Genomic DNA, 144179 nt, shown 5'->3' with positions numbered 1-144179 from the left:
ATCGCCTTTTTCGAAGCCCTCCGGGGCCAGAGCGGAAACGGCCCACAGACGTTCCCCGGGTCTCAGAGTCGCACCAGACTGGGCCGGGACGCGGGGCCTGGCTTCCTTCTTCCACCGGAATTAGCCCCTTTCCCCTTCTCCGTGTACCTGTAGCCCTCTTTTTTATGTTCTTTCTGGAAACATTGACGCCACGTCCAGTGCTGGGGGCAGAGGACGTCAAGGTGCACCTGACACCGGCTCTGCCCGAGTGGAGCTTTAGCCGCTAGTAGGGTTGCTGGGGGCGCCACTCTAGGGAACCAGCAAAGGGATGCGTAATGACAAGGAGTTGCGGGTTTGGTGGGCCCTTAACACTTCGTGATCATTAGTTGCAGCTGCAGCTTCCGTCGGGCTAGCACTTCGCATGGTAAGCCCAGTACCAGGCTCCTTCGCACAATTACCCATCTAATCCTCACAACAGCTTGCAAAGGTTTATCGTTCGTTTACATGTCTAGTCTCGGGTTCTAACCTGAAAGCTCCCCAGAGGCAGGGTTGTTTGCCTTCTCCGTTTAATCCTTGCCTCCCCTGGCCCAGGAGGTACGCATTTGGAGCTTCAACGGTTTTTTAATTGGGTGAATGTGAGTTTTGCTGAGTGGGAGGTTTTAACCAGGCTGGTTTGGCAAGGTGGGCCCACAGGGTTGGAAAGTTAAATGAAGCTACCTCCCCCCCTTTTTTGTTTTACTTTGTTTTGTTTGGAATAAACATCTACTGAACACCTAAAAGGTGTTAGCTTATCCGCTCAAGGGAAGAATTAGGAACGAGTCCTGATTTTGATAGAAAAGTAAATGTACTTAACACGATTGGTGCCTCGAGTTGGTATGCCCAGGTTTAGAAAAGGAAAAGTAACAGCTCCTTCCTTACATGTGTGTAGCAGTCAACCCCTGAGTCCCTTTCCTCATCTGTACAGTGGAGATGGCTGTTGGCATTGAGTTTGAATAGGCCATCCTATCACCAGTAGTTGACAACTTTGGCTACATATTGAAATCACCTGGGTCCCACCCCAGACTTTCTGATGTAATTGTAGGTAAGGCCTGGGCATTGGAAGTTTCAGAATTTCCTCAGGTGATTCTAAGGGAAGCCAAGCCTTGAGAGCCGCTGTTATATATGACCCCAGTTTAATTTTCTTAATCTTTTCTTTAAAAAAAATTTTTTTTCCCTCTGTCCTGCTGAGTGGCTTGTGGGATCTTAGTTCCCCAACCAGGGATTGAACCCGGCCCCTCAGCAGTGAATGCTTGGAGTCCTAACCACAGGACTGCCAGGGAATTCCCTCTTAATCTTTTCAGTTGTCCTTCCCGGCTTGAGAAGCTGCACAGGCATCAAGCCTTCACATCCCAAACCCCCTGACCGATGGCCCAGTCTTTCCTGTACATTTGTGTGTGCTTCAGACAGGGGTCCTCTTTGAAGCCAGTCTTCTCACCGTGCCCTGTCTCCCTGCCTTACTGGCCTCTCATCTTCCCAGCTGTGGCACTGTGGCCAAGTGACCTGCCCTCTCTAAGCCTCCATTTACTCATCTGTGAAATGCGGGTAGCGGTACCCACGTGTGTAGCGTTGGCACAGTCAGTGCCTGGCATGTTGTACCTCCCAGTGATGGTTAGCTGTTGTAATTGTACTCACATCCCACATCTCCCGTCATGCTGGTCTCCTATCTTGGCACTGAAGAAACATTTCTGAAATGCCTATTGCAGATATGGAGAATAACAAACTCAATCCTTTCTCCCCTGCTTTGCCTTCCAAGTTCTGCACAAGGCAACTCTTGTATGAAACTGTGACACGAGAGATCTTCTGGTTTGTCCTATTGAATTTTTTCAGCTTTATTGAGAGATGATTCATATACCATAAAATTCACCCTTGTGAAATGTACGATTCAGTGATTTTAATACATTCAGAGTTATGCAGCCAACACCATCAATGCAATCTAATTGTAAAGCTTCTTCATCCCTCAGAATAAACCCCATACCTATGGGCAGTCATTCCCCATAGCTCCCTTCCCCCAGAACCTGGCAGCCACTAATCTACTTGGTGTTGCCCTTTGGATTTGCCTGTTCCGGATGTTTCATATTAATGGTCTTATACAATGTGTGGTCTTTTGTGACTGGCTTCTTTCACTCCACATAATGCTCTCAAGGTTCACACACGTTATGGTCTGTATCAGTACTTCGTTCCTCTGTTAATTGCTGATAATATTCCATTATATGGATATAACCCATTTTGTTGATCCATTCATCTGTTGATGGACATCTCGGTTGTTTCTACTTTTTGACTGTTATGAACAATACTGCTGTAAACATTCATGCACATATATTTTTTTAAATTTATTTATTTATTTATTTTTGGCTGCATTGGGTCTCCATTGCTGCGCGTGGGCTTTCTCTAGTTGTGGTGAGCGGGGGCTACTCTTCATTGCGGTGCACAGGCTTCTCATTGCAGTGGCTTCTCTTGTTGCGGAGCACGGGCTCTAGGTTCACGGACTTCAGTCGTTGTGGCATGTGGGCTCAGTAGTTGTGGCTCCTGGACTCTGGAGTGCAGGCTCGGTAGTTATGGCACACGGGCTTCGTTGCTCCGCGGCATGTGAGATCCTTCTGAATCAGGGCTCAAACCCGTGTCCCCTGCCTTGGCAGGTAGATTCTTAACCACTGCACCACCATGGAAGTCCTGTGTACAAATTTTTGTACGAACATGTTTTCAGTTTTCTTTTATCTACCCAGGAGTGGAATTGCTGGATCATATGGTTACTTAGTGTTTAACATTTGAGTGGCTTCCAGATTGTTTTCTAGTTCTGTTCAATTTGAAGATGAAGAAACTGGGTTCAGGGAGCTTTACGTGGGGTGTTGAAAGTCACATGATCGTAATGGCAGCTTTGCATTTATGGAAGGCCTACTGAGAGCCAAATTCTTGACGTGCTTGCTGTCTCATGTGCAGAGGTGGCTCTAAACCTGGGATTTTGAGGTTTTGTGAAAAACTGGGAATCTTGTGGCAGGAGCCTCCGTCATGCACACTTGGGCTGGAGTACAGGGTTCTTGCCGTCAAGTGTCATAGCTCATTTCTGCCTTTTTTGTTTTTGGAGAGTGTAATAGCAATCTGAAAGGGAAAATCCTAAACAAACCAGGCAAATTGAAACAGAACTGTTTCACTTGTTTGAGAGAATTTAATTGGAAGTTGTTGAAGTTAACCATTAAAATTTTCTCTTTCTTAAAAATCTCAGATGTAATATATACAAATCGAATACTCACCAGAGGTTAAGTTATAAAAGTGCAATGATCATAAAAGTTCGAATTACTCCTGGAAATCCCTAGAAGGTGCCTCACTAGAGACCCACATCCTGCCTCAAAAAAGCCAATACAGCATCATTTTAATTGTTAGAACAATTGCCGTTTCTTCAATTGAATGCTAAATGCAATACAATTGACCCTTGAACAACGCAGGAAGCCAGGGCTCTGACCTTCTCTGCAGTCAAAAATCTGAGTGTTGGGGTTTCCCTGGTGGCGTAGTGGTTGAGAGTCCTCCTGCCGATGCAGGGGACATGGGTTCGTGCCCCGGTCTGGGAAGATTCCATGTGCCGCGGAGCGGCTGGGCCCATGAGCCATGGCCGCTGAGCCTGCGCGTCCAGAGCCTGTGCTCCGCAACGGGAGAGGCCACAACAGTGAGAGGCCCGTGTACCACAAAAATAAAAAATAAAAAAAAAATCTGAGTGTAGTTTATAGTCAGCCCTCTGTATCCCTGGTTCCTTCATATCCGAGGTTCTGCATCTGTGGATTTGACCAACTGTGGATGGTGTAGTGCTGTAACATCTACTCTTGAAAAAAATCTGGGTGTAAGTGTACCCATGCAGTTAAATCCCATGTTGTTCAGGGGTCAACTGTGGCTGCTTGGGTTGAGTGATAAATTGGCAAGTGAAAATCTGCTTTAAATGCCCTCGGGAGGAAATCTTAATTGCCCATTAACATGTGGTGTTCATAGTATTGTTATGAATGCTATATAGCAATATGTGTGTGTGTGTATATATGTATATGTATATACATATATACACACACACATAGATGTATGTAAAATGCATACAGTTGTGCTCATTATTTAATTCCATTGAAGGACTCTTATTTAGAAATTAAATTATTTTAGCATTTTGCTGCTTGGAATACTTTGGCAGTTCTGTGACGGCTCCAAGTTGCTGATTCTTACTTTTTATTGTGACTTTTGTAATTGATTTATCAATGTCTCTAATTTCCTTGGTCTTTGTTTTTCTTTGTCCTCATTTAATTCCTCAACATCTTTGTGAGGGTGGATAAAGGAATCATTTCACATTGGACAAGGCTTTTGATTTCTTTTTAATGGGCGTAAACCCTGAAAGCCACTCAGCTTCCTGCCTCAGCTTTCGCCACCTTCATTGGCTGTTTCAGGCTTGATTACATCCTTTGCCCAACAGGGTGCTGGTATTGAGTGCAGGAGGCACCTAAATAATCAGTCGTACTTGTTCCCCTGTGAGGGTTTGGAGCCATGGAGGCTAAACACGTGTGTGATACAGCTCCACTGTATCTTCAAGCACCAGATGTGCTGTCCGTGTAAGTCGGGTCCAGAGCCGGGACTGAGGGCGGAGCAGATTCAGGTCCCCTGTCTCATTCCAGGGCACCTGCCCAATGAGTGGAGCACCTGACCCAGTCCCCTGCACTGTCTGTGTTTCCCCCTTGCATGTGGTTGAGTTTTCCTGAGTTAAATGCATCTGCTGTGGCTCTCTGTCTTTATCGTACAACGCACTCAACTTGACTTCCTTCCCGCAGCCGTTATTGAATTGCAGCCTGTGTGCGTCTTGTCCTTGTTTTGTCTCCTCGGGTTGAGGGTAAGGCCTGGAAGGGAGAGGTACTGGCTTCGCCTTCCTTTCCTCCCTCGTAGTGCTGGGCGCATGGTAATTCCATAATTCTCCATAATTCTCAGTGAGCCTTCAAACAAGAGGAGGCAGCTGCTGCCTGTGCTCACAGCAGAACCCAGAGGGAAGAGCGTGGCCTTTGGCGTTCAGCAGACCCGGGGTCATCCAGGGCCACCACCCTCCAGGCCTCTGACAACATCCGTCTAACCTGGCCCTGTTTCCTCATGTGTCACACGGTGTTCTTAGTGCTAATAGTAATAGTGCCATAATAGGAATCACGGTGAACGTGCAGAGCAGTCAGTGCTGCGTGCCGGGGCTGTTCTAAGCTCCTATGGGTCTAAACTATAAGATGGAGTCTGTATTTATCCTTATTTTGCAGATGGGGAAACCAAAGCACAGAGAGATCAAGTAACTTTTGCCCCAGATCACACAGCTGGGCAGTGGTGAAGCCGATTCCCATCCCTGCCCTCTGGCTTGACACTTCCTGCTATTAGCCACTCACGCTTGGTGCTGAGGAATAGACCCTTAAATGATGACTGCTGCTGCTGTTGTTATTATTATTAATTTACCTGAAAAACTGGGAGATGATTGACCGAATGTTTGGAACGTATTTTAAGGTCCTTTTTTGGAAAGGGAGGTGCTCACTAGATTTACTTCTTTGAGGACAGGGTCCTTTTGGTTTTCTCTTTGTATCCCTAGCACCTCTGATGATTGGGAGCCTCTGGTGGGTGCTCGGTAAATGTCTGTCGGCCGCTTGAGAGGATGGGAGGAATCCTCCTGGGCAGAAATCCTCTTGTGCTCGCTGTCAGGAGACCTACGAGCGGCATTGTGACCATGGACGTGTCACTAGGCCTCAGTCTTGTCAGCTGTAATGAGAAATGGTACCAGGGCATTGTGGGAAGTAATCGAGATACCCTAGGTGGGTAGGCTTTGTGCTGCGCAAACAAAATCTTTTCGTTACTCTGTCTTTTTGTTCACTGCTTTGTAAATATTTTCCCCACAGACCACAAGGTTTTCTGAGCCTGGATATAAATGTACTCACATGTTTGGTCAGTACAGTTATTGATTGACTTGTTTCTTTCTCCCTATTACAGTCTTTAAAGAACAGTTACCTTGGGAAATGGCAGAGGCAGTTTTCCGCCCCCCAAAGAGGAAAAGAAGAGTGTATGAGAGCTATGAGTCTCCACTGCCGATCCCTTTCGGTCAGGACTGTGGTCCTAAGAAGGACTTTAGAATATTCCGGGCCGAGATGATAAACAACAATGTGATTGTGAAGAATGCAGAAGATATGGAGCAGCTCTATGGGAAGGTATGTGCGGGCAGCCTCAGCTCTGCTGCTTCCTGACAGCCCTGAGCCAGCCATTCTCTCCCCATCCACCCCCAGAAACAGACCATGAATGACCCACACGCTTTCCTTGCAGTTTAGTCCAATGTAGGAACAGAATCAGGTACCCCCAAGCCATAAGCCCAGAGGACAGCTCCCAGCCACAAACCCACATTTCGTCAGTGAAGCTGAGTCAGTGCATTGACCTTTCTTGTTTTTTGATTATAAAAGCAACACATGTTCATTGTAAAAAAAAAAAAAAAAAAAAAAAAAAAAAATTCAAGCAATTTACAGAAATGTAATGGGTAAAAAGTAAAAATTTCCCCCTCGCTGCCACTCCATCCCCAGAGGTAACCGTAGGGTGGCAGATTGTTCTGGCTCAGGACAAACCAGATGGGGCTTCAGCATGTCCTTTGCTCGCTCTCCTGGTTGAGGACCTCTTCTTACATGAGGACGAGTTCCAGTTTTTGCTTTTTCCATCAGCCATAGGTTTGGGATGAGATTGGAAGCTTGCTTATTTTTTCCCCCATAGCCAGTTCAACACTGGAGGCATTTTTTTTTTTTGTGGTACGCGGGCCTCTCACTGTTGTGGCCTCTCCCGTTGTGGAGCACAGGCTCTGGACGCGGAGGCCCAGCAGCCATGGCTCATGGGCCCAGCCGTTCCGCGGCATGTGGGATCTTCCCGGACCGGGGCACGAACCCGTGTCCCCTGCATCGACAGGCGGACTCTCAACCACTGCGCCACCAGGGAAGCCCTGGAGGCATTTTTTTTTGTTTTTTTTTTTTTTTTGCGGTACGCGGGCCTCTCACTGTTGTGGCCTCTCCCGTTGCGGAGCACAGGCTCCGGACACGCAGGCTCAGCGGCCATGGCTCACGGGCCCAGCCGCTCCACGGCATGTGGGATCCTCCCGGACCGGGGCACGAACCCGTGTCCCCTGCATCGGCAGGCGGACTCTCAACCACTGCACCACCAGGGAAGCCCCCTGGAGGCATTTTTAAAGCAGCTTTATTGCGGTATAATTTACAGCCATAAAATTCACCCACTGTAAGTGCCCGATGCAATGACTGTAATAAATTCATAGAGTTGTGCACCCACCATCACAGTCCACTTGTAGAGCATTCCCCATGGCCACAGAAGGTCCCCTGATACTCACTGTACTTAATCCCTGTCCCCACTCCCAGCCCAGGCACTGCTGATCCACTTCCTGTTTCTGTAATGTGCCTTCTCTAGACATTTTGTATAAATACATGTTGTAGTCACCTTCCCAATGTGGAATACAGTGGGTGGCACTGACCCCAGTGAGACAGGCGTCTAGGCCAAGGACAGTCTCCCCCCCATTCTCAATATGTAACATTAAGCGGAGGCTTTGTGAAGCACCAGACACATGATTTCTTCTGATTGTCAATCTGGGTGGAGGGTATAGGGTGTTCATTTTATTATTCTTTCAGTTTTCTATGGGTTTAAATATTTTCTAATTTTAAGAAATGGGGGATGGGGAATCAGTGTTTTTGGAGTCAGCGGGAAGGAGAAGAATAGTCCTTCAGTTCTGCGTACAAGAGAATCCGAGAAGCTTTTTGGTCCTGGTGGACTTGGCTCCTGCTTGTAGGCCACTGTTCCTGATCCACGTGTGCAGAGGAGATCTGCCTCTGCCTGCCCTTCACCTCCAGCTTACCAGGCCTGGGCTGAGACCACTACTCAGGAGACAAGCGAGGTGCACCAGAAACTTCCCAGCTCCCTTCAAAGGATAGGAGAGAGAAAACGCTAAGGTGTTCACTAGTAATCGTGAATTATCTATAATCAGAGGGAAGATGTCAGGCTGTGAAAAATGCAATGACTGTCTTGTTAACTCAAGTCGTTATTCTCCCTCAGCTAAAAAACTGATAACTAAACCTGAACTAACTCTATTTTTTCTCTTCCCGGAAGGGTTATTTTGGAAAAGGTATCCTGTCCAGAAGCCGTCCAAACTTCACAATTTCGGATCCTAAGCTGGTTGCTAAATGGAAAGGTAAACTTGTGCAACATTCAGTTCTTTTGGCAAATTATCTTTTTCTTCATTTTTAGCTCTGACACCAGATTATACAGTAAAATTCTAGAGGAGAAGTAACATGCCACTGGCAGTTTTACTGGTAAAAATAGCAACTAGAATAATTCTAATCAAGGTGAAAGGGTTCTTATGATTGGTGAAAATGTGTTTCGTCTGATTTCTGGAATTATCAAAAGTGTTATTTAGGCTTTTCTGTTGTTAAGCATTGCTCAGCAGAGTCCTGTGTGTGTGGAAGGTACTAGTAATTAAGTGCCTCCTCACCTGTATGCAAGGTGGGTTTTATATTTTATTTCTAGAATTGGAATTTACAACAGTAACCATGACATTGATGTATTTGTTAAAACATACTAATGTATATGATTCCCATTTGCTGTTCCTCTTTAATTTATAAATCTTTCATCTGGGTGTATTTTTCTAAGGGAGTCTCATGGTAATTACATAACCAATACCAGCAGGTTAAAACAGAATTAGACAGGATTTTTTAAAACATTTTATTGCAAGAAAAAATACAAATTAAAACTGCACTGAGATACCATTTCAGCAATCAGAGTGACAGAAATCAGAAAGTTTGACAATGTGCCCCATTGGTGAGCCCCTGAGAAACACTCTCACGCGTTGCTGGTGGGAGTGCAGGTGGTATGGCCATTACGAAGGGGACTTGACTGTCTCGAAAAATCATATATACATTTACTCCCCGCCATCCTCCTCTCCCCCTAACCCCTGGTAACCTTAATATGCTTTCTGTGTCTTTGATTTTGCCCATTCTAAATATCTCATATAAGTGGAAACCTTTTGTGTCCTTCACCTAGGATAATTTTTTCAAGGTCTATCCATGCTGTAGCATTTATCAGAACTTTATCCTGAATACTATTCCATTGTATGATATATTTTGTTTTGTTTATCCATTTATCCAAAGATGGCTATTTGGGTTGTTTCTACTTTTTGGCTGTTACGAGTAGTGCTGCTGTGAGCATTCACGTACAGGTTTCCGTGTGGACATATGTTTTCATTTCTCTTCTGTGTATACCTAGGAGTAGACTTGCTGGATCATATGATAATTCTATTTTAATTTTTTGAGGAACCATGAACTGTTTTCCATGACACCTGCATCATTTTACATTCCCACCAGCAATGCATAAGGTTTTCCAATTTTTCCACATCCTTACCAACGCTTATTCTTTTCTGTTTTTGTTTTTGATGATAGCCATTTTAATGGATGTGAAGTGGTAAAAGTTTTTCATTTTAATGAAGTCTAATGTATCGTTTTAATTTTTTTTTCTTTTCATGTGCTTTTGGTGTCATACTAGGGAACCATTACCAAATCCAAGCTTGTGTAGATTTTCCCTGTGTTTTCTTCTAAGAGGTTAATAGTTTCAGCTCTTAAGTTTAGGTCTTTGATCTATTTTGATTTAGTTTTTCTATGATGTAAGGTATGGGTCCAGCTTCATTGTTTTGCCTGTGGATATCCAGTTGCCCAATATATGCACTTACTTTTTGTTTTTTTGTTTTGTTTTGTTTGTTTGTTTGTTTTGCAATATGCGGGCCTCTCACTGTTGTGGCCTCTCCCGTTGCGGAGCACAGGCTCCGGACGCGCAGGCTCAGCAGCCATGGCTCACGGGCCCAGCCGCTCCGCGGCATGTGGGATCTTCCCGGACCGGGGCACGAACCCGTGTCCCCTGCATCGGCAGGCGGACTCTTAACCACTGTGCCACCAGGGAAGCCCCTATGCATTTACTTTTAACCCAGCAATTCCACTTCTGGGAATTTATCTTAAAGATACACTGGCAAAAATAGGAAAAGAAAGAGCCCAAGGCTATTCATTGCAACACTGTTTCTAATGTTAAAAGACTGGAAACAACCAAAATGTCCATGGAGGGTGGGGATCCCAGCTGAATGAACTATAGAACATTCATATAATGACATGCTGTGGAGCTGAGGTAGGAATGGGACATCACTAGGATATATTTCTAAGCAAAGAAAGCAAGGTAAAGCAAAGTATGCTGTGGCTTATCTAGAGGGAGGGGAATATAAATATATTTTTGAAATGTAAGGAAGGATAAATCATAGTTTTTTTAATGCCTGTGGGCAAGGGATGGAACAGGATGGAGAGAGTGGTGAGACTGTAGATTTGACCTTGGAACCTTGTAAATGTATTACATGACAACAAGGTGGTGTAGCCACAGAGGAAGCTATTTTGAGTGACTTTAAAACATGGTAATTTGACTGTTCAGTCCTAATGGGATAGACTTTGTATCTCCTGCCACAGTGTTGTTTAACAGACCACCCCAAAATTCAGTGGCTCTCAACAGCAACCAGATTGCTCATTTGAGTTTCCGGGTTTGCCGGGTAGGTCCACTGATCTTGGCTAGATGTGCTCATCCATCTGGTTAGTTATGGATCCACTAGCTGCACTATTAGAAGTCCAGTGATGGGTGTAGCTGGACTCACTGGTGTCGGGTTGTCTGTTGGATGGCTGTCAGCTGGTCTAGGATGGCCTCAGGTGGGATGAGCGGGGGAGGGTACCGGGTATGTCGTCCTCCACAGGCCAGCCTCAGGCACGTTCTCATGGTGATTGCGGATGTACTGAACCATTTAGAGATGAAGTGATACGAGGGATGTGTTTCCAAATAATGTGGGGGCCAGGGGAGTGGGCAGGTGGAGCCCCGTTGGCCGTGAGTTAATTTAAAGCTGAGTGATGGGAACCTGGGAATTTACTAGACTGTTCTCTCTACTTTTGTATGTTTTCAATTTTTTCATCGAGTTTTTTTTTTTTTTTTTTTTTTTTTGCGTTATGCGGGCCTCTCACTGTTGTGGCCTCTCCCGTGGCGGAGCGCAGGCTCCGGACGCGCAGGCTCAGCAGCCATGGCTCACGGGCCCAGCCGCTCCGCGGCATGTGGGATCTTCCCGGACCGGGGCACGAACCCGCGTCCCCTGCATCGGCAGGCGGGCTCTCAACCACTGCGCCACCAGGGAAGCCCTTTCATCGAGTTTTTAAAAGGGAGAAAAAAGGTAGAGCAAGTAGCGTAATGACCCTGCCTGTCCCCATCACCCAGCTTCAGCAGTTACTAATATTTGACCCCCCAAAAATAGAAAGTTTTCAAATAGTGTAATGGTCTTAACAGTTGAGAATCTTTTCCTGATCTATGTAGTAACTACGTTTTAAGTAGGGTCGAAATTTGAAGGAAATGAATTTAGGCCAAGGAAACAGATTATTAAGGCTGTGGGCTGCCCTCAGGAAGTAGATCTCAAATGTCCGCTTCAACATCTTGGCTTCAACCTCATCTTCCACCCCGTCTCCACCCACCCTCTTCTACTCGTTGGTACCACGGCCACCTTGGCCGATATGTGCATCTGCCATGCGTTTGCCATCCCCAGCCTTTGTGCATGGTGTCCTCCGCCTTTTTCCCCTGGTCCGCCTGGCGAACTCTTACTCATTCTTCAGAGCCCCACTCGATTACTCCTCCTCCTTTGTGTTTTTTCCTAACCCTTCCAGGTAAACTAAGCCAGTCTCTTTACAATATGTACTGTCCTTGCTCAAGAAGGGTTAGAATCAGCTTGGGTTAGAATCCCTCGTGTCTGGTCTGTCTCCCCAACTAGCGTGTGAGTATCTCAAGGGGAGGGGATTTGCTTTATTACTTCTGTGTATCTCGTGCTGGGCACATGGAAGGCTGTCGGTGAAACTTGCTAAATTGTAGCTTGTTGTTAAATTACCAGAGGAGGGAGGTCTCCTTAGGTCAAATTACTGAGGAGATAGGAGTCTGTGAACTCACCTCCCTAGGATTTTAAAGCCGAACAGCATCAATTCCAGGCCTTTAGAGCACCAGAGAGGAAGCCGAGTGTGGAAGAGGAAAGATGAGCTGCCCAAAGGCAGGGTGAGGGAGGAGCAGGACAAAAACCCACCCCGTCAGTGACCTGGTCAACACTTGAAGTGGAGAGACCCTTCCAGCCAGATGCCCAGAGCTGGAACTAGAGCTTGGGACTCCCAAACCCACGTCCAGAGCTAACACCGCCATGAGATCTACTTCAACATCCCTTTCCTTAGGCGCGTGTGAGCAGCTGTCACAGAAGGTGCTTGATGGAACACGGAGAATGGGGGTAAAGTGTGTAACCTTAGGGCTTTGGTACTCTCGCCTAGAAGTTGAGGGCCCGAGCATTCGGAGGTGGCAGAGTTTCCCCTTCCATGCTGTCGCTGCTTAGCTGGAGTGTTGAGAAGGATTCCGAGGTCACATCTCAGGCCAGCAAGAGCCCTGACAGGTCAGCAGTGCCTGCCGGGGCGTGGGTGCAGGGAGTGGTGGTGTATAAAGCACCTGTTTGGCTGCTTGGACAGGATTCATTCAACCTTCTGGATGTGAGATTTTGTGAATCTTGAAATTCTTTTTCATTTCTAGGTTGTCAGTGTTTTCCCCCTTAAGGGAAATTTGTCTAAACTAATAGCACTTCTTTGTTGTTGCAGATATGAAGACAGACATGCCTGTAATCACGTCAAAAAAGTAAGTCTTGGTGGACTTTGACCTTGGGCAAAATTATGGTTTGAATCAGATCTGTTTTCAGGCAGCCTTTTCTGATGTGGTTGTCCACACCTTTTTGTGTGTGTGTGTGTGGTGGTAGTAGTAGGTGTGTGCTTGAAAATTATGTCTGAATTTAATGTGGATCAAATCATATTTGAATTGCACTAAGTAAGTTTATTTTTAAAAATAATCCTAAACCAAAACCTTTGCCAGTTAAATTCCTTCCAAAATATGAACACTAATCCTGTAACGTATATTGTCTGTCAGCACTAAGGTACTTAGGTTTGGAGCTGGCCTCCTGCACTGTGTGGGCGTCAACAGCCCTGTCCTCTTTCATCACTCCACACTTGCGGGGCTAGAGAAAGCCGCTTTCCCAGAGGCTCTCACACAGACCACCCACACAGCCATGATCCTTCCTTCCTCTGGGCTTTTGTTTATGCTGTTCGCGTTTCCCAGAACACTCCTCCCTAACCTACCAGGCACGCGTGCCGCTGGCTATTCCTGCACGTCCAGCCTACGTGCCAGTTTCCTGGAGCGTCTCCGTGCCGCCCTTTCCTCCGCTGCCCCCGCAGAATCTGCCTTGGCGCCTGTCGCTGTGCCATACCTCACACACTGGACTTAGACTGTCAGTTGTCAGAGGGCGGGGACCATGCCGGGTTCCCCTCTGCAGCCCCACACCCAGCGCTCCCTTGGTAGGATTTTGTTGAGTAAATGTTCCTCATTCTAAACGCCCGTCATCCCTGTGGGACAGCTCAAGTTGCAGCTCTTCCGTGAAGCCTTCTGAAACCGCTCAAGCCTACAGTGGTTCTTCCTCTTGCTTCTGGCACGTACTGGCAGAATCTGACAGCTCCTTTTCAGGCTCTGAAACCCCACGACCAGGGAGTGCCTGAGAGGCAGTGGCACCTGGGAGATCTCAGGGGCTGCTCTGGCCATAGCCGCAGGCTGGGGGACGGCATAGGGCCTGAGAGGACCTGGCCGAGCCCTTATTGCACTGGGGGCTGCAGTGTAGACAGGCTGCTGCAGCCAACGCTAGGATGCAGAAACAGCAGAAGCCTGTCCCTCAGGACCGCACCCCGATCGGGCTGGCAGGACAGGTGACACGGCAGCAAGCCCGTTTAAATATGTGAGGTTCTGGGGGGTGGGGGACTGCCGCTGTCCCCCCCATCTGAAGGTTAACCCTCGGTAAGCTCTGCAGAATGTGCAGCATTCCAGGAATTCTGTTGACCCTTGCGTCAGTTTCCTAGGGCTGCTGTAACAAAGTACCACAGACTTGGCGATTTTTTTTTTTTTAAATTTTTTTTTTATTAGTTTCTGCTTTATAACAAAGTGAATCAGTCATACATATACATCTGTTTCCACATCCCTTCCCTCATGCATCTCCCTCCCTCCCACCCTCCCCATCCCACCCCTCCAGGCGGTCACAAAGCACCGAGCTGATCTCCCTGTGCTCTGCGGCTGCTTCCCACTATCTATCTACCTTACGTTTGGTAGTGTATATATGTCCATGCCTCTCTTTCGCTTTGTCACAGCTTACGCTTCCCCCTCCCCATATCCAACAACCTAAGTGTCCATCATCGGATGAATGGATAAAGAAGATGTGGCGGGCCTCCCTGGTGGCGCAGTGGTTGAGAGTCCGCCTGCCAATGCAGGGGATACGGGTTCGTGCCCCGGTCCGGGAGGATCCCATATGCCGCGGAGCGGCTGGGCCCGTGAGCCATGGCCGCTGAGCCTGCGCATCCGGAGCCTGCGCATCCGGAGCCTGTGCTCCGCAACGGGAGAGGCCACAGCGGTGAGAGGCCCGCGTACCGGAAAAAAAAAAAAAAAAAAAAAAAAAAAAAAAAAAAAGAAGATGTGGCACATATATACAATGGAGTATTACTCAGCCATAAAAAGAAACGAAACTGAGCTATTTGTAATGAGGTGGATAGACCTAGAGTCTGTCATACAGAGTGAAGTAAGTCAGAAAGAGAAAGACAAATACCGTATGCTAACACATATATATGGAATTAAAAAAAAAAAATGTCGTGAAGAACCTAGGGGTAAAACGGGAATAAAGACACAGACCTACTTGAGAATGTACTTGAGGACTTGGCGATTTTTTGTTGTTGTTGTTGTTGTTGTTGTTGTTTTTTGGCTGCATCAGGTCTTAGTTGTGGCAGGCGGGATCTTTGGTTGCGGTGTGTGGGCTTGTCTCTAGTTGTGGCACATGGGCTCCAGAGCGCGTGGGCTCTGTAATTGCGGCACTGGCTCAGTAGTTGCAGTGTGCAGTCTCAGTTGCCCCACAGTACGTGGGATCTTAGTTCCCCGACCGGGGATCGAGCAGGCATCCCCTGCATTGCCAGGTGGATTCTTAACCACTGGACCGCTAGGGAAGTCCCAAACTTGGCAATTTAAGAGAACAGAAATTTATTCTCACGGCTCTGGAGGCCAGAGGTCCCAAATCAAGGTGTCAGCGGGGCTGTGCTCCCTCAGGAGGCTCTAGGGGAGCGTCCTTCCTGCCTCGTCTTAGCCTCTCGTGGTGGCCAGCAGTCCTTGGCCCTCCTTGGCTTGTAGACACATCACTCCAGTCTTTTCCTCCATCGTCGCATGGTGGTCCACCTTGTGTGTCTCTGTGTTTGTGTCCAAATTTACCTTTTTTCCCAGTTAGTTTGCCCTCATCTTAACTTCATTACAGCTGAGAAGACCTGTTTCCAGATAAGGTCCCATTTGCAGGTGCCAAGAGGTAGGACTTCAGCACATCTGACAGTTCTGTCAGGAAAGTATGCCCTCCCCAGCACCCCCGTCAATACTTGATTCATCATCAGTTCATAAAACTTGCAGTCACAATCTAAATTTTGTTAAATATTAGAAAAATGGACTCTTTTTCATACCTTGAGGTTAATTTTCCAACTTAAGTACTTGTTATAATTGTTTATTTCCTCAGAAATTTGGATCCCTCTTTCCAGTGGATTCACTCTAATTGGCCTTTTTCCAACAGTAGTCGTCCTTGGGTGCTGAGAACCTCCTGTGTGATCTTTTCTGGAGGTGAGCATCCAGACCCTCAGGGGATGCACTTGGGGGCTGGAGTTTGCAGGGTTGTGTCCTGAAGGACCAGCCCTGAGGATGATGCCAGTCCCCCTCCTCGCTTGTGGTCCTCTCTCCAGCCAGCACTTACTGCGGGTGCCCATGTGTCAGGCACTGGGTAGGTGCTGGAGATACAAGAGGAGGAAAGATCTCTGTCCTCTTCTCGGGGATTTATAGTCCAGTGGGAGGGGAAGAGGAGTAGACAAATGAGCTCTTCTGTGATGAATATTATGATGAGGTATCGCCATCATCATCAGCATCGTTGTCATAGCCAATCGGTACTGATTCTCCAACAGTGCCGTTACCGGTCCACACGTTTTACCCGTATCCTCTCAGCTCGTCTTCTGGAGAAACCTTTGAGGTGGGTGTAGTTGTTTCCATCACTTGCATAGGGAGCCTGCAGAGAGCTGCCCAAGAGTTCGTGAGCTCGAACCAGGAAGCACGACTCCGGAGCCTGGGCAGTAATCCCATAGTTGTATGTGCCGGCATTTCTGGGGTGTATTCCATGTAATAGGCACTGTGTTCATAACAGCTTTGTGGATTAGCTTTTCATGTCCTCACATCACCCCTAGGTGGTCAGTGCTGTAATCATCTGTCTTGGACAGGGGAGGAAAGAGCACCAGAGGAGGTGAATTAACTTGCTCAAGGTCAGTACTTGGACCTAAGCAGCCTGCCTCAAGACCGTTTTGCTGTGAACTTCCAGTAATAAATAGGCCTCAGTCAGTAAGAGGTGAAGAAGGATGTTCGCTACAAATGGAAGAGGTGTGCTTGAGGGCAGAGGCACCTGAGAAGCTGAGCTGTATTCAGACGGCCCCGCTCGGCGTTCTTGGGGCCCCGGCACGGCTCTGCAGCACCAGGCCCTTGGCTGCTTCTCATCGCACCTGCCACCTCCTCCCGCTCTCCCCTCGTGTTTTCCAGCTTTTACTTTTTACTCTTCTCTTCCTGCTGCTTCTCCAGCAGTGTTCAGGGTTAATCACAGCAGGACTTTTTAAGGCATTGCCAGCCAGTGAGAGGACACCTTCTGCTCTGTGCCCCATTGCCGTGTGTCGATCACAGGCTGAGTCAGAGGCTTTCTTCCACAGGCTTTAGCAGCCGCTGTTGCATTAAGCTTCCATAAACATCTGAGGTCATCAGAGGCAGGAAAGCGGTGTGATCCCGGCATTCGGCAGAAGAGCAGAAGGTGTCAGATGCTGAGTGGCTCAGCTCAGAGTCACGTGAGCCGGCTCCGGAACCCAGATCTGGTACAGTGGTCGACCCACACGGCAGCCCCTGCTCCCAAAGCGCGATTCGTTAAGGTGTACGTTTCCACCCGTTAAAATGTCATTTGTATTTTTTAATGTAATAGGTATTGAGTCAAAAGGATTTTATTTTTCAAGTCTCCCTGAAAAATCCCACAGTCATACAGTAACAAATATTTATTGAACACTTAACTATGTGCTGAGCACTTCACATGTCTCATCTCCTTTCATCCTTGCATCGTCCCCTGAGGCAGGTACAGTTATCCCCGAGCCTTGGAGGGGAGGGCACGTAGCTGGTACGAGGACCTCGTGCTCACAGTGAGGGCTTGAGCTCACATCTGCCTTGACCACTCTGCTGCTAAGAAGCTGAGCAGGGACCTGTGTGCATGTGCTCGCTCGCACTCTCTCTCTCTCTCTCAGTTGCACATCTCCTGCTCGAAGTGGGAGCTGTTGAACCTTGAATGCTGTGGTTCTTTCACATATTTTAAATCAGGGAATTTGATGAAAGTTGTAGATCCCTTCCCCAGGAAAATACACATGACACGAACATTTGTGTTCAGACACAGGAGATTCATAGACCCATGAAGGCTTTAGCCAGTGTTACAGGTGACACGAAGAGCATAGATCCTTTTAGTTCCCTCATATGAAAGTCCTTCTAACTGCACATGAGAGAGGCTGTACCTTTCATGCAGGAGAGGAGACATCCTGCTGCTCTCTGGGCAGCTACGTTTTATGCTGATTATAAAAAGGAGCACATAGGGGCTTCCCTGGTGGCGCAGTGGTTGAGAGTCCACCTGCCGATGCAGGGGACACGGGCTCGTGCCCCGGTCTGGGAGGATCCCACATGCCGCGGAGCGGCTGGGCCCGTGAGCCATGGCTGTTAAGCCTGCGCGTCCGGAGCCTATGCTCCGCAACGGGAGAGGCCATAGCAGTGAGAGGCCCGCGTACCGCAAAAAAACAACAAAAAAAAGCGCATAACGTGATCTTTATGAGGTAATGGTACTATTGTCTCCATCTTAGGGGTGGGGAAACAGGCACAGAGCAGTTAATTCATTGACTTTGTCACCCAGTTATGAGGGATAGAGTCAGGGCTGAACACAAAACGTGCAGGACCAGAGTCCATGCGTGTAATCACTGCACCATCCTGCCTTGTAGGTGTAGAGCAGCCTTGCCAGGTCTTAATCTTTACATCTAAGATACAGTCCCCAGTATATACAGCTGCATGCTTATCCCCACGTAGGATAAGCAGGGTGCGGACAGCTTGGAGATTGTTCTGATGAATCAGGGTTAATCAGCCACAGATCTCTGTTTTAAAAACAGCAGAATGGGACTTCCGTGGTGGCGCAGTGGTTAAGAATCCACCTGCCAAGGCAGGGGATTATCAGTTTATAGACTATGACATATCCCATCATCCATACACAGGCAGGATACTCAAGGTGAAGAGAAAAGTGACATCTGTCTTACCACAAGCCACTTGTCTTCTTCGATGCTCTGCAGACTGATTGCTGTAGGTGGAGGTGAAAAGTGCTCGAGTTTTGCAATGTCTTTCGCCTTTGCAGATCAGATTCCACACACGTGTGGCGTCTTATGTCACATGACACATCCCAGCAGCCTTGTCAGATGTTGACGCTGCTTCAATAGGAAGAATCCTTTTGTCTTGCCTGTAACTTTTTGTAACTTGGGAAGTGTTCAGGGGTTGCCTTCAAGTTTAAGAAACTAAGCATGTATTTTCTCATTAAAATATACTTTGAAAATTATGGAAAAAAGGGCCATTTTTAATTAAGATGCTTGGGTGTATGTAACTGTAATCATTTCTTTCCAAACATGGTGGAGACATTAGTAAGTACTGTACTGTGAAAAATGTTTATTAAAATTCTCATTTTGCTTTCGAATACTAAACAAAGACTTTTTGCTAATGACTGAGATACATATCTGAAAACATGATAACCAGAATTGAAAATAATGCAAAACAAGCCCTGACAAAGGATGGCCATTTTCTCTTTTAAATTCACCTAAATCATTTGGTCCACCAGTTTTAAATTACATAAATTTTCACACTTTGTTAAACTGGGAGATAAAGCTGTGTAATAAAAACAAAAACTAATAGGGCTTCCCTGGTGGCGCAGTGGTTAAAAATCCGCCTGCCAAGGCAGGGGACATGGGTTTGAGCCCTGGTCCAGGAAGATCCCACATGCCGCGGAGCAACTAAGCCCGTGCGCCACAACTACTGAGCCCGCACGCCTAGAGCCTGTGCTCCGCAACAAGAGAAGCCACCGCAATGAGAAGCCTGCGCACCGCAATGAACAGTAGCCCCCGCTCGCCACAAGTAGAGAAAGCCCGCGTGCAGCAACAAAGACCCAACACAGCCAAAGATAAATAAAATAAAATTTTTTTTAAAAGTAGTAGATAATTATTGCAGAGCAGTTAGAAAATGCAAAAAAGTATAAAGAAAACAACCTATAGCCCATCACTGAGAAGAACTGTAGACATTTTGGCATACTGCCTTCCCATCTTCTTCACACATTCCGCTGTCTTTTAAATACTGAAATGTAAGTGTTGTTACTAACAGAATTTCTACTTTGCAGGTATCAGCGTAGCGTGGAATGGGCCACAAACCTCATGCGAAGACAAGGCCGGGATGAGAGCACAGTGCGTAGACTCCTTGAGGATTACACAAAGCCCCTTCAGCATCTTTGTCTGCAAAGGAATGAAGAGGTCCAGTCGTGTCATGAGCTGAACTCTGAAATGGTTTCCGAAACGGAAGGCACAGAAGATAGAGAGAAACTTTCTGCCATGAATGGGGTTGCAGGAAAGTCGCATGATCTAGAGAATCCCAGCAGGCGATCAGACCGCCTGCAGGAGGGCTCTGGGCCTGACCCGATCCCTGCCCACGGCTCGGGTGGACACGTGGCAGAGGTCACCGCTCCTCTGCCCTACGTGCACTGCGGCAAACAAGATGTTCTCCTCCCGCCCTCTGGCGCTCAACCTGGGGACAGCAGCCAAAGAGCGGGTCTGGTCCCGGCCAGAGAGAGAGGGCCTGAGCACCACTACGTACTGGTGGAGGAAGTCGTGTGTGACGTGAGTGAGAGGGAAGACGCCCCAGCTGGGGACGTAAGTAGAAGGAGAGAGGTCACCTCCTCCAGGGCCATCTGTGTCTGGCCCAGAGGAGAGGCTGGCCAACAGGGACGTCCCTTACTCGGAACCGGTAGCAGGCCCGTGTTCAGCACCCGGGGCATGTGAGAGCTGGTGCAGGAGACATACTACAGACCCTCCAAGGGCACCAGCCAGCCCTGGGTCCCAGCCCCAAGGGCTCAGTAGTTGTGAGAGCTGTTTCAACTGAAACTTTAAAGTCTGTGAATAGCCTAACTTTAAAAAAATATATGAATATGAATATATATATATATAATATTTAAATAACATATCTGTAATATATAACATAACATATAAAGTAAAGCAGGTCCAGTAACATTCTCTCCCTTGCCAGGGAGAAGAAGAAATGCAACGGTAGTTACGCAGTCTTGAGTGTAGCGGTGGGCAGGGGCTCAGGTGGGGCGGGCAGCCCTCACAGGAGGAGGCTGGGGCGCAGAACTAGATCCGCTTCATTAAGGGACCTACAAGATAGTTGCCCCAGCATCATCTGTAGCAGCTAAAAGTGAGAAACAGTCTAATAGTTAAATAGCATGAGAAACACCCGTTTGAAGAAATATCTCGCCTTTAGAGCGGAGTTTATGAAGTCTCATTAAGAACATAGGCATATGCTTGTGAGGTGCGGTTGGGTGAAAAAAAGCAACACATAAAACTGACCAACAAAACGATCACAACTGCAGGAAAAGTTCATGGGCGATAAAAGAAAGGAACTAAGTCAAAATGTTAATGCAGTTGACCCTTGAACAACTTGGGTTTCACTGTGGGTCCCCTTATGAAAGAGGATTTTTTTCAGTAGTAAATACCATACTGCTGCACAACCTGCAGTTGGTTGAATCCGCAGATAGGAAAGAACGCAGACGTGGAGGACCAGGGCCGGCTGTGAGTTACATGCAGACCTTCGACTGCCTGGAATCAGCACCCCAGCCCCCTTGTTGTTCAAGGGTCAGCTGTAGTAGAAAAATGAAAACTTATTTTTCTACATAAATAATAAATTACTTTTCTACATAAATAAATTTTTTAACAGAATTAATCCAACAAATGTGAATCGGGGAAATTTAGAAGAAAATGTTCGTTTTAAAATGCACCCTCCTCCAGGTAACATGTAGTGCTCCATTTGTTCAGTATGTATGTTATTTTTCTCTTCAGTTGTCGCCAAAAAAGAGACTGATATGCAGAAGAAATCCATTTAGGATCTTTGAGTACTTGCAGCTCAGCCTGGAAGAGGTATGTTCCCAGCATGTCATCTTCTCAGCGGTCAGTCTCTGGGCCTGGGCAATGCCATGTAGATGAGTCCACCTCAAAATGCAGTTCTGCGTGCAGTTCAGTACTGAGGTCGCCGCAGGCAGAGTCCACAGTCGGCCTGCCTGCATTTCACTCCTCGGCCTTCATTTCATTGATTCTAAGATGTCCATTTGGGGCGGGCCTGCCCTGTATCATCCCACAGAGGTTTCAAGGGGGTTGTCTGAGCACTTCTTTTCACATCAAGGTTTCAGATTGTCCAAATATTGTGTTACTAATTTTTAGCAGCTTCTAAAAAACATACAGGTTTATTGAGACACAGAACACATACCATACCATTCATTCATTTAAAGTGTGTAGTGGTTTTTAGCATATTCATGGAGTTTCGCCAGCTTTTCACAGGCTTCGATGCATGCCCCGAATCATGTAGTGACCGCTAATTACGTAAATGGATTCTAGGTATTTCCTTCTGCAGAATTACTAACACATGTTCCCTTTACTGCGTGCTCAAAAGTTGCTGCAAGTGGCTTTCTAAATCTGCCTCATACTTTCTGTCTGATTTGGGGTTCCTCTGTCCTGCATTCACGCGGCCATCAGTCCCCCCTTTTTTGCTTATGTCTGTACTGTACCCGGATTTGACGACAGCGCCCCTTCCTCTGTCTCCTGTCCTTGGCTGTGCAGGGCTGCTCCTGCCTGTCTGGAGGCTCCTGCAGCATCTAGCTCAGTGCTTGGCGTATCTTTTGGTCTCAGGCAGTGCTTGTTGAAAGCGTCCACGCTGGTTGTTTCATAGATGTGTTCACAGAGAAGTGACTGTGTCTCTGTGTTCTCTTTACCTGCTAGGCTGTGCTTGCTTCCTTGCAGTGAGGCCAGCGGTACAAAGAACGGGCTCTCAGAGCAGGAAAGGATGTTGGGATTTATTTACTTCATCTCCTCAGTTTACAAATGAGACAGCTTAGTCTACTGTCGAACACAGTAGCCACTAGCCTCATGTAACTGTTTAATTTAAATTGTGCAAAATTAAAAATTCTTTTCTCGGTTGTGCCAGCCACGTTTCAGGCGCTCAGCAGGCACCCGTGGCTACTCTGTTGGACAACGCTGGGGACACCATCCTCTAGGTCCTTGACTTCTCTGAGCCTCAGATTTCTGCTCTGTAAGATGAGGGTGATGCAACACCTTGTTCATAATATGTTCTGGAATTAAGTAGTGCACGTGATGGCTTCAGCACCGTGCCTGGTGTATCGTAGATGCTCAGTAAGCATTGTGCCTGCTGTTTCTGTCATTACCATCATTATTAAGTCACTTGTAAAAGCTATTTAGTGGCTGCTTGGATCTTCCTTTTGCAATCAGTGTTTAGCAAAAATATTACCAGGGACTTCCTATGTGCCAGGCACTGGGCTGAGTACTAACAGTACAGAGGTAAGCAGTATGTGGCTCTGGTCCTAAGATAGCCAAAAATTGCATTTCAGTGTGATGGGCACCATGTGGTGTGTGGGCTGTGCCAGTGCTGCTCCTCTTGTACCCCATGTCTGACATCTGTGAGGCGCTTGATAATTATTTGTCAAGTGGATGTGTACAAGGTGGGATGGGCACAGAAACTGGTGGGTCCCAAAGGGATGCGAACCACCTGGAAAGACTTTACAGGGTTGGTGGTACCTGGAGGTGTTACAGGGTAAATAGGGGATTGCCACGTGGACATGGGATGGCAGGCCCTTGCATGCAGCGTGGTCCCGGAAGCGGCCGCCCAGGAGGGGAGATCACGGAGGGCGCGTCCACGAGTAGGGGTCTGACCTGGTTCTGGTGGCACCGGGGCACTGCAGGCGGCTGTGCAGGGGAGTGGCAGGGACCAGAGCTAGCATCCGGGTGAGGGCAGGCTGGAGGGCTGAGCCGTCAGGAGGCAGCCAGCCTCTCAGCTGTAGGGGCAGCAGCAGCGGGCGGAGGGAGAGAATTCGGTGTCAGAAGCTGGGGGCTGAGCCTCGCTGCTCCAGGCGGTGACCAGCTGATGCTTTTCACTGACTGTGCTGCTCCCTCTTCCCACACACCCGCTGAAGAAATGCCACAGTAATGGGAGGCAGGAGACAAGGTGGTTCTCGTTCTTGGAGGCCGCTCGGTTCCTGAGAACATTCCAGAGACATGTTGCAGAAGTTTCCAGGGAGCGTGCAGTTAAAGCCGGCCCCGCTTCCCAGTTCTGTTTTGGCAGGTTTCCTTGGATGAATCACCCGTGTTTGGTGGCACCACCCGTACAGTGTAACATGTTTCCATAAATGTCCCTCAGGAACACGGGCAGCCCTGCTGTGGTGATTCAAGGCGGTTCTTAGGTTTTGAGAATGGTGACACCGAGCTGACTGAGAGATCTGTCTCTGAGAGCTGTTTTTCATTTTAACGCTCCAGGCCCTGACCGGATTTAGTGACAAGACATTAAAACCATCATTAAGCTCATCCGTCCATCTTATTAGTACTATGAAAGTAAAAACTCACCCGTGAGATTTCGAGGGTCTAGCCTCCAGCCTCCACAGACCTCCCCGGTCTACTGATGACTTAATTTCTAAACAAAGCCAACTTCATTGGATTAAGATCCTCCCCATCTATAATAAGTGCTAAGAGCAGCTTGCATAGGTTCATAAAAGCTATTTTAGGCCAATTAAAAATGAGGCTTCAAAAAAAAACAAAAAACGAGGCTTTGGTTTCATCAGTTCTTAGGAAAATGTGTGTTTGGTAATAATGGAAAGTTTCTGAAGAACTTAGATTCTGATGGATAGCAGGAGGTCATCTCTTCCTAGGCAAGGACTGGATTGAACCTTTCCCAGCTACAGTGTCTTTTTAGAAAGGCAGGGAAATGAAATGAATTGAGCAGTTAGGTGCTTTGAATGCTTTTTTGGGGGATCGGGGGCGGGGGGGTGCTGTGCCTTGCGGTTTGTGGGATCTTAGTTCCCCGACCAGGGATTGAACCTGGGCCACAGCGGTGAAAGCAACTCCTAACCACTGGACCACCAGGGAACTCCCAGCATGGTCTTTGTAAGTCTTCACTGAAATCTAACCTCATTAAATCTTTAAGAAGGCTTGATCATCTCCATTTTCTAGATGAGGTGGGAGGGTTTAAGTGACACTTCCAAGCTAATGAGATTTCAGCCCAGGTCTGCTGGGCTGAAAGAGTATCTTCCTGTTCTGCCACTGTGAACCCAGAAGGGAAAGGTGAGGGAAAACGAAAGGAAAAGAAGGACTTGGCTTTTTGAGGAACCACCTTTTCTTTTCTGTTGCACCTTTTGGCCACCATCTGTGTCCGTCTGAAAAAGCAGTGTGTTGTGTTAGTAAGTAGTGGGCCACAGGAGAGCAAGCGGCAGGCTGTCACCAGTAGCTAAAGGAGAAGCGGGACAGTGTCCACCCTGAGGAAACGGAGCTGAGAGACCTGCCCTGGGTGGCCTGGCCACGTGCTCCAGACCGTGGGCGGGATCCACACCTGCTTCTTTATGCTTTCAGCACACGCACTGAGCCCCTTCTAGGTCAAGGGCACGGCAGGCAGAGTTTCTGTCTCACAGAGTTTACATTCTAGCTGGAGAGACACACTTAAGAAAGATGCTTTCAGGCGAACATAAATGCTCTGAGGAGGTCGATCGGGATGGGGTCACGCAAACTGGGTGGTCGGGGAGGAGCTCTCTGAGGAGTGACCTTTGACTCTGGGTGTGGGAGCAGCAGTTACAAAGGCGAAGGCAGGAGTGAGCTCAGTGTGTCCGGGGACGGAAGTGAAGCGGCCATCTAGGGAGAGCGCTGGGCGAGTGCCACGAGACGCCTGGGAGCCAGGGGCCTTCACGTGCTGAGAAGGTAGCTCGGGCTGCCCGAGGGGATGGGCTGCGGGGCCGGAGCACAGAGGCCTTTGCAGAAGTCCAGGCGGGAGGCGGTGGCGGCCAGGATCCGGGCGCTGGACCCAGAGAAGCGGGCCTGGCAGGTAACCACCTGCATCTTCAGAGAAGCTCTCGATTTGGATCTGGGTAGAACTAAAGTAGTTCTCAGGGACTTCCCTGGTGGCTCAGTGGTTAAGAATCCACCTGCCAATGCAGGGGACATGGGTTGGAGCCCTGGTCCGGGAAGATCCCACATGCCGCGGAGCAACTAAGCCCGTGCACCACAACTACTGAGCCTGCATTGTAGAGCCTGCGAGCCACAACTACTGAAGCCCACGTGCCTAGAGCCCGCGCTCCGCAACAAGAGAAGCCAGCTCCGCAACAAGAGAAGCCACCGCAATGAGAAGCCCGCGCACCGCAACGAAGAGTACCCCCGCTCGCCGCAACTAGAGAAAAGCCCACGCACAGCAACAAAGACCCAACACAGCCAAAAATCAATCAATCAATCAATGAAATTTAATAAATAAATAAAGTAGTCCTCAAACCACTGTACTCTTAAAAATTATTGAAGGACCCCAAGGAGCATTTTTACATGGATTATATCTGTCAGTGTTTACCAAATTATAAATTAAAATGAAAACTTAAATATGTGTTTATTAACTCATTTTAAAATAATGATAATAAACCCACTATACATTAACAAATAATATTTTTATTAAAAATAACTGTATTCTTTCAAAACAAAACAAATCCAGTGAAAAGAGCGGCATTGTTTTTCATTTTCGCAAAGACTTTAAGGTCTGGCTTAAGAGAAGTCCCCTGGATTCTCACATCTGCTGCTGCGCTCAGTCTGTTGTGGTGTCACGTGTCTTGGAGCCTCTGGGGAGAATGAGTATGAACAAGGCCAATAATGCCTTGATCTCACAAAATGGTTTTGACTTTGAGAGTTCCTGCAAGGGTCATGGGGACCCCCGGATCCCCAGACTGACCACACTTCAAGGACCACTGCTGTAAAGAGAAATGTCATCAGGTGGCCAGGAGAATGGATGACGGTGGGGTGGATTGGGGCAATTCCTGAGGGTCAGGAAGGTGTTTCCTTAGCAGGACCTTGTCGCTGCTTGAAAGCCCTGCACCTTCACAGCCTGTGTACTCTTGCGTCCTGAGCCCTGGGCGGGGAGGAAAAAAGCCATCAGCACCACTGTGGTGGAACAGAAGCCTGAGGGCTCAGGGCAGGGACCGCCTTCCTGCTGCCACCTGCACCAGAGGGCCCTCCAGGATACCTGCAATCTCATCTTCCATCCTCATGTTGAAAAAGAAAGTAGCATTTAGAGCCACCATTTCTTCGTCACTGACTACGACAGACCAGTCTCACCTGAGCTGTTGAGGCATGAACGCAGATCCTAATCCCCTTCCACAGGCAGAGCCAACACTGGGGCCTGTTTGCTGTTGTCAGTGCTTGGCATCGTCTTGTTTTTGTCTTGTTTTTTATTTCCACGTCAGTGTGATTTTACTCAACTGGGCCCGACCTTGTCTGCCGTTCCTCTTGCCTCCCCACGTGAGTGAAACATGGTGCCTTTTAATGAAGTTAATGGAAAGATGGGGTTTACTCGATCGGAAATCACTTTACAGCAAGAGTGACCAAGAAACCCATTTGGTTTACACAAACCAAGTCGGTGTTGCCTACTTTCCACAATTTCCTACGTACTTTTTTCTATAAATTCTTTGCTCACTTTAGTAAGGTTATTTGACAGAGGAAAATCCAATGAGCAAAGGTTTCTGTTGTTGTTCTTGCTATTTACATGATTTTTCAGTTTACGTGTGGTTTTTATAAAGAAAAAATATATGGAAATTTTCATAGAAATGTTTTGTACTGATTCTAAACCATTTTATGACGTTCATATTTTAATCCTTGAAATTTGAATGAACCATTTATGTTTAAAAATATGTGACCATTTGGATGGTGATAAGGACATTAATTTGTATTTAACGCAAAGAGAAATCAGTCTGTAAAATAATTTCTCAACGTGGAACAGTTTCTGATGAGCATTTTCTGCTTGCCCTGTTTTTAGGCCTTCTTCCTGGTCTACGCTCTGGGATGTCTAAGTATTTACTATGAGAAGGTAAGATGTTTTATTCAGACACAGTCCACTTAAAATTTTCCTGATGTTAAAAGCAGGTTGTAGTAATTTCCGTATTGCTTTAATACAAGTGTGTCCACTTTCACTGGATAAAATTGGAATTGAATTTTTTCTCTAAGTTTAGGCTTTGGGTCCTGAATTGGGATTGTCCAGGCAAAAGCCAGCTTTGACCCTTTCAGACTGAATTTCATTCCCAGAGACTAGGAGGATAGCAGTATCTTCTATAATGATCAGGAAATCTGTCAGAGCGGTACCAAAAATTAACAGCAAAAGTAGAAACTACCCATGGTTAGCACCTGCTTCAGTAAAGGCTGTGAGTTAGGAACTTTATATGCAGTACTTCTAGTCCTCACTTGCGCCTGTAAAGACTTTTATAGACGAGGTAACTGAGGCTGAGGAAACAAGTAACTCACCCAGGGTCACACAGCTGGTCTGGTTAGAATTAGTATTTGAACCTATGTCAGGACAGCTCCAAAGCCCATGATTTTGTGCTGTATCGTGCTGCTCTTAGCAGAATGTTAGTCCCAATGCTTGCCTCCTGGTAGAGGAATTGGGTGGAAGGCAAGACTTCACTGTACACTTTTGTACTTCTTGAATTTTGGCCCATGTGAATACAATACCTATTCAAAATAATTCACGTGAAATTAAAATTAAGATGAAAAAGGTAAGCAGAACATCAGAACAGAGAAAATACATTTTATTCTGTTGTTGGGGGTACGTATTTTGTCATTCATCCGCTTCTAACTGTGTAAGTCCCCTTCATGAGTATTCCAGTGGTTTGGAAACGGGTGTCTGGTGACGGGTGACCCATTGTCTGAGAGGGGGGCCATCCTTAGCCCACCCCACCTCCTCCCCTGGGCCTTCACTGACATTTGTCGGGGCGTTCCAGCTGTTCCATAGAACCCTCAGCCTCTGAAACTCGGTGGGCTGTCCAAGCCGGAAGTTCAGCCTTCTCCACAAGACTGTTGCTTGTTTTGGAGGGCGGGGGTGGATTTCAAGACCACACACATATGGAGTTTCCACCTTAGGAACAACCGGTTTTGTTTTGTTTTGTTTTGTTTTTTAAAGGAGAAAAGAAAAAAACCCAACTCTAGCTCATATTTATGGTGTTAAAATCTCAGGCTGAGACAAACTGAGCAAGTCTCATTGAGTGACTGATCCGTAAACCAACTAACTGAAGGACTGGCCATTTTACTCAGCGCTGAAATGAAGCGGACAACCTTCCAAGCTTACCTGGTCTTTCCTGTTGCGTTTTTGTGTTGACACATCAGAATGTTCTCTGAACCGTTCTCAGTGTCTTCAGGTCTGACCTTAGAAACAAAATTCCCTTTGAAACAGTTGGATTACTAACTTGTGCCTTGCGATAAATGTTCTAGTTTCAAAGACTAAATGGAGCATCTTTTTATAAAAACTTTTACAGAATTATTTTTGGCTTTTCTGAATGTGGCCTGACATACCGCAGCTACCCATTAGGGTCTGCGCATGCTGGAACATGCGCCCTCTGGCTTTGGTGGGCACCCGGCCCGCCCCCATTCCTCTGCCTGGACTGTTCTCCCACCAGCAGCCCCTCCGCTGCCCTCCCCCGCTTCGCTTGGCTGCTTCCAGTTTGCAGGGTTGCTGTCTCAAGGGGGCCTCTCACAGGTCCTCTGGGGCAGTGCTGTCCAGTAGAAATATGATGGGAGCCTCAGATGGGAGCCACATGCATAGTTTAAATTTTTCTGGTAGACACATTAAAAAGGTTTTTTTTTTAAAGTCAGCTGAAATTGATTTACATTATTTACATAGTATATTTAACCCAACATATTTAAAATTGCTGGGATAATTTATATTCTTTTTTTCATACTCAGTTTTGAAATTCAGTGGTTTTTTTTACACTGGCAACACATCTAAGTTCAGAGGAGCGGCTGGCTGCCGCCACACTGGACAGCGCGGGTCTGGATCTTGTGGTTAAACTCTTTGTCGTGGACACCATGTTTGTTTATCTTCTGCTCACACTTAGTATAGATGTTGTTGATTCACCAGCTGGATAATGGGTGGATACATATGTCATAATGCTTTGTTTTCCCCCAACAACTGTAGGAACCTTTAACGATTGTGAAGCTCTGGAACGCCTTCTGCGTAGTTCAGCCTACGTTCAAGACTACGTACATGGCGTACCATCACTTCCGAAGCAAGGGCTGGGTGCCCAAAGCGGGACTTAAGTACGGAACAGATTTGCGTAAGTGATTCTTGGCTTGGCAGGTGTGAGCACCAGGGTTCACATCAGATCCTGGGGTGAAAATCGAATCGGTTATATGTGCTGTTGCTGTTTTTTCCTGAGATGATGGATGTCCTCCTGCCTTAGATAATAATGTTTGGATCGGGGTAGAGGGCATGTTTCCCTCTTTTCCGCTCTGAGATCTTAGAAGAGAGTCCACAGCCCGTACCCCCGCCTCTCATTAGTGTGTGACCATGTGATGTAGGGTAGTCCCTTATCTTCTGGGGTAGCCTCATCTGGCAGATTGTGTGCAATACCATTAATAATCATTGTGTAACTGCGGTGATAATCCAGCTGTCATTTATTGAACCCTTACGTGTGCCAAGCATCGTAGGAGGCGTTTGACCTGCACGACCTCGTTTAATTCTAATAGCAGTTCTACGAGATCAGTGCGCACGATCCTCATTTTTCCGATAGGGAGACTGAAGTTGTGAGAGAGAGGGTCATTTGCCCCTAAAAGTTTCCAGGGTCAGTAACTCATAGTCCTGGGCTTTGAATGCTGGAGCCCAGGCTCTTGGAAGCGTCTACACAGTACTGCCTCCTGCATCTTTATTTATAGGAGGGAGTCGGGACCCGGTGAGCACCTCATTCACCAGATAATTGCTCAGGGTCTTGTGTGAGCCAGATCTTCTTAGGTGCCAAGAACACAGAGGTGCACAAGACAGACAAAACTGCCTGGATGGAGCTGCTCACGTGCTGGGGTGGGGCAGGGGTGGGGAACAAACGAGCAAACACATAAATACGTACTGTAATTTCAGGGTACTAAGAAAAATAAAGCAGAGTAAAGGAACAGAGAGTAAAAAGGAAGTTAGGGTGGTTAGGAAAGGACTCTCTGAAAAGATGTGCCCCAAGCAACAACAGAAAGGTAACTACAGTGAGGGAACAGGTCACTTGACAGTCTGCGGAAGAATACCTGAGGCACAAAGGAACAGCCAGTGCAAAGGCCCTGAGGCAGGACTTAGGAGCAGCACAAGGACAGTGCGTCTAGAACTTAGAGGTCCGAGGGGGAGAGTGACGTGAGGTGATGTCTGGGGAAGATCACGTGGGGCTGGGCAAAGCCTCCGGATGTTATTCTGGTTATTGGAAGTCTTGGGAGATTTTGAGCAAAGGAGTGACATATTCAATAACTTGATTTAGTGGGACCTTTGTGGGCTTTCTTACTAATAGACATCGGGGGGCGGGGGACGGGAATGGAAGCAGAGAGAGTAGTTAGGGAAGCTGACCTGACCAGCCCTGCGGACAGAATGATCAGGACTAGCTCGAGATTAGTTTGCCAGGTTTCCAGATAATTGCGTGGCCCACAGGTCACAGCGTTTCAGTACGTGACGTAGCTGTCGCACTGCCGTCACTGGCTCCCCGCCCTGCTCTCCTTTTCCTGCCCCGTGAGAATAGCCTTTCCGTGTGGGCGCTTGGCAGGCCAGTGTGCTCCCCGAATGGGCGAAACCTGAGCAGAACTTTCCAGTCGACCAGGCCACAGTGATGCGCTCTGAGGAGGTGGGGGTAACAGAAAGAGCTCTCGGGCTCGCACCGGTTCCACGTCCTACTACCTGTGTGACCTCAGGGAGGTCACTTCATCTCCCTGAGCTTCCGTTCACTCATGTAACATGGATAACAGCATCTTTATAAGACAGCATCTTCTTTATAAAAAATAAAAACAAAATGTTGCCGGGGGAAGGGACCTCTGTTGAGTGCCTTGGAAGCATACCTGATTGCGTGTGTTTTCAGTACTCAAGCTGTATTTGTGGATGGTGAGTAGAGAAAACTTTCCTCATTTAAAAATAAACTGCCTTATAAGGCTGGATGAAAGGACAGACAGATGGACAGACTTTTAAAAAGAAATACATCAGCTGTTGTTTCCCAACCCCTCAAGGGCTTTGCCCCAGGAGGGGTGTATCGTGCCCTTGGAGCTGCTTGTGTGATTAGTGTGAGACCAGGTTTCTGGCCCAGCAGTGCCATGAAGGCTGTCTTCACACTTCCTGCTTTAGGGAGAATTCAGGAGCTGCGCTAGCCTGGGGTGAGAGGAGCAGCTTCCTAAACTTGACCTCTTCTCCAGGCGCTCCACGGTGCTGCTGGTCTCTTAACAGTATCATTTTAATTTTGAAGGCCAGTGGCGTGATCACACATACCCTAGAACTGCCGACACAGGCCACACCCAAGACGTGCTCCCTTAACAATTATTTCTGCTCACAGAGGTAATGACTCGTGACAAAGGGCCGTTAGGAAATTCACATCTTATCAGGGAAACTCTTCCCTTGACTAAGTCTTGTCAATCAGATTTCATTCCAGGAGCAGCACTTGGAACAGGTGATAAGATCTCAAATCAGGCACAGCTGCCGGGCCAGTTGACCTTGATTGCCCAGTGCTGAAAACCAGGCCAGAAATCACTTGGGAGCCTTTCCATACATCCCCCCCACCCCAGAAGCTCCTGTGGCTGCTGGCTCATATGGTGACCAGGTGCCAAAAGCACCAGGTGCCTTGGTGCTTTTCTTCTCCCGTCTTCTTTCATCTTCATGCTCTGTGAGGCGTGTGGCGCTCACCTCCTTCAGTAGCTGAGGAAATTGAGGTTTCGAAGGGTCAGGGGAGTTGCCGAGGGTCTCTCAGCTGGTAAGTACAGAGATTAGGGCTGTTTGGGTCCCAGCTCTGTGTACTTCCCACCACACCTGACTAACATTGCCAGCCAGAAAGCCGAAAACCAACTCCAGGCTTCTATTTTTGTCTCACGCATTCCCACCCGTTCCAATTTTGGGTTCACGTGGACTAAGTTTGATCATGTGATTCCCCAGCTCCCTGCAAATTAGAAGTTGCAAAACAGGTAGAAGTGGGGGAGCCGTTAGAAGCCAGCAGAGTTACAGGATGTCCAGAGCAGAAGAACCATCGCTGGTCGTGGCATCGGCCCAGAGCTGGTGGCCGGCTCTGCCCCCGGGGAGAGGCACTGGGGCTCCGTGCTCCTCACAGAGCAAAGAGGTGCACCTTCCTCCCATCCCCCTCTTCAGTTCTTTCCCAAGCCACCCTCTTGGCTTATTCTTCTAATCAGACATTAAATGTTTTTGTTAACATTTTCCACATTTGCACACATAATCCATATTAAATCCTAAGTGTTTTTGCATGCAACTCCTGAGAATATTCTCCTCCATAATTATGGCATCATATAATACCTAAGAGAAACCAGAATTATTCATTAGTATTATTAATCAGAATAATTAACAGTTCATTATTGATTATTTATTAATATACATTAATTAATTATTCGGTAATATAATATCATCAAAAATATCCAGTCCGTATTTCAGTTTTCCCACTTGTCCCCACAGTGTCTTTTGTGGCTGTTTTGTTTTTGATTTTTTTGACAGGCTCCACTCAAGATTCATTTATCACATTGAGTGCATTTACCACTTTTAGTTTCCTAGGGAGGCCATGAGAAATGACCACAAACTGGGGACATAAAGCAGCAGAAGTTCCAGAGGCCGGAAGTCTGAAGCCACGGCGTTGGCGGGGCCGTGCTCCCTCCGTTCCTTCCCTCTTCCAGCTGCTGGTGGCGCCAGCTGTTCCTTGGCTGTGGCTGCGTCCCTCCAATCTCTGCAAAGATCCTTTTTCCAAATAAGGTCACATTCACAGGTCCCAGGAATTGGGGCGTGGACATATCTTCTGGGGGCCACCATTCAACCACTGCAGTCTCTTCAGTCTTTTTTAATCTAAAAGAGTCCCTCACCTGTTTGTTTTCTGTGACGTTGACTTTTTTTGAAGAGTCCTGTAGGGTGTCCCACAGTCTAGGTGTGTCTGATCACTTCCTCGTGGTTAGATTCGGGCTTGCCGTTTTTTTGCAAGCACAGGTGACGTGTGTCGTCACTGGGCCACGTCCAGGGGCGCCTGATGTCAGGTTGTCCTACTGCTGGTGATGCCGTTCATTTGCTAGGGCAGCCATTGTCGGGTGTCTGCACTTTTCCTTTTGTAGTTCACAAGTCATTTGTGGGGTGACACTGAATATCTGGTTCCCTAGTAGTTATAGTGGTTGCCCAAATTGATTATTGCCCTGATCACTGTGTTGTGACTCAAGCATTCCTTCCGCACGTCACGTCTGGTGTTAGTGTAAGACAGCATGTTTCCTCTCTTCTCCCTCTTCCTTCAGACTTTATTTATTTTTTTTTTTATTTTTATTTTTTGCGGTCCTCGGGTCTCTCACTGTTGTGGTCTCTCCCGTTGCGGAGCACAGGCTCCGGACGCGCAGGCTCAGCAGCCATGGCTCACGGACCCAGCCGCTCTGCGGCATGTGGGATCTTCCTGGACTGGGGCACGAACCCGTGTCCCCTGCATCGGCAGGTGGACTCTCAACCACTGCGCCACCAGGGAAGCCCCCAGACTTTATTTTTAAATACCCACTATTTCTTAGACTTCTGAAGCTTTCATCTTTCTACTTGGGAGGCATTTTTGTAAAACTGTTTCATTTTTCCCTCTGAATACACTGTTACCATCATAATCTCTATTATCATGGGTAACTCTTCGAGCACCTCCACCTGCATTATTACCCCCATTTTCCATAAGGAGATTGAAACACAAGTGTCATCATATGGTCTTGGCACTGCTGAGCCTTGAATTGGGGTCTGACTGACACCATGTTGGTGCTTTTAACCCCTAAGCTGCACCTCCATCGTAGTCAGGCATCTGAATGGCCCGAATTGGGGATCGGAGCTGCTTTCAAGCTGTGTCACTTTCCAGATGCATCTTAGGTGAAGGATGTGTAACTGATCATAGATAATAGCATATGAGGGCTAGAGAAGATTTTAATTTCCCCTCATGTCTTCATTTTATGATTTTGGAGACCGAGGCGCAGGGAAGTTAATAATGTGTTTAAAGCTACACAGTTAGGAGTGGCAGAGATCAGGCCAAAACAGAACCCCGAATTCAGTCTCATCCCCGTACAGGGTGTCCGCCCACTGCACCACATCCCCAGAAATTGAGAAATGGGTGTTTAGATATTTACTTAAATGTGGGCCCTTACACAGTGTTTAGATATTTACTTAAATGTGGGCCCTCACACAGTGAATTTGAGCTGACTTGCCAAATACTTTAAATACAATTTAAATAGGAAATATGTTCATAAGAAGGAAAGGTGACCATGGAAAATATATGTGAAGGGTTACTGTATCATCCATTGGGTCCTAAACTGGTTCTGACCTCGTGGTGCGTGAGCTAAAGGGAAGCGTGATTAAATACCGGGTTTATGCCCAAAAGGAAAAGTGCCGCCCGTTCCTCAAAGGAAACAAAGCTTTTCTGCCTTGGTTTTTGAACAAGCTCACGGATATAATTGTTTGTTAGTTAAGGTAATTCCTGCAGCTGTAGTTACATATAAACTCCAGATTTCATGGGCTTAATTAACACTAGAAGTTAATTCTGTTCATGTGAAATCCAAAGCCAGTGTCTGAGTGGTGGGTAGGCCAACTCCCACAGGGACTTCGGGGGCCTGGCTTCTTCTTGTGGTCCTACGAGCTTCACTCGGCCTCACAAAGGAACAAGCACAGGCTCGGTGCCTGGGAGGGTTTTCTGGGCCAATCTGGAAGTGCCCCGTGACACACAGCCACTCCTTGCTGCTTGGGAGGCTGATACGGTGTCTCTCACGTGCCTGGAGAGAGAGCAAACAGATCTGGTGGGCAGATCTCCGCACCCTGCCACAGGCTGTGCGCCCCCGAGGGCGCTCCTGCACTTCCACGGTCCACGTCAGACCCCGGCCAGCCACTCTGACCTCCACAGACTGAATGAGGTGGGCAGGCGGGTCTCCGAGTGGCGTGTGTGCTTATGTGACTTCTTCCCCACTTGACTTTGAATTTCCTAAAAGTAGGCATCAGTCTCATTCATCTTTAGCACCAACACCTATCCTGTACCGGCCAGAGGAGCTCAGACCCTGAATAACGATTCAAAAGATTTGAAATGAATGACTAAATGTTGGTCCTCATTTTACCAACTTGAGACGCTTGACATGATTTCAGACTCTCTCTCTGGAGAGTGTAAGACAAGAGACAGGACAAAAATTGCTCATACTTGGATTTGGAATTCGTTTGTGGGGTGCAGGTGGGACCAGGGTATTAGGGTCTTGGCAACAGATTTGCTTTGCTAATTTTTGTTCCAGGGGAAAAAACAGTTTGGGTTTTAAAAATAGACCACAGGGTGTATTACAGGTTACCCACATACAGAGCACCGGGTGTTTGTGCCTTTGGAGAAGAAAATACTTTATAAGTATAAAATGAGACTTTGATTTCGAGTGGTTATATGTTTTCTTTCTTTTTCTTTGCAGTGTTGTATCGAAAAGGCCCTCCGTTTTACCACGCAAGGTTTGGAGTGATTTTTTTTTTTTTATTGGAGTATAGTTGATTTACAGTGTTGTGTTAGTTTCTGCTGTACAGCGAAGTGATTCAGTTACACATACACATATATTCATTATTTTCTGGTTTCTTTTCTCATTTTGGTTATCACAATAATTGAGTGGAGTTCCCTGTGCTATGCAGTGGGTCCTTGTTGGTTATCTCTCTTGTACATATTAGTGTGTGTGTGTTCATCCCAAGCTCATGATTTATTGGGGTGATTTGTAAATAAGTTAATGGCTTAAAGTGACAGGAGGAAATTTCTGAGCCCCAGTTTAATTTTCAGAGGCACACAAATAATTAGAGTCAAATTCCTCCTGGCTTAATAGGAATAGATACTATATGTCTGTCCCTTATAAGTTAAAGTTGTTACACTATGTATAAAATAATAAATAGGTCAGGATGATTTATGTTTTAGCATTAAACATTGAGTTAATCTATGTAGTTACTACTCTACATTAATTATTCATCTTCATATCAGTGAGTATTATTATCTAAACAGTTGAGTGAATTCACGGCTTTCATGTTGGGAGAAATATTTCTGTTCCTTTCCTGTAAGTGCTGAATCAGGCTTATAGTTTGTAATGTAAAGTGTGAATTTTTCATTAATACTTTTCCCAGTAGTAGTCTAGGGGAATTCAGGATCAGATGCTTTGTGTTTTATTTTCTATATTTTCGTTCTTGGTAGGACAAACATTGTTCTTTTTATTTTATTTTCATATTTATTTATTTTATTTTTGACTGCATTGAGTCTTAGTTGCGGCACACGGGATCCTCCGCTGCGATGCGTGGGCTCCTTGTTGCGGGGCTTGGGCTTCTCTCTAGTTGTGGTGCTTGGGCTCCAGAGCACGTGGGCTCTGTAGTTGTGGCACACAGCCTCTCCAGTTGTGGCCTGCATGGTCAGTAGTTGCGGCACGCGGTCTTATTTGCCCCGCGGCATGTGGGATCTTAGTTCCCTGACCAGGGATCGAACCCACGTCCCCTGCGCTGGAAGGTGGATTCTTAACCACCGGACCACCAGGGAAGTCCCAAGCACTGTTCTTTTTAAATGGGTTGACTTCATGTTTTTTATTTTTAAAACACCCTTGCCTTGTTTTCCAGTTACTCTGTCATCATCGAGCTGGTGGATGACCGTTTTGAGGGCTCTCCTCGCAGACCTCTCAGCTGGCGGTCCCTGGCTGCCTTGAGCAGAGTTTCAGTCAGTGTCTCCAAGGTAACACCGCATCAGCTTTGGGGTTCATGTGTCATTTAAATGGTTGGATTTTTCGTCTTAATTGTGGTAGAAGCATAAAAGTCATGTGTAGGAACCGCAGAGCATTTATGTGAACGAAGCTCTGGAAGCTGGTCCTCCTCTCCGTTTCTCCCCCCACCAGCTGGTGCACAGCTCCAGGGATGGAGCTCCGAGGTTTCCCATGGTGATGGGTGTCAGTGGGCATTGCCTTCCTCCCTAGGGGCAAGCCCAACCAGCACGTGCTCAGAATCCACTCCCACCTATTCACAGACGACTCAATAAACATTGACATGTTTGTTTTCATAGGTAGCAGGTCTCTCAGAGAGAGAGAGGAAGGGAATTAATATTTATCGCTAAACACCTTATGTCTTTTCTCACTACCCTGTTATCATCCTCATCCGAAGGGTGAGGAATCAGAGTCAGAGATGTTGGGTGACCGATCCGAGAACACACAGCTCATCAGCAGAACTGGGATTCAAACCCAGAGCCATGTGACTGCCCCGCTTGTGTTCTCTTGTATCCTACTGCCATCAAGTTAGGAGGGACATTTCGTCTCATACCAGCACTACAAAGAATGAAAGTTGTGTGTGTTCTCTGTTACTCAGTAATTCTCCGAGTTCTCCTTCCCACAGCTGCTGGAGGCGTGCAGGGCGTTGAGGCCGGAAGGGCCAGCAGGGACCAGATGGCAGCTGCCTGGCTGCAGGCTACGTTGCTTAGGCTTTATCCTGTGAAAGTAACTTTGTCCTAGAGAAATAGGGGTCTAAACTGTTTCCAGTATTGAATATTTTAAATGCTGTGTTTATAATCAGCATATGTGCTCTGTTTGCATTCTCCTGCCATGTCAACGATGACTGAACGGCAGGTCTTTGGTCTAGAGTGGGGCCTGGTTACGTTCCCGGGAGGAAACGGACATGCTTTGTGAGCTTCGAGTAGCACACACTGAGAGGGGGTGGAGATGGCCGCGCTTCCTGCCCAGATTTGGATTTGTTTTGTGGGATACGGAGTTTGTTTTTCATGTCTCAATAGGAATTTATGCTGTGCTATTTGATTAAACCCTCCGCCATGACTGACAAAGAAATGGAGTCACCAGAATGTATGAAGCAAATTAAAGTTCAGGTAGGTGAACTCGGAGACAAATTCATGTCGTCACAAAGGCTCTGCCCAGCGTATTGCGTCCCTTGGAACCTGTGGTCCCGAGACAGGACAGGAAAAGCATCTCGCCTCGGCCACGAGAGCCCCCTCAGGTCCTTCCCCTCTGAACCCAGCCTCTCTCCCCCTTAACCCTGTGGCCCCTTGTCCTGTGACGTCCTCTGGTTTCCGCCCCTGGCACTCAGCTGAAACTGCCCTCACAGCCTGCTGGGAGCAGCCCAGACCTCTCCCGGGTCTCGGCCCCTGAAACGACATGGGTCGCTGTTGGCTCGCCGCCTCCTTGAACGTCTTGTCTGGCTGCTGGGGGCCTGTGTTGGGCTGAGGCTCCCGCATCTTCCTGGTGGGGTTTTCTCTGCCGGCACTGCCGATCCGCCACCCAGTTGCCCATCCTGCAGCAGGCCAGCCGTCGGTCCCCAGGGCCCAAGCGCCTAGTCCCCCTGTTTATCCTGCTCACACCCACTGGCTCAGCTCTTCATAAAATGCCAGTCGAGACCCACGTCTCCCTTCCCCGTGCTGCCCCAGACACACCGGCACCAGCACCGGCACAGACCTGGTTCTGTGTTGAACAGTGGGTTCGCACCAGCGCTCCTGTTCCTGAAATGTGCTGGTAGGAAACCACAGCAAGGGTAGCTCTTAAAATCTTGGGGTGATTACTGTAGATGCTGTAGATGTTTCCACATAAGGTTTGCTACATTCACATTTCTCCAAATGTTTAGTTACAAGGAATGGGGAGCAGGTATCATCCTTGGACATACAGCCCTCGACAAAATGTCTCTGCGATGCTGGATGCCTAGCGTGTTCGTGTTCGTTCATTTCTGTTTTTGAAATTCAGTCGCCTTTGTATTTGGATTGGTTACAGGAGGTGATTCTAAGCCGTTGGGTTTCTTCACGGGAGAGGAGCGATCAAGACGAACTTTAACAACTCAGCCTCAGGTTTCTGATTTCACCAGCAAATATTACTGAGTCTCCTGTATAAGCCAAGCTCAGGGCGAGGTAAAGAGTCCTTTTGTTGTAATTGTCCATTAACGTAAAAGTTTTAAAGGGCGTGGCACTCCCAGCACCGGAAAGTGTTAGTGTGTTAAAAGTTAAAATTACGCAGGGAAGAAGAGCCCCGTGCGGGGACTGCAGCTTCTGTCCTTGGATCGGTCACTCACTGCCCCCGGGCCTCTCGCCTCGGGGCCTCGTCCTTTCTGCGAGGGGGCTGGACTAGGCCAGTCCCAAGAGGACTCTCCCAGCAACAGGCCACTTCTGTTACTCTCTGATTTTACCTGAGATGGTAGTTTCTCTCCAGGCGGCTCTGCAGTTTTCAGGGCACCACTGTGCACCTGCCTCTCTCATTACCCACGTCCAGTCTGTCCTCGAAGAGGGGTCTCTGTCCACAGGTCTCCAGCTATCCAGGAACTTCAGCCAATCTCACAAACATGGGAAATTCCATTTACTGTCTACCAAGGATTTCTGTATCATAGGAAGCATTTTAAAACAAGTTACCTCATTATTTAATTCTCAGTGAACTCATTGGTGGGCACGTTGTGTAGAGTACACAACAATATTGTACAGGGTTAGATAAGAATTGTATCTTGCTTCACTGAACTCGTTATAAAATAAAAATATGTGGTGAAAAAATGAATGGAGATATATAGTGAATGCAATTAATATTTGGTAAAACAGTAAACGAAGCCCTTTTTAAATTGTTTAGATGACAATGAAGAGTTGCCTGAGGGGCAGCGGGGGTGCGGGGGGATGGGTGGAGGGGACGGTGACCAATGTCTGAGATCCACCCAGCGCCCAGATTCACGTCACCGGCGGGCAGCCTTCTCCTTGACGCCAAGTACCCCAGAAGCGGACGGCTAAGAACCATCTTGGGAAGCTGTGAGATGAAAAAAACCAAAATGGGCCTCTGTTTGCATTCCCTTGACCTTGGGCTTAGAGCTCCTGATGCCGGAAGTTTCTGCTTGAGGTTGAGTGTTCAAGGGGTTGCTTCTCTTCTCCTCACGATACTGCTCTGGCAGCCAGACCGTTACGTCGGCGTGATCTGCGTCTTGAAGATTTGGCGTCCAGGTAGTGGAGCTCCTCTTCCTTCCCTGTTGCAGACCAGTAAAGCCCCTCAGTTTGAAAGAGCCTGTGGCAGCCTTCTTGCTCTTCATCAGTGATGAGAGTAGTTGGTCAGCGTTTTTACCGTCCGCCTTGCTTACTCCAGGCTCCTGACACAGCAGAAGACTTGGCTTTGAATCATCACTTTATCAAAACCTTGAAAGTCAGCAAAAAATGTCAAGAGCCGTTTCTTTCCTATTTCATTCATCATTTGTGATGACACTCCTTTCCAAGCCTAATCAGTGCATCGAATGCCTTTATGGTAAAAACTCTGCCATGAATCCTTCGTCAAAGTTCAGTCACCCTATCAGCTCTCCAGGTACTGTATCATCACCTGATATGCTTTGAAGGTTGTGGTGACTCCTTGGAATAAAGGCTACATTAGGGCTTCCCTGGTGGCGCAGTGGTTGAGAGTCCGCCTGCCGATGCAGGGGACACGGGTTCGTGCCCCGGTCCGGGAAGATCCCACATGCCGCAGAGCGGCTAGGCCCGTGAGCCATGGCCACTGAGCCTGTGCTCCGGAGCCTGTGCTCCGCAAGGGGAGAGGCCACAACAGTGAGAGGCCCGCCTACCGCAAAAAAAAAAAAAAAAAAAAAAAAAGGCTACATTAAAGGTGTGTGAAAGCGGAAAGACCACAGTTATTATCCGTAACAGAAAGCCCTAGAAGGATGCCTAGAAGCATCGTCTTCTGTCAAAGAAGCCTTGTGTGAAAGATTCTCCTGCGTCATGTGTATGGTTTGAACACCGTGTAGCAGGCCATGCGCTTTGTTTTCAAAAAAAAAAAAGCTCAGGTTCATCAAGATTAGAAATTTGCTCTGCAGTACAGCCATCTTCAGGAATTTCAGGGGTTCACTGGGGGAGCTGCTGCAGCCTTACATGCAGCTGCAGTCAGGCTTACATAAATCTCCCAGACCTTCCAGGCTGGCTTTAAAACCGAAGTCCATCACCAAATCCTCGTTCCCCATCACTTTTCTAACTCTCCATCTGTACCAGCATGTGCTCAGTGGCATCACGCTGACTGGCTGTGCATCCTGCATACACGAATCTCACTAGCTTGATAAAAATAGCTCCCATGCTCCAGAAGACTGCGAGACTTTGTGGAACCCACGCGTTTCACAAGTTGTGCTTTGTCACCTACCCAATGCAAAAACCATACACAGGAAAGGGACGCACGTACTTGGCCAAGGTTATATCTTTTATATGATCACCCTTCTCAATATACTGTCGCTCCAGCTTTTTTTCCTAACAGAGGGAATTTCCTCAGCCTCTGAAACTCACCTGCTTTCTTCATGGACTTCTCCACTTCCAGAGGAGACAGTTTCACCTAATAAAGTGGGGAAAATGAGCTGATAACACACTACACACCTAAACAGCATAAGTTCCCGGCAGTCGGCTAATACAGCAGCGTGTGCCGCGGCCTCTGTTCGGTTAAGACACTCCGAACTTGAGTGATTTTGCTGCAGGCTCTTACGTATTTGTCATTTTTCACTTGGATAGCCAATATGGGCTAATGTTTTTTGCAAACCATTACAGCCAATATTTGGATAGTGAGAGTTGAGATGGGGCAGATACCTTTGTGTTCTTGTTTATCCCGTGGCAGCCTCTGAGTTCAGGGAGTGGGACGCTCCACAGGAGGAACAGGGCAGCTCAGAGGTGTGGCTGCCGTACGCCACCGCCAGGATGTCCACGCGGGGGACTTGATCCAAGAGCCCTCGGCACCTCTGTGAGGTCACCACAGCTGAAGTGACACCGGCCCAGAAAAATCATGTGAAGTCAACAGAACAGCCCTGCTAGGGCTCATCCAGTGGAGGTTAGAGGGGAAGGCTGCCCACCACTCCAGGCAGGGCCTGGGGTGTGCTGGCAACGCTGGGCAGTGGTCACCACCTCAAGGTTGGGGTACAGCCCGGGGCCCCTGTCACCAGGAACGTGCTGGTCCACGTCACTTGGCACACAGTGTCAGGGGTTCACAGATTCCATGAGGACCCTCTGTGGATCCAAGGTCAGGAACCTCGGTGCAGAGTGTGGTTCTTAGCTCGTAGTTTCCCCAGAGAGAATTTTATTGAAGTCAGTGTAGTGGAATGAGCCTTCTAGAAAGGAAACATTGAGATCTCAGCCCTGCCTCACGTGGTTATGTGACCTTGGACAATTTACTTGCCCTTATGAGCGTTGATTTTCTTATCTCTAAAATGGACCGATGATACTGTTTATGACTCTCACCTCAATAAAAGAAAGTAAAAATAATAATATAATGTTAGTGGGAGTTCCCTGGCAGTCCAGTGGTTAGGACTTGGCACTTGCACTGCCGTGGGCCTGGGTTCAGCGTCTTGTCAGGGAACTGAGGTCCTGCAAGCCACACGGCACCGCCAAAAAAATAAGTGTTCCCCCAGCCGGTTACTGGAGGATGCAGTGGGCTGGTCCTTACAAGGTGCCTTAAGCACAGAGCCTGGCCCGTAACACCCTTCAGCTCTGCAGCTGTGAGGGTTCATCTGGAGGAAGGAGGAAGCACCATGTCCTTACAGCCACAATGCACACTGCCTGTGACAGCTGCTGCTTACACGGGTGATTGTCGTAGGTTGATTCTCCTGCCTTCAGTTGTAGAGGCTGGCCTTTTCTGACCTCAGCCCCAAACTATAAGGGGAAAGGGTGATATCTGTGCCTTCACTGTTCTAAAATTCCCTCATAAAGAGATTCAATTCTATAAAATAATTAGTTTATATGTAACACTTGGCAGGGATTAAACCAACATGAATGGGACATAGTTTTAGGCAGGTTTACCAAGGTGGACCTGGTTAGGTTTCCCAGCGTTTTTGAGCATAGTATACAGATCTGAAAGTTCATTGTTACTTATTGTTAAAGTTTTTATTTTATCTTAATTATTTTACCTTTATTAAAGCATTTTCATTAAAAAAAAAACGTTGTTGTTTACTTGAATGTGGTTTTTAGTGTTCCCCTGTGGGGAAAGTACTTAGGCTAAAAAGAAATTAAATGTCTCTCCTCCCCATCACCCACCTCCCGTTTATGATTTTTCCAACCGAATTGAATTTTTAAAAACCTAATTACAGGGACTTCCCTGGTGGTGCAGTGGTTAAGAATCCACCTGCCAATGCAGGGGACACAGGTTTGAGCCCTGGTCCGGGAAGATCCCACATGCTGTGGAGCAGCTAAGTCCGTGAGCCGCAACTACTGAGCCTGCGCCTTAGAGCCTGTGAGCCACAACTACTGAGCCTGTGCGTCACAGTTACTGAAGCCCACGCGCCTAGAGCCCGTGCTCCGCAGCAAGAGAAGCCACCACAATGAGAAGCCCGCACACCACAACGAAGAGTAGCCCTCGCTCGCCGCATCTAGAGAAAGCCCGTGCGCAGCAACGAAGACCCAACGCAGCCAAAACTAAGTAAATAAAAGAAACAAATTTATTAAAAAAGAAAAAAAAACCTGATTACAGACTCAAATAATTATCCCATGAATGTTAACTTCCTTAAGACTGTAACTAAGGCCCATTTCTAAAATTGATTGATAGAGATTTAAATCCATGAGTTTATCTTAAATCTTTGGTTTTTTATATATAAGCTGAAAATTTTTAGTCTTTTTACCATTCTGTGAAATATACAGATGCCTCAGTTAAGAATACATGATATGGAAAAGCAAATTTGTGAAGTTGTTAAACTAAGGCAGTACTTTTTATTTCAAAGTAATTCACTAACATTTCTTTTAAGTGAAAGTTTTTTAGCATTTAAAAATTTTTGGAATCTTTCCATTTTCAGAAGCAGTATTTCAAAGGTAGGTATTCTTCTTCCTAACATTCAGATGGCACATTCTGATAGAGTAGAAAGAGTGGAATCAGAAAAACGTGGGTCCAAGAGTCCAGGTCTACACTAGGAAAACAGTGGTGACCTTGGGAACATTGCTTAATCCCTCTGAACCTCAGTTTCCTCAGCTGTGAAGTGGGCATAATTACTAGCTCCTGAGTTTGTTTTGCAGACTAAATGAGATGGTATATGAAAGGATCTGGCACATTATAGGTGTGCTTTTTTCCCCTTCAGATGAACCAGAAGTGTGAGCATTGACATAATTATTTCCTCTAGGAAGTAAAAAGCCTATTTTATGCCCTGGTAGGTAACACAGTGCAGAAGAAGGAGGTGACAGAAAAAGTTCGAGGTAAAGTAGTGAAGACAGCTCTGGGGATGGGGGAGGGGTACCGTGGTAAGCACTTCCTGCACGAAGGGAGCGAGGTGCAGCCATTGCGGGTGGCTTCTTGTTTTTTTAATATTGTTTATTGGGTTTTCCTGGTTATAAGAGTAATCCACGCACGCTGTGGAGGCTTTGGGAAAATGCCGTCGTGTGGGTTAGTTTAGTCTTGCGAATCGGTGACTCTGAGGCGGTCTGTGGCCTTGCTGTGAACGGGAGCCCAGACATCCATCATCCCAGGAGCGCTGACGGAGACAGATGTGTGCCCAGGGCTGCGCTCACCGCTGACGTGAGGGAGTGCACTTGGGCTGCCGGGTGGACCTCTGAGACTTCATCAGGGGTTGGAGTTGGTGCCAGTGCTGAGGATTCTCAGCTCACACTTCTGCAGAACTGAGCCACGTCGCCCATCTGTCTGTGGTATTCTTTTTTTTTTTTTTTTTTTTTTTTTTGCGGTACACGGGCCTCTCACTGTTGTGGCCTCTCCCCTTGTGGAGCACAGGCTCCGGACGTGCAGGCTCAGCGGCCATGGCTCACGGGCCCAGCCGCTCCACGGCATGTGGGATCTTCCCAGACCGGGGCCCGAACCCGTGTCCCCTGCATCGGCAGGCAGACTCTCAACCACTGCGCCACCAGGGAAGCCCTGTCTGTGGTATTCTGATGCCCCATTTCCTTTACTGGGGTAAAATCTGTAGGCTGGTACTGTGCTTTTGTGAGCAGGGCACTTGTAGCCTGCTGAAGTGAAAGAAGAAATACGAGGCCGACCGCTACCAAAGGCACCCCCAGGGTGTAGAGCAGCCCCGAAAATAGGGAGTGGGGATTGTTAAAGCTTTGTTTGAAAATCAAGGTCAAGCCGCACTTAGAGAAAGTAGCATGAAATTAGTGTTTCTAATATTAACAATTCTTTTTTTTTTTTTTTTTGACTGCATTGGGTCTTCGTTACTGCGCGCGGTCTTTCCCTAGTTGCGGCGAGCGGGGGCTACTCTTCATTGTGGTGCGTGGGCTTCTCATTGCCGTGGCTTCTCTTGTTGCAGAGCACGGGCTCTAGGCGCGCAGGCTTCAGTAGTTGTGGCACGCAGGCGCGGTAGTTGTGGCTTGCGGGCTCTAGGGCGCAGGCTCAGTAGTTGTGGTGTACGGGCTTCATTGCTCTGTGGCATGTGGGATCTTCCCGGACCAGGGCTCGAACCCATGTCCCCTGCATTGGCAGGCAGATTGTTAATGACTGTGTCACCAAGGAAGTCCCAACAATTCTTATTTTAATTGTTTTATGACATGTTTCTTATCTCCTGTTCATATTTGAATGCTGATGAAAGCAGAATGCTTATCTTCTTTAACGATGGCAAATTGATGACCCAGTTGCCGTACACCCTACGTGCCACTGGTCGCTTTCGGGTTGCTAGGTGCTGCAGGTAACTGCACAGGCTTTGCAGTCAAACCTGGTCTGAACCCTGGTTTTGCCACTGGGTGCCTTTGGGCAAGTCCGTCTCCCTTGTCATCTGTAAAATGGGCATGATGTCAGTACCTACCTCACAAGATGGTCTCAGAGATTAAAAGGGAAGAGTAAGAAGTGTTTACTCTGGTGTGGAGTCTTTTATGAATACGTGTTAATTGCAGCTGTTATGATTACTAATAATAGGGTAAAGAACTGGACCAGGGAAGCAGAGTCCTAAGACAGAGCGTAAAGAGAATGGGGCAAATCAGAATATCTCCCAAACCCCACGCTCCTTTCATCTTTACCCGCTGAGGTCTTTATGATTCCTTGAACACACAGAGTAGCAGGCAGGTTGTTTAAGGTGGTCTCATTTTCTAGGTAGGAAGTTTTGTATTTCTTAAAGAACAGTCCTAAAACTTAACAAATGCAAATGTTGAGCTGCCTGCATTTTTTCCCACTGAAGTCGCTAGTGTGGAGCACTGACCAATGCCTCTTTGGAAACAAGCTTGAAGGATCTGTAGCAAGTTTTCTGAATGTCTTTATTATTAAGTAACTATTGCTACCTTGAAGATGGGTTTGGTTTTTGGAAATTAGACATCATTCGGTGCCCACATTGAGGAATAAGATTAGGTGGATAGTATATCACGTTTGGTCAAAAACAAAGAGTTCTGGAAGCAGTTTCCAAAGAGGAATCCTGAAATGTTTTGCTCACTGGCTATTTAAAGTCTGATTATTTGGGTGTAAAAATTCTAATGTGCTTGTTAACAATCCTTGTGGTTACTCATCTCAGTCGTCCCCTTCCTCCTCCTGAAGGTATTAGAGAAAGAAGACGGACTTTCATCGTGTCCTTTCTGAATTCTGCACCTAGAGTGGGCAGAGGAGGTGATTCGCTGTGGTAACTCCAACACCCCAACTCCCCACCTCAGGCCAGGGAAGCAGGTTGATTGAGGAATTGCCAATCCTGTTTGTGCACGTAGACACAGAAAGGCTGACTCAGGAGGAGTGCATGGTTCCCGGCTCAGATTCTGAGACCTTTTTTCTTTTTTTTTCTTTTTTTTTTTGCGGTACGTGGGCCTCTCACTGTTGTGGCCTCTCCCGTTGCGGAGCACAGGCTCCGGACGCACAGGCTCAGTGGCCATGGCTCACGGGCCTAGCCGCTCCGCGCCATGTGGGATCTTCCCGGACCGGGGCACGAACCCGTGTCCCGTGCATCGGCAGGCGGACTCTCAACCACTGCGCCACCACGGAAGCCCTTTTTAACTATTATTGATTGTCAAAAGGTTACCATGTGCTTCTTGTATAAAAACAATGAGGTGAAGGCAGTCATTACTTCATAAACCGTAAGGGTCTCTTCCTACAAATCCCCAATTTCTGGATTCACATTGAAAGGTGAATTTGTTCCCTACTTAATTTATAGGAAAAGTTCTCATTGCTATGTGAATAAAAGATGCTGCCACTTTACCCTGTAACATGGACCCCAAACTACTGTGAAAAGAATTTTAGTTGTGGTGCCTACAATTTTGAAAACCCAGGGCAATTTTTATTAATTTCATAAATTCTTACACTGCAGTAAGCTGAAATATGCGTAAAGGGAAGCCATAACTCTTTTTTATTAACCACAGTTGAAGACATGTAGAGGCCCAGTAGCTGTTCCAGGCAGGAACCCCCAGACATTCCTTCCTGTCTGCTGTCAGGCGCGATGTGCGCTCAGCACGAGCCGCTTCCCGGATGTGGGCTTCTCTGGGGACCAGGGGGCTCGATGGCGTAGAAGCCGTGCTCTTCTATCATGCGGTAGAGCATGATGTACTTGGAAGCCTTCCTCGTCCTCGGGATCACGAACTTCTCCGTGAACTCGTCCCGGTCCAGCCGTTCCTCACCCTGTGTGGCCAGGACGCAGTTAATGAACTTGAGGGCGTAGCTGTAGCAGTTGTGGTGGTCTTCTTCGTACCTTACGGGGCAAGGACGTCGAGAAGACAAGGCTTAGCCCTGAGCTGCCCAAAGCCTTTCATAATTTTAATCTCGCTGCAAGCTGGGCCCCCATGTGTGCTAGCCCCCTTGATGACAAAGTGTCCAGAGATGCAATTCTGAGGGACACTTGGCATCTGGGGCTATTTCTGCTTGCAGCTTAAGTATAGATAGGACTCACCGAGATGTCCAGAGTGGTGACTCAAGTTGCATATAGGCCCCAATATGGGGAACTTAATTTCACTGAAATTCTAGATTCTCAAAGTGGAATTCCATGTCTGAGTTTTATGATATCCTACAGTGTCTAAACTTATTTCAAGGGAAGCATCAGAACAATTTAAGTCCACAAGTATGCTATATATCTTCTACAGTGATAAGGGGGCAAGGAATCGATAAATTAATTTCAAAATTGCTGAAACTTAAAAAGGGGGGAGCTTTAGATAGGTTTACATTTTGAACCTCATTTAAAATTGTTTTAAGGGAACATAATACTGTGGGTTTTGCTGTACGTATAATTAAATGTCGAGTGTGTAAAAGAGTCAAATAAGTAAAATAACTAGAGTACTAAGTTCCGGTCCTTCCAGCTCTTAGAGTGCTGTGGTTCTATTGGGGAAACATGTGCTAGCTCACCTCTGCAGAAACCCCAAGTAATTCAGCCCCTGCTTAATTCTGTTACAGACGCTACTATCTCAGTACAGGCTCAGCATGAAAGTCAGTGCAGCTTAGCGTCTTCTGTGAGCTGTGACGGCACCTGGTGGTGAGTGAGGGCCCTGTCCTACCTGTGAGGCAGCCAGGCCCCCGTGGTGGAGAAGTCTTCCAGGTACTTGTCCCACTGGTCCATCAGTCCGAACATGCCGGGCTGCAGGAGCGGGATGCTCACACTCTGCTCCCAGCCCGCTTCGTCTCGCTGGACACCGTGCACCGTGTAATTATACACGACTCCTGCCACCAAAACCAAAATCACATGGCGGCGTCAGGGGAAACGCACCGCGGTGAACCTGACAGCAGCCACCTGGTAACTGCACACTACGGGAGCCCGGACAGCACTTCCCGATTGCAGTCCGAGAGCTCTCGAACCCCCTCCTCCAGGGAGCCTCTGCCTCCTTGCTCTCAGCCCCCGAGGTTGTCCCAGAGAAACGAGACAGTAATAGGTGCTGGGGTGATCATCTCCAGAGATTTTTGTCGAAGTTCTCTGTCTACAGAGGCGTCCGTCTCATTCCCTTAAATCAGCAGTACGTTTCTCCTGACAAAGACTGGTGCAGGTTTGCCTGCTCGTGACAGTCACTGAGTTCAAAACCCAGTCCTAGGTTTCTGTTCACAGTGTCAGTTCTCCTGCCTTAAGGGAGCAGCGAGGGCTGTAATTAGACTTCACCTGGGGGGCCCGAGCGCAGCCGCAAGTGGCTGGCCTCGCTCACCATTCCCGGGCCTGCACCCTCGTGCTGGCAGCACTCCCCAGGCCCTTTCCTGCAGACTGTGCCCTCCAAGCTACATCTGGCCAGAGGAACCATTTTATGTAAATGTGCTGCTTTTCTGCTTTTTTAAAGCAAACTTTCGCAGGCCCTACCGCACACTCAGGTGCTGGGTCCCCCCAGTTTATCCCTGGTGTTCCTGCCTGGCCCCTGGAGACCCCGGAGTATGAGGACCCAGTGGCAGTGGGCTGCGTACAGCATTGGGAGCATAGGGTCTGCTTCTCACACAAGGTGAGGTCTTGGACAACCCAACCTCTCTGGATGTCTGTTTCTTCCTCTCTTAAAAACTCACAAAAAACGTACAGGTTTGCAATGTTTTTAATGTTTTCTCAGCTCTTGGCTGAGAAAGCATTAAAGAGCTTTCAGATACTTAGTATTGTTAGAAATATTGCCACAATACTTTTTCTCTAGAAATACTGCTCTCTTCTAACCGGGTATTGGGGGAACTTTTTAAGCTATGAAAGTGCACTTACCGTTTGTGTTGGTTATCCCCACGTGAAGATCAGACCTCCCGTCATACTCCCTAGAAGAAACAGGAGCGTTTTTGTCCTCTCATCTGCACACACTAGGCGTGTAGAATTGGTATTTAAAGTGGGAGGAGAACAGAGGGCCTCCCCTCTTGGCCGGTGCCAGAACTCGGCCTCGGTGCCAGAGGCCAGGTTAGTGGAAAGGCCAAGAGCACATGCGAGGCAGAAAACAGTACCCTGCACCCCCTCTGGCTTTTCTTGGCCCCCGCAGCCCTAAAGGTGAGTGTGCTGGAAGGCCAGCCCTGCTGGAGCGTAACGTCGGCATGACGCCTGGCTCTGCAGCAGAGGGGCCCCACCCGGCTGTCAGCTGTTGAGGAAGCTCCTGATTCTTTCCTCCTTAAGTGTGAGAGGGCAGCCTGTTCCTCAGGCCAACGTGGGTGAGAGGGTCCTGAAAGCACCTCAGTGGACTTGGACCTTTGAAACTAATATGGTCTTGAAGCCTGTGGCCACACTCGCTTTTCCTGGACAGCCCTTCTCTCCTGAAATCATCCTTCCCCCGAGGCTGTGCATTAGTTGTATAACTCCAGGTAATTTAGCCTCTATATATGATCCCAGGCCATCACTTATTTGCCCCGAGACTTTCTCACCTGTAAGATGGAAATAGCATAAGCCTCCTGGCAAGCTGGTTGTAAGAATAAGATGCCTATTGAGTGCTACCATGTAGAGGTGTCAGATAAGTCAGGGAATTTTTAAATGACGAAGCTCCTTTGTCAGACCACAGTTCTGAACGTTTGGTTCCTCGTTAAAGCAAGCAGTCCCGGGGTTTACAGTGGCCAAGGACACAGATGGCTGCCCCACCTCTCCAGAGCAACCCCCCCAGGCCGTCTTGTTGCAGCCACTGTGAGTTTTCTGAGACCCTGTGGGTTCAGAGGTTGAGAATGAAGCTGGGAAAAACAGTAAGTCTTGGGTGGCCAGTCACGGTGCTGGACCTGGATGTGTGCCATCCCAAGATCACCCCCTGCATGTGCAGCCTCTCTGTTTCCTGCCTGAATCCCAGGCGTTCCCTCTCACTCTCACTCTCCTCCCTCTCCTTCAGTTATTTCTCATTCACGTAACAGGTCAACTACGGGCCTGTCATTTGAAGTGAAGGGCTAGTGACACAACGGGAAATGAGGTCCCTGCCTCACAGGGTTTGCCTGCTTCCAGAGAAGACTTTTTTAGTTTTAGTTTAACAAGTTGTTAATAGATTGAGAAGTGTTACAGAAGCACGTGATGGGGCGGGGCCAGGGCCACCCCTATCCCATATGATAGTTCTGTGCGGATTAAGAAAAGGTGCTCCTTCTTCCTGCAGATGCAGCTCTGCCCAGGGTGCTGCCCAGGGTGAGTGGAATGCAGGCTGAATTTCAGTACCCGCCACTGCCTTGGCCAGGTGCCTTTGTGCAGTCCACAAGCTTCACAGCCCTATGTGGCAGCCCTGAGGGATCCTCATCTAGTTAGATCAGAGCTTCCGGGATTCCTCTGAGTCACTGCTGGTTCTCTTATGAAGCAGAGGAAATTGTCTCAAGATGAGTTGTAGGAGTTGATCCTGAGGGTTTAGAAACAGGATGAGAGGGAAAAGAATAGTCTGGAACTTGGCCTTCAAGGGACTGGTGGGCAGGGGGGCTACTTGGGTTCTGCAGATCCTGGCCTGAGTTCCTGAGGGGGATAGGAAGATAGATGCCTAAGTACACGATGTATTTCAACACCACCACCTCCTTTCTGCTGCTGCCGAGAGAGGCCAGGCCTGTTAGTGTCACCACCACATCACAGAAGAGATGAATGCTTTTCAGGGCTAGCCTGAAAGCCTGTCGCGTGTAGTGTCATTTCTGGAGAGCAGGGCTGCAGCTTGTTCACTCTGACATCCCTAGCATTTCCCACACAGAGCTGCTCAGTGAGGACCTGTTGAATGAACCAGTGTTACAGGAAATGAATTCTGAATTTTAACCTCTGTTCAAAAGCTTTCGGAATCCAACCAGTTACTAACTCCAAGTTAGCGTGAATGAGGGGCCTTATAAAACAGTTCAGGCTTCATGATTCTGGTTAAGGTAGAAATGAAGGTTCTGCCAGTCACGTTCTGAGCTGAGTATGAAAATATTGGGACAGGAAGGAGCGTGTTGGTTCAACGTCGTGCCTGGCACCCGGGCCAGCTTTATAGGCCTTTTCGCTGACCCTCACAACTCTGCAAGGTCAGCGGGTCCTCATTTTACAGGTGAGGAACCAGAGACTCGGAGAGGGTCCTGGAGCTGGTCTGAATCAGGGTAGGAATGGGGGGCTTCTTGGCGTACAAGCCTGCACAGTCCCCTCTGCATCCCGCTGCCTCCCCGAGGAAGGGTCAGGAGTGCAGTCTGTTCTGCCCCTAGTGTTTGACCAATGCCTTGTACACACGTGGGTTCATTTCATCCCCATAGGGACTGGAAGGAAATTGATTAAGGAAGTTAGCGAGCAGGGAAGTAGTCAACTCCAATTTTCTTATCCCAAACCAGCACTAGAGGGCATGAGGGATTCAGGAGGGTATGTTTCAAGGAGTCAGGAAGGTCTGGGCATCAGACCACAACAGTGTGCATGACACACTTCCCAAAGCTCACACCATTACTCGTCACTGTTCTCTTGGAACCTGGCTTGTGCAGGGCCAGTTCCGATTCCACCTGTAAACTCAGGACTCTAAGAAGTCACCGTCCCTTCTTTTCGTTTCTGAAATATTTCTTAAAGTCAGGTGACATCTACCATTGAAACAGACCAGCTCTAGTCTCAACTTCATGCACCTCCATGCAAAATAGTCTGTACGTGGCCATTCTTCAGGCTCTGTGCAAGGTACCTGCTTGTCACAAATGTTACAAACTAACTCGAAGTAAAGGTATTATTTTGATGAGATCAGCTGCTGGGTCATTTTCCCAGTTAGCCTCTTAGCACAAAATCTATGGGTAAAAAAAAAATCTCCAGGCTATCGATTCCTCTCTCTTAAAATTGTATAAGCAGGTTTGACCTTCGTATATTCTTGCACTTATCATTCCAGGAAAGTATGCACCCTTCTATTCTTATGAAACAAAAAGGCCTACATTTTAGGATTTAACACCAGACCACTGAAAAGATTATCCACCAAATCTCACACTGTATGTAGCACGTTAGAAAAAGAAAGTTTAAGTGACTAAAACAGAGAAGGAAAGCTTTGCACAATCCAATGCAACACATAAAACACTGTACCTAAGAAACGTCCCTTGAGTTGGTCTGAGGAGGAATGAACACTCTTCTTGATGCCCATCGGTAAACGGATTGGGGATGCTGACAGGTGCTTCCTCCAGCTTCCTGGAGCCCACGTCCTGCCGGCACAGGGGGCAGCATGGCGGCACACTGAAGCTGTAGATGTCCTTCTGACAGTGGTTGAATTTGACGATAGGCTTCCCAGCCTGTGGGCGCTGCATGGCTTTCCCCTCCTGGGCAAGGAGGGGTGCGTTCCCCGGGACTTCCTTTTCCTCATTACATGGCCAGCAAATGCCCTCCATCCGAGTAACCTGATAACAGTGACGTCATTCTGACTGGTGGCTTCAGAAGCCAAAGCAGCTAGGGTTAACCTGTAACCAGGCCTCCCCATAAACAGGTGTCTTAAAGAGCCAGCTTCATTTGTGCTCACAACGTTTCTTTCTAGCCTTTGTACATTTTGCAACAGTCGATAGCCAGCTCCTCCTCATTCTCCAAAGCCCTACCTTTCTGTGAAACCTTCCCCAGCTTCCCCCAGCATTCCCTTGCGCTGGCAGCACTGTATTTGTTTTCACCAGCGCTGTTATTTAATTTGTGAGCTTCTTGGAGTTAGTGACCCACATTTACTTTTGGTTTTCTAGAATAGGTTATATCATTTGGGTTTTGGATAAATAAATGGAATCCTTACTTTGAGGCTATTTTTCTTTTGATATTTTATATTGTAGAAGGACTCTTGCTCATAAAAAATTAACAGCACAGGGATAGGGATAGTGGTTACCCAAGGTGGTGGGTGCTGACTGGAAGAGGCCATGAGGGGGGCCTGGGGTCTGGGGTTGTGCTGATGATTATCTAGAATATGATGATTATACGAGAATATTCAGTTTGTGAAGACACATCAAGCTGTACGTTTTGCTATACGCACTTTATGATTCTTCAGTTTTAAAATAATTTTAAGCAGCTGCATAAGGATATGTGGAAAGGTAATGCCCCCGATTTCTCATAGCATTTTTCCACCCACCATATTGTACTCCCGGGAGAAAACTGCAAGGTAAAATAAGTGAATATTTCCACATACTTTCTTCAAACCCCAATGTTGTTTTACTGTATACTGTTTTGAAATTTGTGGTTTTCTCTCATCTTGGAAACTTTTTCACACTATCAGTTGTATAGGTCCAGCTCAGCCTTTCAGACGCCTGCAGAGGAATCCAGAGTTTGATGGCAACACACGTTCCTTAGCCCATCGCCTCCTGATGCCTGTGGTTCCAGAGAAGAGCGATCGTAGAGGGAAGACCCCCAGAGAAGGTGCCATGGCAGGTAAAGGCGCTTCAGAAAAGTGTTTCCTAATGTGCATTTAAATAAGGTACAGTATGCTGAAGTGCAGAAGAGCACATATTCAGCGTCATAATATGGAATGATGGTCAGACTCACAGCAATAAAAAAGACCTCAGAAATCCTTTCAACCAACTTTCTCTTGTTACCGCGAAGGCAGACAGGTTCGAGCTAGACGCGCAGCTCAGGTGACAAGGATCTGAGATCGTTCATTATTAATATAAACCACCGCTACTGTGCAATTGTTTGTGTGACCCAAGTTACTTTCAACTGAGAATATATTCATCTTCATGTCACCAATACCAAGAGGTATTTTTAGTCCTATAAAAAGAAACAGGAACCATGCCTTAATCAACATTTTTAATATGCTAGGTTCTTTTTTTCAAATCGTTTCTTGATCTTTTCAGTGAACAGAGCAGGGTAAAAAAGGTACACACACACATGCATACATGCATACACATAAAGATTACATGCTGTTTCCAATTCAAGTTCAGGACTAGTGTTTTTGCTTAATCTCTTCTACATTACATTTGTATCTCTTTTCCTCCACACTGAAAACCTTGGTCTCAAGGATACAGGGGATGCTTTATCCCACTTTACACAATCTCAGAGTAGCAATAGTAATACCACCACCTCTAATTACGATTAGAGGGTTTTTTAAAATTTTTGCACATACTCTCCCCATCTTCCTCTCATGTATTTAAATGCTTGTCCTGTTTCTTCACTGTCAGAGCATCTGCCATTGTAAACAATAACCTCTCCCCTCTAGCCCTCGCTAAGGCTTAGTTTTACACACAAATATCTTTTCATGCTCACTATTAGTCCTTTCCTCACTCTCTAGTAATTATGAAGTTCATTCCTAGAAGATTCCTTAGGAAGGGCTCATAGGAAGACTAGTCTCTGAGTTCTTTTTTTTTAAATAAATTTTTAATTTATTTTTGGCTGTGTTGGGTCTTTGTTGCTGCGCGTGGGTTTTCTCTAGCTGCGGCAAGTGGGGGCTACTCTTCGTTGCCATGCGCGGGCTTCTCATTGCGGTGGCTTCTCTTGTTGCGGAGCACGGGCTCTAGGCGCGCGGGCTTCAGTAGTTGTGGCTCACGGGCTCAGTTGTTCCGTAGCATGTGGGTTCTTCCTGGACCAGGGCTCGAACCCGTGTCCCCTGCACTGGCATGTGGATTCTTAACCACTGCACCACCAGGGAAGTCCTTCTCTGAGTTCTTGTATGTTGATAATTTATCTCTGTTCTTTAGGTCGGTTTTGCTGGATATAAAATCCTTGGCTCACATTTTCTTTAACATGTTATTCCATTTTCTTCTGGTATAAAGCACTGCTGTCAAAAGTCTGATGACAAAACAATTTTCTTTCTCCTATAAGTCGTGTTCTTTTTTGCCAATATGCCCAAAGGCTATTTCTTTTTCTTTTTTTTAAAGATCAGAAATTTTATTGTATGTCTTGATGTTGTTTTTTTAGGTTGATTTATTCAGGCTTGTGGTATGTTCTGTGTAGTTTTTTAACTTATAAAACTTTATTTTTTTAAAGGTTATAGTCTATTTATAGTTATTATAAAATATTGGCTATATTCCCATGTTGTACAATATAGTCTTGTAGCTTATTTTATACCTAATAGTTTGTTCCTCTTACTTCCCTCTCCCTATATTGCCCTTCCCCCTTCTCTCTCCCCACTGGTAACCACTAGTTTGTTCTCTGTATCTGTGAGTCCGCTTCCTTTTTGTTATATTCTGTGGGGTGCTCTTTGAATATACAGTTTTGTATCGTTTTTATTTCAGGAAATTTTTCATAAATTATAATTTTGAGGATTTGTTCTGTTTCCTTTGTTTTGGTTTTCATTTTTTGGGGGGGGAGTATAGTTGTTTTACAATGTTGTGTTAGTTTCTTCTGTACAGCAAAATGAAGCAGAGTTCCCTGTGCTATATAGCAGGTTCTCATTAGTTGTCTATTTTATATATATTAGTGTATATATGTCAGTCCACTCTCCCAATTCTGTTTTGATTTTCTTCTTCATGAAATTCTGTTCTCTGTATGTTGGATCGCTTTTTCTATCTACAATATGCCTTACTTTTTTAAAAAAATTGAAATAAAAATCACCCATTTAAAGTGTACGGTTCTGTGGTTTTTACCTAATCTAAGTTCAGAACGTTTTTTTTTTGTTGTTGTTTTTTTTAAAGGGAACCATGCTATTTATTTATTTATTTATTTATTTATGGCTGTGTTGGGTCTTCGGTTTCTGTGCGAGGGCTTTCTCTAGTTGTGGCAAGTGGGGGCCACTCCTCATCGCGATGCGCGGGCCTCTCACTGTCGCGGCCTCTCTTGTTGCGGAGCACAGGCTCCAGACGCGCAGGCTCAGTAATTGTGGCTCACGGGGCCAGCTGCTCCCTGGCATGTGGGATCTTCCCAGACCAGGGCTCGAACCCGTGTGTCCTGCATTGGCAGGCGGATTCTTAACCACTGCGCCACCAGGGAAGCCCCAGAACGTTTTTATCACTCCCAAAAAAGAAACCTTGTACCTGTTAGCAGTCACTCCCCATTCTTCCCTCCCACTAACCCCTGGCGACCATTAGTCTGCTTCCTGTCGATGGATTTGTCTATTCTGGACATTTCATATAAGTGGAATTATACGATATGTGGTCTTTTGTATCTGGCTTCTTTCACTTGGCATAATGTTTTCAAAGTTCATCCATGTTGTAGCATGTATTGGTTGTTCATTCCTTTTTTATGGCTGAATAATATACCGTTGTACAGAGGTACCACATTTTGTATATCCTTCCATCAGTTGATGGACATTTGGATTGTTTCCATTTTGGGGCTATTATGAATAACACTGCTATAAACAAGTTTCATATTGCTATACAAGATTTTGTGTGGACATATGTTATCAATTCTCTTGATTATATACCCAGGAGTGGAATTTCTGGGTCACATAGTAACTCTGTATTTAACATTTTGAGCAACTGCCAAACTTTTTTTCAAAGTGGCTGCATCATTTTCCATTCCCACCAGCAATTTAAGAGGGTTCCAAATTCTCCACATCACCAACACTTGTTATTGTCTGTATTTCTTGTTTTAACCATCCTAGTGGTTTCGAACTGGTATCTCATTGTGGTTTTGACTTGCATTTCCTTAATGACTAATGATGTTGAGCATCTTTTCACGTGCCTGTTGGCCATTTGTATTTCTTCTTTGGAGAAATATCTATTCAGATGCTTTGCCCATTTTTTTTTTTTTTTTTTTTTGCGGTACGTGGGCCTCTCACTGTTGTGGCCTCTCCCGTTGCGGAGCACAGGCTCCGGACGCGCAGGCTCAGCGGCCATGGCTCACGGGCCCAGCCGCTCCGCGGCATATGGGATCCTCCCAGACCGGGGCACAAACCCGTATCCCCTGCATCGGCAGGCGGACTCTCAACCACTGCGCCACCAGGGAGGCCCTACCCATTTTTTAATTGAGTTATTTGTTTTTTTTCATTGTTGAGTTTGTGTTCTTTATATATCTTTGTCTTTTTTTTTGTATTTTTTGTTTGTTTATATATTCTGGATATACTATATATATTCTAAATACTGTCTTTTCACTTTCTTGATGGTGGTATTTGAAGCAAAAATTTTTTTAAATTTGATGAAGTCAAATGTATCCATTTTTTCTTTTGTTTCTTATGCTTTTGCTGTCCTATTTAAGAATCCATTGCCTAATCCAATGTCATGAAAATTTATGATTATGCTTTCTTCTAAGAGTTTTATACAGGATCATATCATTTGCAAGTAAAGATAGTTTTACTTTTTCTTTTCCAATCTGAATAACTTTTATTTCTTTTTCTTGCCTAAGTGCCCTGGCTAGAAATTCCAGTATAATGTTGAATAGAAGTGTTAAGAGTAAACATCCTTATCTTGTGCCTGATCTTAGAGGGAAAAGTTCCAGTCTTTCACCATGGAGTCTGATGTTAACTGTGGGGTTTTGATAGATGATCTTATCAAATTAAGGAAGTTCCTTTCTCTTCCTAGTTTTTTTGAGTGTTTTTGTTATGAAAGGGTGTTGGATTTTGTCAAAATGTTTTTTCCATTTCTATTGAAATGACCATATTTTTGTTTTCTATTTATATGGTGAGTTACATTGATTGATTTACTTATGTTCAATGAATCTTGCACTCCTGGGATAAATCTCACATGGTCATGGTGTATAATCCTTTTTATATGCTGCTGCATTCCATTGGCTAGTATTTTGTTGAGGGTTTTTATATTTATAAAGTATATTGGTCTATAGTTTTCTTGTGATGTATTTGTCTGGTTTTTGTATCAAGGTGTAGTACTGGCCTCATAGAATGGGAAGTATTTCCTCTTCTGTTTTTTGTAAGAATCTGTAAAGGATTAGTGTTAATTCTTCTTTGAATGTTTAATAGAATTCACCAGTGAAGCCATTGGTTTGGGGATTTTCTTTGTGGGAAGTTTTTCGATTACTAATTCAGTCTCTTGTTAGAGGTCTGTTCATATTTTCTACTTCTTGAGTCAGTTTCAGTAGTTTGTGCGTCTAATCCAAATATGACGTGAAGAGAATGGCACTTTAGCTCCAAGTTCTTCCCCCACCTCCGAAACCCATAATCCCAGTCTAATCATGAGGAAAACATGAGATAAATCCCAGTTGAGGGATATTCTGAAAAATATCTCACCAGAACTTCTCACAGCTGTCATGATCATCAAAAATTAGGAGACTCTCAGAAACTGCCATCCCAAGAGAAGCCAAGGAGACATGATGACTAGATGCAATGTGGTGTCCTGGATGGGATCCCGGGACAGAAAAAGGTATAAACTAATGAAATCTGAATAAAGTATGGGCTTTGGTTTATAATGATGCATTAGTGTTTCAACATACATTGCCATATTGATAGAAGATGTTAATAATAGGAGAAACTGGATGTGAAGTGTATGGGACGTCTCTACTATCTTCACAACTTTTCTGCAAATCTAAGACTATTCTAAAATAAAAGGCATGTTTTAAAAGGGAGCAAATACTTCCTCATATAATAAAGGCTGAGAAAATTAATCGTTGGAAGATCTTCAGTATAAGAAATACTAAAAGAGTTCTTCTGGCTGAATAAAAATGATCCTAGATGGAAACATGGAATGGTTGAAAGAAATGAAGAATACCACATTTTAAAACAACATTCATTACAATATGTTGTTGGGTTTAAACATATGCAGAAGTAAAATATATGATAACAATAGTACAAAATGGGGTAGGAGAGTTAATGGAGTTATCATAGGTTTTTTGCATTGTTGAGGAAGTGGTACTAGTACTAATTTAAGGCACTAGTACTTTAGTAAATTCACAGACGCATATTGTAATCCCTAGGGTAATCGTTAAAAGAATAATTTTTAGGGGCTTCCCTGTTGGTGCAGTGGTTGAGAATCTGCCTGCCAATGCAGGGGACACGGGTTCGAGCCCTGGTCTGGGAAGATCCCACATGCCGTGGAGCAACTAAGCCCATGCACCACAACTACTGAGCCTGCGTGTCTGGAACCTGTGCTCCGCAACAAGAGAGGCCGCGATAGTGAGAGGCCCGCGCACCGCGATGAAGAGTGGCCCCCGCTTGCCGCAACTAGAGAAAGCCCTCGCACAGAAACGAAGACCCAACACAGCCAAAAATAATTAATTAATTAATTTTTAAAAAAAGAATAATTTTTAAATGATAATTAAAAGTGTATAATCAGGGCTTCCCTGGTGGCGCAGTGGTTGAGAGTCCGCCTGCCGATGCAGGAGACATGGGTTCATGCCCCAGTCCAGGAAGAACCCACATGCCACGGAGCGGCTGGGCCTGTGAGCCTGTGCATCCGGAGCCTGTGCTCCGCAACGGGAGAGGCCGAAACAGTGAGAGGCCCGCGTACCGCAAAAAAAAAAAAAGTGTATAATCAATAAAGAAAAATATGGAATAAATGAAAATACTTAATCCAAAGGAATACAAGAAAGGAGAATAAATAACAGATGATATGAATGGAAAATTAATAGCAAGATGGTAAATTTAAATCCAACTGTATTGCATTTAATGTAAATGGTCTAAATAATCCAATTCAAAACAAAGATTATCAGATAGGATTTTAAAATTAATCAACTATATGCCATTTACAAGAGATACAGTTTAGATATAAAAATACCAGGTAAGTTGAAAATAAAAGGATGGAAAAAGATATACCATAAAAGCACTATCTGAAAGAAAGCTGATATGATTATATTAATATCAGACAAAGTACACTTTTAAATTAAAAGAATTTCTAGACACACTCTAACACATTCTTTCACTGATATAACACTGCCCTAATTAACATGTGCGCAACTAAGCACAAAGAAGGACATTTCTTAGTGATGTGTTGAAACAAAAAAAAGCTAAAGCAATCTTAAATTTGTCTGAACCTAAAACACAGCTTCAAAATATATAAATCAGATGTTGACCAAACCAAAAGGAGAATAGACAATTCCACAATGGGATTACACTAGAAATCAGTAAGGAAAAGATAACTAGAAAGTCCTCAGTTGTTTGGAAATTAAGCAGAACCCTTCTAAATAACATACGTGTCAAAGAATGGAAATTAGAAAATATTTGAACTGAATGATAAGGAAAATATGACATAAAAACTTGTGGAACACAATTAAAATGTGCTTAGAGGGAAAATTATAGCTTTAAATACTTAAAAAAGGAGAACATTTGAAAACTGGTGATCTAAATTTCCATCTCAGGAAGCCAGAAACAATAGCAATGTGAATTCAAAGGACATAGAAAAAGAAAATAGTAAAGATATGAGCAGAAATCACTGAAATAGAAAAAAAAATGTACAGTAGAGAAAATGAACAAAGCCAAAATCTTGTCCATTGAAAAGATTAACAAAATTGATAAATTTCTAGTAAAATGGATTTAAAACACCAATTATTAATATCAGTAATGAAAGGAGACACCATTACAGATCATTTTTTTAAAGAAGATATTATTAACAACTCCATGTTTCATAATTTAGATGAAATGGACTAATTTACTTGGGGGGAAAAAAGCTTCCCAAACCTGACAGAAGATAAAATCTGAATAGCCCTATATGTAATACAGAATTAAACCTTTAATAAAAAATCTTATGACATTTGCAGGCTGAGATGGCTTCAGTGGTATGTTCTTCCAAATATTTAAGGAAAAAATTAATAGCTATATTACAGACTTTTCCAAGGAATAGAAAAGAGGGAAGACTTTCGAACTCACTTTATGAGGCCAGCACATCTCAGGTACGAAACTTGACATGGACATTACAAAAAAAAGAACACTACATACCAATATGTCTTACGAATAAGGTTGCAAAACTCCTAAACAATATTAACAAATAGAATCTGATGATTTATAGAAAGAATAATATATCATGGCCAAGTGGGGGTATAGCCAAGGAATCTGAGGTTGGTTTAACGTTCAAAAATCAATCAATATAGTTCAACACATTAACCAAATAAAGGATAAGACATGATGTTCTCAATAGATGGGGGGGAAAACAGATTTGATTAAAAAAACAAGACATATTCATGATTAAAAACTCTAAGAAAACTAGAATGATAAAGAAACTGCCTTAATTTGATAATGGATAGTTTCAAAAACTCTAGGGCTAACATTTTAATTAATGATGAAATATTAAATACTTTCCATGAACTCAAGAACAAGACAAGGTGTCCACTATTACCGCTTCTATTTACACTTGCACTGAGATTCTCAGTAGTGCAATAAGACAAGAAAAAGAAAGAAAGGATATGAAGATTGAAAATAAAGTGAAACTGTCATTATTTGTTGATGGCATGATTGTGTGTGTAGAAAATATAAAACAAACAATTAAAATTAATACATGAGTGTAGTATGGAGCAAGCAACAAACAATTAGGACATTTTTAAAAATATCATTTAAAACAGTATCAAAAAAACTCATCTAGGTACCTGGGAATAAATCTAATAAAAGTTGTTGAAGACTTGTACACTGAAAACTACAAAATTTCCAATATTCTTCCAAAGTTTCTGAGAGAAATTTCAAAAGTTCTAAGTAATTAGAGGTATATACCATGCTCATTCATCAGAAGACAATATTTTTACAGCAAAGTAAAAACAACATATAGCTGTGTATAACAACATGGGTAGATCTCACGGAATGTTGGTCAAAAGAAGAAAGACAAGAGAGTACATACTGAATTATTTCATTTATATGAACGTCAAGAACAATTGAAACAATTGTTCAAAGAATTGAACAATTGGGAGGTATTGACTGGGCGGTGGCATAAAGGAGCCCTCTGGAGTGTTGATAAAGTTCTTTATATTGATCTAGTTACTAGTTTCATGAGCGTATACATACGTAAAAATTCACATATGTATATATGTATTTTGTGCACTTCCCTGTAGTTTACTATTATCTCAAGTTTTTACAATTTAAAAAAGAAATTTTGAAAAAAGCAATGGGAAACTACTGAGAGGTTAATAGAGGTGAATGACATGATCCAATTTATGTTTTAAAAACAGGTTTTGTGGGCTTCCCTGGTGGCACAGTGGTTAAGAATCCGCCTGCCAATGAAGGAGACACAGATTTGAGCCCTGGTCCGGGAAGATCCCACATGCCCCGGAGCAGCTAAGCCCGTGCACCACAACTACTGAGCCTGCGCTCTAGAGCCCGTGCTCCGCAACAAGAGAAGCCACAGCAATGGGAAGCCCACGCACCGCAACGAAGAGTAGCCCCTGCTCGCCACAACTAGAGAAAGCCCGCGTGCAGCAACAAAGACCCAACGCAGCCAAAAATAAATAAGGTAAAATTAATTAATTTAAAAAAAAACAAAACAGGTTTTGTGTGACAGACTAGAAAAGGGCAGGAACAGAAGCCAGAAGACCAGTTAAGAGGCCAGTGCATGGGCCCAGGCAAGGAGTGCCACTTGCTTAGACAGGAACCATGACGGTGGAAATGGAGAGAAGAGGGACGCTTTGGAGAGGGGTGTGGAAGCAGGATCTGCAGGATGTAGACAACCAGGGGAAAGTGTCACGAACGTCTTTTGGGGTTTCCACCGGAGGAAATGGAAGATGAACAGTTGAGGAATGCCAGGAGAGAAAATGAGGTCTAAAACTTGGGGTGGGAATGGAGATTTTGAAAAAGAGCAAAATCTTTGGATTTTGCCCTGGAGAGGGCTAAGGAATTACTTAAGTGGGAGGCGAGGCTTGGCGGGAACAGCTGAGGCCGGGTCTGAGAAAGGGGCCTGGGGAGGGTTTGGGTGGGTAGGAGTACTTGGGATTAAGGTGCGCAGAGGAGAGGCGGGAGCTTGGCCTCGGGAGGGGTGAGGTAATTCTAGGCCGTGAGAATCCGCTAAGATAGCTAGTGGGAAGCAGCCGCATAGCACAGGGAGATCAGCTCGGTGCTTTGTGACCGCCTGGAGGGGTGGGATAGGGAGGGTGGGAGGGAGACGCAAAAGGGAGGGGATATGGGAACATATGTGTATGTATAACTGATTAAATTTGTTATAAAGCAAAAAAAAAATAAATAATTTTTAAAAATTAAAAAAAAAAGAATAAAAGCAAAAAAAAAAAAAAAGAAAGAAATGCAGTTGGAGAAAGGGGCAGACCCATAGGAACTAATAGTCGGCACCTGGGATAAAACCCGCAGGACTGGGAGGCTAGCCAGGCCCCGCCTAGGAGGTTTGAAAATGCCGGACTAGGAGTGCTTTCAATGAGTCAGCTGGGGGTCGGCCCAGCCTCACCCCTGGGGAGGAACCAATTGTGAGGGTGGCGAGGTTTGCTGCCGGCGCTACAAAGGTGCCGCACGGGGACGACGGCGTGCGCCGGCGTGACGCGGCCGCGCGGGATGGGCAGGGCCGAGGCCTAGGCGGCGACGAGAGCTAGAGGCGGCGGCGTGACGGCGGCCCTTCCACCCAACCGCCATGAGCACCAAGCAGGTCACTTGCAGGTCAGTGCGCGGCCCCGCAGGTCCTTCCCCGGGTGCGCCCCAGTCCTGCGCCAGGGAAACAAGCCGGAGCGGGGTCGTGGAAAGTGGCTCCCGGTTCGGGGTCCGGCTTCCCCAGGCGGGGAGGGCGCGGCGGCCGGAGCCTGGGGCTCGGCCGTGCGTGGCCGAGCCTTGTGGCGACATCCGGACGAAGCCAGCGCGGGCGGCTGTGCCGCGAGTTCCAGGGGTGGCCCGTGCGGCTGGAAGGAAGGAAGGAGTGCTGGTGGGGTCCTGGGGGCCGGGCCAGGAGGGTTTAGCTGGAAAAGGTGACTTGGAGTTGAGTAAAGGGGCACCAGGAGGTGGTTTACAGATGGAGACACCACGCAGGTGTAGGCTGTTAATCGTCGGTGAGGGCCTCAGAGAAGCTGGGGCCCGGAAAGCAGCCTTGGTTTCCTAAGAGTTTGGAGAATTCCGATGCAGCGTAAACTTGCAGAGTTAGCGAGTTAAGAATTGCTGTGTGGAAAATAGCATTTACTGGAAGTTTGTTCATTGCCCCGCATATTCCCAAGTCGTTTCTACTCGTCACCAGTCTTCACTACTAGGCAGACATTATTCCTATTTTGCAGTGCAGGAAACTCAGGCTAACGGAGGTTGAGACTCTCATCTTACTGAGAGACCCACTTCCGTGGAGAAATACAACATTAATGGGTGGCTGGTTGTAGAAAATTCAAAGCCGGATGGCTGCACTGCTCCTGTTAAATACAAATAATTAGATGAGTAACACCCTCATTCTTTGCTAAGCATGTGGCTTGAAGGTTCTGGGATCCTAGTCCTGTTGGACCTGCAAAGTACGATTTTTCTTTTAATAACTGGTTTCAGTTAAGTCTGTGTGGGAAACATTGATTGGGGGGGAAAAACAGCTCACAGTTGTATGGTTTGATTGTGTAATGAGCAGTTTAATTATCATCTGTGTTGTTACTTCTTTTCGTTAGTATGAATAGTTGAGACAGTGTCATGTAAAAAGTTTCCTGTTAGCATTAGTCTCTATTAACTGTTCAGCCAGTTTATGCAAGGCCTAGGTGACGTATATTTAGCAGTTGTCAGAAACTTGCACTTAAGTGTCTATAGAAAAGAGTTTTACTAGGTTATTTGTAATAGAAGGTCTTTTGTGAAGACCTTTGTGTATGTTTATTTTTATTTGTATATATTTCCCCCTGTTGGAGCAATATTCTTAGTCATTGTGGACTGTATAGCAAATTTTGGTTACTGCTACTAAGATGCGGCCACATAACAGTGCACATTTATATGATGCTTTGTAACTGAATCTCAACTCTGTGAGATAATCTAATTTTACTGATAAGGAAACCTTGTGCTCAGGCTTGAACCTTGCCCCTAATTCACATTTAACTGCAGGAACAAAAATGTAAATCAGGATCATCTTGGGTTTTCTCCTTCTATACTAGGAGATGGCCTGACCTAAAAGCTTTAGTTCTGTTTTTTCCCAAATAGGGGTGTCCTGCAGGAAGTTGGTGCAGAGAAACTAGAGTGGGTTGGAACGTTGGGAAGGGATCAATTCTGTTTAAGTACTAACTGTTGTTCGTTGCAGGGGTTTGCAGTGTGCTGGGTGCTCTTTGAGGTTCTTTACAGCCGTGTCGCATGTAATCCAGCAACATGCACCATTCCACAGATAATAAAACCAAGCCTCGGCATTGACTTGCCAAGGTTATTCAGCTTCCAGGTGGCAGATATGTGGCGTCAGAATTTATGCTCTTGTAGACCCTATGGCTTCCAGATAAGTTTCGGAAATGCTAAATTAAAGTTTCTTTACTACAGGAATTTTCAAATCTTTTAATATGGTCATATGAAAAGAAAACTCAACCAAAACCATAAGGAAAGTAAAGGTTACTTGCAAAGGGATGTGGAGGAGTTGGGCCTCACGAGGGCTGCCTCGCCAAATAAAAAACAGAACACATATTTAAACAGGAGAAACGGCCGTATTACCAAGAGTACCAGGTTTACGTTAGTGTGCTCGTGATGGGAAAGCTTTTCTCACTTGATTATCTTATTCACTGAAGTCATATCTCCACACATTGGTAACTTACATGAAATGATCCAGGTATGATTTATTTGGGGGACCAGATCTAAACTGGGTGGTCTGCTGTTTTTGGTTTATGTCAGGATGCAAACTGTTTTTTGGTTTGTTTTCCTTGCTGTGGGATGTGATATACTTGCTTATTCTGAATGTCAGCTGAACAGAGAGTTTGTTTTGCTTCCATTCTAATACGAATTATTTCCCTCAGAGAGATGGATGTGAAATGCTAGGATTCCCAGACTTAATGACAAAGACACTCCATATTTATTGCCTGGAATGCAAGAATGGCCCCTCACACAGTTATGCTATCAGTCAGCTCCCCTGATTTCTTGACATTCCACTCTATCCAGAATTTAAATCTGGGGATCCTTTTTTGCTGATTCTTTTTCCAAACCATCTCCCTATGTCTTCCAGTCTGTTTTCAAAGCCCTGGTGCAGGCCTTTCTTATTGCTTGGTAACCAGTTTGTTTGTCCTCCTCCTCAATGTGATAGAGGTCCCTTTGTTTTGTAATCGGTAGTACAAGACCTAGAATTACAGTTTCCTGAGAGTCAGGCCTGGAGCTTTTGACTCATTGAAAGTCACAAAATATGGGGCATCTTGTGGCCAGTGAGTGGTAGGAAGAGCTTGAGCTCCAGACTTGGGCAGTTCTGGATTCTGATTCTGATATCACAGTCTCTTTATCTGTAAAATTGGGATAGTAATGCCTAACCAGCAGCGTTGGTTAAGAGATTAGATAACAACAAGTAACCATCCTAAGAGCATTTATGGCGTTAGGCTAAGCACTGACATGCAGTCTGTGAAGTACAACTATATCATATTACAGATGGGGAAACAGGTTTGGAGATTTAATTAATTTGCTCAAAGTCACAGGAAGCTCTCTGACCTCAGAGTCTTCCTTTAACCACTACACTGTACTTTATTTCATCCCCACCTCTTATCAGTTATTTCAAGCCTTCTACCGTGCCTCGCATTAGCTGTGTTCCCCCTTGATGGATCTTTTGTCACAAGCAGTACAGCCATAAAATTTAAGTCTGTGAAATTATGTGCGAAAACATAAAGGAAGGTGACACTGAGAATGCAAATTACCCACATACCTGGAAATGATTTGCAAAAGTGTTTTGCTAGAGGCAGGCACCATTGAAAGACCTGCAAGAAACCAGATTGATTCTGTTTGGTTCAGCCGTCAGGCACAGCGAGGGCTGCTGGCGGTTCTGTGGCCAGTAGTGAACCTCATATCCTTTGCAGCATATAATAGCCACACCATCTGAAACGGTCTTTGGGGTCACCCAGGATAACAGATGACTTAGGAGTGTCCCCTAGAAATCTCCCTGCTCTGAGTCTCCAGCCATGCACTTGCCCCCACATACTAGCAACAGCCCACACTCCTCCCCAGCTCGTGTCTCAGTCTTCTCTCTAGGAAGATATAAGGGATGGTTTGGCCATAGGGTAGGGTGAGCAGTTGGAAATTTATTACAGGGTGTAACATGCAAAAGGCCTGGATTAAGCTTAGTATAACCTAGATGCTGAGGAATCGCTATAAGCAGATGACAAAGATGCCCCGAAGGACAGGCAGGATGCGCTCAAGGAAGTTTTGTGTTTGTCACTGGGGAGTGGAAATGGTGACATATGCTACAAAAATAGGGCTGGCTGGCTCCACCTCTTGTAACACTTGTTTCACACCCACCTTTGTTGAAGGCAGTGATGGTGGCCTAGAAGTTATTTTTGAACCTCTTAAAATTTCAGCTCAGTCACTTACAGAAGTGAAATGGCTTGCATGAAGTCACCAGCTTATAAGTGACAAAACTAGAAGCTTTAGGTGGTGGTTAAATATTTTGGATTTTTGATGGGAAAGATAATTAGTGCAGTTTGGAAGGCAAGTTTTCTGAATAGGACTTACGGGAGGAGGTGGAATTATAAAAGGCATCTGCGGGGCCACCACTGACGTCCTTCCTCTTGCATGCCTGGTTAACAGGTAGTATCTGGTAGAGGAGCTCTGGTAGTCTCTTACCCTCATTCTTTCAGGAAATCCTGTCTAGTTCTCCACAAGAAATTATTAATGAGGTATTTGTTAGATCTCTCTTTTGTGAAACTGTTTATGTAACCAGTTAGAACCTGTTCTCTTCCTCTCTTTATGAGTTTACTAATCCTGAGAATCGGAGTTGCCTCTTGGCACTGATTTTCTTTATTTTTTTATTTTTATTTTTTTTTTTTTTTTTTTTTTTTTTTTTTTTTTTTGTGGTATGCGGGCCTCTCACTGTTGTGGCCTCTCCCGTTGCGGAGCACAGGCTCCGGATGCGCAGGCTCAGCAGCCATGGCTCACGGGCCCAGCCGCTCCGCGGCATATGGGATCCTCCCAGACCGGGGCACGAACCCGTATCCCCTGCATCGGCAGGCGGACTCTCAACCACTGCGCCACCAGGGAGGCCCCTATTTTTTTTTATTTTTTTAATTTTTTTACTTTTATACCTTCAAAGATTACCATACTTGAGGTTGATTGGAATAATGTCACAGTGTTGAGTAGCATTTCTCAAGAAGAATTACCAAACTGCTTAGAAGCGTAATAAACTTTCGTGTCCAGAATCCCAAGACCACCCCTACAGCTAGTGATTGGCTAGAATGACCCATGGGCCTTAGCGCATAGTCGTGCTCAAGGCAAAGATTTATCACAGTGAGTAGTGAGGACTCACAGATGGATCACGAGGGAGAAGGACTCAGGCGGCATCTGGAGGAGCCCGTGTGCAGGCTCACTTCCTCCCGTAAAGGGTCACAGCACACTCTTCCTCCCGCAGCAGAAATGCAGCAGCACCATGTGCCCAGGGAAGCCCACTAGAGATCCAGTGCCCTGGACAGTCACCCTCTGTCCAGCATGTACCCAAACCAGGCTCCCAGAAGGAAAGCAGACGTTCAGCGTAAACCACATTGTACACAGTATAGGCCCAGTGAGCCACTTGGATCACTTAGAGATGGTTTATATCAGCGTAGGGAACTGTTTACCAGCCGAGTCCCAGGTGCTGTAAGCAGGGCCTTGCCTCGGAAGCAAGCTCAGACCCGGTCTATTAACTCCTCTGCATACTTTTTAAATCAGTATTGTGACAAGATTCTTTTCATATAGGCCTTTTTTTTTAAAGTTTCTAACAAGAATACCCTTCGTTTGCCAGGTTCTGAGCCTTTTTTCTTTCTTTTTAAGTAAATCTACAGCAGCCTTTTAGCAAGTTACTACACAATTCCTGATTTAGTGGAAGACTCCCAGGGGGTGTTGCCTGGGAAAAGCATAACTGACCACCTAGAAAAGACCCTATAGGACGCCACCTTAGTATAGTCACTTACATCACAGGTCCAGTCATCTTTGTAGGCTCAGAAATTTGATTCTGTTGGTGTATTTAGAGATGGCTCATGCCACCCAAACTCAGTAGACACTGACATACAAAGTAGAATATACCCTTCTAACATTTCCTGGAAGAAAAGAAATTGTCAGCTGGGCCTGGTCAGCACTTCTGCTTTTGGGGAGATAAGACAGGTGGAGAAAGTTAGAAGTATGCTTAGGGAGCAAGGAGGGATGGAAGGGCTTAAAAACTTGTGGCCTCCAGCTCAGCAGCCTCCCAGGCCCATTGTAGGGCCGAGGTGCAGCATGAATTGCCACCCGTGTTCTCTGGTACCCTTTCTCTGGGAAGGACAGTCGGGCCTTCTGACCTTCCTTAGAGTCCACTCCCTTTCCCAGCGTTTGAACGTTGTCAATCGTTCTCCAGTTCCAGGCAGAACCACATCATTGGTTAGGTTTAGGCTTTCCGTGTTCAGTCGCATTTGGTGACGTTCCAGCGGCGTCTTCCTCAAGTTATTCCCAGGGTTTTTTTTGCCCCCCTTGATGTATACTTGATGTACAGTATTATGTAAGTTACAGGTGTATAATATAGTGATTCATAGTTGTTAAAGGTTATACTCCATTTATAATTATTATAGAATATTGGCTGTATTCCCCATGTCGTACAGTATATCCTTGTAGCTCATTTTATACCTAATAGCTTGTTCCTCTTACTTCCCTCTCCCTATATTGCCCTTCCCCCTTCCCTCTCCCCACTGGTAACCACTAGTTTGTTCTCTGTATCTGTGAGTCCGCTTCCTTTTTGTTACATGCACTAGCTTGTTATATTTTTTAGATTCCACATATAAGTGATAACATACAGTATTTGTCTGACTTATTTCACTTAGCATAATGCCCTCCAAGTTCATCTGTGTTGCTCCAGATGGCAAGATTTCATTCTTTTTTCTGGCTGAGTAGTAGTCCGTTGTATATACGTATACCACATCTTCTTTATCCATTCCTCTGTTGATGGACATTTAGGTTGCTTCCACATCTTGGAAACCGTAAATAATATTGCTGTGAACATTGGGGTGCATGCATCTTTTCAGATTAATGTTTTGCATGTACTTTTCAAATTAGTGCTTTGGAGGTTTTTTTATATACCCAGGAGTGGAATTCCTGGGTCATATGGTGGTTCTTTTTAGTTAGTTGGGAAACGTATGTACTGTTTTCCACAGTGGCTGCACCAATCTACATTCCCACCAACAGTGTAGGAGGGTTCCCTTTTCTCCACATCCTCACCAACATTTGTTATTTGTGTTCTTTTTTATGATAGCTATTCTGACCGGTGTGACTTGATCTCTCATTGTGGTTTTGATTTGCATTTCCCTGATGATTAGTGATGTGAGCATCTTTTCGTGTGCCTGTTGGCCATCTGCATGTCCTCTTTGGAAAAATGTCTATTCAGGTTTTCTGCCCATCTTTTTTAATCAGGTGGTTTGTTTTTTTGATGTTGAGTTGTATGAGCTGTTTATATATTTTGGATATTAACCCCCTACCAAATCATTTGCAAATATTTTCTCCCTTTCAGTCAGTAGGTTGTCTCTTCATTTTGTCGATGGTTTCCTTTGCTGTGCAAAAGCTTTTATGTTTAGTTTGTTTATTTTTGCTTTTCTTTCCTTTGCTTTAGGGGACAGATCCAGAAAAATATTGCTACGATTGATGTCAACGAGCGTTCAGCCTATGTTTTCCTCTAGGAGTTTTATGGTTTCCAGTCTTACATTTACGTCTTTAATCCATTTTGAGTTTATTTTTGTGTATGGTGTTAACCAGGTGTTCCCAAGCATGTGTTCAAGAGCCCCAGCTCTCTTGGGTCAGGGGCCCCAAGTTGGGAAGCACTATACCGTGGAGCTGCCAGGAAAGCACGCTGTGGGCTGGAGCAGTGGGAGGGAAGGCAGGTGGGTTAGCACAGTTAAGTACAGTGAAAGATGGGGTACAGTGTTGTAGAAAGGGGCCACGGTATGGACAGAGGCAGAGTGACAGGAAAGTCAGTTTTGGTGGGAAAAGGTCAGGGCTGTCTTGGGAAGACCAGAGCTGGGGTCCCCTACTCAGCAATTAGATCTTCTCTGAGTCAGCACACCTCTCTGAGCCTCAGCTTTCCTGTCTGCATCATGGGTATAGAGCTAACATTCCTCAGAGTAGTATCAGGATTAAGTGAGGTAAAGAAGTAAAAGTGCTAGACAGAGTGCTGATGGTACTGCTTGTTGGAGCTGTTGTATTTTTCCTCGTTTCATATATTTCTGATAACACACTTGTTCAGAGGGAGGGAGGGCCCTCCCTGCCCCAAAGTCTTCATTCAAGAGGTGTGTGTTATCCCTCTTTAAAAAGATAAACTGTCACGGCCATACGGGAGGGGGAGAAATGGGTGAAACCAGAGTGCTTGGGAGTTGATAAGGTGAAAGCTGGTGTGGAAACATCTTGGGAGTTACCCTACCACTGTCTGCTTTTGTGTATGTTTGAGACTTTCCATAGTATATTTTTTAAGTTAAAACATGGGTTCACAGATAAAGCCCCTTTACAGAGCAACCTCCTGACGGGCTCCTTCACCTACACTTCCAGCCTCTCCAGTCTGTCTTCACCCTGCAGCTCCAGTGGCCTTTCTGCAAGAGGCCTAGGAAGGGGGTTTAGTGTGTCTCCGGGCTTGACTTGGGCCCCTTGTCCCTTACTGGGAGGCGCACTCATCAGTATTCCAGCTGCCCCAGTCAGGCCTGATCCTCCACCTGTCTCAGCAGGCCTGCCGCACCCTCATGGGGCCTCGCTTCCCTGCCTTTCTGTGTGTTTCTGGCACATACTCCTCCCGCCCATCGGCACCCGGGCATCCTGTAGACTGCTTGGCGAGGTGGCCCCTGGACCAGCGCCCCCTTCTCTCTGCCTCGGTCCATGGACTGTGACTCCTCAGCCCTCTGCGTGCATTGTGATAAGGCACAGGTCCCTCTTGTAACTAACTGTCAGCTTAATCGGCAGCGTTTTTTTACTAAACTTTAATAAGAGCTGAACTTTGGGGGTACCCACTGTGAGATAGGTATTGTACTGAGCATTTATGTGTTGTTTTGAAACCATACTCTCTCCAGTATTCGATACTTATCGTAATTTTTTAAAAATAAATTTGTTTGTTTTTGGCTGCGTTGGGTCTTTGTTGCTATGCGCGGGCTTTTCTCTAGTTGCAGCGAGCAGGGGCTACCCTTCGTTGCAGTGCGCGGGTTTCTCATTGCGGTGGCTTCTCTTGTTGCGGATCACGGGCTCTAGAGCGCAGGCTTCAGTAGGTGGCTTGCGGGCTCAGTAGTTGTGGCTCACAGGCTCTAGAGCGCAGGCTCAGTAGTTGTGGCGCACGGGCTTACTTGCTCTGTGGCATGTGGGGTCTTCCCGGACCACGGCTCGAACCGATGTCCCCTGCATTGGCAGGTGGATTCTTAACCACTGCGCCACCAGGGAAGCCCTTCATAATGTTTTAAAACTAAAGCAACCATTTACTATTACAAAAGCAGTATATGTTCCTGGTAGAAATATTAGAAAGTACAGATCAACAAAAATAAGAAAATACCACGGGGGAAGGGTAAGCTGGGACGAAGTGAGAGAGCAGCATGGACATATATACACTACCAAATGTAAAATCGATAGCTAGTGGGAAGCAGCCGCATAGCACAGGGAGATCAGCTCGGTGCTTTGTGACCACCTAGAGGGGTGGGATAGGGAGGGTGGGAGGGAGACGCAAGAGGGAGGGGATATGGGGATATATGTATATGTATAACTGATTCACTTTGTTAAAAAGCAGAAACTAACACACCATTGTAAAGCATTTATACTCCAATAAAGGTGTTAAAAAAAAAAAAAGAAAACACCATATGCCTTACCCTCAAGGATTGCCACTCTTAAAAAGGCGATTGTCTGTCTTTCCACATTGTTAAAATGCAGATGTGTGCGTGTGTGTAGTTAGTGTTTACCAAAATGAGAGCATACTGTACGTGCTGTTTTAAAATTTTTTAATTGTGGTAAAATGTACATAACATAAATTTACCCTCTTAACCATTTTTAGGTGTTCAGTTCAGGAGTAGTGAGGACATCACACTGTTGTGCAGCCGTCACCACCATCCACCTCCAGAGCTCTTTTCGTCTTCCCAGCCTAAAGCTGTGTCCCCTTTAAACACTAACTCCTCATTCTGCTTCCCCCAACCCCTGACAACACCCGTTCTCCTCCCTCTCTCTGAATTTGACTATTCTAGGCACCTCTCATAAGTGGAATCACACAGTGCTGTCTTTCTGTCTCTGGCTTCCGTCAGTTGGCATAACATCCTCAAGGTTCATCCCTGTTGTAGCACAAGTCAGACTTTCCTTCCTTTTTAAGGCTGAGTAATATTCCATTGTACGTGTAGACCACATTTTGTTTATCCATTCATCCTCTGATGGACGCTTGGATTGTTTTCACCTTTTGGCTACTGGGAATAATGCGCTATGAACAGGGGTGTACAAATACTTGAGTTCTTGCTTTCAGTTCTTCTGTGTATATACCCAAGAGTGGAATTGCTGAATCACGTGGTAATTCTATTTTTAATTTTTTGAGGAACCGCTGTACTGTTCTACATAGCGGCTACACCATTTTACTGTATATTCTGTTATATAATATGCTTTTCTCAGTTAATAATCTTCAACTTGCCATGTCAATAAATTATCTGATACCTGGTCTGTACTCAGATTTCCCCATTTGTCCCACAAATGTTTCTTACAGCTGGTTTGTCCAAACCAGAATATAATCCAGGGCCAAATATTGCATTGGTTATTACATACCTTATTCTGTCTACTAATCTAGTGCAGTTTCCTCCTTTTTAAATTTTCTTCTTTTAACAGCTTTATTGAAGTATAATTTACATACCATATGTAGGGACTGTGTCTATATGTAGCCTATATAGGCTGTATAATAGTCTTTATAAGGACCATTCTGTTCCTATAGATTTGCCCCTTTTTTAACACTGCTTATAAATGGATTCATGCAACATGTGGTCTTTTGTGTCTAACTTATTTCACTTACTATAGTGTGTTTGCATCTCATCCTTGTAGCATGTATCATTATTCATTCCTTTTTATTGCCAAATAATATCCCGTTGTATGGATATATTACATTTTGTTTATCCGTTCACCAGTTGATGGAATTGTCAGTTTTCACTTTTTGACTATTATGAATAATGTTGCTATGAACATTCACGTATTGTACACGTATTTGTGTGAACATATGTTTTCATTTCTCTTGGGTAAACACCTAGGACTGGAATTGTTGAGTCATATGGTAAATTTATGTTTAAGTTTTTAAGAAACCACCAAATCATTTTCCAAACCCGGGTCCCCTCCCCTTATTTTTTTCCACGACACTTCCTTGGTAAAGAGATCTGGCCCGCATACTGCCTCTTCTTTTGTATTTATCTGGTTGCTTCCTCATGAGGTCTTTTAGCTTGTTCCCAATCCCCCTGTATTTCCTATAAACTAGAAGTTAGATCTGAAGTTTTGTTGGATTCAAGTTAAATGTTTTTGGCTAGGATACATGGCAGGTTATGTTGTATACTTCATTCATGTTGGGTAACATCAGCAGACATGTAATGTTTGAGGTTTTTTGTTTTTTGTTTTTCCATATAGATACTGGGTCCAGCATCATTTGTTGAATTACCTTGACAACGTTTATCAAAAGTTAATTGATCGTGCATGTGTGGTTCTATTGACAAGCTTTTTAAAGAGCTTTCCTCAGCCTCCTTGAGCTCCAGTTTCTGTCTCTTCACCTCAGCGAGACAGCAGTGCTCTGATTGGGGTTCCCCTCCCTGCACCAAGGTCCAACATATGCCTCAAGGCAGAAAGCCCGGCCGCCTCCCTTGTTTTCCTTCTCTTCAAGGGCCAGTCTTGTGTTGCCTTTTGTCCATGTCTGAAAGCAGTTGTTTCATATATTTTGTTCTGTTTTCTAGTTTTTCACAGTGGAAGGTCAGGTTCCATGCTCCTCCAAAGCTAGAAGCAAAAATCTGTTCTTTCTCTTTCTTCTTCTTGTACTTTAGTTTGAATAGTTTCTATTGCTTTGTCTTCAAGTTTTCTGAGATTTTCTTATATAGTGTCTAATCTGCCGTTACAATGTAATTCTCATTTCATATATTGTAGTTTTCACTTCTAGAAGTTCCATTTGGTTCTTCTTTATATCGTCCATTTCTTCCCATGTTATTTTTGTGTTTTCCTTAAAATCTTCGTATAGAACATATCTGTAATAGCTGGGTAATATAAAACATATATGTAATAGCTGGGGTTTTTTGTTTTGTTTTTAACTTTTTATGTTATATTGGAGTATAGCCGATTAACAATGTTGTGATAGTTTCAGGTGCACAGCAAAGTGACTCAGTCATACCTATACGTGTATCCGTTCTCCCCCAGACTCCCCTCCCATCCAGGCTGCCACATAACATTGAGCAGAGTTCCCTATGCTATGCAGTAGGTTCTTGTTCATTATCCTTTTTAAATATAGCAATGTGTACATGTCAGTCCCAAACCCCCTAACTATCCCTTGCCTCCACCCTTCCCCCCTGGTAACCATAAGTTCATTCTCTAAGTCTGTGGGTTGTTTTGTTTTGTAAATACGTTCATTTGTATCATTTCTTTTTAGATTCCACATATAAGCCATATTATGTGATATTTCTCTTTCCCTGTCTGACTTTATTTCACTCAGTGTGACAATCTCTTGGTCCATCCATGTTGCTGCAAATGGCATTATTTCATTCTTTTTTATGGCTGAGTAATGTTCCATTGTATATATGTACCACATCTTCTTTTTTTTTTCTATTTATTATTTCTTGAATCAGTCATACATATACATCTGTTCCCACATCCCCTCCCTCCTGCATCTCCCTCCCTCCCACCCTCCCCATCCCATCCCTCCATGTACCACATCTTCTTAATCCATTCCTCTGTCGATGAACATTCAGGTCGCTTCTGTGTCTTGGCTATTGTAAACAGTGCTGCAATGAACATTGGGGTGCATGTATCCTTTCGGACCATGTTTTTCTCCAGATATATGCCCAGGAGTAGGATTGCAGTGTCATATGGTAGCTCTGTTTTTAGTTTTTTAAGGAACCTCCATGCTGTTCTCCATTAGTGGCTGCACCAATTTACATTCCTACCAACGGTGCAAGAGGGTTCCCTTCTCTCCACACCCTCTCAAGCATTTATTGTTTGTGGATTGTTTGATGATAGCCTGTCATAGCTGGTTTTAAAGTCCTAGTCTGCTGAGTCCATCATCTGTCATTCCTGTTAATTGACTAATTTTTCTCCTGGTTATGGGTCACATTTTCCTGCTTTTTGGTATGTCTAGTAATTTTTGATTGGATGCCAAACATTGTGAGTATTTTTGAGCATTTGGATTTTTTTGTCTTCCTTCAAAGAATGTTAAAGTTTGTTTTAGTTGACAATAAGTTATTTGCTATCAGCTAGATCGTGTTGAAGCTTGTTTTAAAAAAAAAAAAAAACTTTATTAGGGTAGGTCTAAAATCTCTTTATTTGGGGACTTGTTTACCCTTAATGCCAAGGCATGTCCCTCTACAGTTTCCTCTGAGTATTCAGCCGGGCCTCTCTGCTCTGGCTGGACAGAACTAGATTGCCTCCCAGTTGTTCTTTCAGGGCCAGAATGGGACAACTAAGTGGAACATTCTTACACGTGTCTCCTGGTGCTCCACTGTCTTCTTTGAGCCTCACCACAGTTGATAGTAGAGTAGGCAGTGTAATTTTTGTTTTATAGGTGAAGGTAGGAAGGCCCAGGGAAGTTGGTTTTGTGACTTGCTTACACGTGGCACAGCTAGATCTTGAGCCCAGGTCTCTGACTCCTTTACAACCATACCCTTTAAAATCCACGAGAACAGAGCAGTCTTTCAGTGTGCATTTTCTCAGTCCTGAGGCTCACATTTTATGTATGTGGCATATCTTAAATCAAGAGGATATATCTTAAGACAAATGCATGGGATCATTTTTCTTCCAGAAAAGCTGTCATTGAAATAGATGTGGTGCATCTAAAATCACTGTCTTAGAGACAAGGACATAAGTGTATCTCCAGTGCCCAGTAGAGCCTTGATACATAGCATATGCACAGTGTGTGTTTATATGCTGGGTTCAAGAATTTGGTGATTTTATAAAGCAAAGTGTGCTTCTGAAAGTCTTATGCCGGGGCTTCCCTGGTGGCGCAGTGGTTGAGAGTCCGCCTGCTGATGCAGGGGACATGGGTTCATGCCCCGGTCCGGGAAGATCCCACATGCCGTGGAGCGGCTGGGCGCATGAGCCATGGCCGCTGAGCCTGTGCGTCTGGAGCCTGTGCTCCGCAACGGGAGAGGCCACAGCAGTGAGAGGACCGCGTACTGCAAAAAAAAAAAAAAAAAGTTTTATGCCTCTGCTTGTCTCATCAGGTATTTTATGCATGGTGTGTGTCGTGAAGGAAACCAGTGCCTGTTCTCACATGACTTGGCAAACAGCAAGCCATCTACCATCTGCAAATACTACCAGAAGGGCTGTTGCGCCTACGGAACTCGTTGCAGGCAAGAACCCGCTTCTGTCGCCAGCTGTTACACTGAGTTCACTACCTTCAGGGGTTTAAATCCTGGGTCTTGATGATGGGAAAACTTTAGTTTAAAAGTAATGTTACAAAAATAATTTTGAAACTTCAAATTTAGTACCATAAAAATAATTTTAATTTTTCAAAGTCACTTTTCATACCTATTCTTATGAGTCTATAGTTATAAATTTGCCCTCACAGTATACATAAGATTTTCTGTCTTGCCTTTTTTTTTAACATGTCATAAGCTCCTTCCAGTGCTGCTACTTTATGTCTTACCTGTAATTTTATAATTCTTCATAATGTTGACGTACCATCATTTTATTAACTGTCCCTCTATTAGATACTTAAGGGGCTTCCAGTTTTTTGCTATGAGTGCAATGAACATTTATGAGCACGTAGAATCTTCCTTTTTTACTGACATCTGTAGGCAAGTTTTGTAACTTCTAGACAGGAGAACATTCCAAAACCTGTTCCTGTGCTGTTGTAGTGAAGGGCTGCTCTGCTTTCCTGGGCTGCAGAGCTCCCTTCAGTCCTTCCTCTGTGCTGCCTGGGATGTGGGAAGTTGGCCCACTCTGCCCTCCCCCTGCCAGTGGGCGCCCCCAAGAGACAGTCCAGGAGAAGCCAGTCAGTCAGCATCTCCGGAACCGTCGGGCTCTCTTTGTGTGGTCTGGGCAGTACATCTGTCCCACTCAAGTCCCACAGGACACTTAAGTGGAGGTGATAGACAGCAGTGTACTACTCACTCTGAATTGCCAGGTAATTCTTACTAATTGATAAGACTTTTATCAATTAAAATACGGGAAGCGATTGTCTCATTGTCCACGTCTACAGATGGAGCAGAAGGAGGGATGTTCCAGGTCTGGGGAATGCGGGAGGCACGTGCGTGTGGTGTGTCCGTAACGCATCTGCTGTGTTTTGTTCAGATACGATCACACGAGGCCCTCTGCTGCAGCTGGTGGGGCCATGGGCACTGTTCCCCACGGGGTGCCCTCCCTGGGTTTCCACAGTCCTCACCCTCCTTCCGACCTCACTGCATCAATCGTGAAAACTAACTTACACGAGCCTGGGAAACGAGAAAAGAGGACGTTGGTACTTAGAGACCGAAGTGAGTGAGCAGAATCCTTCTGTTGCCTTTTTGAATAGCACTCTTGCTTTCCTTGGCCTTCTCTTGTCAAGGGGGCTCCTAACCTCACACCCAGAACAGTCCTGAGAACAGGCTTCATCTGGCTGCAGAGCGTTCAGATGACGCATTAGGCCTCGTGTCCGTGGCGGGGCAGAGTGCCAGGTTTGCCTGGCAAAACATTGAAAGTGGCCTTTTTGTCACCGTGTAACTGTCATCTGCATAGCGTGGTTGCCCAACTCTGAGAAGCACCAAGCTGTTCATTTCAAAGCTACATATTTTGTTGAAGAGCACGTTTCACTGTTTGTCTTCTTGGTCAGTTCATAGTCCTAGTTCTTAGGCTGAGCCAGTTCCACCTTTGGAAATAGAATAGCATGTTCGGGTTTGGGGCGTGATCTGTACCCTGGAGCAGGGTAAATGTTAGAAGCATGATGGGTAGGCGGCAGCTCCCGAGTGAGAAGCGGGTGGGTGGCCGAAGGACAGTTTGACTCTGGCCGAAGGACCCAGAGACTTGCTCCAGATTTTCATTCTCCTTCACTTTAAAAAGATTGGTAACTTTACTGGTAAAAAGGAAACCACTGTATTCTATTGACCTCTTTCTGAATTCCTTTTGACTTATACTTTGTTTTCTTTTAAATTTTTTTTTTTAAGTGTAACTGGTCCATGTGTTGAGATTTCCATACTTGGCATTTTTAAAAAGGAACTTTAGTGTTATTTTATATAAACATATCATGGTCTGGTTTGCTATTTCCCTATGTTGCCAATTATGTTTCTTTGTTTTTTATTATGATTCTAAGTAATATCACTCTGAACATTTTTTCCTTTTATTTTTCCCCTCTTGGCCTGTTTTTTTCCATACATCCCAAGAGTGAAATTCCCAAAGTCAGGGTTAATTTGTCAGGTTTTGACTGATTGCTTACCAGAAAGGTTGGGCCAGTTTTCATGTGTGTGTGTGTGTGTGCTGTGTGTTTTATTTTAAGATCTCTCTGGCATGGCTGAAGAAAAGACTTGCCCAAGTGTGGTGAGTAATCCCGGAGGCTGCAGTGACCCGCAGAACAGCCCGGAGCTGAAGCCGCATTCCTACCTAGAAGCAATCAGGAGTGGTCTCGACAGCTTAGAAGCTAGCAGCTCCTACAGCAGCGAGCAGCAGCTGTGCCCCTATGCAGCTGCCGGGGAGTGCCGATTTGGGGATGCTTGTGTCTACCTGCATGGGGAAGTGTGTGAAATCTGTAGGTTACAAGTCCTGCACCCCTTCGACCCAGAGCAAAGGAAAGCTCACGAGAAGGTACAGTTGCAAGCCTTTATGTGAACTCGTTTTAAGGAATTTGAAGTGCACTAAGTGACAAAATCGGTACTTCTGTAAGCATCTTTCTGCCAGTAATACCTGCATTCTGTACCTGGCCAGCCAGGCCGAGTTCTGGAGAATTTGAGGAGTTCAGTGTTGGAAGGGACCTTGCAGGTCATTAGGCTCCCGTGTTTGTGTGGGCTTCTGCTCAGCACAGGGCTGTGGAGGTTGTCTGAACCCTCTGCTGTCTCCCGGGGGGTGTTCAGGTGAGCACAGGTTAGAGCTTCCCTCCTCCCCAGGGACATGACATCCGGGTGCTGTGCTGTGGGTTCAGCTCATGTGTGCATCCACTGTGCGAGGGCCTGGGTCCTAGGTCCTTTGCATTGACTCTGGTGCCTGATGCATGGTGCTGCGCAGGGGACATGCTCTGTTCACCTGCCTCCTGAGTGAAGGGATTCGTTCAGTAACTGGTTCTCGTAGAAAGAAGTGATGCTGCTGACCTCTGACCCTGGCCTGTCAGCCTGATGTTTTAGATTAAGGGTTATTTGGCATTAACGGCGTTGGTGTTGGGAAAGGCGGTACCCAGAGGGGCAAGGAGACCAGGGTCCCAGTCTTTGGGACCTCCTTGACCCCACAGTGGCCCTCTAATCTTCTTGGGCCTCTGGTCTCGGCTTTAAATTGGAAGTGACCGTGAAGCAGTGCCGACAGGCAGGGGGGCGAGCCAGTGGTGGTCTTGAGAGAGCTTTGTGTCCCGAATGCAGGGCATGGCCGGGCCTGCCTGAAGCAGCCGGGCCTGCCTGAAGCAGCCACAGTCCCCGTTCCTTCCCGATCCTGGTTGTACTGTGTGGCTGGCAGTCACGCTGGGCTCTCACCACTCCCCAGCCCAGAACCAAAGGTTTCCTTCCTCCCTCCCTGTACTTCAGATCTGCATGTCAACATTCGAACACGAGATGGAGAAGGCCTTTGCCTTCCAGGCGAGTCAGGACAAAGTGTGCAGCATCTGCATGGAGGTTATCCTGGAGAAGGCATCAGCCTCGGAGCGGAGGTTCGGGATCCTTTCCAACTGCAACCACACGTATTGCCTGTCCTGCATCCGGCAGTGGAGGTGTGCCAAGCAGTTTGAGAACCCAATCATCAAGTAAGTGCAGCAGGGATCTTACCTATAGAATCTGGGAGAAGGTTTGATTTGGGATCTTCTTCCATCCACAGGGAAGCCTTCCCTTGTCCTCCACAGGTGAGTGGTGAGTCCTCGAGCAAGGACTTGAGCAAGTCGCAGACCCTCCCTGAGCCCAACTGCCTTTTCCTTTAAAACGCGGGTGACAATTCCTGCCAGGCATTTAGGGTGTTGGGGGGACACTCCGCAGGGATCCTCTTTGTGAGAAGGCCCACTTGACTCTGGCACAGTTACTGGTGGTCCGCCCGTAGGCCGGTTGCCTTTTTTTCTTTAATCTGTAACGTAGGGCTTATTTGAGGACTAAATGAAATAGTGCATGTAACACATTTCACGTAATGTCTGATACATGGGATGTACTCAGTGAGCCAACACAGGGTTTTATTCCCCAGCTTTACTGAGAGATAACTGACACATAACATCATAGGATTCTTAACTTCCGCAGTGGGGTGGGAGAAAAGCTAAGTCATAGTGAGAAGTTACCACGTGCTGTGTACTGTCAGAAACTTCAAATACATTAAGTTGTAATTCTCTCAGAGACCCTCTGATCATCATTCTCATTTTATGTGTAGGGAAACTCAGGTATGGTGAGGTCAAGTAACTTGCCTGAAGTCACACATTCGTGTGGTAAAATAACAGCTTTATTGAGATAAAAGTGTACAATTCAGGGTTTTTTTTTTAAATATATTCTTAGTTGTGCAACTTCTGTTACTGTAGTCTAATTTTAGAACATTTTCATCATCTTAAAAAGAAACCTCTACCTATAGTCACTGCCTGTTCATTCCTCTTTCCAGCCCCTGGCAACCACTAATCTCCTTTCTCTATGAATTTATCTGTTCTGGAAATTTCATATAAATGGAATCATACAGTATATGGCCTTTCTGTCTGGCTTCTTTCACTCAGCATGTTTTCAGAGTTCACCCATATTGTAGCATGGATCAGTACTCCACTCTTTTTTACTGACTATAAATAATATTCCATTGTATGGCTAGACCACATTTTGTTTGTGCATTCATCAGTTGATGGACATTTGGGTTGTTTCCACCTTTTGGCTATTATGGCTAGTGTGCCTATGAACATTTGTGTATTTGTCTGAACACTATTTTCAGAACTTTTGGGTATACCCTTAGGAGTGGAGTTGCTGGGCATATGGGAACTCTGTGTTTAACATTTTGAGAACCTGCCAGACTGCCATCCAAAGTGGCTGAACCATTTTACATCCCCATCAGCAACATAGGAGGATTCCAGTTTCTCCACATTCTTGCCAGCACTTAGTTGTCTTGATTTCTGATGTCAGCCATCCTAGCAGGTGTGAAGTGGTGCCTTAGTGTGGTTTTGATTTGCATTTCCCTGATAACTAATGGTACCGAGCATCTTTTTCTGTGCTTATTGGCCATTCTGGAGAAATGCCTACTCAAATCGTTTCCCCATTTTAAAATTAGGTTGTCTTTTTTATTGTTGAGAAGAACATGTTTCAACAGTAAATTAGGTTAGAGGATTGCGTTTGTACCTTTTAGAATTCCGGGGCGGGAAACAAACACCTGGAGCGGTCATGCATCTGAGCACAAGGCTTAGTGGTGGAGCGTGCACAGGATTTGTAACTGAATCTCTCCCTTACTAACCCGATTCTTATTTCAGGTCTTGTCCAGAGTGCCGTGTGATATCAGAGTTTGTGATTCCAAGTGTGTATTGGGTAGAAGATCAGAATAAAAAGAACGAGTTGATTGAAGCTTTCAAACAGGGGATGGGGTAAGTGCTCTGTACTCACGCGTGATCTGGTGCGGGCCTGGCTCTTGTTTCTGTCTTTGCTTCATGCAGGGCCTCCCCTGTGGGGAGGCCACTCAGTGTCTTTTCTCTTGGGCAGCATGCTGGGCTCTGGGGACACAGAGATGAGCAAGCAAGGCCGTGGTGAAGTGGACTTGCTTAACAGTTCTTAAGCTGAGCAGTATCCCTTAGAAATCCTGCTTGTAGTGCTAAGATAGCCTTTTTATCTCTGATCATTCGTTCAGCAAATAGAGATGAAAGATCTGTCTGATAGGCCTTTTCTAGTTGCTGGAGATACAGCATTAAACAAATCAGACAAAAATCCCAGCCCTCACACAGTTCACATTCTACTGAAGGAAAAAAATAATAAGAAGAAGAAACAAACAAGAAAATAGGAAAATGTTTATTAGATGGTGGGGCTAAGGAGTGAAATAAGCCTGGGAATGGGGATAGGAAATGAGGGGATTGCAGTTTCCATGCTGGAGCCCAGAGGACACGTCAGTAAGGCGACCTGTGAGCAGAGACCTCGAGGAGGCAAGGCGGCGAGCCATGTCCATGTGACTGAGAAGAGCGCTCCAGAGGGAGGGGGAGGGGGCTGTCACTGCAGAGAAAGCTCTGAGGCTGGAGCGTGTCTGCCTTGTTCGGAACAGCAAGGCGGAGCTGCAGGAGAGAAGCAGGTGCGGAGAACACTGGAGACGAGGACGGGGGAGTGGGGTGAATTGTGTCGGGCTCTGTAGGTCATTGGATAGACTAGCTTTTTTATTCTGGCTGAGGTGAGCAGCCACCATACGATTTTGACCAGAGGAGTGACATGATCTGATACATATTCTGAAAGGATCACTGTGGCTGAACCACTGAGAATATATTGAAAGAGGAGGCAAAAGTGGAAATGGGGAGACCAGTCAGGCTGTTACAACAGTCCAGGCGAGATGTGGCAGTGGCTTGGACCAGGGTAGAAGGCATGGAGGTGATGGGAAGTGGTCGGATTCTGGATCTGTTTAGAAGAACTGGGATGGATTTGCTGATGCGTTGAATATGGTGGAGGGGTGGAGGATTCCGATTTCACTTCCAGTGTTACCACTTTTCATTTCTTTGCTGCACTTCTACTTTGTTGGCCAGTTTCCTCTTTCAGTTACCGTTTTTGTAAAGTGTCTTGTGGATGTATCACTGGGAAACAAGGAGGCAACACAGCTCCACTGAATAACAGATGTACAGTGACCAGTCACCGACAGACTTGGGAGGAGAGTTAAGATGGTCAGTCACTGACCATGGTGCACATGTGTTGTTCGTATGGTGGTTTGGACTGAAGAGCTGACAGTGTGTGCTTCACATGGTCACTCACAGTTGTGTGTTGTGATGACAAATTTGAACTGTGTTGCTGGGGGACCAGTGGCACTTAACGAAACCATGGTGGATTCATTTCCTGTGGCTGCTGTAAACATTACCACAGGCTGGGTGCTCAAAACACCAGACATCTGTTCTTTCACACTTGTGGAGGCTGGAAGTCCAAAATCCAGGTGTGGGCAAGGGTGGCTCCTCCTGGAGGCTCTGAGGGAGAATTTGTTCCAGGCCCCTCTCCTGGCTTCTGGGCGAAGCGTAACTCCAGTCTCTGCCTTTGTCTGCTCTGTCTCTCTCTCTCCCCTCTGACTCTGACTCTCGTAAGACCCTCCCATTAATCCAGGATGATCTCATCTTGAGATCCTTAACTCCATCAGCAAAGATCCTTTCTCCAAATAAAGTCACATTCACAGGTAGCAGGGCTTAGGATTTTGACCTGTCTTTTGGGGGCCACTATTCAACTCACCGTACATGGTGTATCAGTCTGTTCCAGATTAACAACAGACTGGGTGGCTTATAAACGGCAGGCATTTATTTCTCACAGTTCTGGAGGCTGGGAAGTCCAAGATCAAGGTGCCAGCATGGTCGGGTTCTAGTGAGGGCCAGCATCCCCTCACTGCGTCCTCACATGGTGGAAGGGGTGAAGGAGCTCGCGGGCTCTCTTCTTATAAGAGCACTAATGCCATTTGTGAGGGCTCCACCCTCATGACTTAATCACCGGTCTCCTAATTCTATCCCACTGGACATTAGGATTTCAGTATATGAATTTTAGGGGGATCCAAACATTCAGACCATAGCACATGATCAGAACCTTGCAAAGCAAGTGCTGCCTGTTTACCCCGGCTGATCTGTGCCCCTGTTGATGGATACCTCTGCGGTTTCTGCTGGGTTAGCTATTTTGAATATTGTCTAGAATTCCATTTTAACTTGCAGCTCTTTAGCTTATCTGTTTTTTTAAAATGGTTTTTTCTTGGGATTACAATATACTCCTAATATTTAAGTCAGAATTAATGTTCCTGCTGCCTTATATAATATGCAGTTACTTCCTCATTACCATCTTTGTGCTACAGATATAATGCATATGCATTATGTTTACATACATTAGAACTGCACAAGGTAATAATATAATTTTTTATTATTTAGGTATAATTGACAAATAAAATTATGAAATACTTAAAGTGTACATCATGGTAATTTGATATACATTGTGAAAGGAGTCCCCCATCTAGCTAATTAACACATCCATTGCCTCACATATTTTTTTCTACCGTCTTAGCAAATTTCAGTTGTACAATACAGTGTTGTCAACCAGTCACTATGTTTTATCTTTATTCATCTTAATAGGTGATAGTTTGCACCCTTTCACCAACCTCTCCCTATTTTCCCTGCGCCCTTGCCTCTTGCAACCACTTTTCTACTGTTTCTATGAGTTTTTTTTTTTAGATTCCCACATATATGTGATGCCGTCCAGTATTTGTCTTTCTCTGACTTATTTCACTTAGCATGATGCCCTCAAGGTCCATCCATGTTGTCACAAGTGGCAGGATTTCCTTCTTTCTCGTGGCTGAATAATATTCCATTGTGTGTGTGTGTGTTTGCGTGTGTGTATATACACACACACCACATATTCTTTATCCATTCATCTGTTAAACAACTTGTTTTCATATCTTGGATATTGTGAATAATGCTGCAATGAACATGGGGGTGCAGGTATCTCTTCTAACAGGTGTGAGGTGATATCTGATTGTGGTTTTGATTCGCATTTCCCTGATGATTAGTGAGATTGAGCATCTTTTTATGTGCCTGATGGCCATTTGTGTGTCTTCTTTGAAAAACTGTCTATTCAGTTCCTCTGCCCATTAAATCTGATTGGTTTTTTTTTTTGCTACTGAGTTGTATGAGTTCTTTGTATATTTTGGATATTCACCCCTTATCAGATATGTGACTTGCAAATATTATCTCCCATTCAGTAGGTTGTCTTTTCATTTTGTGATGGTTTCCTTTGTTCTGCAGAAGCTTTTTAGTTCCATGTGGTCCCTCTTGTTTATTTTTGCTTTTGTTGCCTTTGCTCTCAGTGTTAAATCCAAAAAACCATCTCCAAGACAGATGTCAGAGAGCTTGTTGCCTGTGGTTTCATTTCTTACATTCAAGCCTTTAATCCATTTTGAGTTAATTTTTGTGTGGTACAAGATTGTGGTCCAGTTTTCCCAGCACCATTTTTTGAAGAGATTGTCCTTTCCCCATTGCATATTCTTGGCTCCTTTGTTGTAAATTAATTGACCATATATGAACAGGTTTATTTATGGGCTTTCTATGGTGTTCCATTGATCTGTGTGTCTGGTTCAGTACCATACTGTTTTGATCACTATAGCTTTGTAAGCTAATTCGAAATCAGGAAGTGCGGTGCCTCCAGCTTTGTTCTTCTTAGGATTGCTTTAGCTGTTCAGGACTTTGTGGGTCTGTACAAATTTTAGGATTGTTTTTTCTATTTCTGTGAAAAATGCCATTGGAATTTTGGTAGAGATTTGGGTGGTATGGACATTTTAACAGAATTCTCCTAATCCATAAGCATGGAGTATCTTCCCACTTATGTGTCATCTTTGATTTCATTCATCAGTGTCTTGCAGTTTTCAAGTGTATGACTCTTTCACCTCCTTGGTGTTTCTAGGTATTTTATTCTTTTTGATGCAATTGTAAATGGTATTGTTTTCTTAATTTCTCTTTCTGATGATACTTCATCAGAAAGTATCATCATCATGATGTAACAACATCATGATGTAACAACATCATCGTTAGTGTATGAAAAAACTGATTTTTGTATATTGATTTTGTATCCTGCAACTTTACTGTAATGTATGGGATGTTAATATTTACATGCATTAGAACCTCACAAGGTAATAACTTTTGCCTTAAAACTTGTGTATTTTTTAAGAGTAAAAAACTTGCTTATATTTACTCAGATATATAATTTTTCATTTGGTATGTAATTCCTTCCAACTGATACAGTTGCCCTTCAGCCTCAAGAACTGCCTTTATCATTTTGCTGATCTGCTGGTGATGAGTTTGAAGGTTTTCTTTTTATCAGAAATAGCTTCCCCCCCCCCATTCTTGAAGGATATTTTCATTGAATTTATTGGTCTAATTGGTCTTATTCACGTTTGCCTCCTCTTTCAATGAGTAAACTTCTGAGATAATAGTTTGGGGTTTTCCCCCCTCTTCTTTCAGCACTTTGCAAATGTCGTTCCACATATAATCTGGCCTCTGTAGTTTCTGATAAGAAGTCGTGTGTGATGCAGATTGTAGTATGTCATTTTTCTGGGTCTTTATCCTGGTTTTCAGCAGTTTGATACTTTGCCTAGGAGTGATTTTTTTCATATTTTACTGCTTGGTTTTCTCTGAATTTGTAAGTTTATATTATTTACCAAATTTAGAGAAATTCTGGCCATTGTTTCATCACATTTTTTACTACCCTGCTTTTCTTCTGGGATTCTAATTACAGGTGATAGACTTTTTTATATTGTCCTATAAGTTTCAGGCTCTGTTTTTTTTTTTTTTTCCAATCTTTTTTCCTCTCTGCTCATGTTCTTGAACACATGTATAGTAGCTGCTTTGAAATCCTTGTTATCTTGAAGTTAGACTCTGTTGATTGTCCTTTAAGAATGGGTCACATTTTACTGATTCTTCATTGAGTTGAGTCATTTTGGATTGTAACCTAGACACTGTAAATCTTACCTTGTAGAGACTCTGGATTCTGTTAGGTTCATTTATAAAACATTAATGTTTTTGTTTTAATAGGCAGAGAAATTGTTTAGACTCAAACTCTTGGGCAGCAGTTCAAATCTCACTTCAGTTTTTTTATCCTTAGCTGAGTTGCCTTGAGCCTGCTGCATTGATGTGTGGGTTAGGGACTGGTCCAGGATTTGGGAGGAGTTAGTATGCAGTATTTGGATGGGTCCCTCTCAGGCCCTTTTCTTTGGGGGACTGTTTCCTCCCTTCCAATGGTTGATTTCCACCAACTCTGTCTTTTTGTTCTTCAGGCCAGACAGACTTGATTTTTCCACTGGAGTTTTAGCCACCCCACGTAGATACTTGCCTGGAGCCTGCTCTAGGTTAAGTGCTATTTCTTCTTAAAAAGATAACTCAGTCTCTTGCCATTCCGTTCTTCCAGGTGTCTAATCTCTTGAAGAATCCTTTTGTTCACTCTCCAGTGCCTTCAGGTCTTTTAATAGTGTCTGTATTTCTAGTTCATCTGCAGGAAGGGTACTAAAAGCGAAACTGTGTATATATTTTTTAAATAGTTCCTTTAAGTTGCATATTGATTACTAAAGGCTGATATCTTCTTGTTTTACCATTTTTACCTCCTGCGATGTTCTTGTGTGTCCACCAGAGGGCAGGAGTGGCAAGGCAGAGGGGTCCAGCCTGCAGAAAGGAGCTCTGCTGCAGTTGTCCGAAAAGTCACGTTATTGCTGTTTGGGTCTTCCTGGCCTTGCTTTCTGTTGATGACAGTGTTTTCATGCATTCCACAGACATTTACTGAGCTGCAGGCCAGGTTCCCTCAAGCTAAACACCAATGTGGGATATAGAGTAAAAATCAGAAATTTCATGGGAAATTACAGAAGGACAATTATGGTACAGGTTATCTGGTGACAGATTCATCATGAGAGGCCCTAGCCAGCCGTCACAATAGAGAAGGCATTGGGATCCACCTGGCTGTGTCAGGGAAAAGCAGGATGGGAATGGCACCCTGAGCCCTGAAGCATGAATACTCCATGCGTCGGGGTTGGGGGCTGGGATGGCAGATGGGATGACACGGATGCAGAATGGTGCAGATTTTGTGTTTGGGGAGCAGTGGGCGTGGTCCCTGTGGTTGAAAGAAGTGTGTCGAAGGATGTGGGACCTACAGGGACACAGGCACAAGTCTGAAGGGGCCTTGAGTGGTCTTTAAGAACAGGACGACAAGGGACACACTGTTTGGGGAAGCTCCTCTGAGGTGTGTGAAGGTGGTGAGAGGGAGGCCAGTTGAGGCCGGACCATGGCAGGCAGGCAGGCAACAGAGGACGGTGCCCTGAATGCGTCAACGGTGTGGGAACCGAGAGGATGGTCGACTGGGGAGGTGCTTTGTAGGCAGAAGTAACAATTGGATGTGGGCGCTGAGAACAAAGATGGAGTCGGAGTGATCTGGAGGCTTAGGTCCCTGGTAACCAGATAAGGCTGGGGGGGAAATCATTTTGGGGTGGGGACCAGATAATGTTTTGAACCTGACGAGTTTGTTAAAGCCAGCGTGCCGCAGACCCTGTTAAGAACTCGCCACTTGAGCGGTCATTTGAAGACCTGCTCAGAACCTTAGGGACAGTGGGCCATGGATGGCGTCTGGTCCACAGACTTCTGCTCAAATCCACTCCCCAGTCACCTGTGCTTGAGTCAGACCTGGTGGGAGTGGACAGCTGCTGGGGAGCTTTTCTTTGTGCTGCTCTGAGGCCTGCCTCAGGGGCTTTCACCACCGTCTCTGCCGTTGTCCCCTCGTCTGAGAAAACAGGGAACACTGATGTCAAGAAGGTCCCTTCCTTGTCTGCCACCGCCACGTACCCCATCCCCGCGGCAGCCTGCCCTTTCTGCTGGGATTTGGCTTCATTTCTGCACCTTCCCCGCCCTTCTGGCTTCTCGGGCATCTCTTCCTGTGCAACGTGGGATCACTTGCGATTACATAAACCAAATTTCATTTCAGCGAGAAGGAATGGGAATTGTCTGTTTGGTTCTGCGTTTCCTCAGGAGCAGGGGTTCGTAACATAGGGGTCTGTAGCTAGAAACTGAAGATGGGGGGAAAATCTTTTTAACTTTCTGATAACTGTATTTTGTACACCTATGTGTCTTCTTTTATGCATTTTAAAAACATTGTTCCGAGAAGGGTTCTGTAGCACATAGAGTTAAGAAGCCCTGCTCTGGAGGGTGGGGACCAAGGAAAATTGGAATGAGACTTGTAACTTTAGGCAGCTGCTAAAGCCCGCTGCTTTCCCTCTTGACTCCTAAGTGAAGGCTTCCTGTGGTCACCTTGACGTCATTGCTGGCCAAGAGGAAGGGGAACTTTCCTGGGTGAAGCTCCTGTTAGGACTTTGAGCTGAGGCAAGTAGCCCAGCTTCAGAACCTTGGAGCCCAGACAGCTGGCCCAGAGGAATGCTCAGGCCTACCTGCCCCTGGAGGCCTTTGGAGCACTGCAGGCTCAAAACACAGTGGGGGCCCCGTGCACGTTAAATTCCACGTGAGGCAGCATATCGTGGTGTAAGTACCGTCCAGCTTGGAAATCAGCATCCACCCTCTCTGAGCCTCATTTTCAGCACCTCTGACCTGAGGCTGACCTGGCTCTGGTAGGGATGGAGGAAGACAGTGGTTCATCTGCACCCCAGATTTTCCCACTGTTCTTTTGATCCTTTCATTCTGCTTTTCAGGAAAAAAGCTTGTAAATACTTTGAGCAAGGCAAAGGGACCTGCCCATTTGGAAGCAAATGCCTTTACCGCCATGCTTACCCTGATGGGCGGCTAGCAGAACCAGAGAAACCTCGGAAACAGCTCAGTTCTGAAGGCACCGTGAGGGTAAGGACTTCGCCATCTCTAGTCAGGAACACCACCTGCAGGCATTTCTGGGGACCGCTCCTGGCCCCTCCTCGTAGCTTTGGCAGAAGGGCGTGTGGTGGGCAAACGAAATAGAAGCTACTCAGCTTTCACGTTGCCTTTAGCAATAACCAGGCATGTTTGCTGGCTGTTTTTGCAGTTCTTTAATTCAGTGCGGCTCTGGGATTTCATTGAGAACCGAGAGAGCCAGCATGTCCACAACACTGAAGACGTCGACATGACAGAGCTTGGGGACCTCTTCATGCACCTCTCCGGAGTGGAGTCATCAGAACCCTGAAGAGTAGGTGGTCGCCCTGCATCTTCGGCTCCACCAGCCGAGCCTTCCCCCACGCCAGGGTGTGCAGAGCTTCCTTCACGGCAGCCTGGGGTGGCGCGTCACTTGGATTTGAGTGGGGTTGTATTTAACCTTGGTCTCATCCACTCCATTATTACAGCCATGGGAAGGGTGAGGATATAAAATAACCTGAACACAGTTGCTGTTTATCTTTGTTGGCACCTCAAACTCCTCAGGGGGGCCAGCTGACCAGCCAGAGTTTTCACTGATTGATTCAGACCAGCCTGGCTCCCGTCCTCGAGGACCGTGCAGCTGCCCCTAAAGCAGCAGATTCATTTATCTTACCAAAGGATTCCTGTGTGGTGAACCTCCCTAGTATACTGAAATAGTGTGGTCAACACTGGATTTGTATATTGCTTTTCAGAAACCAAGTGAGCACTGCACACCTTAGCACAAAACTTGACTTAGGGCTCCGCAGTGTCCCAAATCAGGGGCGAAGTCTTGTCGCAGGACGTTCAGCAGACAGGTATAATAAACCTTCTTACCTGGGGGTGGGGGTGGGGCTCTTGAAGTAGCAGGAAGCAGAGATATGGCCCCTCTTTTCCCGTTTGTGTTAGGGTCACAGTCGGAGTAATCTTGCACACATGCCTCCAGGGAAACTCTAACCTGCTGGCTTGTGTCCCGAGGGCTCATGTGTGTTCTTATCTGTAAAACCTGGCTTTGATTTGAAATTTTAAACAGCACCCAAGAACAGTTTCTGGTTCTTACCTAGCGGTGGTCCTGAAGAGAACTGAGTACAAGTCTTCTGTAGTGATTTTAATTGAAGGAGCATAACCTTGTGAATCAGAAGGCAATCCAAGCCTAAATTATCTATTTTTATAGACAGTTGTAGACACCAAGTGTTTTATAAAATGCAAAACTCTTTACCTGAGTTTGGAGTTCTGAAGGGTGACAAAGGCTGAATTCAATTCCCAGCAGAGGCTCTGAGCCCATTTCCTGTTTCTTGAGTTCTGCTCCCAAAGGCATGAACAAATGGAGTTCAAGCTGTGAGCTCAGGATTACTTTAAAAGGAGGAAACAGCCATTAAACCTACATTTAATTTATTTTATTAAAATAACAAATTGAATAACTGTATTTTGTCAGGCGCAATAAAAACAAAATTAAACCCAAGAAAACCTGTGTTCCTGGCTTCCTTGCATACAGGATGTGATGTAGGGACAAGGCTGGCAGGGCAGGGGTGGGGGGGCCCGCCCCCGCCCCACAGGGGCAGCTCCTGGAAGACAAATTCAGCACAATGGAAGACTGCTCCCTGAGAGGGCGGAGACTGGGAGGGGCAGGCCAAGCACCTCTTCTGGAAAACCATCCCAAAGCACTAGAGACCTTCAAGAAAAGGAAGTGTCCCCAAAGTCAAGTCCATAGTACCAAAGCAGGCTCCTCCAGGCTGCCACAGTCTCGACAGTCCTGGGCTGTTTGGTGCATTATGTGCAAAACTACCTGTTTGGTGCCACACCACGTATCTCTGAAGAGAAGTCCTTCTGTATAAGCGTTCCTCATAGGAGCTGATTTCCAAAATCCACGTCCCCACGTCACGGCTGGTTTGCCTGCTACCTGCATTTCCCCTCTGAGTGCTTTTTCTTGCCCTAAAAATACTCGTTAGCCAACAGCTGGGGCCCCAGATCATGTACTGCCATCAGCAGCCCCCGGTGCATCTGAAGGAGGCTCGGCTCATGAGCACAGGGGTTGCGGGGGAGCGGGACAAACCAACACTGCGAATGGCTTCCTCCTCCCAGGGCCAGAGGGGGAGAAAAGGCAACGTGAAGTTAAGGCCCTGTGAGTGGTCTAGAAGGTCCTTAGCAGCAGCTTCTCTGAAGACGAGCTCTGTCCCCGCAGAAAGGTGATGCCTGCTCACTTCCCTTCCCACCTGGTGGCCTGAGTGCAGGTGCAGAGTCAGCTAGAAGACAGGCAGTCTAGGGGATGTGGTCAGCGTGCAGGCATTGATGTCCTCGGTATGGGCCGCCCGGTGCAGGGATGGCTCAGAAGCGCTCCGGTTGATTTTCGGTAGAGAGTGTTGGAGCAGCTCAATGGAAGACAGGATCTGAAACAAGGCCATAAAATGGTCTCATGGTGGGGGGCGGGGCATTCTGCAGCAGCAGCTTTCAATCTGGCCCAAAGACACAGGCCGTTCTCCCCACCCCACCTGCATCACCTTGTGGAGAACACAAGCCCCTCCCTATAGAACAAAAAGCAAGAAACTTCTTGTTTGTATCACTCAGAACTCCCGCTTTAATCAGTTCTAGCACCTTGAGCCACGTCTTACCTGGGGAAAAAGAGGCCTCTCTTCCTTAACTTTCTTCACACAGTCGGCTACCAGCCTCTTCATTGCTTTGGGGCAGTTCTTGTACAGCTTACTAAGGTCTGGGGAGGCGTACCCTCGGCCTACCATGAAGATGATCTAAGGGAGAGAAAGCAGTTGAGGGAACAGGTGGATGAACAACAGTGAAAGCAGCACCTCCACCCTGTGCTGCTCCGACGGGCAGAGCCCGGGGGCTTCCACGGCGAGCGGGTTGTTGGGCGCCGGTGACGCACCTGATCGCGGTTGCTGATGTGGGAGTAGGGCAGCTCGCCCGTCATGAGCTCGTACAGCACGATGCCGTACGAGTAGACGTCGGACTGGAAGCTGAACGGGTTATTGTCCTGCATTCGAATCACCTCTGGGGCCTACGGGGACAAAGTGCATTGGTCACCATCTGCGCCCCACAGACACGCAGGAGCCAGGCTGTCCCTTGGGCTGGGTATGCAAGTCCCCGCCTCAGCCCTGCTGTAGCTCTTTCCCAAAGGGCTCCCACTCTCAGGCTCAAAGGAGCTCAGGAATCCTGTCTCTGAGATCCAGCACTCCCCATCACCTAACTCCCCCGAGCTGTGCTTCAGCACTTCCTCGTCGCCAGCTTCCTCCAGGAAATCCAAATTTGCCCAGGGGCTGCCAACACTACAGGTGTCACCGAGGTGGTCGGGAAATGTAGAGAAATGCCTGAAGCCTGCATACAGACCTCCCATCACCCCTCCTGGCCCTGCACCCTGCTAGAGGGAGCCCAGCCACCTCACCATCCACAAGATGGAGCCGGTGGGTTGTTCAACCTGCTGAGAACCACTCCAGCGCGACTTCACTGTTGCCAAACCAAAGTCTCCAATTTTCACCGTCAGGCCTTCGTGGAGAAATATATCTCAATGCTTGTTAAAGACTCTGGTTTTAAAAGAATGGTCAACTTACTTCTGAAAAACCTCCCAAGGTTCTTACTAGCACCATCTCTCGGCCTCCCATCTGCCCCAGCCTTCTCTGCACTGGATTTGCTAGTGCTTTAGAACGCAGCTCCTTCCAGGAGGTGCTCCAGGCACCAGATTCTCTGGCTCCAGCCACAACAAGCCAGTTTGCCCCCCGCTGCTGCTGCTGCCTCCATTTACACACCTAGGAGCCAGGTCTCTGGCCTTGTGACATTGCCACATAATGTAGGTGCCTTACGCCCCAAGACTCTGAGCATGGCCTGCTGACTGCTTACATCCATTTCTGCCTGATTCCTGCCCTCCAATGGCTAACGGAAACACCCTGAGTCCTGAATGCTGTCTGCCTGAAGGCATTTCTCACAGGATAGGTACCACTTGGTGACTTCGAAATCAAAACCAAACACCTCAGTTCTGAGTAAAGAAGCCAGGCGGTTTAAAGCCGACTTGTGTGATCTGCTGATGCCCAGTAATTCATACCTCCTTAAAATCGGTGGTGTCTGCCTTCGTGGTATGTTTGTCCCCAGAAACCCACCACTAAAAGGTATCCTATGTCTCAGACCCATGCCCAGAATAGGCCACATCCCATCGTGAGACCCAACACAACGGCTGTGGCTCTCACTGGCCAAGAAGCAAAGTGTAGCTGTAATGCCATTACTCCCTTCAAAGAGAAAGGCTCGGGGAGGGAGGCGGACATAAAATTGTTACATTTCACACCCTACGGCAAGAAAAACCTTTATTCATTCCCCTTCCGTAAAAGCACATTAAGTCTTGGAAAAGGTTGATTCCAACAGTAATCTCTAAGGAAACCATTTCTGTGCATTCAAGAAACACAATTTTAAGTAGTAATTTTTTAAATCTTGCAACTTTTGGCTTGCAGCTACTGTCTGACCAGATATACAGTCCACAAACTAGAAGTAAGCATAAAAGACAAAAGGCCCATTCTCCCAAGTTAAATTTAGTAATAAAGAGCATTTAAAAATTAGGCCTGTTCCAAGCATAACCCAAACAGGTATCTCAACTTCTGTGGAACTCTTTCCAGAGTCACTTTTGCTGAGGTAAACTTTAAAAGTGTCCTAAATTTAGAACTGAGCAGTCAGATGAAACTACCACCAAAGGATACTGTTGGATTTCATGTCTCTGTGGATGATGTTCTTTGCATGCAAGTAGCTGTGAAGGGAAAATAAGTCTATTAAAACCAGTTTGAGAGACGTTGGTAGAAAGCAGCTTCAAATTACATCTAAGAATTAAAACACTTCAAGGCCTGACTCCTAGTTTTCTCAAAAAAACTCCTAGTTTTTTCACTTTCGGGGATTGGCCCTGCACTGGTTCAGCCTGGTCCACGTCAGGACTTATACCTGAAAGTGAGGCCACAGCACAAACAGGGAAGGTCTTCTTTAAGCATCAGTTTTATTCAAAAAGTAATTCCAACAACCCAAATATCCATCAACTGATGAACAAATAAAACGCTGTATATCTATTCAATGGGATATTCTTCAGCCACAGAAAGGAATGGAATACTGATACACACTACAACATGGATGAATCTCTCAAAAACACACCAAGTGAAAGAAACCAGACACAAAAGACTTCATCTAGTATCTTGAAAATCTTCTAAAATTAGACGGTGGCGATGGTTTACACCTCCGTGAATATACTAAAAAATCTGAATTGTACACTTTAAAGGAGTGAATTTTAAAAGTGAATTTCATCTCTAAAAAATAACTGACTAGTCATTTCTGAAAATGTATTCAATGCAAATTCCATATGAATTTTAAAAATACAACATGAGATTTTATAAGCCACTTGCAAGCACAGCTTTAGTTAAGTTCCTAGTCGTCGGAGGGTATGAGGAGTTCCCCCTGCTCCCCATTAGGGGTACTTCAAAGGAAAAGTTTGAGAAGCACTGCCCTGGCTTAGCCAAGAATGAAACGCACACGCACACCCCTTTCACAGAGAAATGTGTCAAGCACAAAGACCCAAAACGATAGTACTTAATGGAGGTGCTATGGATCACCTTAATTTAAGCATTCTCCAAAAGGAAAAATTACACAGAATGTGACATCTGATCAAACCTTTACGTGGAATAAGCACACCTGATGGGCTACGCCTCAGACACGATGCCCACCAGAAGGTGGCAACCCGCACTGTGTTGAGTGTCTGGCTGAATTTTGAGGGCAGTTGCTGGAACCTGAATCTGAGCCCTAAGGGGGTAGGCCTCAGCGTGGGCAATAAACCTGAATTTCTTGTTCCTTTGGCCCACCACACAGGTTCATTTCCCACTTTTCCCATATCACAGAAGTCACTTAATGGGCTTGGCTTTTCCTAATCTTGGTTCTGATTTAGGGACAAGTTGATCCTTGGACCCCAGATTTTCTATGCGTCAGGCCATTCACTCACTCCATTCCCTGAGCGGTCTGCCGGGCAATGTCAATCAACTGGAACATCTGGAACTTGGTCTCCTGGACGTGCAGGTGTTTATAGAGGCTGCTGCCCTCGCACCACTGGGTCACAATTGCCAGGTTGTCCTTTGTCATGTACCCCATGAAGAGTAGGATGTTCACATGCCGGGTTTTGCTGGAGAGGGGAGGAGAGAAGAAAAGGCTCTGAACCTTCCACTGCTGCAGAATAGGGAGATCTAGTCTGCTTTCCCACTGTCTCGGACCAGACCCTGCATGTTCCTGACACCACCCATGCTTACAGTCCAGGGGCTGGCAAAGCAAACACAGCCGACTGCTGATGATCCAGCTGGTGTTGTGAGCTGACAAAGGGGCTGCCGTCACTGCCCTCAGTGCTGGCCTTGATCGTACAGAGGATGTTCTCTTTCATCAGCATATATTCACCAATCTCCCCACAGGGGTCACAAGGACCCCTCATCTATGGAATCCATCATCATTCAGTTTATTCCTACAAGTCTAAACAGTGACTCAAAGACTTCAAAGCTGACAGTTTTGAAGTCCAAATTAAGGCAACTTAGCTATAAAGAGTTCTTGGAAATAAATGTGAAAATAGAACCCATCTCTCCCTACGTCAAAACAAAACCCAGAGCTAGAACCTGGGCTGTTCTATCAGCGTGGTGAGCCCAGAGACCTGAGGCCGTGGAAGGGGGTATGCTCATCAAAAGGGGCTCTTCTAAAGGCTTAACAAGCGCATAAGCTGGAAGAAACCTTCCGCTCCTTTTCACTCATGAGGGAGTTGTTTCAACCACGGGACTCCACAGTGAACGCTCACCACCAGTCCCAGCCATCAGCCCTCAGAGACAGGTCATGCCATGCAGCCTACTTCCTCTACAGTGCTTGTACCAGCATCCACGCCCCGCCCCTGCCACAACAAGGGACAGGCCAGCTTTCTACTCACCGAAGGACAGCCACTTCATTCCTGAAGGCCTGGAACTGCTCTGGTGTGGGGTCAACAACCTTTAGAATCTTTACTGCAACGTCTCCTGCAAATTAGTTTACAGTCAGTGCAGTTGAATGATCTTACTTTGTTATTTTTCATGTACACTAGTTCTGAGGAAGATATAATTAATCACTTATTCAAAAATCATATACCTACACAGATGGAACAAATACTATGCAAATTTCTGAATTATCAAGTAGCTTAAAAGATTAGATTATACTACTTTCCTTAAAATACCGCCCCACAGGCCTTGAACCAGCTTGGTTTAAACTGTTCCTGTCAAGCCTGGCATCCCCAGTGGTGAGGTCATGTGTGACAGGTCAAAACCTGGGCCTGTGAGGATGACATCAGCAGATGGATATGAATGGCCCAGCAAATACTGAGTCTTCGGGGCCAGGAGGCTGGGGCCCGGAAGCAGGCCAGTTAGTAAGCAGTTGATGCTAAACTCAGCAGCCACATTTCAATGAGACCTGAGAAGCTCCCTTGTACAAATTCAAAGACATATAGTGAAATTATGCCTCTCGGCCTTCAGTGCCGTTAGAAAGTAATCCTAATGATTAATACTGATTGCTTACTATACCCTGGCACTGTCTGCTCTCACAGGTGTTACCTCCTTTAATCCTCGTAGCTGCTCTATGACGTTAATACTGTTGTCCTCATCTTACAAGCAACAAACTGAAGTTTAGTTACTTGGCCAAAGTCATATAGCCAAAAGAAAGTGCTGGAGCTAGGATGAGAACCCTAGTCTGACTCTAAGAGCTGTACTTCTAACTAAATACTGACTAGTAACTGACTGTCATCACTGTGAGTAAAAACCAGCCTCTTCATAAAACTTCAGAAACATCCAGAGATCAATTCTACTTTATAGGTGCTACTGATTTAGAAGCCACTTTCAGAAGTGTTATGTCATATTCATAATAGTTGTAATGATAATAAATTACCTGAAGCCCTATTAGGACCTCAGCTTTTCATGACAAATATCTTTACTAAATACAATGGTCAAACAAAAGTAGGAGTTAAGTTCAGTGGCACTTGGAGGTGACTTACTTAGTTCCTCCACAACTGAGCATGTGCCCTTGGCAGCACCCCCCTGCAGCCTGCTGGAGCACTCATTCCACTTTTGGGGAGCACCAAATGGTACAGAGGTGGTTCTTATGATAGGTCCCTAACTGTTGCCCTGTGATCTCTGTTTGTATCATCTAAAGCTAAAATCCCCACTTAGCAGCAGCTTCCAAATTGGTTCTTATCCAGTTCACTGGCGCATGAACTTACTGAGGGCCCAGGGCTGCCTGGAAGGTGCTGCTGACTTTGGATGGCAGAGCTGCTGCTATATTCAGAGCTGCCTTATATCTAGGAAGACGGAGCTGGTAAACTATGCAGCCCCAACCTCAAGTTCCTTATGACTGAGTAGAGGGACAAGAGTCTTCTGCATAATTGCCCATTCTGGAGCAGTCTGAGCCAAGACAGGACTGGGGTGGGGGGATGACAGAGGAGGGGAGTCAATATCTTGGCAGAGAGGATATAGGAAAGTTTTCTGAAGGAAATGGGATATAAGCCAAAGGAAGGGGCTATTCTAGACTTGGTACACCAGGAACAGAGGTGAGGTAAGGGGGATGAGAGAAACACCAAGTTGTGTTTGGGAAACTCTAACATAGCATGTGATCTGACACCTGTAGGACAGGAGGGAGGCCAGGGAGGAGGAGTCTGCTACAAGAACGCAGGTGCAATGCAGGCACATTGGTGACTGTAGGGATAAAAAGGAGGAGATGGAGGCAAGAAACCCTGAGAAGGTGAACTGACTCAATGTGGCAGTCAACTGACAGGAAGGGCCAGATGGCCAGGCATCAGATGGAGGTTTAAAGGGACAGGCTGGAGAAAGGGATGCAGAAGAAAGACTTGGGGAGATGCTGGGTGGTCCCTCAGAAGGGGTTGCTTCCTAGTTCATGAGCCTAGTTTTGCAAGTCCTTCCCTTTCTCACAGCTTTTCTCTGGGCATGCTCCAGTCGTCGCTGAACTCACCCTCAGCGTCACCCATTCTGGACCTGATCAGCAATGCAACCTCAGACCTCAGATGATCCATCAGCAGCCAAAGCCTGTTCACAGTGACTCGCTCTGACCTGCTGTCAGCTGAACATCCTCCACCTCTAGCATCTACTTTCTGGACTCGTGAACAAGACTTATTCCTGTTAAAAGTTCATCTTCTCTTTGTTCTATCATCATAGACACTTCAAATCCTCCCATCTTTCTAAATCCAAATCCTGTTATCCAAATCTGCATGACACCACTGTGTAAGTCATCCACAATACCTGAGTCATGCAAGTCACTGATGGGAAGACTGAACAGGGTCAAACTAAAAACAGAGCCCACAGCACCATAGGGATCCAGAGGCCAGGCAGCTCACGGTTAACAGTTATGGTAACAGATTATGCGCACTTTCTTACTGAAACCCAGAGACCATACTCTGCGTTACAGCACACCCTCATTTGTATGTGTACCCTCCAAGGACTTGCCATACCAGCGACTCAGTCTGCTAGGAACAATGGGCAAACACCATAGGAAAACCAATTTCAACTCCTATACAGAACAGTTTTCTACTGGTAGGAAATGCCCAGAACTAGAATGACTTTGCAAGTAACTCATGAGCTCCCTATCACTCTGGTTTTCAGGCCAAGGCTGGGCAAACCTCCTAAAGGTCTTGCACAATCTGAGACCCCCATTTCACCCAAATGATATCCAAAGTCTTTATGGTACCCTATAACCCACACCCCAGACCTCACTTCTATTAGCCTCTCCCTCTCTCATCCTACTAAAGCCATTCAGACTTCCTTGAGTTCCTCGGACAGGCCAGGTGAGTGGCCCATTTTGCATCTGCTGTTGCTGCTTCCCAAATGCCACTTCCTCAGCAGATTCCTCCCTAACCAATCTACTAAAAACTATGAACCAGGCCTGCCACTCTATAACTGCTTTCCTCCATTCTTCTCCTTAGCACACAGTATCCACTTTGCTTTTCTTGATTATTATCCCCACCAGAGTATCAACTCCGTAAGAGAAAGAATTTTTATCTGTTTTGCTCAGGACTTCATTCCTAGCCCCTAGAAAAATGCTCGGTATTAGAAGAATGCTCAGGAAACACTGGCTGAAGAAATGAGTGAATTCTAAGATGCAACTGTCAGCAAGGCAAGTTATGAATTGAAAAGCTATCTGTTTGAAGCTCTGGAGTTGGAAGTGGGCACAGCCTCTAGCAGGGAATACCGGGGACTTAGTCGCTCAGCAGTCCTCGGCGCCAAGCACATCATGACTAAGTCCACCTCTCCAGAATTCCGTGCAGTAGGCATTCAGTAACACTGCTTAATAACTACATGAAGCACTCATTATTCGTCAAACCAGAACTTCTTACTTTCCCTTCATAGTAAAGTCAGAGGCAAATGTAGTACAAGCAACTTAAGATACATGGCTACTGGTTATCATGTTTTTAATAAGATATTAAGTTAATATTATTCATCTACCATTGAAGAAGGAAGAGCTACTATCACTGGTGAATTTCAAATGTTTTTACTTTTTTTTTTTTTTTTTTTTTTTTTTTGCGGTACGCAGGCCTCTCACTGCTGTGGCCTCTCCCATTGTGGAGCACAGGCTCTGGATGCGCAGGCTCAGCGGCCATGGCTCACGGGCCTAGCCGCTCCACGGCATGTGGGATCTTCCCGGACCGGGGCACGAACCCGTGTCCCCTGCATCAGCAGGCGGACTCTCAACTACTGCCCCACCAGGGAAGCCCTGTTTTTACCTTTTTAAACACCAATTAATTTCCCTGCTTTAATCATCTGAGATTGTCTAAAACTTATTATACACACCCCTGCTTTCTAGAACAGAAATAGAATGAACGCCATTCCTCCAGTTCTTATTGACTCAGTCAAAATGACAAACCTCAGCCTTAGGCTGGGCTGGGGATCCCCATACATGGTTATACCAGGCTGCTGACTTCACACTGTGGCCCAAGAGTGTTCTCAGGTTTGGGCATCTGCTCTTGAGGGGGTTGCTGCCTTCTTCTCATGCTGTAAATGACCTCGCTGCTAACAGTCTGACAGCTTCAACTGCTATCTTCATCTCTTTTAATGTGTTGTTTGTAATTAGCAGAGGCTGCCAAATCAGACCCCAAATTCATGCCCAAAAGGACACTCTGCACTTGGGCCCAAAAGGGTCTCTTCTGTACCTAAAGTAAGTGCGCTTATTAGTTCACGGATCTGAGGCCTCCACTTTGGCTGCTTTAAGACCTTTTCTGTTCACAGCCTACGGGCAGAATCAGTGGGGGCGGCGGGGGAGATCACCAAAACAGCTGTATTTTTTAAGAAATTGAATAAAACGTTCTATTATATATAGGAATCAGAAAAGCAACAGGGGGGAAAAAAGGAAGCAAATATAGCACAAAATACTCAATCTAGAAATTACGCTTTCCTTCCCTCTCATTTTCCTTTTCATTCACATACCACGGCTTGCTTTCTGAGGGGCTAAAAGTCCACTGCTCCTCGCTCCTCCGACTTTTGACACTCTTTAAGTTAGAAAAAGTAGAATCCTAAAGCATTAGATGTTAGCTACATCCTGACAGTTGTCTTTATGGAAGTAACACTATAGCAAATACATCTCCTTACCATAATCTAAAAGTTCGAGACTGAGACAAAACGGAAGCTCAAGGCAGTACTGTGGCAAATCTAATGCTCTGAAAAACTATGAACCCCCAAATAAAAGTGCTCAATCAGAGGAAGCTTAAATTTGGGCGCAACTTAAACTGCATGTATTGGCTTTTAGCTGAGGCTTAAAAACGGATAAAAATGATAAAATGCTCCTAATAGAAGCATTAAAAGCAGTGTTTTCTGCTCCACTTCCTGCAATTACTTATAGCCTTCTTGTCTCAGATACAAGCAATCTCACAAAATTGTGTTTTTCTTTTCTAAGGGATCACCAAGACATTTATGACATCTATTTAGAAAATATTCTGCAACAGCATAATTTCTCAGTGACCCAGGAGGCAGGCCAGTAGTATATTAGATGCAATTTTTGAAAGTAAAGGAATCACCCTACATGTATCTACAAATGTTCAGTCCTTTGCCAGTTCCTGCAAAGAACGAGAAATTTGTCAGATGATTAGTTATAAGTGGAAAACCCAGTGTTTCTCAGTTTTTAACAACTTGAATTTTAATGCTCTAATGTATTTTATGCTCATAACTTTGTCCATTTATGTATAAAGATAAATACGGTGGCATCCAAAGTAGAAACACAGGCATCTAGGCACTTTAGGTTTTGTGTGTGGTTTTGTTGTTGTTTGCTTTATTAAAATCTGAATTTAGAAGCGATGTCTTTTGGGGAACAATGTTGCATTTTCCAGAAAACAGTCTATTTTCTGGCTGACATCCTAAAGCCAGAGGCATTAAAAACCTGACAGAAATGTTAAGTATGTTGACAAAATACAGAAGCTTTGGCTACAGACCTTAAAATAGAAAGTTTCTTCCAAGTGACAGAGCGTTTCCATTAAAATAAGAATGTCAACTCCCCACAGATTCAAGAATTAAGTCTGTGCATTCCTGCTCGATAGAGATTCCCACAACCAATCCATCCCAGGGCAGAGCAAAGAAAATCTGTTTTAGGAGGCTCCTGGCTTTCCTGTGCCCAACGGTTTGACCATGGGTATGTTAGTTCCCCCTCTTGGGGACCTTGGTTTTCTGGTATGTAAAATCTCTAAGGTCCTTTCCAGTTTTAAGTTTCCAGAATCCATGCCCCTCCTAAAAGCAACAGACTCTTAAACACATTTAAGGAGCTTCAAGGCATGTTCCTCCCAGGCGCACACTGTATTCATTCATCAGTTTATAAGAGGCTGTGACACTTCACTATGGTGCTCAACTCTTTTCCACCAATTTCTCATTATCCTGAAAACGTTTTCATACCAATTATAGCACTGTTGAGTCTTAGAAAGAACAGTATGAAACGTCACTGAGATAATGGTAAGTTCAATCTTCAGATGCAATCAAGAACCCTTGGAGAGTGCTGCCGTGAGCCTGCCTGGCCCTCTCTGGACTGAAACGTGACTTCACCCTGGTAGTAAAGGGGGGGCCCCAAACTTACCATGCCACTTGCCCTTATAAACAGTTCCAAAGGAGCCTGACCCAATCCTAGTGGAGAGCATCACTTCACTGGCTTCTATTTCCCAGTAATAGCTTGAATCTCTCTGTCCACGAGGCCTCTAAAACAAGCAGAGATCACTGATATATACTCCATGGACTGTTAAAAGTCTATTTAACGAGAGTGTCAAAGAAAAGATCAACCCAACTCCATCCATTCCCATATCTTTCAAAGATAGACATATTAACTATAATTCCAGTTTTTGTCTTTTGAGAAAATACCATTTTAGTTGTGCCCCGCCTTGCAACAAACCAGCAAGTTTTACAATGTAAGCATGCCAAAAATGGCACTGACATTTATAATGTATTCATTTAATTAGAATCCCCCAACCCTAAAATTAAAGGCATTCTCATTTCTGACTAAGCTTTTCTTATTGAACCCTAACATGCAAGAGGTACTGTTGATCATACTCACAATTTTGTTTTTCTCCTGGGTGCTGGATCCCGGTGCCCGCTCTCTCTGTGCCGGCACAGGGGTTTTGGGCTGTGACCAGCCTGTTGGGCTCAGATTGTTGGGACTGCTGGACAAGGCTGAAGGTGAGGCTTAATAGACAAGACAAACAGAATTCACACATGGGTAAGCCAACAGAAGATGCACAGCATAAAGAGAAAAAGCCCATGACTATTTGCTAAATGACTTAGACAAGTACCTGATTCACCATGACTTCGAATTGCATCCTGAAACAGAAAAGGAAAGCTGGTCAATTTCTGCACTAGAAAAGATGTCCTCTGGGGGATGGAAAGGGAGGAGAAGGATTTACAGGAGCAAAGTGGATTATAAAATCTCTAAAACACAAAAGGTCTAATTACATACTGTAACTTTTCTTTGATTAAATTCATCAAATGTCTGTGGCCAATATCTCCAAGATTGTTATCATCAAATATTAGGAGGACTGATGCTAATTTCTCATATACAATAAAGCAGCATTCTTTTTTCTCTCTAGAAAGCAGTGCACACTGCAGACTGATACTCTTTAAAGGAAGGCTGGCAAAGTTACTGTCAAGCTGAGATCCTTCCAGTGGTTGGGGATCTTGCTCCACTGAAGCTCAAAAAAATAATAATATTTTTAATGAGGGGTTCAGTGGCAAGTTCACCGTTACTCCTCTAGGAGTTGGATTTGCTATGGGTAAGCACCACGACTACATATTTTATCCAAACCTAAAATCATAGAGAGCTGGAAGGACCATAAATCCCCTAATATAAAACCTACATTTTACATATAAGAAAACACATGTGAACAGATAAAGGAACACGGTGAGTGTCACACAACCAGTAGGTGGCAGAAACAAAACTAAAAATCACCACCCACGGATCTCAGCCACGAGCTCATTCATCACAAAATGCTCCTCAGATCTTATGGGTAAGCTCTGAAACTAGTTACATTCTACTCAGGTGAGAGGTCAAAGGCTACCTTTAGAATTTATTAAACTGTTTAGTTGGAACAGTTTAAATCACAGGGCTCTCCATGAGACCTAAATCCTCATTTTTATAAATCCTCACTTGGAGTATATAAATAACAATAACAGAAAAACACTTGGTCCCCATATCCTCAAAGAGGATTATTTCTCTTGGAAGTCTTACTCTGTTTTCTTTGTGTAACCACAGTAAAGACAGGATCCCTTTTTTCACACAACTGTTACCAGAATGCTCACACTCTATGACATCTTTACAAGAGGTAAGAAGAATCACAGGCCAAGCTGCCCCTCCCCCACTTTCACAGCCCCACCCAAACATCTTCAGAATTTACCAATAAAGCCTGGTTCTGGGGTTCTCAAACCTGGCCAGTCTTCAGAATCACTAGGAGAGGTGTTTAAGAATACAGATTCCCAAGCCCCTCCACCTCACTAGGACTGATTGAAATATGTCTGGGAGGGAAGGCGGGAAACCTAGGAATCTGCATGCTTTTAAGTATGACAGGATGACTGCCAGATAGACAAAACTTTGTCCAAAAATAACTTGAATTTCAGGAGAATATTTAGCAGCTGTAGCTTTATTATTCAACTAATCTATTCTTTGTTTTTAGTCAAAGCGTGGCACAATGTATTTTTACTGGCCAGAAGTACATTCCCATGCACTAGGATTTTTTAATGTCATCCTAATTTTCTTCCCTGTATCCACTTACATACCTCATACTTAATTCTGTGCTAATTTCTACAGTTGGACTGATTTATCATCATCTCGAAATCTAAATATTAAAGAGAACTAAGATGGTTTAAACAAAGCAAGAAAGTGTACTTTTAAAATGCTGAATCATATGTGATTTTTAAAAAACAGGAATCAAAATTTGGTCTGCTTCTAAAGTACAGAGAGGATTAAGCACCACAGATGTGCCAGTTATTCTATAATAAAACTTCAAGAATTTTCACTTTTCATGTTCCCTCTAAGTATTAGAGTGTTTATACTTATACAGGACTAAATCATATATCAGAAGAAAAGTAACTGGTATATTACTGTATTATTGTCAGGGCTAGTGACAATACAATAGAGACAATAAAACTCATAGCTTGCATACACATGACCCCCTCACAATAATCTTGTGATAACCAAGGTGCCCCCAAATGACCATATTAGGCCCCACATTCGAAAGCCAACTCTTTTGTTGAGCCCCTCCCATGTCTGATCGGTAGGACAAGTATGTTGAAAATGATCTGAGGTCTGAGTCAGGTACATAAAGCTGTGCCTGAGGTAGTGGGTGGCCCTGAGGTTTTTCAAGGAACAATTCATGATGTAGATAGAGCACAGCTGTCTTTGATAAAAGCTTATCAAAGGATTTTCAAGGCATACCAACCAAACTGACACACTTTGTTTCTAAGCAAAATATAAATAGAATAGTGATGCTGTTGAGTAACAACTAAACAAATCTAGCATTAGTCTTTAGTTGAAAATGATTTAAAAAAATTTTTTTAATACCCTTGGCCTCAAAATCTCACTTGAGAAACTGATTTCACCTATCAGCAATACCACATAAAGTTATTTTTTTACTCCCAAATATGCTATGGCCAAAAAAGAAGACATGAGACCAAGTCTGACAAGAAACATAAATTTTAGTGATTGTTTCATTTTTGATAGGCTACTGTCTGACAGTCTTATAGCAATCCTGCTACTTTACAAGAAAGCAAAGGCATGAAGAAGAATACCTACTCTTCCCCTCAAACAAAATCGTCTGGACCACGCCCTGGGAGAGGCATTCAGGCTGTTATTCTAGTCCAAAGCAATGAGAAATAAGAAGAATAAAGAACAAAGGAAGCATTTTAAGTGTATTCAGTTGTTAATAAAGATGAACTAGAAAGCAAACCAAACAGAACATACAATAAAGCCAAGAAAAGAAAAAGCAGTTTGAAAACACTAGCTTTGTGCATTTATATCTCCCTAAATACCTGCTTATTAAAATCCTGTGACTCCACCCTCTTATTTCTAAATAAAATCACTTAAAGTCTTTCAGAGAGTTTGTAGTCCTCTATCACTATTCTTTTCTTTGCCATATGAAAAAGAAACTACTCTTTATGTATCCTATTCACTAGCTCAATGAGATCCTATTCAAATCTAACATGGAAACAATCAGTTCAAATGTTAACATTTCTTCAGGAAATTTCAGTTCTCCATTTGAACGATATACCAACCAGATTAATTAAGCTAGTCTCAAGATGCAGTGAATAAGAAATTCGAAAAGTCCAGAGACCTGACAAAGTGCTGCAACATTCCTTATCAGGTTTGAAACCCAAAACTCTCTTGACACAACCGTCAACCCCACCCGACTAACTAACTGACACTCTTCACCACCCGCAAAGGACCCTATTACCTCAATCATCCTGCTGTCCACGGGCAAGGTGGTGCTGACCATGTGGACATTAGGTGTGGACGTCGACCTCTGCCTCTGGGAGAGGGAACCTTCAGAGGAGGGGCTGGAGGTGTTGAATGTGAAAGCATGGGGTGTGGAGTATCTGTGCTGGGAACTAGGTGAGAAGGAGAAAGAAAATTCCATGGTTGACACTCAGGCCTCTGTATTGGTAAAGTCTTTCAACTACCTATTTCATTAAGATACTTGGGGGCAAACCCTACTTATACTACAAACTTTGACAAAAATGTTCCTTTCTTTCAATATGCACCACTTAAAATGTTTCTTCTGTTTAGATGCCTTTGCATGCAAATTTTTAAAAAGTAAATAATATGTGCTCAGAATTCAGGTGAAAAGAAATGATACATTGTAAGTTTTCTTTTATTGAATAAATCACCTCTACAGGATACTCCGAATTTTTAGACCATCTCTGGGAAAGAACAGATTAGCATTTGTCAACCAATACGACCCCCTACTAAAGCTAGTTGGAACTTGCCCAGGTTAATTTAGAGACTAAATTAGAAAACTTTAAGGAAGATTTTTTGATAGACGGTTAGATCTGCCAAGCATGTCTGCAAACAGGCCAGCATTTTATCCACTGTGCATTCTCTCCCCCCATAAACAGCTCACAAAATCAATTAATGTGAATTCAGTTTTTAGGTTTCAATACCTAACTGTGAAATTTATCACTGGCTTCTTTTACCCAACGCCACTCTCCCACCAACCAAACTGGGAACACACATTAAGCATAACATTTTCATTATTTGCTCCAAAGATTACTCGGAGTTTTGTTTAAATTCAAGTAGCACCATGCATAGATTCAAGAGATAAAAGACTTTTTTTCTAAGAGAAATTGCTCTATCGCAATTGCCTTTCCAGGCAATTCAACATTAATGCCTTCAGAGGCCTGGTTTCTTCTACCTAAATCTTCAGAAGCAAGTACAGTTTTTCGGTCAGGTTTGCTTTTCAAATTATCAAGAAAAATAAAAGCCATATACAAATATATCCAGATATCACTTCAGTACAAATTCCTTGTTCTGAGATATACTTGCCTTTAACAATTTCCATGATAGTCTTACAAAGGCCAGTAAATATTATATGATTATATATAAATTAAAGTCACATATTTTGGACAAAGATGTAGATTTATTTTAGGTTCCAAATTCATGTGTAACAGTAAGGAATGTGGACTCAACAAGACTCTGATTTTAAAGCTGGAAAACAGAGTAAAGACAAATTATGTGCAAACTCACAGGCACATTAAAAGAGATATTTATATTAAAAATCTAATTAGATTCTTTTCAAGATAGCAGTTTATTCAATATTGGACTGGCTAAAAAGTTCGTTCAGGTTTTTCCGTAAGATGTTATGGAAAAACCCGAACGAACTTTTTGTCCAACCCAATACCATGGTTTTAGCAATGCAAGGCCATATATAAGCATTTCAAAGTTGAGGGTTTTATTTTTACCGAATCATTGTATATCGTTTTGGAATGCTCTCCCTGAGGCTCACTGCATACTGAGGAAGGCAAAATCTCAAACTCTTTAAAATGTAATGAGATACAAGGGACATGCTAGGATAATAGAATAAATTGTAGTCAGAGTCACTTTCCAGAATTTAAGAACTAGAGGACCACAGAGAAAAAGTTCTAGAGTTTTGCTCTAACGCCAATGCTGAGTTCCACAGAAGCAGCGAAGGGTTTACACAGAGAAAGGAGGGAACGCAAGGGAACTCTTGTATTCATGCTTTCAATCCCACCTGCCCCAATACAACTTTCCAAAAGAAAAGCAGTAGGTAAAAAAAATACCTAACAGGCATCCGGGAAACAGACTCTCGCATCCGACGCATTGTCAAAGAAGGCAGTACTGGGACCCCACTATCACCAACAGTGGAATTTGGGAACAGCCTAAATGAAATCAGAGGAAGACTGGTTTATAGACTTGCAGTAGTAATTTTACAGTCAGCCTGCCTGGCCTTGCAAACTCACAGCTACTCAAAGTCAACTTTTCCTAGTCACATTTTCCTGGACCATTTCAGGCTACCCAGGGTAAGGGGCTACCCAAGTGACTGGGTTTGAATGACTACAGAATGTGAACAACCTTGACGGGCCAATGAGCACAGAGTCTCTAGTATGCATGTCTAGGAAATACTGGCCCAATGTCCAGCCATATCAAAATAATGTATTCTTTTAAGCTAGAGTAGGGCACTTTATAACCTAAATCACACAGAGCTTTTCAGAAACACTGTCTTGGAAACGCACAAATGAAAAGACAGAAATATGAAGGATAGATCACCTTCAGCACCAAAAGTCATAAATAAGAGGAAAAGTGATATTAACTTTAACTGGGCATCTTCCCTCCATGAGATGAGCACTTGGTGCCCGATAAGTTCACGTTATCTCAGTTAAGCCTCAAAAGAACACTGCAACCATGGTAATACCCCCGTTTTTCAGATGAGTGAGCTTAGACTCAGAGGGGATTACAGATAGTTAATGACAACATTGAGATTTTGACCAATTTCTGCTAGACTCCAAGTTTGTGCTGTTTATGCTACCCAAGCTCTCTTTGCAAAAGCAACACGTGACTACCACGAAAGCAAAAAAGATGTTCCCGTGGTAGTTTAATGATAACATTCCCTTAGTTTTTCTAGTACCTTCAAAATAGGATAAAAGTTCACCTTTGACTTTTCATATCCCTGCTAATAGTTTTTAAGAGGTTCTTTGGAATATGGAACTTTTAATTTAAACCTTACTAAAAAAACCAGTTTGTCTATATGGAATATATTTTAGTAACTGGTTTGTCTCCTGAGGGACACATGTGGGTTTTTTTTGTTGTTGTTGTTTTGTTTTGTTTTTGCAGTACACGGGCCTCTCACTGTTGTGGCCTCTCCCGTGGCAGAGCACAGGCTCCGGACACGCAGGCTCAGTGGCCATGGCTCACGGGCCCAGCCACTCCGCAGCATGTGGGATCTTCCCGGACCGGGGCACGAACCCATGTCCCCTGCATCGGCAGGCGGACTGTCAACCACTGTGCCACCAGGGAAGCCCCGATACATGTGTTTTTTAAGGTTTACTGTAATATCATTTTAAGATTAATGTTTTCCCTAGTTTGAGGTGAAGAAAACAGCACCAACTTTCTGCTCCTTCTCGATGTCAGAGGTCTGTTCAGTGTTATTTAAGAGTAGACAGAGTAGTGTCTACTAGCAACCTAGTAAAAAAAAGTCTGGGGGGGGTTTCATATCCCTCTGCTCTTTGCCTTACTGAAGCACAGTATATCAATCTCTATTTGACAGGTAATACTCCTACCAGCTCGTTTTAGAGTGTTATATACCACCTTAAAACTTGCTAGTTTCGGAGCTGTCATGTTTCTAAAGTAGATCGTTTCCAGATCATGACAATTCATTTAATAAGTCTAAAACCCAGACTTGTCAAATATACAGTATGCATCCTCAAAAGGGGTTTATATCTCCCTGCCCCCTTATATTCTTTGAAAAAAGAACAATGCCTTACAAGAGTTGTCTGATATTACTCCAGTCCACACACATAGTAGGTACTTTGGTGCTACAATGCTCGTGAAACTTGTAGCCACAAGTCTGACATCTAAACCCATTTAGCAGGAACTTCTGACAGATGTCACAGAAGGCAAGCTTCAGGAAGGTCTTCCGAGCCTGGAACAAGAACACAGGTGTAAATTATACTGAATAAAAAACAAAATAATTTCCTTCTTGACCCCCAAGAGGTTTTATTAGAATGAAGAATCATACTTCCAACATCTGTAAAATTCATACACAGAAATTAAAGTACATCTGTGATCTAATGACACCTAAATTGCTTTACTGTAAACAATGGCACAGCTTTAAACAATCCAACAACATAGATACTTATTATCTCTGAGAAATTCCTATTGTGCCAGCCAAAGCACCCAGCATACCACAAAGAGAGAAGAGATCTGCAACTTACAAAGTTGTGTGTTGTGAGTGGAACATGATCCAGGAAATCTACTTGAAGTTCCTCTCCAATCAACGAGGCAGCATCAGTATTCCAATCTAAACGTGCTTTTTTACTAAAGAGGATTTAAAAAAACATAATATGAAAGGGAAATACTTAAATTAGGTGAAAGAGTTGAATACCAGTAATAACAACAGCTACCATTTAGCTCATGCTACATAAACATAAAACTTAACTTAAATCCCATACAACACTGACATTTAATTCATACAACAAACCTATAGGGACTTCCCTGGTGGAGCAATGGATAAGACTCCGTGCTCCCAATGCAGGGGGCCCGGGTTCGATCCCTCGTCAGGGAACTAGATCCCACATGCATGCTGCAACTAAGAGTTCGCATGCCGCAACTAAGGAGCCTGCCTGCCACAACTAAGACCCAATACAACCAAATAAATACAAAAAAAAACAAAAACAAAAAACCTATGAAGTGGGCATTATTATCCCCATCTTAAAAATGACAGAAATGGGGCTCTAAGAAGGTAACTTCGTCAAGGCCACACACAGAGTGTAACAGTCTATTTGGAATCCAGGTCAGTCAGACTCCAAAGGTTGTACTCTTAGAATAAAGCTTTTTTTAACAATGAAATAAAACAATCTCATGATAAAGGAAATATGCAATAAATTGGACTTTATAACATTAAAATCCTATAAAAATCCTAAAATCCTATAAAATGGGTTATAAATATTGCTACAGTAGCAAAATTTAATCTTCACTAGCCTACTTCAATCTAGAAAATACATAAATAGAAAGGAATCACAAATAAAATGCACTTTTCTATGACGATTGGGCTCAAATCTGTAGAACTGTCTGCAGAGTCTATACATATAAATTGATGAAAGACTTAACTGTCTTAAAATTTACTCTGAAACCACTCTTTCTATGCCTAAACAAGACAGAAAAATGGGTACATTTAAGTAAAAATTAATTCCCAGTTCCTTTCTCATGTCTTATCTAGTTTATCTGGCCCAACTCCTGAAGGAAGAATATTCTCAGGTAGGGAGAGAACACCACATATACAGCACCATTCTAACCTCTCCTTTCACCTACGAGAAGCCTATTAGAGCCATCTTTCTGATTATATGGCAGGAAATAATCCAGCCCTTAATATAATTCCCTATACAAGGTCTGGGAAACCCAACATTACTCCAAAGTCCTGCTTTACCCTAATGAAGAGGGAGAGGGTGAGTCCTGTTTCCTGATCAGTCTTGAGGTGCCATCCATCCAAAAGAGAACCTAGGGTAGCTCCAAACAAATACAGCCATGGACAAGAGTGGCTCAAGCCCCTCACTGTCTCAGAGTCTCTCTAGTCTTTAGGGAGCACTAGGCACTGGCTTGGGGACCAACCTGGGACTGTACCCACATAAAACTGGCATCTGCTTCAAAGATTTGCACTTCAGCAAAAAAAAAACCCTAAGCTGATAGGAATAACATAAACAGATGAATTTTATGCTCACCCTTTTTGTTGCAGCAAAAATAGAAATGAAACTTTTCTGATAAACAAGGAAAATAAACAATGAACAGGCTGGGGAAACAGCATAAACAGGCCTGAAAGAGTTAAGCAATCTTGGTTATTCTTTAGCTGTTACTACTAACAAACACTTGTAGCTAGACTTGTCCTTCACAAAACTAAACAAAGCTAATTACTCTCTGATTCCATATGAATTGTTCCCTGCACCTGGCATTTATTCTGGCTGCATTCTCTTGTAGCAAATCACCCCTTGTAGCTGTTTACATTTCATAAAGAAGGTCACCCGGCTGATAACCCAGAGATAAATGGACCCAATTACCAGGCTGCCTGATGCCAACGGTGACTGTTTCTAAAATACTGCAAGAAGAAGAATACAAGACCTTCACCACTTTCATCCTTATCACTTACCCTGGACTGCTAGTTCCACCTGTAAGACCCCCTGTAATTCCCCAGGACAGGGGGACACAGTTCTTGAGGCGCTAGCCTGCTGTGTCTTCCCTTTGCCTGGCAAAGAAAATAAAAAGCCTCTCTATTTCTTATCTTCCAAATCTCTGTCTCCATATTTTTATTTGGCATCAGTGAACAGGGAGCCAAATTCCAGCAACATTTTGAGTACTCATCCCCTAGGCTAGTCTCTCAAGCTGGGGAGCCCCTTGAAATATAAAAGATGTAAGCTAAAGATCAATAACAGAACCAGTACTTTCCAAGAAGAAGGTAAAATTAAGGTTATTATCCCAGATTTGGGGGGAAACAGTAACAAGTAACAGATAGTCACAGATGGCTCTGATGCTACGGGGTATTACTCCTAGACTTTGAGGCAATGCCTCTATCTTGCTACCACCATTAGGAATAGGATGAACTACACTGATCCTCCTTGAAGCAGAAATTCTCCTGCATCTTTTAGCCCTGTGTCTGTCAAACTGCTGGGATTCAGTAAATATTAATTGAATAAAAATGAGTGAATTATAAAAGTTAATCTCTTAAAGACAGTATTCTTTAACTATAAATAATAATGAAACACTTTCTGAGTACCCACTCTGTTAACTGCAATATAGCAAACACAAAAATCTTGCTCTAGAGAAACATACCATCTGACATTACTGTTTCCTTCTATGGAAACACTATCCAACAACTAACATGTATTTTATATTCCAATGCAATGTTCAAGCAAAATTTTCAAGTTCTTGGTATCTTATTTTTCTGAATTGTCTCTTGATAAACAAGGGTATTCAAATATTCACTATTCTATAGGAAGCTAGTACAATTTTTTTTTATGAAAACAGTTATTATTTGCAGCTACGAAATCCTTACTAGTATGAAGGAAGAGCTGGCTGACTTTTGAGTTCTTACCCCTTGTGTTCGTGGAGAAGTCTGAAAGCTGCACAGCACTCTGGTTGCAGGCCCCTCACCTTGAGAGCTTTCATAAGGCAGTCATGCAAGCTCATTCCATTCCGCACATTGACCTACAAACAAAGGGTCACCTTTAGAACCAACACAGGCTGCACAAGCACATCCCTTGGAAAGGTGAATATAGAAATAAATCCATCAGTCTGTAAGGGTATATGTAGAAGATTTTATGACAGCATTGCTTGTACAGTTGACCCTTGAACAACACGGCTCTCAACTGCACAGGTCCACTTATACGTGGATTTTTTCAATAGGAAATACTACAGTACTACATGATTTGTGGTTTGTTGAATCCGAGGATATGGAACAGCAGATACAGAGCACATATACCAAGGGCTGACTGTAAGTTATACTCGGATTTTCAAGTGCACATGGGGCTGGCGCCCGTAACCCCCTGAGGTGTCCAAGGGTCAACAATAATGGCAAACACACACACAGAGGAAGCACCCAGAATGTCCAGCAATAGGTAAGTGCTTGAATAAAGTACAGAACATCTGTATGTGTCACACGGTGCTGCTAATATATTACTTATAATGACTCGTCAGAAGGTGTTCATATTAACTGGGGGAAAATATTTTTCAGAATAATACAAAGAGTAAGATTATTTAAAGGGTGGGGAACCTATATATGTTTATATATGTTATATGAGTGTGAAAAGATAGACACTCAGCTGTTACCCCTATGAGAAAGTAGTTGGGAGAGAGAAATGATCAACTTTCCCTTTCTACACCTCTAATTTGTTTGACTCAATGAAATGTTCATGCAAGCATAAATATCCACCAGAAAGGAAAATAAGCCAACCCAATCTATAAACAAACATGAGTTCTTCTCATCAAAACTTTGTATTTCAACCTATTTTCAACAAAATGGTTGATATTCCTAACAAAAATTCCATCTCACATGCACTTCAGACTAGGGAGGGCAAGCAGGAAGTGGAGGAAATAAAGCCTCTGCCCTGCTGTCAGGACAAACATCACTGCTAGTTTAAATAAATCTGCACACCCATTCCAGACAGCCTTAGGAGTATACGCCCCTTCACATCCCCCTGTACCCAATCCTCAAAAACTCAGCAGGCACTCAGAAGCCTAACAGAGGGACTTCCCTGGTGGTCGGTCCAGTGGAAAAGAATCCACCTTCCAACGCAAGGGACGCAGGAACTAAGATCCCACATGCCGCGGAGCAACTAAGCCCGCGCGTCGCAACTACTGAGCTCATGCGCCTCAACTAGAGAGCCTGCATGCTGCAAACTACAGAGCCCACAGGCTCTGGAAGCCACGTGCCCTGGAGCCTGTGCACCACAACTAGAGAAGAGAAAACCCTGCACCCCACAACTGAGAGAGAGAAGAGAAGAGAGAAGAAGCCTGTGTGCCGCAACGAAGAGCCCACACACTGCAACAAAAGATCCTGCATGCCTTAGGGCTTCCCTGGTGGTGCAGTGGTTAAGAATCCACGTGCCAATGCAGGGGACACGGGTTCGATCCCTGGTCCAGGAAGATCCCACATGCCGCAGAGCAACTAAGCCCACGAGGCACAACTACTGAGCCCGCGTGCCTAGACCCCGTGCTCCACAACAAGAGAAGCTACCATAACAAGAAGCCCACACACTGCGACGAAGAGTAGCCCCCGCTCGCCACAACTAGAGAAAGCCCACATGTGGCAACAAAGACCCAACGCAGCCACAAATAATTAATTAAAAAATAAAAAATAAAAAGATCCTGCATGCCTCAATGAAGATCCCACATGCCACAACTAAGACCCGATGCAGCCAAAAATAAACTAACTAAATAAATATATCTTTAAAAAAAAAAAAAAGCCTAACATAAAGTGTGAGTGCCAGAGTGCTAATAATGGCAGCTATATAAAAATTTCACCTAAGCTCTTAAGCATTTCAATAAAAGCCCTATACATTTTGTTTTTAAAGCCAATAAAGTTAATCAAAAGTAAGGCAACTAGACAGTATGGGCTGTAGAGAGAGCAGAATGTAGATCAGCAGTGCTTGCAAACTGCCCCAAGTAGAGTCCTTCCACTGGGTGAAAGTGTGACATCTGACAGTGGCCAACCCAGTCCCTTCCCAGAGGGAGGTGAGTGATGTGTGTACTTATTTTAAAGGTTTAAAATATTTTTAAATATTCATTTACAGTGTTTCACAAGTTTATTTTAAAGGTTTCTTGAAGCAGTGATACCCTTAGAAATATCCCACTAACTTCCAGCTTCCAGACACAAAACAACAAAGTAAAGGGAGAGAGAATGATCTGAACTATGAATACACCAAGAATGAGGACAATAAAAAGTAAATCAGGGCCTCCCTGGTGGCGCAGTGGTTGGGAGTCCGCCTGCCGATGCAGGGGATACGGGTTCGTGCCCCGGTCTGGGAGGATCCCATATGCCGCGGAGCGGCTGGGCCCGTGAGCCATGGCCGCTGAGCCTGCGCGTCCGGAGCCTGTGCTCCGCAACGGGAGAGGCCACAGCGGTGAGAGGCCCGCGTACCGCAAAAAAAAAAAAAAAAAAGTAAATCAACACACACATTAACAGAAACATGACCTGTATCAAATACTGTGCAGTAGTACTTTGAAAACTGTAAAGTGGTATCTGTGCTATTTAATCTTCATTAAAAGTCACAGCTCAGGGCTTCCCTGGTGGCGCAGTGGTTCAGAGTCTGCCTGCCGATGCAGGGGTCACGGGTTCGTGCCCCGGTCTGGGAGGATCCCACATGCCACGGAGCGGCTGGGCCGGTGAGCCATGGCCGCTGAGCCTGCGCGTCCGGAGCCTGTGCTCCGCAACGGGAGAGGCCGCAACAGTGAGAGGCCCGCGTACCGCAAAAAAACCAAACAAACAAACAAAAAAAAAAAAAAGTCACAGCTCCAAGAGCTAGACAGTTCTTTAAATATCTTCTAATCCAGTGGGGTTCCCAAATGTGGTTGGTATTAGAATCATCTGAGGAGCCTGTGAAAAGATATTTTCCTGGCCTGCCCCCTCTAACACATCCATCTGATTCAGTCATCTTGAATGAAGCTCAGGAATCTGTATTTTAAACTGCTTCTCGGGTGATTCCAGTGGTAATTAATGGGCCTCAGCTATGATCCAATCACTCATCCAATAATAATTAGCAGCAGCAGTTAGTCAAAGAGACACATGTTTACAAAACAAATGACAAGAAAAATTCAAAAAACAAGCCACTACTAATTATTCTAAAATTATTTAAATCAGACGTAGATCCTCTCTATCACTCTTCTCTCTACAACTCCCCATGGACACAGGTTGTAATCAGCTAAATCTGACTAATCTCTGGAGCCCACTAAGTGATTATGACAGTCATTCTGGGCTCCAGCAGTGAAGCAATCTGGGGATGATTAGAAACAGCTGACTGGCCATGCTGGCCAGCAAATGACTCCTTCCTCCTGCAATGCTCCCCTGAAGCTGGGTGCCTAGTGAAAGAAGGTGGTTCTTCCAGAGACACACAGTCCATCTCTGGTCAAAGAAACAGAAGAAACTAACTTTCTCTGACAGAACCTTCTCAAAAGCTGTCAGAGAGAAGTCAAGCTTCCAAATCAGTCATCCCCAACCACCAGTTGTGCTCAATTGAAGGCTGTCAAGTATACACAAATGTCGGACTTCCCTGGTGATGCAGTGTTTAAGAATCCACCTGCCAATGCAGGGGACACGGGTTCGAGCCCTGGTCCAGGAAAATCCCACATGCCGTGGAGCAACTAAGCCCGTGTGCCACAACTACTGAGCCTGCGCTCTAGAGCCCGCGAACCACAACTACTGAAGCCCGCACGCTCTAGAACTCATGTGCCCCAACTACTGAGCCCGTGTGCTGCAACTACTGAAGCCCACGTGCCTAGAGCCCGCACTCTGCAACAAGAGAAGGCCCCACTCGCCACAACTAGAGAAAGCCTATGCACAGCAACGAAGAACCAACACAGCCAAAAATAAAAATTTTAAAAAAAAGTATACACAGATATAGAAAACACTCAGAAATAATCATAACTGCCATTTTACTTATGAACTAGCCACTGTAGTCAGCATGAGCCTCATTTTATAAAGGTCAGGAAACAGAGGCTCAAAATATTATGTAATTTGTTTAGATGATACAGCTTATCAAAGGCAATACAGGGATTTAAATTTGGGCCTTGTTGTCTTAAAGGCCCATACACTTAATTATTAAGCCAAACTAAGTTTCCCACTCTTCCAGGCAAACTAGTAGATGGGGGTGGAGAAGACAGTGGCAGTAACGCCCAGAAGCAGCACCAGATGATCTTCAGCTTCCCATCACATTCAGACTTCCCATCTGGGCTCTCCACTTAAGGTAAGAAAGAAAATTATTGAGAAAATAATGGGTAAAAATCAGTTTGCAAATGAAAGACTACTGTTGAAATATAAGGGGATTATTTATTTTGCCAGCCATTAAACTTTCATTTTCAGGAAAGGGAACAAAAATAAATTTACTCACACTTTAAAATGCCTTTGAGTTTTGCCTTCAGTTCAGAATGTACCTAAATGTACAACACTGTCACTGGAAGGCTCTTTAGGGTCACAAAAGAAGTATAAAGGAAGTTTTAGTAAAGTGGAGAGAGTTGAACTGTTAGAAACAAACTGAGAAAACTCTGGACTGTACTTGCCAACCTTGGAACCTTGCCTCGCCTAGGTACACAGAATAAACACAATGTACTGCTTTTACACAAAAAACAGAGGGTGGGAGAGGAGGAGGTGTGGACGTTTTGAAGGAAGGTTTTCTCAAATGTCCCACGCCAAGCAAAATTAGCACAACTTCACTTTTCTGTTTCAACCAGGTGTTTTTTTTTCCCCTCCCAGGACAGTAAGAAACTTTTTGAGCAGTAATTTTGTAGAAAAGTTGAGATTTTGTGTCAGAAACTATGCAGGAATAACTGGCTAGTTTAGTGTCCTTGGAAAAGAGCTGTGATTTTTAAGCTACCTCCAGCTTTGCCACAAGTCCTAGGAAATTTACCAAAATAATTTTCCTAGGTAATTTTATTTCCTTCAATATACCTGTAATATCAAAAAATTTTTAAATGAACAGTTTGCTTTAATATTCAGAACAAAACAGTTTTTTAATCACCAGAAATGTCTAACGGAATTTTTCAAAGAACCCTTGGAAATATATCCGCGTAAGAATGTACTATTTTCACCTCACACCAGTCAGAATGGCCATCATCAAAAAATCTACAAACAATAAATGCTGGAGACGGCATGGAGAAAAGGGAACCCTCCTACACTGTTGGGGGAAATATAAATTAGTACAGCCACTATGGAGAACAGTATGGAGATTACTTTAAAAACTAGAAATAGAACTACCCTATGATCCAGCAATCCCACTCCTGGGCATATATCTGGAGAAAACCATAATTCAAAAAGATACATGCACCCCAATGTTCATTGCAGAACTATTTACAATAGCCAGGACATAAAAGCAACCTAAATGTCCAACAGTAGAGGAATGGATAAAGAAAATGTGGTACATATATACAATGGAATATTACTGAGCCATAACAAAGAACAAAATAATGCCATTTGCTGCAACATTGATGGACCTAGAGATTATCACACTGAGTGAAGTAAGTCAGACAGAGAAAGATATATATCATATGATATTGCTTATATGTGGAATCTAAAAAAAGAGTACAGGGCTTCCCTGGTAGCGCAGTGGTTGAGAGTCCGCCTGCCGATGCAGGGGACACGGGTTCGTGCCCCGGTACGGGAAGATCCCACATGCCGTGGAGCGGCTGGGCCCGTGGGCCATGGCCGCTGAGCCTGTGCTCCGCAACGGGAGAGGCCCCAACAGTGAGAGGCCCGCGTACTGCCAAAAAAAAAAAAAAAAAAAAGGAAAGGGTACAAATGTACTTACCTACAAACCAGAAACAGAGTTACAGATGTAGAAAACAAACTTATGGTTACCGGGGTAAGGGGTGGAGGAATAAATTGGGAGACTGGGATTGAAATATGCACATTACTATACATAATATACACACTACTATATATAAAATTGGTAACTAATAGGGACCTACTGTATAGCACAGGGAACTCTACTCAATACTCCGTAATGGCCTATCTGGGCAAAGAATCTAAAAAAGAGTGGATCTATGTATATGTACAACTGATTCACTTTGCTGAACGCCTGAAACAAACACAACATTGTAAATCAACTGTACTCCAATAAAAATAAAAATAAAAAGGGCTTCCCTGGTGGCGCACTGGTTAAGAGTCCGCCTGCTGATGCGGGGGACATGGGTTTGTGCCCCGGACCGGGAAGATCCCACATGCTGCGGAGCAGCTAGGCCCGTGAGCCATGGCCGCTCAGCCTGCGCATCCGGAGCCTGTGCTCCGCAACGGGAGAGGCCACAACAGTGTGAGGCCCGCGTACCACAAAAAAAATAAATAAATAAAAAATAAATTTAAAAAAAGAAGAGTGTACTATATGTTTAGAGGAAATGTCAGTAAAGAAGACATTTCAGGCAAGACTAACAACAGAATGAAGGCCAAGAGCTGGGATAAAGCAAGGGGTGTGAAAGGAACATAAAGCAGTAAAATCTGCAACTGGAAAGCCAATTAACAAAGACCCTAAGTGGAACCCTATTACACTGCTGGTGGGAATGTAAATTAGTGCACACACTATGGAAAAGAGTATGGAGGTTCCTTAAAAAACTAAAACTAGGGACTTCCCTGGTGGTGCGGTGGTTAAAAAAATCCACCTGCCAATGCAGGGGACACGGGTTCGAGCCCTGGTCCAGGAAGATCCCGCATGCTGCAGAGCAACTAAGCCCATGCACCACAACTACTAAGCTTTAGAGCCCTCAAGCCACAACTACTGAGCCCACACGCCACAACTACTGAAGCCCACGTGCCCTAGAGCCCACGCTCCACAACAAGAGAAGCCACTGCAATGAGAAGACTGCACACTACAAACGAAGAGTAGCCCCCGCTCGCCACAACTGGAAAAAAAAAAGCCTGCATGCAGCAACAAAGACCCAACACGGCCAAAAATAAATAAATAAATAAATAAATTTATTAAAAACAAAAACAGAACTAAAACTAGAGTTACCATATGATCCAGCAATCCCACTCCTGGGCATCTATCCAGAAAAGATGAAAACTCTAATTCGAAAAGATACATGCACCCCAGTTGACAGTAGCACTATTTACAATAGGCAAGACATGGAAACAAGCCCAGTGCCCACCAATGGAATATTACTCAGCCATAAAAAAGAAATGAAATATTGTCACTGAAGAATATCATACTGGGATTTCCCCAGTGGTTCCATGGTTAAGACACTGAGCTCCCAATGCAAGGGGCCCAGGTTCAATTCCTGGTCAGGGAACTAGATCCCACATGCCACAGCTAAAGATCCCATGTGCCGCAACTAAGACCCAGCACAGCCAAATAAATAAATACTTAAAAAAAAAAAAAAAGAATATCATACCAAGTGAAGTCAGACAGAAAAAACAAATATTATATGATTATCACTTAAATGTGGAATCTAGAAATAATACAGATGAATCTATACACAAAATCAAAATAGACTCACAGATACAGAAAACAAACTTACTGTTACCGAAGGGGAAAGGTGGGATAAATAAGGAGTATGGGATTAAAAGACACAAACTACTATACCTAAAATAGATAAGCAACAAGGATTTACTGTATAACACAAAGAACTGTTCAATATCTTATAATAACCTATAATGGAAAATATCTGAAATATATATATATATATATATATATATATATATATATATATATATATCGGAATCACTTTACACCTGAAACTAACACAATACTGTAAATCAACTATACCTCAATTAAAAACAAAACAAAACAAAAACAGGTACAACTACAAAACACTAAAATAAAATTTTAAAATAAATAAAGACTCAAAGTGACAGTGAAGATTTTGCCTGCCTATAAGATGGGCAACATGATCCATAACGTTTTCTATAGGGTGATGGACAACTACATTTTCTGAGAGGCATGTTCACGTACCACTGTTCTTTGCTTGTTTGGCAAAAAAACACGGATAGTGTTGCTTGTCTTAGAAGGGTCTGTAAGTTTGCCATCATCTGATGCCCGACGCTGATAGCCAAACTGCTGAACTATTGTAGGGGAGATGCAGCTGGGGCCATCAAACACCGCGTCTCTGAATCCAAAACCATTGCTGATCGTCTTCCAGGCCCCCTGTATGTGCTCCATTGATGCAGCTTACACAATACTTAAACCTGGTAAAAATAAATAAATAAATAGACAAATAATTAGAATTCTTGAACAAAAGTAATTAACTCAACAATACAATATACAGAGTAATTGTGAAAACAGTAGTATGTGGGCTTTCTTGTAGGTGACATCTTCTGCTTAAATAAATTACTCAGAAAACTTCTATTTTAGTATATTTCCATAGAATATTTCATAGACAACTCAAAAATTAACAAAATGGGGATTAGAGATCTAAAGACTCATCAAGAGTTATACCACCAGTTAAAAGCCAACCTGGAACTATAAGCCCAGGTCTCTTGACTTCTTATTCTAATATCAGGTGGGCCAAAAGGTTCATTCGGTTTTTTCCATAAGATGGCTCTAGTAGCACTTAGTTGTCTTTAACTTCATTTGAAACAATTTTGTTAGATTGTATGTGACAGCTGTCGTATCAGCGTGCATTTAAAACAAGACATCAAAATTGGTGAATTTTTGTGTAGCCATTTTAATATTGAAGACGGAAGGAAAAGAGCAACATTTTCGGCATATTATGCTTTATTATTTCAAAAAAGGTAAAAATGCAACTGAAATGCCAAAAAAGATTTGTGCAGTATATGGAGAAGGTGCTGTGACTGATCAGACGTGTCAAAAGCTGTGAAGTTTCGTGCTGGAGATTTCTCACTGGAAGATGCTCCACAGTCGGGCAGACCAGTTCAAGTTGACAGTGATCACATCGAGACAGTAACTGAGAACAATCAACGTTATACCACATGGGAAATGGCCAACATACTCAAAATAGCCAAATCAAGCACTGAAAATCATTTGCACCAGCTTGGTTATGTTCATCGATTTGATGTTTGGGTTCCACATAAGTTAAGCGAACAAAACCTTCTTGACCATATTTCCACATGCAATTCTCTACTTAAACGTGATGAAAACGTTCCATTTTTAAAACAAATTGTGACGGGCAATGAAAAGTGGATACTGTACAATAATGCGGAATGGAAGAGATTGTGGGACAAGTGAAATGAACCACCACCAACCACACCAAAGGCCGGTCTTCATCCAAAGAAGGTGACGTTGTGTATATGGTGGGATTGGAAGGGAGTTCTCTATTATGAGCTCCTTCCGGAAAACCAAACGATTAATTCCAACAAGTACTGCTCCCAATTAGACCAACTGAAACCAGCACTCGACAAAAAGCGTCCAGAATTAGTCAAGAGAAAACGCATTATCTTCCATCAGGATAACGCAAGACTGCATGTTTCTTTGATGACCAGGCAGAAACTGTTACAGCTTGGCTGGGAACTGCTGATTCATCTGCTGTATTCACCAGACATTTCACCTTCAGATTTCCATTTATTTAGGTCTTTACAAAATTCTCTTAATGGGAAAAATTTCAATTCCCTGAAAGACTGTAAAAGGCACCTGGAAGAGTTCTTTGCTCAGAAATATAAAGAGTTTTGGGAAGATGCAATTATGAGGTTGCCTGAAAAACTGGCAGAAGGTAGTGGAACAAAAGGGTGAATATGCCGTTCAATAAAGTTCTTGCTGAAAATGAAAAATATATCTTTTACTCTTACTTAAAAACCGAAAGCACTTTTTGGTCAACCCAGTACTTTTCCAATTCCACTTCTCTCCTTCTTTTGTTACTGTATATTAAGTATGAGCAACTATACTTGAGTATGAGTAACAATTAGTACTATGAGAAAAAAAAGTGTAAGCCATAACTTTCTGCCTTTGAAGAAGGAAAAGAAACTAGTATTCTAGGATGTGTGTTAGACACTTAATATATAATCTCATTTAATCTGTGTAAGCACCCCAAAAGATTTTAACTCCCTTCCTCCAACCACCCTTTATTTTTTAAACAAATAAGGCACAGAAAAACCATGCTACTTGCCCAAGAACACCCAGGTGATAGGTAAAATAACCAGATTCTGTATCTGTTTATATTTAAAGTACATGAACTTTCCAACATAACATTCGGAGTTCAGTTTTAGTGCAGAAACAAAGCTTATAAACCGAAGCAAGGAGAGACAGTTACCTAACAAAAAATAATCAAATGTTTTAATCGGGCAACAAGAAAACTGCAATGAAAGTCCATAGATAGTCACACAATGACAATAAGTCAGATACTGTGCAGTGAGGACGTGCAATGCCCTGACGCTGACTGGGAGTCAGCAACCATGCAGAAGTGAGAGGTATTTATTTCCTCCTGTAGAAAACAGTGAGGTTGACAGGGAATCCCATCCTTCCCAAGCCTTACTCCTTCAGAAACTTGTTTTATCTTATTATTAGCATTATTAACAATAGTTACCATTTACTAGGTGCCTACTATTATGAAACAGTATATACTGCATACAGCCCACTCATATTACCCAACCTGATCCTTAGAGGATACTCTAGGTAGGAATTACATCCCCATTTTTACAGTCGAGCTTTAGCGGGCAGAGGTGGGATTCAGAATTGCGCAGCTCTGTTGACTCCAAAGCCCTTAACCTTCTCATATATAACACTGACACTTGAAATCATTTAGTCAGAGCTAAAATGGCCTAGAGTTAATCCAAATGTCTTGTTCTTAACCAGAAGTTTCTGTCTGAATACCCACTAGGTACTATGCTCTTTCTCACATCACATGCCTGAAGCAAAAGGGGACAATACATATAACTATTCTTAGCTGACAGCTGAGAAAACTAGAAAAGTTTAGAGACTTAATATCACTACCTGGCATTACTCTCACAGTCTTGGCTCAACTTTTTTGGAGGAGAATATGGTAAGAAACTATTAAAGTTCTGAATTGTTCTTAAAGACTGATCTGGTAATTCAATGTCACTCTAGGAATTTAATCTACAGAAGTATAAGGCAAGTGTATAACGATATATGTATAAGCATCTTCATTAGAGCATTGTTCATATCCTTAAAAAATTGGGGAGAACACCAAATACTTAACAATAAGGAATTAAACAAATCATGCTAATTCCCACGTGATAAGTAAAGTAGATCTGTAGGTGCAAAGGTGGAAAAAGCTACCCAAGACAAAACAAAAAATGACAAATGTAGTTTGAACCTCTTTCATACTCATCTAGAAAGAGGGAGGGAAATCTAGAATCATAAAGAAGGGAGAGGGGCTTCCCTGGTGGCGCAGTGGTTAGGAATCCGCCTGCCAATGCACGGGACACGGGTTTGAGCCCTGGTCTGGGATCCCACATGCCGCGGGGCAACTAAGCCCATGCGCCACAACTACTGAGCCCGCGTGCCACAACTACTGAAGCCTACACGCCTAGAGCCTGTGCTCCACAACAAGCGAAGCCACCGCAACGAGAAGCCCGTGCACCGCAACGAAGAGCAGCCCCCGCTCGCCGCAACTAGAGAAAAGCCTGCGCGCAGCAATGAGCCAACGCAGGCAAAAATTTAAAAATAAGTAAAATAAATATATATTTTTTAAAAGTAACACAAACCTATTTTTTTTAATTTAAAAAATAAAAATAAAGAAGTGAGAAAATATAGAATAATAAACAAAGTACCAATATTTCAGCAAGATGATTAAGGAATTTTTACTTTTTACATATCTATTTACTTTTTGCTTTTTTATTTTACTATCTACTACAAACATCTGTAAGGCTATTTTATTTATGTAAGGGGGAGGGGCAGGACAAACTCCTACAGCCTTCAAGTGGCAGGGCCATGACGCACTGCCTCCCATTTCTGGCACCTCTACCCAAGCCCCAACACACTCCTAACTCTATCCCTTCATTACCATGAGGTCACTTTTTTTTTTTTTTTTTTTTTTTTTGCGGTACGCGGGCCTCTCACTGCCGCGGCCCCTCCCGCTGCGGAGCACAGGCTCCGGACGCGCAGGCCCAGCGGCCACGGCCCACGGGCCCAGCCGCTCCGCGGCACGCGGGATCCCCCCGGACCGGGGCACGAACCCCTGCCCCCCGCATCGGCAGGCGGACCCTCAACCACCGCGCCACCAGGGAAGCCCCATGAGGTCACTTTTTAAGGGCATCTACAAGCTTCTCTTTTCCCTAGACCTTTTTCCCCAATTAAAGAGGAAGACTCCTTTGAACAACTCACTAGCCTGAAATGATGTGGCTCATAGAAGCAGCAAGGGCAATCTTAAAAATGCAACTTATCATTTCCCTCCCCTGTGTAAGACTCAGAATAAAAGCTAAACTTCTTTCTGAACATGCCAAGCTTCACACCTCAGCACTTCTGAACTTCCTGTTCCCTTCATCTAGAAGGCAAAAACCTCCAAAAACAAGCAAGTTGGCTTTTTCACATCGTTAAGGTCTTCACCTAAAAGATCCCTTTAGAGACACCTTCTCTCTCCAACCCAGTCAGAAGACCCCACTCCCCTACCTCCATCAAATAACCTTTATTTTCTTCATGCCACTTACCACTAATGTTAACTGTCTACAGATTTTGGTCAGTACCTCCCACCCCCTTTCTGCTCCATGCCAAGCTTGCCAGTACCTCCTGCCAATCTTGTTCACTACTGTATTCTTAGCCCTTAATACACAGTACCTGGAACACAAGCACTCAAATATTTATTAAATGAATTCAGCTACGAGCCAGAATAATGTTGCAAAAAATATAATTTTTTTAATAGAAAAGACCTGTCAAGAACTAGTAAATGTGAATTAAATCTCCAGTTGGTAGTACACCTTTAAAAAATACCTATTATTCAGCAAAAGACAAACCGCAATAAATTGCATTCTGTATTTAATTGTGAGGGAAGACTGTATTACAATCTATTGGTTAAAGAACCCACTTACAAGACTTAACTGTAGACTAAGTCCAAGATCATAGTTATTTTATGACAAATTCTAAGTTTTGTAGGCACTTGGAAAATAACAGTGCTGGTGCGTAGGAGAGAACATACTACAATAACTGTTAATAAAAACTGATTAAAAAATGCAAATCCAGCTTAATTCTCAAGTTTTTGATTATTTACCATTCATAATTTTTAATTTTCCATGTCTATATCAAGACCACTTACAGTCTGAGAAGCACACTAAGGCAGTGCCTCCCAACCTTTTTCATTTCACTCGTAGAAAATGATGGATCCTATTTGTAAGGCATGCCTACATAAGCAGACAAGCCCAGAAAGGCCAAGGCCCCTACCAGTTGCCCCAGGACTGACCTGTTTATCATAGGAAGCTCTAAGGCAAGGTACTCTGTAATCAATTAACAAGAAAGGGTACACATCTAAAAACAAGAAAGAAGTATCTTCTAAAAACCATACAGCAGGGCTTCCCTGGTGGCACAGTGGTTGAGAGTCCGCCTGCCAACGCAGGGGACGCGGGTTTGTGTCGCGGTCCGGGAAGATCCCACATGCCGCGGAGCGGCTGGGCCCGTGAGCCATGGCCGCTGAGCCTGTGCAGCCGGAGCCTGTGCTCCGCAACGGGAGAGGCCACAACAGTGAGAGGCCCACGTAACGCAAAATAAACAAATAAACAAACAAATACATACATACATACATACATACCATACAGCAGGACTTCCCTGGCAGCACAATGGTTAAGAATCCGCCTACCAATGCAGGGGTCACGGGTTTGATCCCTGCTCCAGGAAGATACCACATGCCATGGAGCAACTGGGCCTGTGCGCCACAACTACTGAGTCTGTGCTCTAGAGCCCGTGAGCCACAACTACTGAAGCCCGCACGCCTACAGCCTGTGCTCCACAACAAGAGAAGCCACCACAGTGAGAAGCACGTGCACCACAATGAAGAGTAGCCCCCGCTCGCCGCAACTAGAGGAAGCCCACATGCAGGAATGAAGACCCAACACAGCCTAAAATAAATAAATAAATAAACAAACAAACAAATAAAAAGAGGAAATTGTTCATGTTCAGAGCAATTTTTTAAAAAAGATAACTTTGGTAACAAAAAGTTATATGGAATCTAATTTTAAAAGCTCTTTTCTGTCCAATAATTAAAAAGTAATCTTTTTAAAATAACTCTTCACATATACAAAACAGTAGCTTTATTATGACAAAAGTTCGCCGATCTTAAACACTTACATGTTTATAGTTATATATGGTGAGACAGCCTGAGAATTTGTATTCAACAGACTACACATTTACCTTCTACCAGAAAGAACACAGCATATTCATAATTTCACTTATTATGATAGTGAAATTCTATAAATTTAGGAAGTCTACAGTTTACTTAACGTGAATTCTTCTAGCCTATTCTAGAATAGGATATTCTAAAACACTCTAGAATAGGCTAGGCTCAACTGGTTTTCAAGCTGCTTCCTTCTGCGTTCAGCCCTCCTCTCCTCCAACCACCCCATTCCAGAGCACCTCAGACATCAAAAAGCCTAGATCCTACTCTACTTTGCTTCCTCCACTACTCTTCCATTAAAGATTTGCCACAATGGGCTTAACCCCAGATTCAGTCTCTGAGAGACACCAGGGGATGGATATCTTATGACAGAAAAAGGGACAACTCATTAATTGCTAGATATCTTAGCTTTCTGTAGTCACCCACTCAACATTTGTCAATAATGAGTAGATCAAAATTTCTCTAAATTTATTTTTTCTAGCATAATTTCTGAAGCTGGCAGGTTCCATAGGTTCACCAAAGTTTGCCTTTTATTGACTTCATGCTTCATTTTGTCACACTGGAGTTTGAAGATACATTCACTTCAGCCATGTAATTCATGATTTTTTCAGTCTTTTCCAAAGCTACATCTTTCTATATCAAAATGTCTGTTTTTATTATCATAGTTCACCTCTCATAATCATTCAACCTCATTTATTCTCTACATAAATATTCCTTTTTAGAAAGTTAGAGAATGATACCTTTTCTACATCTAAGTTAAAAAGTGGTTTATAAATTCTAAATAGTACTGAGTTTGGGAGCAAACAAAATAACCAAAATAGAAAGACACATAGCCCTGAATTATGCAGCAAGGGGACTCAAGGAAGAGTCAAAGACCAAACCCCTGAATCTTGAGATCCATTTCAGTTGCCTTCTTTGGGCCCTTTTGGTTGGTGCAGTAGTGCTCCACCTTAGAAAGTTTTGCTTTCTGCAGTTTCAGTTACCAGTGGTCAACCACGGTCTGAAAATATTACATGGTAAATTCCAGAATGAACAATTCCTAAGTTTTAAATTGCATGCTTTTCTAAGCTTTTTGATTTCTGAGTAGTGTCATGAAAACTCACACCAACCCGCTCCCTCCTGCCTGGGATGTAAATCACCCCTTTGTCCATCACATCCACACAGTATACTCTACCTGCCCTTTAGTCATTTAGCAGCCTTCTGGGTTATCAGATGGGCTGTCTCAGTATGGCAGTACATGTGTTTAAGCAGCCCTTATTTTACTTAACAATGGCCCAAAAGTGCAAGGGTAGTGATGCTGGAAATTCAGATATTCTCTTACTGTGTCTAATTTATAAATTAAACGTTATCACAGGTATATATGTATAGGATAAAATAGTACAGAGTTCAGTACTATCTCCAGTTTCAGACATCCACTGGGGGTCTTGGAAAGTATCCCTCACAGATAAGGAGGAACTACCATATAACTAAAATAGCACCCAATATGTTTCAAACAAGGACAGAATAAGTACCTTCTTAATAGCCAGCTTCTTCAAGGAAGACTTCAAAAACTCAAGTCTCTTTCTTTCCTAGACTAACTCAGCACTTTTTCAAGCTGTGGAGAATGACCCGTAAGTGTTCAGAAAATCATTTTGGTGAGTCAGGACCAGCCTTCTTAAAAAATAAGGCAGAGCACAATATATCCACATGGTACAGGTAAGTACTATTTTGAGAAAGCTTTAATTCAGGTACACACACATTATAAAATGTATTCCTTAGTGTGGAACACTACTAAGTTTGAAAGTAATTCGTGTAATTCTAAAGCTCAGAATTCCTATCAGAGCTTCCACTGATTTCCCAAATGCATTTATCCACACAAAAGACATCTTGCACTTGAACGATAAATTTTTTTTAAGGATCCATCTAGTCTTAAATTGTCTTTCTTAGCTCTACCAATGAACTCTCTCTATGTGTATGCTAATTCCACCTTACGTTACATTTTAAAATAGTCATTTCTGACGATCCAAAACCTATGGGATGCAGCAAAAGCAGTTCTAAGAGGGAAGTTTATAGCAATACAAGCTTACCTCAAGAAACAAGAAGAATCTCAAATAAACAATCTAACCTTACACTTAAAGGAGCTAGAGAAAGAAGAAGAAACAAAACCCAAAGTTAGTAGAAGGAAAGAAATCATAAAGATCATAGCAGAAATAAATGAAATAGAAACAAAGAAAAGAACAGCAAAGATCAATAAAACTAAAAGCTGGTTCTTTGAGAAGGTAAACAAAATTGAAAAACCATTAGCCAGACTCATCAAGAAAAAGAGGGAGAGGAGTCAGATCAATAAAATTAGAAATGAAAAAGGAGAAGTTACAACAGACACCACAGAAATACAAAGCGTCCTAAGGGACTACTACAAGCAACTCTATGCCAATAAAATGGACAACCTGGAAGAAATGGACAAATTCTTAGAAAGGTATAAACTTCTAAGTCTGAACCAAGAAGAAACAGAAAATATGAACAGAACAATCACAAGTAATGAAATTGAAACTGTGATTAAAAACCTTCCAACAAACAAAAGTCCAGGACCAGATGGCTTCACAGGTGAATTCTATCAAACACTTACGGAAGAGCTAACACCCATCCTTCTCAAACTCTTCCAAAAAACTGCAGAGAAAGGAACACTCCCAAACTCATTCTATGAGGCCACCATCACCCTGATACCAAAACCAGAAAAAGATACTACAAAAAAAGAAAATTACAGACCAATATCACTGATGAATACAGATGCAAAAATCCTCAACAAAATACTAGCAAACAGAATCCAACAACACATTAAAAGGATCATACACCATGATCAAGTGGGATTTATCCCAGGGATGCAAGGATTCTTCAATATATGCAAATCAATCAATGTGATACACCATATTAACAAATTGAAGAAGAAAAACCTTATGATCATCTCCATAGATGCAGAAAAAGCTTCTGACAAAATTCAACACCCATTTATGATAAATCTCTCCAGAAAGTGGGCAAAGAGGGAACCTACCTCAGAATAATAAAGGCCATATATGACAAACCCACAGCAAATATCATTCTCAATGGTGAAAAATGAAAGCATTTCCTCTAAGATCAAGAACAAGGAGGACAAGCCGGAGGGCGGCGCGTGCGCGGGCTTGAAGGAGGACCTCGGTGCGTGCCTGCTGCAGTCGGACTGCGTGCTCCAGGAAGGAAAATCCCCTCGGCAGTGTCTGAAGGAAGGAAACTGCAAAGCTTTGAAATACTCATTTTTTGAGTGTAAAAGATCAGTGTTGGATGCCAGATCAAGATTTAGGGGAAGAAAAGGATATTGGTACTATGTTGAAACCAAGATGAAAACAACAAAGGATTTTCTCTGTCATTAAAACAGAGAAACCAAAATAAGAAACATACTTTTTGTTACGTCTGTTCAGTTGGAGCAGTTTCTTCCTCCGTGGAACACTGAAGAAAATGGATGATATCGAAGAATAAGGGAAGGAGCCATAGTTTCTTCGTAGACCTGCAGTTTACTGGAGTTAAAGCAATCAAGCCATGGCTAGGACTCCCAAAACTATGTTGAATAAAAGTGGCAAGAGTGGACATCCTTGTCTTGTTCCTGATCTTAGAGGAAGTGCTTTCAGTTTTTCACCATTGAGAATGATGTTCGCTCTGGGTTTGTCATATATGGATGGCCTTTATTATGTTGAGGGTGATGCTGGCCTCCTAAAATGAGTTTGGAAACATTCCTTCCTCTACAATATTTTGGAATAGTTTGAGAAGGGGGACACAGGTTCGTGCCCCGGTCCGGGAGGATCCCACATGCCACGGAGCGGCTGAACCACGCAGGCATAAGCCTGTGCGTCCGGAGCCTGTGCTCCACAATGGAAGAGACCACAAAGGTGAGAGGCCTGCGTACCGCAAAAAAAAAAAAAAAAAAAAAAAAGAATGCATTCTCCTTTCTCTTGGATGGAATGTTCTATATATATTAAGTCCATCTGGTCTAATTTGTCATTTAAGGCCACAGTGTTTTCTTATTTTCTTTCTAGATGACCTGTCCATTGATGTAGATGGGGTGTTAAAAGTCCCCTACTATTACTGTGCTACTGACGGTTTGTACCTTTTTATCTGTTAGTATATGCTTTATGTATTTAGGTACTCCTATGTGGGGTGCATATATATTTACAATTGTTATATCTTCTTGATGGCTTGGTCAATATATAATGTCCTTCTTTGAAAAAAAAAAAAAAAAAGAACAAGACAAGGATGTCCATTCTCACCACTATTATTCAACATAGTTTTGGAAGTCCTAGCCACGGCAATCAGAGAAGAAAAAGAAATAAAAGGAATACACATTGGAAAAGAAAATATAAGACTGTCACTGTTTGCAGATGACATGATACTATACACAGAGAATCCTAAAGATGCCACCAGAAAACTAGTAGAGCTAATCAATGAATTTGGCTAAGTTGCAGGATACAAAATTAATGCACAGAAATCTCTTGCATTCCTATACACTAATGATGAAAAATCTGAAAGAGAAATTAAGGAAACACTCCCATTTACCACTGCAACAAAAAGAATAAAATACCTAGGAATAAACTTACCTAGGGAGACAAAAGACCTGTATGCAGAAAACCATAAGACACTGATGAAAGAAATTAAAGATGATACAAACAGATGCAGAGATATACCATGTTCTTGGATTCGAAGAATCAATATTGTGGAAATAACTATACTACCAAGGCAATCTACAGATTCAATGCAATCCCTATCAAATTACCAATGGCATTTTTTACAGAACTAGAACAAAAAATCTTAAAATTTGTATGGAGACACAAAAGACCCCGACTAGTCAAGGTAGTCTTGAGGGGAAAAAACGGAGCTGGAGGAATCAGACTCCCTGACTTCAGACTATACTACAAAGCTACAGTAATCAAGACAATATGGTACTGGCACAAAAACAGAAATATAGATCAATGGAACAGGATAGAAAGCCCAGAGATAAACCCACACACCTATGCTCAACTAATCTATGACAAAGGAGGCAAGGAATATACAATGGAGAAAAGACAGTCTCTTCAATAAGTGGTGCTGGGAAAACTGGACAGCTACATGTAAAAGAATGAAATTAGAACACACCCTAACACTATACACAAAAATAAACTCAAAATAGATTCAAGACCTAAATGTAAGACCAGACACTAAAACTCTTAGAGGAAAACATAGGAAGAACACTCTTTGACATAAATCACAGCAAGATCTTTTTTGATCCACCTTTTACAGTAATGGAAGTAAAAACAAATATAAACAAACGTGACCTAATGAAACTTAAAAGCTTTTGCACAGCAAAGGAAAACATAAACAAGACAAAAAGACAACCCTCAGAATGGGAGAAAATATTTGCAAACAAATCAACAAAGGATTAATCTCCCAAATATATAAACAGCTCATGCAGCTCAATATTAAAAAAAAAAAAAACAATCAAAAAATGGGCAGAATACCTAGACATTTCTCCAAAGAAGACATACAGATGGTCAAGAAGCACATGAAAAGCTGCTCAACATCACTAAGTATTAGAGAAATGCAAATCAAAACTACAATGAGGTATTACCTCACACCTGTTAGAATGGGCATCATCAGAAAATGTACAAACAACACATGCTGGAGAGGGTGTGGAGAAAAGGGAACCCTCTTGCACTGTTGGTGGGAATGTAAATTGATACAGTCACTGTGGAGAACAGTATGGAGATTCCTTAAAGAACTAAAAATAGAATTGCCATATGACCCAGCAATCCCACTACTAGGCATATACCCAGAAAAAGCATAATTCAAAAAGACACATGCACCCCAATGTTCATTGCAGCACTATTTACAATAGACAGGTCATGGAAACAACCTATATGCCCATCGACAGATGAACAGATAAAGAAGATGTGGTACATATATACAATGGACTATTACTCAGCCATAAAAAGGAATGAAATTGGGTCATTTGTAGACATGTGGATGAATCTAGAGACTGTCATACAGAGTGAAGTAACTCAGAAAAACAAATATCGTATATTAACGCATGTATGTGGAATCTAGAAAAATGGTACAGATGAACCAGTCTGCAGGGCAGAAACTGAGACACAGATGTAGAGAAGAAACGTATGGGCACCAAGCGGGGCGGTGGGATGAACTGAGAGATTGGGATTGACATGTATACACTAATATGTATAAAATGGATAACTAATGAGAACCTGCTGTATAAAAAAATAAATAAAATAAAATTCAAAATTCAAAAAATAAATAAATAAAAGATTAATATGAAAAAAATAATCGTTTCTGCTACTTCATGTGATTCCTTCCAGTTTGCACATATTTCATTGCCAAGTAGACTCAAAAAAACTCAGTATACTAAGTTTTCATTCTTTTCTCAGGTACCATTAGTTATTTTGTGACTTTAGCATTCAAATTTACTGTGAAGATATCTACTTTAATAGATTCACTGACAGTAACCTGAGGCCATTCTCTAATGCTGATTAGGTTACATAGTTCACTAACTTTTAAATATGACTTTTTTTTTTTTTTTTTTTTTTTGCGGTACACGGGCCTCTCACCATTGTGGCCTCTCCCGCTGCGGAGCACAGGCTCCGGACACGCAAGCTCAGCGGCCATGGCTCACGGGCCCAGCCGCTGCGCGGCATGTGGGATCTTCCCGAACCGGGGCACAAACCCGCGTCCCCTGCATCGGCAGACGGACTCGCAACCACTGCGCCACCAGGGAAGCCCTAAATGTGACATTTTTAAGGCACAGAACTTATATACCCATGGTTCTCACACTATGACGTCTCATTTACTAAATTATTTTACCCTATGTAGAAGTTCCAGCATTTCCTTCTCTCTCAAAATAGCCATTCCTCTTTACCTTTTCATTTATCAATTCTTATAATGATCTTTACCGCTGTAAGGTCTTCTGTTTCCTGTTCTTTTCTGCTTTTAAAAGAAAATACCAAATAAGAGTGTGATCTTACATCTATTTCACTGAACTTAATGTAGATTCCACTCCCAATTTAAACCCTTCTCCAAAGTGCACACAACAAAGATTATACTCACTCACAGTCTTGTAACTTTCTTTTTAACCTTTTTTTTTTTTTTAAAGAAGATGTTGGGGGTAGGAGTTTATTAATTTATTTATTTATTTTTGCTGTGTTGCGTCTTTGTTTCTGTGCGAGGGCTTTCTCTAGTTGTGGCAAGCGGGGGCCACTCTTCATCGCGGTGCGCAGGCCTCTCACTATGGCGGCCTCTCCTGTTGCAGAGCACAGGCTCCAGACACACAGGCTCAGTAGTTATGGCTCACAGGCCCAGTTGCTCCGCGCCATGTGGGATCCTCCCAGACCAGGGCTCGAACCCGTGTCCCCTGCATTAGCAGGCAGATTCTCAACCACTGAGCCACCAGGGAAGCCCTGACCTTCTCTTCTGAATCTTCAGAGATCCAGTCTCTGTATAGCATGAGAACCTTAAAAGGTACAAAGTAGGTTTCTGGAAGTCTTCTTTTGAGGGCAGCCCCTGAGTAGAATTCTATACACCTCTATTGAGGCTTTGGGTCCTCTGAGATGTTCTTCAGGTAAAATTCTCCTCATAAAGCCTCCCTTCTTTGCTCCCTATTCATAAAGAATTTACCGCTCCTTCCTGTTTTTTATGTTATTCACATGTATGTTATTAATAGCCCTTCCCACCCTGAACTGTAATTATTTATTTACATGTCTACCTCCCTACCTGACTATAAGCTCCTTGAGGATAGAGTACATGCATGCCTCTCTCTTCTCCTTTGTTTCCCCAGAACTTAGCAGGACATGTGACTCACAGGAGTTATTCACCAAGACTTCAAAACCAATGTGATGGTAGTTGCAGAATCCATAATACATTAAATTTATGTAAATTATTAAGGAAAATGCCTATTTTAATATGTAATATAAAATTATAACCACAAGCAAGCATTCATGAAAAACACAAATACTAACAAAGACTAGCTATCTGAACAATAACAACAGTGGTTCGCTCTGTTTTGACATCTGCCAAAACTCACTAGGAAACAAGATACAGTCACCAAATAATTAATTTCTTAAAATTCTGTACCAACTAAATAGTAAAAATGATAGTAATATTAGCTAACAGCTACTGAGTTCTTGACATTTCAGTATGTACAATACTACTGAGTACATACTACAGTATGTATAATAATATTGAATTTTATGATATTGAACATATCATTATGTTAGTATCAGTTCTTTAAACATAGTATCTCATTTAAGCCTCCCAAGAACTCTATGAAAGATACTATTATTCTGATTTTGGAGATGAGGAAACTGAAGACCTCAAAAGTTAAATAAAATTACCCAAGATTACACAGTAAGCTAGAGAGCCAAGATTACTGACAGAATATCTAAGGTCAAAAGCACTCACAAGTTTTAACAGAGCTTTATCACACCATCATTCTTTATTCTTAAGGCAGATAAGATCAGTGCATTTGTGAGACAGGCTGTTGCTCAGATGAGGTGCCAGATTTCAACCTTGTGGCTGCCTGCTCTAGCTTTCTGATACTGGCTTTTTCCTTCCACTCTGGTCATTTGTTTTTATTACACTTTTATTTAGGATGATATAATTAAATTTGGGCAGGGGAATAGAGGAGAAAAGTTATCCATAACCTTATTCATCCTAACAAAACATTTTTTGGATATCATCTTCTAATATTAGAAGCACAATACATGGATATCTGTTCAAAATCTACTTCCACCTTTTATTAGCTGTGTGGCCTTTGGCCAAATTGCTTAACTTCCCCCACGCCTATTTTCTCACTCAATCTTTCATGCAATAAACATTACCGAGCAACCATTATGTACCAGACACTGCTTTACTCTAGATGCTTGGGTTAATTCAGTGAATTAGAGACAAAGACCCCTGATCTCAGGAGAAGCATATCTTCCAGTGGAGGACACACAATGAAGTGAATTATGTAACATGACAGTGGATGATAAGTGCTGAGGGAAAGGAGACAAGTTGCAATTTACATAATGAGGTCAGAGTAGGCCTCATAGAGGAGGTAGGAGCTGAGATCACAAGTCAGCGAGTTTGATTTGCAAGTAGCTGGGGGGGACAGTCAAGGCAGAAGGAACAGCCAGTGAAAACCCTAAAGCAGGGCTTCCCTGGTGGCGCAGTGGTTGAGAGTCCGCCTGTCGATGCAGGGGACACGGGTTCGTGCCCCGGTCCGGGAAGATCCCACATGCTGCGGAGCGGCTGGGCCCGTGAGCCATGGCCGCTGAGCCTGCGCGTCCGGAGCCTGTGCTCTGCAACGGGAGAGGCCACAACAGTGAGAGGCCCGCGTACAGCAAAAAAAAAAAAAAAAAAAAAAAAACCTAAAGCAGGAGTGTCCTGTGTATAAGGAATAGCAAAGAGATCATGGAGTTCAGTGAAGTGAGAGTACAGTTGGGGGAGGAGGAACAATGTGGTTAACATACTGTTTTGTAGGTCACCGCTGTAAGGACTCTGCCTTTTACTGACTGAAATGGGAAGCCACTGAAAAGTTCTGAGCAGAGGAGACACACAATCTGCCTAAGGTCTTAAAAGGACTAGTCCAGCTGCTATATTGCAAATAAACTACGTAGGCAGTAGACACACAATTACGGAGTTCAAAAGATGTCTGAGCTGAAGGATTAACTGTAAAAAGGGATAATAATACTGAGTTGTCATGAAAATTGTTCAACAATGTTTGTAAAGCATTTAGCACTGTGCCTGACACTAATATTGTTATAGCTTCTGCCTTAGACAAGGACACTCAGCATAGGAAATGAGAGGGTAGAAAATGAGCCTATGCCTCAATGTGCGTCGTACACAGACAGCATCAGCCTAAAAGAAAGGGATTCTCCTAAATCACACGAAGGGGACAGTCCTGCTAGCTGAGCTATGGACCTTTTGCTATTTAGCAATGGTGTCTTTGGGGCTAATTGCGGCCTTAATCCTTGTCCATACGTGTACATGTACACAACTGCAGTCTCAATCCACATCCTATGTTACATTATTCTCCTTCCAATTTTAAATATTTCAGTTATTTGTCTAATCATACCCCACTGTGTTGGATGTAATTCATCCTTAACCTATTTTTTAATATCTTTATATTAGAGTATAATTGCTTTACAATGTTGTGTTAGTTTCTGCTGTACAACAAAGTGAATCAGTTATATGTAAACATATATCCCCATATCCCCTCCCTCTTGAGCCTCCCTCCCACCCTCCCTATCCCACCCCTCTAGGTTGTCACAAAGCATTGAGCTGATCTCCCTGTGCTACGCAGCAGTTTCCCAGTTGCCATCCATTTTACATTTGGTAGTGTATATATGTTGATGCTACTCTCTCACTTCGTCCCAGCTTACCCTTCCCCCTCCCCGTGTCCTCAAGTCCATTCTCTATGTCTGTGTCTTTATTCCTGCCCTGCCACTAGGTTCATCAGTACCATTTTTTTAGATTCCATATATGTGCGTTAGCATATAGTATTTGTTTTTCTCTTTCTGACTTACTTCACTCTGTATGACAGATTCTAGGTCCATCCACCTCATTACAAATAACTCAATTTCGTTCCTTTTTATGGCTGAGTACATATTCCATTGTATATATGCATCCTTAACCTATTTTTAAGTCACATATTTTTTCACATTTAAAATCTATGAAATCAGAACACATCTTAAAAACAATGCTGTGCCTTATTTATCCTAACAGAGAACCTTAAATGAACACCTCAGATATACAGGTATTTTGCTTAACAACTAGGTGTGAGATTACTGGGTCAAAAGATAAGAATTAGGGATGAGTGCTGCTACTGTCATGTTTTCAATATTTTAAAATTGGTCTGGGGTGAATTTTTGTTTTAAGATAAGCTTATTTGCTGAAGCAACTGGTTGCTATTTATTTTCTCTGATCTTTTTTTTTTTTTTTTTGAGGCAGGAGAGTAAGGTAAGTTTAACCAGGAAAAGGAAGGTTGTGTTGTTTCATTTTCTTAGAAGTGACAAAGGTTTCTAAAAGTTTAGAGAGGGTAAAGATACCGACTGATAAAGGCAACACCAGTGGGTGTAACTTTAAGAACTTCACATTGGGTCAGCTTTCCAACAGCAGGTTAGGTGTTAAGTGAGATTATTTTGTGTTTTTTAATACTCTATCGAAGAAAAGTAGAACTCAACAGCCTAATTCCCAAAGAGCTCTCTGAAACCCTTCTAAAAAGGTGGCCCCGGGGCTTCCCTGGTGGAGCAGTGGTTGAGAGTCCACCTGCCGATGCAGGGGACGCGGGTTCGTGCCCCGGTCCGGGAAGATCCCACATGCCGCGGAGCGGCTGGGCCCATGAGCCATGGCAGCTGAGCCTGCGCGTCGGGGGCCTGTGCTCCGCAACGGGAGAGGCCACAACAGTGAGAGGCCCACATACCACAAAAAAAATAAAAATAAAAAAATAAAAATAGACAGACTGCCAAGGATTACAAGACATTTTAGGAAAGCTTCTAACATGTATGATAAAGACCAAAACACACAGGCAACACACACACACACATACAACCTGAATGACTTCAGCTATCAGATTAACTGGAATTATCAGAACGTAGTCCATCAAATGCCTATCACATTAAATTTTACAATAATGGGGTAACAGAAAATTCTACTAACTTCTACAGGAAAAAAAAAAAGGGATCGGGAATCAGAATGGCTTCAAATTTCTCAACCCTGGAAGCTAGAAGACATAATGAAGCAAAGTCGTCTAAATTCTGAAGGAAAAGTATTTCAAATTTAGAATAATCAGCAAAACTATTGTAGTAGAAAGATATTTTCTGCCATTCATTACCAAAAATATTTTACCCTTCACGATCCCTGTCTCAAGGGATTTTTTACATGAATAAATCAAGAAAGAGATGGCATATAGGAAAAAGGGGATCCAACACAAGAAAGAAACTAACAAAATCCCCAAGAGGTCAGTGGAGGGAAATCTCTGGATGACATCTGTGCGTCAAGGACAAGAATCCATAATTCTGGGGGCTTCCCTGGTGGCGCAGTGGTTGAGAGTCCGCCTGCCGATGCAGGGGACACGGGTTCGTGCCCCGATCCCGGAAGATCCCACATGCCGCGGAGCGGCTGGGCCCGCGAGCCATGGCCGCGGAGCCTGTGTGTCCGGAGCCTGTGCTCCGCAACGGGAGAGGCCACAGCAGTGAGAGGCCCGCGTACAGCAAAAAAAAAAAAAAAAAAAAAAAAAGAATCCATAATTCTGTGAGCCTTTCTAGCAACCTCAAAATACCACCACCAACACTCACCTAGACGATGCCTTTTTCTTTTCTTCAGAGACAGAGAGAGGAAAGAGGGGAGAGAGGAAAGGGGGGGTAGAGAAGTGGGGGGAGAGAAGGGATGGAAGGAAACAGCTCACATTTTTAAAGTGTTACATGATCCTATACTCTCCTTTTTTTAACTGAAGTACAGCTGACTTACAATGTTGTGTTAATTCCTGCTATACAACAAGGTGATTCAATTATACATATATATATTCTTTTTTGTATTCTTTTCCATTATGGTTTATCACAGGATACTGAATACAGTTCCCTGCGCTATACAATAGGACCTTGTTGTTTATCCATTCTATATATAATAGTTTGCATCTGTTAACCCCAAACTCCCACTCCATCCCTCCCCCACTCCCTTGGCAACCACAGGTCTGTTCTATGTCTGTGAGTCTGTTTCTGTTTCGTATATAAGTTCATTTGTGTCATATTTTAGATTCCACCTATAAGTGATATTATATGGTATTTGTCTTTCTCTTTCTTACTTCACTTAGTATGATAATCTCTAAGTCCATCCATGTTGCTGCAAATGACATTTCATTCTTTTTTATTGCTCTACTGTGTGTGTGTGTGTGTGTGTGTATTTTCTTTACCCACTCATCTGTCGATGGACACTTGGTTTGTTTCCATGTCTTGGCTATTGTGAATAGTGCTGCTATGAACATAGGGGTGCATGTATTATTTTGAATTATAGTTTTATCCAGGTATCTGCCCAGGAGTAGGATTGCTGGATCACATGGCAACTCTATTTTTAGTTTTTTAAGGCACCTCCATACTATTTTCCATAGTGGCTGCATCAACTTACATTCCCACCAACAGTGTAGGGGGGTTCCCTTTCCTCCACACCCTCTCCAGCATTTGTTATTTGCAGACTTTTTAACGATGTCCATTCTGACCGGTGTGAGGTGGTACCTCACTGTAGTTTTGATTTGCATTTCTCTAATAAATAGCGATGTTGAGCATCTTTTCATGTGCGCGTAGGCCACCTGTATGTTTTCTTTGGAGAAATGTCTATTTAGGTCTTTTGCCCATTTTTCGATTGGGTTGTTTGTTGTTGAGCTGTATGAGATGTTTGCACATTTTGGAAATTAAGCCCTTGTCGTTCGCATCATTTGCAAATATTTTCTCCCATTCTGTAGGTTATCTTTTCGTTTTATTTGTGGTTTCCTTTGCTGTACAAAAGCTTGTAAGTTTGATTAGCTCCCGTTTATTTTTCCTTTTATTTATACTGCCTTGGGAGACTGACCTAAGAAAACATCGGTACAATTTATGACATGATCCTATACCCCTTTAAGCACATTCTCCCTTGTAGAGGAGTTAGTGAGACCTGTGCTGGGTCTTGAGATATTCTGGGTGGTTGATCAACATGAACAGAATAGTCAGTCTAGCAGTACAGGGTTTCCCAAAGCATGGGCCATACGTTATTCATGGTTTACAAAAATAATTTTAGAGGATTTGTGGACATGACATAAAATAACACTAAATCAATCAGATAAAGATTATGATAAGGAAAAATTATCAGTTTGGTATCTTTAATACCTCTATAACACTTCTTAATCTCCCTTTTTAATTAAAAAATATAGTTTTCAAACTCAAAGCCACTACAGACCCTAATATCTAATTACAAATTAATACTGGTTTTATTTTATTAAAATAGCAGCAAAGGAATCTAGTACTATATGTGATTCCTATTCTCCTGGCAGCTTCTTCTGGATTCATTTTGACTGTGTATTTTGGACGTGCTTATAACATAGTTCTCTCCACTTTTGTGCAAAAGAAGTCAACACAAGAGAGTGAGTCACAACCATCCACCCTTGATACATCACTACATTTCCAGCAAAGAAGCTTGCACCTGCTTTGCTCCTGCAATTTAGGATGAGGCTAT

At 44.1% G+C, this 144179-nt stretch overlaps 4 protein-coding genes across 10 annotated transcripts; 2 read left to right on the top strand and 2 right to left on the bottom strand.

The window, feature by feature from the left end:
- Positions 1-6014: 6014 nt before the first annotated feature.
- TSEN2 (tRNA splicing endonuclease subunit 2) lies at positions 6015-39341 on the top strand (the record flags this gene model as incomplete). Its single annotated transcript, XM_079712112.1, has 11 exons — positions 6015-6203; positions 8143-8224; positions 12717-12753; positions 19658-20183; positions 21366-21443; positions 27364-27414; positions 29512-29650; positions 35976-36012; positions 37144-37255; positions 38300-38389; positions 39282-39341. The coding sequence occupies 11 exons, from the start codon at positions 6015-6017 to the stop codon at positions 39339-39341; spliced, it is 1401 nt and encodes a 466-aa protein (XP_079568238.1).
- An 8493-nt stretch (positions 39342-47834) lies between these two features.
- Positions 47835-53486, bottom strand: MKRN2OS (MKRN2 opposite strand; the record flags this gene model as incomplete). Its single annotated transcript, XM_079713888.1, has 4 exons — positions 47835-48075; positions 48872-49034; positions 50035-50084; positions 53269-53486. The coding sequence occupies 4 exons, from the start codon at positions 53484-53486 to the stop codon at positions 47835-47837; spliced, it is 672 nt and encodes a 223-aa protein (XP_079570014.1).
- A 10890-nt stretch (positions 53487-64376) lies between these two features.
- MKRN2 (makorin ring finger protein 2) lies at positions 64377-92151 on the top strand. 2 transcript variants are annotated; one of them, XM_079712098.1, is made up of 8 exons: positions 64377-64543; positions 78382-78510; positions 79454-79635; positions 80631-80935; positions 81859-82073; positions 83745-83855; positions 91652-91796; positions 91975-92151. In XM_079712098.1, the coding sequence occupies exons 1-8, from the start codon at positions 64518-64520 to the stop codon at positions 92110-92112; spliced, it is 1251 nt and encodes a 416-aa protein (XP_079568224.1). In that variant the 5' UTR covers positions 64377-64517; the 3' UTR covers positions 92113-92151. The 2 variants fall into 2 exon arrangements, with proteins under 2 accessions (XP_079568224.1, XP_079568223.1); XM_079712097.1 differs by lacking the exon at positions 64377-64543 and having other exon boundaries at positions 77613-78510.
- Positions 92152-94041: 1890 nt separating this feature from the next.
- On the bottom strand, positions 94042-123880 carry RAF1 (Raf-1 proto-oncogene, serine/threonine kinase; the record flags this gene model as incomplete). Of its 6 annotated transcripts, XM_079712091.1 has the most annotated exons (17): positions 94042-94204; positions 94427-94561; positions 94696-94827; positions 95212-95330; positions 96509-96555; positions 97786-97962; positions 98743-98827; positions 104898-105015; positions 105369-105496; positions 105604-105631; positions 108096-108155; positions 108754-108907; positions 110597-110695; positions 112298-112455; positions 112748-112850; positions 115615-115727; positions 123671-123877. In XM_079712091.1, 17 exons carry the CDS (start codon positions 123875-123877, stop codon positions 94061-94063), a joined length of 2007 nt encoding a protein of 668 aa, XP_079568217.1. In that variant the 3' UTR covers positions 94042-94060. The 6 variants fall into 6 exon arrangements, with proteins under 6 accessions (XP_079568217.1, XP_079568222.1, XP_079568219.1 ...); XM_079712096.1 differs by lacking the exon at positions 108096-108155 and having other exon boundaries at positions 123671-123880; XM_079712093.1 differs by lacking the exon at positions 115615-115727 and having other exon boundaries at positions 123671-123747.
- Positions 123881-144179: the final 20299 nt, after the last annotated feature.

This window comes from Hyperoodon ampullatus (assembly GCF_949752795.1).
Source record: "Hyperoodon ampullatus genome assembly, chromosome: 10".
Taxonomy (NCBI): Eukaryota; Metazoa; Chordata; class Mammalia; order Artiodactyla; family Ziphiidae; genus Hyperoodon; species Hyperoodon ampullatus.
The sequence above is the reverse complement of the archived record's forward strand: the minus strand, read 5'-3'. Positions and strand labels throughout refer to the sequence as shown.

Coding starts and splice junctions, on each gene's coding strand:
- MKRN2 (XM_079712097.1), top strand. CDS start 78,260: ATGGCCGCTGAGCCTGTGCGTCTGGAGCCTGTGCTCCGCAACGGGAGA. Junction 78,511..79,453: donor GCCTACGGAACTCGTTGCAG/GCAAGAACCCGC, acceptor TGTTTTGTTCAG/ATACGATCACACGAGGCCCT. Junction 82,074..83,744: donor TTTGAGAACCCAATCATCAA/GTAAGTGCAGCA, acceptor TTCTTATTTCAG/GTCTTGTCCAGAGTGCCGTG.